This window comes from Dermacentor andersoni, chromosome 2, assembly GCF_023375885.2.
Source record: "Dermacentor andersoni chromosome 2, qqDerAnde1_hic_scaffold, whole genome shotgun sequence".
Lineage (NCBI taxonomy): Eukaryota > Metazoa > Arthropoda > Arachnida > Ixodida > Ixodidae > Dermacentor > Dermacentor andersoni.
In genome coordinates this window covers 91261197-91385531 of record NC_092815.1, presented here as the reverse complement: position 1 = coordinate 91385531, position 124335 = coordinate 91261197, and the positions used below count along the sequence as shown (strand labels likewise).

The window sequence follows — 124335 nt, the reverse complement described above, 5'->3', positions numbered from 1 at the left end:
GCCTACTACACACCATAGTGCGATTGGTATGACCGTTAGGGATCCTTTGCCAATTGACTTAATTATTGCTAGAGGATTCAAACAGAGGTACCACGTGAAAAGAGAAATTTGTTTTCAGCACACAAATTCACAAACGTCCTCTTGCTTTCGTGACGAAATAACCTCATTGAGCTGCGCCAACATACTTTCCTATTCGTCACCGTTTCATAAACCGCTTTATTAGCATCTTGTGCTCAGTGCACAGAAGCATATCACTTACACGTATGTAAAGAAACTGAAGCGTGCTCACAAAGAATGGATATCCTATAAGCTATACAAAATGGTAATAGACAATAGGTTATACCATGTGTTTCTGAACCATGTGTTTCTGAATAGCCGTTATACCGACAGGTTGAAATAGCTTTAAATATACTAAAATAACCTTGCTAAATTGCGAAAACAAGCCAAACGCAACTATTACTTCTCCAAGTTTGATGACACAGTAGACGCAAAGTAGATATGAAAAAATTGGTGGGGCCGCAACCTTCGTATGGGAACGGATTACCAGCCAAGCTGTTTAGGCTGCGTATAGAGGGAGTGCATACATGGGCTGCATTCATCATGAAATCAGTAAATTTTCTTTAATTCGGCACCACGCTACACCGACCAAGCGCCGCCGTGGTCACCGCACCTCCCGGGCATATGCCGCAAGCGCTGCTGCAGCCACGCCGGCAACTTCGACGCGCGTGACGTCATAACCACATAAGTCCAGGCCACGCGCACAGGCGCCGTCGCCACACTATTCGTCAGCAGTATTTAAAACAAATAAAGTGCATGAAGGCCAACTTGCTACACTAAGTGCACTTCCTAAAATATGCGGATCCCACGCACTGTGGCAATCGGTTTAAGCAAACCTTTCTCTGTTGTTTGCTTTGATTGACGATAATTAGCGGTGATGTTGGCGGCGAATGCTTAATTCAACGTTAAGTCCAACATGAGAGTGGTGAGTTGATGTTAAACGTTACCTTGCGCGCACCACTGCTGTTTGTCTGCGTAGTACACAAAACACAAAGGGAGAGTTGTTTGCTTCAGGCGTTGTTGTGCGCCATATTTGATAACCTCTGAGAGGGTTGAGCATATTCATTGCCTCACATGGCACATCGCATCGTGGCAGAAGTGTTACACTTTAATTTAATTATGGGGCTCTACGTGACAAAACCACAATCGGATTATAAGGCACGCCGTAGTGGCGGACTCGAAATTAATTTTGACACCATGGTGTTTTTCATCGTGTCCTTAAGCCCAAGTGCACGAGCGTTTTCTATTTCGCCCGCGTCGAAATGCGGCTGGCGCGGTCGTGATCAACTCGCGACTTCGAGCAATGCCATAGCCGCAAAGCTACCGCGGCGGGCACATGCAGGAGTATTGATTTGACGTGGGACCTTTTCCGTAGTGTCGCCTAGACCCTACGGTGCGCTTTAATGCGGCGCTGCTTCAGCACGCCCTGCTTATTGTGTCCGCTTCACAAATTTGCATGGTGTTTCCTTTTCAGAAATAGCAGGAACGTACCGTACCGTATCTTGAACTTAAATTTATCCCGTTTGCCCCCAACACGCTGTCGTGTCTATTGCAGTAAACCCCAATGTATTAGCGTTTCCTGCCTTCTCACGTCACTTTTTCCAGAACGTCGGTAATCGGAGACAAGACGTAGTCGCCAGCGGAAATATCATGTGAAGACTTCAGCGTATGTAGCAGTTTGAGGAGGCAAGCGAACGTGATGGCGGGAGGATAAGCGTGCTGGCATGTCGGCTGGAATATCGGGAAGATGGGGCAGCTCAAGCTGAAGAGCACCGGTCGCACAATCAATTAGGGCAGAATGACTGAACAAAAGAAATCTAAGCCGAGAATTAGGTCACGGGGCCCCTCTTAATGACGGCTAATTGGTCTGAAGTGGGATGACTAGCAATGCGGACGTGGACGATGCACACACAAAGAAGGGCAGGAATCCCTCCATCAGCGACGCGGAGGATGCGGGAGGCGGCAGATGTGAACACTTTATGAAGGCCACGATGAACATCTGCACTAATCACAGAACATGCAGATAACTGTAATCATCATATCCCCCCCGCTAAAAATGCCAGTTCTTTGGAAGTAATCGATAAGGAGGGGCTACCGACGCATGCGTCTTTTGACCAGGCGATGTGCGCTGTTTCGATGATTTCACGCGTTAGAATAGGGGTGGCAAGCCTTGCTGTCGCAGTCTGGGAATATATGTATGTTTTTGGTTTCTCCTGTTGGTTGCAGCTGTTATATATTCTTTGTTCCAAGCAATAAACTTCAGTTGCAAGTCAGCGCTCGTCTGTGTCGTTTCTCCCTGCTGTCCCTGTCAAAACCGCGATGTTCTGTTTCAAATATGGCTTAACAACTCGCCTAAACGTCTGTTTTAAAAAGATGTATTACTCCTGTTGACCGCCACGAAACATTCAGCTTCGAACATTCCTGTGATGTCGGCGTAGTCGCTGTCACCCATGCTTTTGCACATTCATTCAAGGTCCGTCCATTCACAGATGAATACGTTGGCGTAGAGTGTGCGTAAGTTGGCGCACGAGTTTCGGTAGGTGTGTGTAGATAACGTGCGCGAAGCTTACTGTGCCAGGAAGCGGAACTACTTCCTTTGTCATTGTTTAACGAGCTGTTCTCATTTTGCCGACGTTCCGGGGTTGAATTCTTTTCTTTGAATAGCGATACAACGCTTGTAGATAAATGAAATTTTTTTTTTACCCACGTTAGTCGTGCGTCGAGGAGGACCGGCCACACAGGTGTTCCGCATGTAGCAATGGTCTGTAAACTTGGTCTCACTATTCATTCCATTCCTTAATGTGCGAGTCACCATTTTTGCTGCCATCTACGGCACACGTCTTCAGTTGCATTTCCAACAGCTGTCCCGACTAAATTTCCGACAACCCAGTTGCATTTCCGACAGCTTATCGCACACAAACAGGGCAGAAGCGGTAATGGGGTAATGGTTTCGTATTCGTGCGCTTTCGCAGTGGCAAAGTGCGGCGCGCTGCCGAAAGCGCCATCTCGTTTCTCGAGAACAAACTGCTCCGCGAAAAGGGTCAGCAGTTCTGTGCACCATGCCGCGTGCCCGCAGTCACTTGTCCTCAGTGTTCACTCTCTCCCTATTTTTTCTATTTTCCTCTTTCCCTTACCCACCGTTTAGGGTAGCAAACCGGACGCTCTTCACCTTACTTTATCTCTTAGATGAACTTTGTGTATTGGTTTGGGGCTACGACGTTGATTAACACGCATAACTTTTACAGCCTCCAAGGAAAACAGTGAAGTTTTGACTCGCTCCTCCTCTGATTGTTCAGTAGGAAACTTATTTAAGCGTCTTCGAATGCAACCTGTAGAACAGAAGGACAACACTCTAACTATACTAAGTAAAAAAAACTATGGGGTTTTACGAGCCAAAACCACTTTCTGATTATGAGGCACGCCGTAGTGGAGGACTCCGGAAATTTCGACCACCTGGGGTTCTTTAACGTGCACCTAAATCTAAGTGCACGGGTGTTTTCGCATTTTGCCCCCATCGAAATGCGGCCGCCGTGGCCGGGATTCGATCCCGCGACCTCGGGCTCAGCAGCCCAACACCATAGCCACTGAGCAACCACGGCGGGTCAACTATACTAAGTAAACTTACGGTTAACGCCTATATAAAGTTATAGCACGGGCAACTGAGAATTGTGAAAGTAATTAAATGACGTAAGAATAACAGTACGTAACCATTACAGTTTCAGTTAATGTCTACGAAAATTTATTGTTGATGTTGGACATGCCCAGTGTGATGTGTATGCAAAGTTAAAAGTATGTGTGAAAACTAGGCACATTGCGAAAATTACTGATGTTCCGTTAATTTCAATTTGAAGCCCGCAGCTTGGTATGGATAAAGTGTCTCAGAAAAGAAAAAGAAAGAGAAACGCGGCAGGAGATATTAAAGGAAGTCGCACACCATCTACCACTGCTTTGGACGTCTCCAAAGCAGTAGTTAAGCACATCTGTCCGCCGTCTTAATTATCATTTAACAAAGTAGCTGCAGAGATAATCAATTTCAGCACCGCGGATATAGACAACGCGCATAGATCTCATTTTGCAGATGAAGTGTCATCGCATTTAATTCAGTGCGACATTTCTGTTCTCCGAGACAAGGTCAAACAAGAAGTCTTGTCGCTCTTACTTCGTGCGTCAACGAGGCTTAACGCGTGTTTTTGCACTGAACAAGACGATCTACTGATTGATCGCGTCTACTGTCACAAAGAGCAGACAACGTTTTGTCGAAGCGTCCTGCGACATACGTTGTTCTACCACCCCTGCTCATCACTTCAAGCTTCCATCTTCCTGTGAAATTCTGCCTGGTTTGGATTAACGTCACAAAGCAGTATATGAGCTATGAGCGACGCAATACCATGGAGGGTCTGGATAATATTTAACCATTTAGGAATTGTTTATACCGTGTGCATTTACCTAATTACAAGAGCGTTTTTGTATTTTGCCTACATCGGAATGACCGGAAATTGAGCCCATTAGACAGTTTTAGTATAGCGCACGCTATACCATTGCGTATACGCTATAGAATAGCGTATAGCGTGCGTACGCTATACGCTATGGGTCGTTTAGCGTTCTGCGCATGCCCAGTGACGACCCGCTGTTTTATAGCGTACGCAATTGTATAGCGTTGTTACGTTTCGCCTACAACGCGCGGTAATGCCGGCGCGGATGCAACGGACGCCGGGGCTTCGCTCAAAGCGGCAGACATTTTGGCCCGTTCGACGCCGCCGCAACGCCACCCCGCCAAGCGTGTCCAGGCGTGTTTCAGTGCCACGTGTCTTCGTGTGTGCGTGTGTGTGTGTGTGCCCACGCTTGTCAAAGCGCGGCAGCCGGGGAGCGGAGCTCCCCAAGTGAGGGTTGGCGATGCGTCACTACACTCGGTTCAGCAGGTCTCTCGGCTCGACCGTGCGCGCCGTCGTGGGCTCATGCTCCGCCGTCCCGTGACCTTCATCCCGTGACCTTCATCCCGTGACCTTCCCTTTTGGACCGCGACGCCGAGAGTATAAGAGCAGCTGCCCCCGGACGCCAGGAGAGAGGCTCCGATTTGTACTGTTGAGTTACGTGCTCTCCCGTCTCTCCACTTCGGTCGACCAGACCGGCCGCTCTTTTGCTATGTTAGAATAAACAAGTTGTTCTGTTACCAGTCTTCTCTTGCTTTGCCGGGACCTTCGGATGCTTCCAGTGCCCCAGGCCGCCAGGCCAACGCTACCCTTGGGGCTTGCGACCCATTGGCAATAACGGGCGTCAGCACCGAGACCCCAACAACTCGTGCCAGCGGTGCGATTCCAACAGCGTGCGCTAAACTAAAGCTAAACGCCAAAGACAAGAATGCGCCTGGAGTGTCCGTATAGTTGCTATTGCAATAAAAAAACATGAAGCGCCTGCAGTCAATGACGTCTTCGTGGTGCAAGCGTGAGCGCATGCCAAGATATTTTGCCTATCTCTTTGCTGGGAAACAAGCCTGCGTTCGCTGAGCCATGTTATGTGGCAAAAACGCTATGTGCATGTCAGAACACAACAGCAAACCTAAGGAGACTTGTAGCAGAGCTCGCGCGGCCCACAAACTTTCTACGCGCGCCCTGCGGTCGCCTGCATGCCTATGTTTGACGACGAGGTTGGGAGCCCAATGTCTGCACAGGGCTGTCGGCATTATGCAAAAATTTATTTTAAAAGTCATTATGCAAACGTGATTATACTATCTACATTCAGAAATCATCTCCATAATGAGCCCGCACGCATCGCGAAACACAGCTGCATCGTTTTGATCCGATAGAGATCGGCTGGATGTCTGGCTGCGCGCGATTTCAGAAAAGGAAGAATTAGATGGCCTGCGAAACACTGTATCAGACTTCTGACATTTCTCAGCCGTACGAATACGAATCACTGTCGACATCGCCACACCTCAACTCATATTGGGCGCACGCCAAGCCACATCCGTATCCTACGTTCCAACAAGGCGAGCTCACCGGCCAGGCACAATCTAGCGCTGTCCTTACTCCCGCCTGTACGCACTTTCAACATGGCCTCCGAGATTGGGCGGCGCACAATATTGGATCTCAGGGGCTTTGCTTTTAACTTGTCTCCGCACGTTAGACCCGCTACTCCTCAAATTTTATGACACTGCTTCCTCACACCACATTCACTACCCACCTCCAGATCCCTCAGCTCTAAACCCACCGCCGAGTGTATGACCACAACCGCTTCGTACCAAGAACCAAGGTACAGCTGTTGTCAACAGTATATATAATGCCACTACGCGCCTTCACACTATGCATATCTGGTTCTGTTGTATGATGTAGTTAATGTGACGCTTCTGACACTCCAGACTTCTGTATGCTGAGTACGCGAGATCTTCTTCTTCCGCAGGGCGTTGGAACTCATGGCATACTACGGGAACTCCCTTAAACAACCTGTAGCTATAGGCAGGTGGTCGGAGGGAACGTAGCTCGTGTACTCTTGATAAAGAGTTCACCTTGCGGTCTTCATTGGCGACCCGCTGGAGAACGCTACTATGGAGGTCCTGTACTGATAGTCTCGACATCCTACGCATCCTTCCTGCTGAAAGTGGTTTCTCTCTCTCAATATATTCATTTGGCTCAGCCCTACTGTTAAATGATTTAAAGAGGAAAAGAACCACGACTTCAGACGGGACGGGACGAAGGAGTGGACAGGACGAGCGGTAACTAGCAACTCACTCATTGACGCATCAGTCGCCATCGCGATTTATCCCCAGTTACGTTCAATGATCTAGTATAGCACGCCATTTAAATATGTAGTCGGCAGGAGCTTGTCATTTGATGGAAATATATCATCAAATTCAATCTTTATATTAGGCAAGGGCTTGTCTGGGCAATTGATCTCGCGTACATTAACGTTTAGTGGATCTAGCTCAGCTTGCATAACAAAACCTCAGGTCTATGCAAGCGGGGCCAATGCATATCGAAAAATGCTCTCATTTCACTAATACAAAATGACATCGTCTCAAAGAAGATTCATAAATGTTTAAATACGTTTTTTTTTTTTTAACTGTTAGAATGCGGCATCGGCAGGGAAGAGTAGGCAGTCGTGCTTCTTGATATAAAACATCGTTGGCAACAAATTTTGGTAAACCAAGACAATTCCGGAGAGCCTCTCGCTTTAGAAGAACAAGGAGGTTAATTTTGTATGACGGCCCACCAGAGAATAGGACGCACCCAAAGTCCAGCATCGGTCGAACGTACATGCCATAAATCATTATTAGAGTTTCCCTGCGTAGCCCAGAGTGATGTCGGCCAAGTCTGCTTATCATGCCAACTGCGCGTGATGCCCTAGTTTTAACATGATCAATGTGATTTCGCCAGCTCAGATTTGCGTCGTATATTACGTCAATATATTTGATAAAGTCAACTTGTGGAATAATTTCCTGGCGGTATCATAATTATCCTTCGCGATTGAAACCGTTCTTTTAAACATAGCAGCAGCATACTTACAATCAGTCCAATTGGTAGGGCACTGATTAAAAATAAGTTTCTTCCATGCAGCTTTTCGGCGTCTATAATGCCGTGCGTAATCACTATTCCACCACGGGCAATCACTGCTCTCTCTTGTTGATGATACTACAAACTCAGATTTTTTCATGGTACCTTTCAAGTTGCACAAAGACTGATCGCTTTAATATCTCTTTCCATACCTGTCATAGAATACAAAGTTGACTGTAAATTATTTTTAGATTTTGGATAGCCCGCAGAAAGGTTTACGCATGTTTGTTTAAAGGAATCAGAGGGTTGTTAATATCACTGACAATCAGGAGGTGGTCCCTATACTAGTAGCGGCATCGACCACAGCCCAAGAAGAGATGGAAACGCCTGAGGTAGCAAATGTCAAATAGAGGGCAGATCGCGACTGCTAACGCACGGAAGTGACAACTTTTGCATTTAGACATGTAAAATTGTTAACAGTAGTCCAATCCCATAAACGTTTTCCAGATGAGTCAGTGCGGAATCCCCATGGCACATGGTGTGAGTTGAAGTGGCCCGCAAACAATATGTTTTTTTTTTTTTTTTTTTTTTGCAATAGGCCACTGTGACACCGCTGGGGTGCATCTTGCACTCCAGCGGGAAAGTAGGGGTTAATTATAAAGAGCGGGGTGCAACCCAGAATAGTTATTTGTAATATTAAGATTTCACATTCGGATGATAGAATATGATGTGAAATTTTAGCTTTATGACGGAATTTAGATTAAATGAAAAAGGCTAATCTACCACCTCGGGAAGGTCTATCCAATCGAAAGCACTTGTCTTTGTTTAGATGAAAATCTTGATAAGCGGAAAAATGAGTTTCTTGTAACAGTAAAACGTCTGGAGATTGTTGGGAGATTAAATATAATAAATCTGCAGCTGCAGAAAGTATTCCTCGGCAGTTACACTGGAGTATCCTTAAGCACCCTGCGTTGACGGTAGACAAGCAGCCGCAAATGCTTGGTCTAGAATACTGTCTTTAAGAAAATCAGTCCTCGTAAGTGATTCTTTTGCACACTTTTCTGTTTCAGAGTCAGTAGAATTAGGCAGTTCCTAGAGAGTCTGAATCAGAATGGCATTCATGATCAACCTGATGTGAAGTCGAAGGTCATGCTAAATCCACACTGTTAGAGGGAAGACCTGTCTGAATCTAAGGTTACTTCGTAAATAAGGCGGCCGAATTTTGTACGCTGTTTGATATTATCTGAGACATACCCGACAATTGCATGTAGCCAAAAGATAGGTTTCGTATAATCTTTTCTAATGCTTTTTCTATAGCTTTTTCTATCACTGTCGCAATTGTCTGGGAAATTGACCAATACATGCCTAGTGACTGACGGGCTGTTACACCGCCATAACCCTGGGTCCTACTCTGAACTTCTGCAAGAGCATCTCAACGAGAGCACCGCCTCCTCTCAATTATTTCGGTTACCTAGATCACTTTCGATCTTGCAGGGCAGTTGGAGCAGTCGGCACCATGATTTTCATTGCACAAAAAGCATGACTGAGCCTGAGACATGCAATCGTCAGCAACATGACCTTCCCCGCACCGATGGCATCAAGCACTTCATCGACAGCCATTAGCGCTGTGTACGAACCGCCAGCACTTGAGGCATTGTAGTGGTCGTGGAGCTAAGGGTTCAGCTCTCTAGATTAATGGCCATTTCTGATGGTCGAACCGTCCCTGCAAATGTTGTTATGATTGTCTCTGTAGGGACCCTCTTATTGTCTACAAGCCTGGCACAGGCGTACACGGAAAATACACATGCTGCAGAAAACATCTCTAGGATTTCTGATGGACTTAAGCTTATGTCCACACCGCGGACTAGGCCTTTGCAGCGAGCTAGGTGATGAGGGATGAAGGAGCATTCCAGCTGCGTGGCAAAGTTAGCGCATTTCAGCAGACCCTGCACACAGGCCTGGTTTGGTTAACAACAGAGGATCACACCACATCCAAGCTGTCGGACTTCGGTTATTTGCTGGAAGTGCGACGAGATTGCCCGAACTTCTGATTGAATAGCCTCGGGGTTCGTCATACGAAGAACTCGCCCATTAGTAGGTGCCAAAGCCGCAGGAACGCTACTGGTTCCACTGCGAAGAAACAATTCCAGTGGCAGATCCTGCGGGGGAATGGAAGCAGACCAGAGGGTAGCCCTCTGGCCCAGAGATTATACATACGTCACCTTATCAGTAACTACCACTTTCTATCAAAGGGATAAGAAAAAAAACAGTCAAGTTGAGAAAAGAAAAGTAACCGCCGGCTACTTAATTGTCAGCAAACCCGGATGAGGTCCGGACCAGTGTGCGCAACAGCTTCGTCCTTGACGCCAAACCTCAAATCGGGGCGGAGGCCTAGCGATGGATAGCCGGATGTCCTTAATGGCTGTCCAGAAGAAGAACGTCTTGTCCATACCACTTTGGGGGGATTGGCCAATGATGATGATGATGATGATGATGATGATGAAGCCTCAGTAAATGGCACAAGAAGCACGCGGCTTTCAGTATAATAACGTGCAGCATACGCGCTTCCTCGTCTTTCATAGCGCCGACCTTTGCGCGCGCCTTCCTGCGGTGCGGAAGCCCCACATCATTCATTCAGCATTTCTAACTCACGCAGGTAGCAACCGATAAAATTACCATTCATCGCATTTCGCTATTGCCTGTCTCTCGTGCAACATCTGTCAGAAAAGTATCCCAAAGTAAGACGCATCTCGGCACCTCATCCATTACGTGATGCGCGCGCGGTGTACGCGTCATTGCTGGGAGAGAGAGAGAGAGATAAACAGAAAAGAGTAAAGGCAGGGAGGTTATAACTAGAAGCACGTCCGGTTTCCTAACCTGCACTGGGGGAGACGGGATGCAGGGAGAGAGGAGAGAGAGAGCACACTTTCGGGAACATTTGAAGGTGCGCACCGAGTCTACAACCGGTCGCCAAGACATTTCTACTTGAGATACCTCGATAATCAGTGCTGGCAGAAATTCAAATTCTTCTGGTGGTGTTTACGTGTTCCAAAAGCAGTTAGTAAGTGCACATTTCCAACGTTGCCGCACAGATAGCATGTCAGCGCCTTTCTACACGCCGCGGTGGCTTAGCAGCTATAGGTGTTACGCTGCTAAGCACGAGGTCGCGGGATCTAATCCCGGCCGCGTCGGCCGCATTTCAATGGGGGTGAAATGCAAAACCGCCTTGTTGCGTGCATTGGGCGCACGTTTAAGATCCCTTGGTGGTCAAAATCAATCCAGAGCCCCCTACTACTGCGTGCCTCATAACCAAGTCGTGGTTTTGCCACGTAAAACTTCGACATTCATTTCATTCATTCATTCATTCATTCATTCATTCATTCATTCATTCAGCGCCTTTCTGTATTGACGTTTGTGCGGCATACGTATGTTAGTACTGTTATGCTCTTTGTCATATTGCAGAGCTAGCTGCGTGATACTTAGGACTAATTATGCAGTTACGTTTTCCTCAGGGTGCCTCGCTACTGAGCGACTACTGGTATTCTGACGTTTCTAGAACGTAAATCTTTATTGATCAAGACCCCTTCCGCGAGAGGCTACTTTGTTCCACGACCAAAACGTCACACGGGCATTAAATATGTACTGTACATAAATTAGTCTATATTAGTCTTGTCCGTCGGGTGTGTGGACGCGGTTATGCACCAGTGGAAATACTACTCTCCTTCGTCATACGTTCAACGCCTCTACGCCAGGGAGTGGTTTCTCTCCGAATTCCTCTGTGTAGGCTCACCAGTGTGCTTACAAGGCCCTAAACCCGGGAGCAAGAGAGAATGAGCTTGCCCGGGTGGTGTAGCAGCTAAGAAGGCCAGCGAGACACCACAGGCTCTGCGCTTGCGTGAAGGCGCACACACGCCGAACGTTTTCGTACTCTATCGCTTGGAGCGCCCCGCTCACCCGTAACAATGTATTAAACTGCTGTCATTTCAGCTCGTCTTCCCTACCCAACCCTCTCCGATGGACAATCTGGTTCAAAGTCAAAACAGAAGCTGTTGAAGGTCACCGAAACCCCATCCCCGTAAAAACTGGTGGCAGCCATAACAAAGCCACCATCTGGTGGACCTCCACCCGGCGCCCTTCACTCGTTAGCCATTTAGGCTTCAAAAACTTACCTAATGGGCGCAAGCAAACGTTCACGTTCCTTATGAAGATGGCCAAAAGTGTCATCTAATTACACATATTGCTGCATATCATTCTGCCCTAAAATACTCTTCGTGAGTTACATTCGCAAAAACAGATGTATACGAGTGACGTATATGCCAAACAAATATAACCATATGTATTTAGCGGCCAGAAACATCTGTCTACATCACACAAGTCATAGGGTGCACTAAATGAACAATTAAACAGCAGCTTTTAGTGCCCTATGAGAAGACCACTTAAAAGCGCTTCCAGGAGATATATATATGCATATATTGTAGGACAAAATATCAGAGGTCGGACTTCCAAGAGAGCTGTGCAAATCTTCAAGCCTGCCATGTTCAGATTTTCGAGGCCCATACAGCTGCAATACGCTCGTTGCGGGAAGGAGGTAGATCATGTGGGAACTCATGCACATGTTTTCATCGCTTTGGACACTGCAGTTACTGCCAAATTGAAGAGGTTAAAGCTGCCTCGCCTGTGAGAGGTTGTTTCGCCGAAAAAATGTTACTAGTTACATGTAATTGTTCACTGCATGAAGAAAGTAATCGAATTACAGTGAGCGTTACCGAGAAAAAAAAGAAGTAATCGTTAAATTACAAAATTACCAGAAAACGTAATTGATAGCAAATACTTGATTACACGTAGTTCATTACGTACAAGTGTTCGTTTATTTCGCGGCAAGACACACGAAGCAGTGTGCTTGCTACATGAAACCATCCATTAAGCGCGAGACCTCTTAGGCAGCACGCAGAAGCAGCGCCCTGGCAGAAACGCGTCGCCACGAGGAAATCGGGCAGCGGCGTTGCAGGTGCCGCAGCTCGCACTGGTGTGCGCCGTGAGACAGACGCGTCCACGTTTGTCATCAACCAACGAAAGAATCAGATAGATTTAGCATTTAGTTTGACGTGCAGTGTTAAACTGCGCTCAGACTGCAGTGTGTTCGCTTGAACTTTACCAGCTAATGAAGATTATTCCACGAAATGACGCTTGCTTGCAGACGATTTTTCGTGCGACTCCTATTTCGACGAAGCTGTCGCAAACGGATGTGCCCAAGGCGGTAATAAAAAAAAAACGGTTCTCCTTCTAAACGACATAAAATTGCAATAAGACATAAGAAAATATCGCACTTTAACTGCTCGCCACTTAAGGGGCGGAGAGGGGGGAATGCAAATCAAATGCACGTGTGAGAATCAATGTGAAGTGCAGCGTAAGTCAAGCGGCGTGTATTAAATGCCCTCGTTACAATAGTTTTGCTCTTCATTCACTGCTACGCAGAGGATTTAACATTCTTTACCTTCATTCTATGTACCCCTCTTAGCACAAGGTAGCCAGCCGGTACTTAGACTGGCTAACCTCCATGTTTTTTCCTTCCGCATTCTATGCAAGGTGTAACCTGACGCAATTTATATACCCATCCGCCACGAAGATAAAAGCATTGCTCACATGCAATTTTTTTTTTTTTTTTGTGTTCATGCACTACAGCGCTCACAAGCTATGTCGAAATGCGAACACCAGGTCAGCTGGACGCACAGCAGGAGGGCCTCTACGCAGAGACCTCACGAGAACGAAAGCATGACACGTACGTCGTGGGAAGCGTGGCGATGGCAGGTGCATGCACAGAGAAGTTCACGGACCCTGCTACATAAACGGTTTTCGTACCTGCAGAGTCACAGCGGCACCGATTCTGGACGATTGGCCCAGAATTACCGTACACCCATCAGCAAGTACCGAATGACTAAATCAAACAGCATCAAGTAAATCAAGATATCAATTGAATATAATACGCTATTCCATTAAGAGATCGGTGTACTTTACAACCAACGTTATATGTTCCGGCTTTATCCGGGAACTCATTTCATTACGCAGAACACAAGGGCACTTACTGGAACTATACTTTGTCGGTCGGTCACACAGCGATTTTAAAAGCCCGTACGCAGGTGCCTGCGATCGAAGCACATATAAATTTCTCATATAAGTACACAAACATGTCCGCCAATACGCCGACCAACCAAGCAGCAACAGCAAAGAAAGTTTCGCTGTGAAACAGCGGTGCATGGACCGTGCAATGAACAGCTCTAGTCGGAAAGTGCCCCAAGGTAAAAAAAGGTCATAACTTTTTTCGCACTTCAATAGCAGAGAGAAAGAACATTCTGAAGCGTTAACATTCAACCTTAAATTTCAATTAAATCCTCCACAGATATGTTGTCACCAACGTGACTCGAAGAAGTAGCACAGTCAAATAACCTTTTAGGAGGTCTGGCCATCGATTACGAACTTTAAGCCGAACGTGGGAACCTTTCAGTCTAATAACAACAAGAAATCTTGTCATAAGGAGAGTAGGCAGCTATAATGAAGGTTTCCCCGTATTTGAAGCGCCAGTTATTCTTTAACGAGAATCAGCAGCTCATTTGCGCTTGGCTCGTGTCAGTCAGCGTGGGAGCCAAAAAAAATAATAATAAACTGCAGATTTACGTACGTAAAACTTATAATGAAAGAAGACACTGCTGTAGATATGTCTGACGTCAGCGACGCTTTCCGTGAATGTACATCTGAAACACGTCAAACTCAGAGGCAATCATAACTTTTCTTGGAATTGCTTAATTGAATAACCGCGAATTAGTGCCGCAGAGAGGGAATTTTCCCTCCGCTGGCTCAGAGTGCATGTGTGAGTGGCTTTGTCACTGAGAAACCAACTGGCGCCACCCATAGTGTACTCTCTTCCTCGTTTCTGAGAAAAGTGATGCTGGAACATCGGCTCCGACGCTTGCCGGAATTTCAAGCCTGAGCTGCTTCCCGATGGGACATTCCTTCACTCAATGGGCGTTGGTCACAAAGAGAGCGAGGAGAAATATGCTCAGGGGGTTAAAAGGAACCAAGAGGATGTGGTGATTTGGTTATGTGGTGATGAGCAAAAGGAAGAATGCGGTGTGGTGAAGGTAGATGGCGAGAGCGAGAGAGAGCGAGTGAGGAACCGTGACATCCAGTTGCGCGCGACACCACATTTCATCAGCAGCAGCCTATTTCTTTATCTTTTTTTAGTCCACTGCAGGATGAAGGCCTCTCCCTGCGATGGCCATTTACCCCTGCCTTGCACTAGCCAATTTCAACTTGCGCCTGCTATTTTACTCAACTTTCACCCCACATAATTTCCGTCAATTCAACGACGGACGAATCGTTCCCCCTGTAGTGCGGCTTCGCTGCAGTTTCAACAAAAGCGCCTCCGGAAATAAATTTCATTCAACGGAATAAAACAAAACTGGACCTACGTGTAGGGAGCGTATGCCATTAGAACACTATTAGGGGATGAGTTCTTGCAGTGCGCTGCAGTCACCATATTAAACATCAACCCATGCATTTTAAACGAGTGTAACCGAGGGGAAAAAAACTAGACGCGACACATAGCGTGAGACCAGTTTCGAGATTAAGTGCCTGAAGTCCAAAGCGCAGATATCTAGGCATCGCTGATCGATGGATTTTTTTTTAATGCTTGCCACATAGTTACGCCGACCGCATCGCCCCAGGGACGGCTTCGCTGCAGTAGTCGGTGTCCCAGATTTCTGGACTCGGTTTATGACAAAATGTCCGGTTTGTTTAAATCCCCCGTTAAGAAACATTCACTCTTCGTATTCCTCTTATTTCAGTTGTCGTTTTCCACGTTGTATCGACTCAGTTTAGGCGGTTTTCTCATTAACTGTGCACAGCATAGCGGCGCTCCCGTTGTTTAAGAAGGTACAATCTAAGGCCTCGTCGCTATTGGACGCAAAAAGGAGCTAAAAGCATAACAGGTCGAAATTTAGACGCCCTGCAAGTTTGAAGTCGCCGTTTTCGCCTACATGTACTCTGATCATATATTTTAGCATGCGGGTATCTGTCAGTGCCCCAACACTGTTTCCAAGTGTAAATTAACTTGATGGAATATCGGGTTCCTGGAGACACGGACATGAGTAGCCAGTATGTGGCGCAGGGTTAACCAGGAAGTCATTATTTCAGTCACAAACCTTATTCTACTTGGCTAACTGGCGTGAGCGGTGAGAGCGACAAAGTCATTTAACATGCAATCCGTTTCTTCATTTTACTTCGACGAGAACCTCCACGCGACACAGAAACGTTCCAAGAGTATCTTGGTTCCACACAACGCCACAAGATGTCGCTACCAACGTCGTTACCACAGTCTACGTCGCGCTTACCCGCGGTATTTCGGGAAGTTAGAAGTGGGACAGGTTGATTATTCATTAAAAAAAATATTCAACTCGCTATCAAATTTCTTTAGAAAGGGCCAACGGCAGCTGCCGGTTCCAGCTGCAAACCGCACAATGCGACAGTGCTTCGAAGTTCGGCGTCAACAAGCATCAGAAAAGCGCGAGACCGAGATGGAAACAAATACGTAAAATCGGGGTGTCAACAGATTAGGACAATGACACAAGACGTAGTGTTGTCATTAGACAATGATTTGCATGACCCCCAGATGGCGCGACGTCTGCCTACTTCTTTCAGATGAGAAAAAAGTTTTAGAGACTTTTATCTAAACCCTCCCACTTTTGTAGAAGCAAGAAAACGTTTGCAGCAATTTGGCTGGTTGCATCAAACGTCCGTACTCTTACTATAACAGAGGTATACCTTTAAACTATCCTTCTTTAATTATTCCCATAACATCCCATGTTTCGATTGTAAAACTGAAGCTGAACAGTAGTGAAGTCAGGTCTACATAAAAATACCTCAACTGTAATGTATCCGTCCTCAAAATGTGCTACAAATACATTAGCGTTTCATTAAGTTTTCCTAAACCGTTCCCCTAGCAATCGAAAAGAGGCGCGAACATACAAAGCCAAATGAGAATACGAACGCCACAGGAAATACTTCGGAGGTTCCCCTATGGCCGTTCGGCCACTAACTCAGATGTCGAACCCGGAATGATGACAACGAGGGCGCCGCCCAGACGGCATTACAACGGATCCGTGACAGCGACTGTCTGACGTCACAGTGATCGCGAAGTAACTGGAACTATGCGCTTTTCAGCACATTTCGCGGACAGTTATGTTGAAAGTGGGGAAAGCCTTCTGGTACATTCGACTGCTCGCTTTCGGGCGCTTTAACGGTAGGGTTTGCATTCGGCAGGTCGAAGTAGAGGGCTCGGAACACATTCACCTGGCTCCTTCCGAGCACCGTGCTTCATTTTGGAGCGCTCAGAGTGGCTCTCATTTTCAAACAGGGAGCGTGACAAATGTGTGACAGAATCTCAATCACGTGATGTCTCCGGTTGCTTTGCGACCAGTTGAACGTCCGACTGGGGGCCTCTTTCTCCGGCTCCAATCTCCAATCCGGCTCCGCGTCGCTTCAGACTGAGCGTGGTGTGAACTCGTATGTACCTTCAGAATGTTTCCTCAGCAGACACGACTACAAAACTGCTCTGCTTTTCAGCTTTCTTTGTCTCTTCCTTCGGCTTTTCCACTGCTGCAGCTGCCGTCTTGCACACCGCGTTAGAGGGCCAGGTTCAGAGCTTGTAAATACAGGTAACCAGAGCTGCAAAAAGGAAAGGCGACGCGAGAAACCCATGTGGACCTTTCCAGTGCCCCCTGGGCGACGCCACTTTAGCCTCTTGACAACTGCAATTATCTGTGACACCCCTCAAAAGCATTGCAGAAACTTCAGCGCTCACTCTGCACATCTCCAGAAGGTAGGTAGACAGAATGGTAGAGAGGAGGCAGGCAGAGGATGCAGAGAAAGGGTAGAACCGATGAACGACATTGCCACTCTTCGCTCGCAGTTCCTATACAGGGGATAGGGCGGGAGAGAGAACAGGTGATACGAGAAGACAATGAAATGCTGCTACTATAGACACGACAGCGGTTGCGGGCAAATTGAAGGCACGGTACGGTACGTTTCTGCTATTTCTGAAAAATAAACACTATGCAAATTTGTCAAGCGAACCACTGACACACGGCGTGCTGAAACAGAGCCGCATTAAAACGCACAGTAGGGTCTATAGACGACACAACGGAAACGGTCACACGTCAAATCAACACTTCTGTGCCCGCTGCGGTAGTTTTGCGGCTACGTTATTGCTCGATTCCACGGCTTAAATCCCGACCGTGGCAGCCGCATTTCGACAGGGCCGAAATTTAAAAGCGTCCATGTAGTTAGATTTAGGTGCTTGTTAAGAACATAAGGGTGTTAAAATTGACTCGGAGTGCGCCACTATGGCGTGCCTCATAATCCGATTACGATTTTACACGAACAGCCCCATAATTCAATTAAAGTTTAACACTTCTGCCGCCATGTGATGTGCCATGTGAGGTAATGACAATGCTCAAAACTCTCAGAGTTAATGAACTCTGAGAGTTCTCCCTATACTTCTTCTCCCTAAACTTCTCCCTATATTTTCTGTGTGCTATACGTAGACAAATTGAATTTTGTAAGTTTATATGTGCTAAAACCACGACTTGATTATGAAGGGCGCCGTACTGAGGGACTCCATATTAATTTTGACCCCCAGGGATCTTTAACGGGCCCCCAATGCACGAGACATGGGCGTTTTTGCATTTCGGCCCCAATGAAATGCGTCTGCCACGGCCGGGATTTGATCCCGCAACCTCATGCTGGGCAGCACAATACCACATCCGCTAAGCCACCGCGGTTGGTACTACGCAGACAAACGACAGTGGTGCACGCAAGGTAATGTTAAAAATAAACTCGCCGCACACGTATCAGACTGAACGTTGAAGATATTAAACATTCGCGGTCAACGTCACCGCTAATTACCGTAAATTCAAATCGAACAGCACAGCCGCTTCGCTTATTCCGACAGCGCGGGGGATCCAGATAACTATTTGAACATGTACTCTGAGGTGAGTTAAAGGTTAGAACAATTTAAATAATCAGTAATTACCTGAACTGTTTCATTAGCCAAATGATCGATCATCACGTACTGCTGCCAATGCCCTGGCAGCCATGTAGTCTATCTGCGTAAAAAATAGAGGCAGGTTTTCAAAGCGAAAGCTTTCTTCGGGTACTTCACCTGGTCTTCTGCGGTGACCTGGCTTCGGGGACGGTAGCACCAATGCGAAGAAAGGACACGAAAGATTAGCGCAGAGAGGAGGGGGAATGATGCTATGAGGTCCCTAGATTACGGCGGCTTGAACTGGGAAGTGTGAAAACCGACCGCTCCAAGCTTTCCCAGATGAGAGATCCCGCCGAAATGGCTTTGTACGCGCGCCGCGTGTTGCTTGCTTTTCGCAGGCGTAAATTTGCGTTACCATACAAGATTATCCTTCTTTCATGATATACGCCTAAGCACTGCACAACCTTCACCCGCGACAGCAGCACTAACCATACGCCTGTCCGTGCCTTTTATTCTGTTGCTGTGTCTTAGTTCTTGCGCCTAAAACCATGTCTAAAAAAACCTTACGCCGGTAAAATAATCGAGCTATAATGCAACCATTCTTCGATAAAGCATATTTTCAAGTTACCGCATTTTTATTACCATTGTTGCGAACGTCAAATGATCTCTACAAATTTTTTAATGTGAATTATCGACATAGTTATGGAGAGCAGCCCGAGGTTGTTGGTATCTTTCGATTTTTCACTGCTCTGAAATTAGCGTGTGCTGACGCGCGAGACATTATTATGACTCTTACTGCGGCAGTCACTGACATTTAATGCGAGTGATCCTGCCTACTATGTGCTCTCTTTTTCTCAAGGCGCCCTTGGGTAGCGCCTAAGGTCGTACAATCGCAGAGCCAGTATTGAGGGCGAGCTCAACCACTGGAAAAGCTGGCGCCTCCATCGGCGTGACGTGTTATGACGGAGCACGTGGACACAGCGGCCGCGTCGGCTGCTTCGGGAGGGCCGAAGCTAGCTGAAAAAGAAAGTGCCACATGCGCTGCAGTTCTGAATAACTGGAGAGGTTTTCCCTCTTCGGGTATGCACTTGACAACACTTGCAAACCCTATAATATGTAGTGCCTGCCTTTGAAGGCATCCAACATGGTAGGCTACTGCCCGATGCCGCAGTGCCGGACGTACACAACGGAGCCCGGTGTCAGCCTTCATAAGTACCCGCAGGACAAGAAACTGCGTGAAGTTTGCATCGCTATACTTAGAAGCGGCAAGCAGCCGTCGGCTATAACTCGGGCGTGCAGCAAGCACTTCCGCGAGGCAGATTTCTGGTACAGAGTCGGGGTTGCGATGTTCGGTGAGCAGCAGAAAGCGCGCATTGGGACACTCGCACGCGCGCTCAGTCCGGCTAATGTCATGAAGTTTTGGTCTATGAACTTGTTGATTCTAGATATTGGCAAGTTCATTGCAATGAAAGAGGAACGGTAAAAAGCACATCAAAATAAAAGGCATGGCATATGCATGCTCATGCTTGTGTAGCACCCAACAATGAAATTTACTGGATTAAGAAAAAGAAGCAGAGCGTAATTGCTCGCTGAGAAGACTGATAGACATGCAGTGCGACGCCACTTGAGAAATAATTATACTAAAACGTCCAAGGCTTTAGGGAAAAAAGAAGATTGAATCGTCGCGACGGGACATCACTAGTCGCCGTCGTAAGCGTCGAAGTCCCTAGTTATAACGAAATTATTTTTGCACAGCTCTGACAGTGCCCACGCAACAATGGTCGCTTGTGTACCGTCACATATGCTGCGGCCTGAAGCTCACGGCACGGTGCGAAAGAGAAACATTGTGCGCGGACGTGCATGCAGACGCGCAGTCGGTCAACCGCGAACCCGTGCGATCGCTGCATTGAGGCGTCATTCTGTTAAGCTCCATTTGGTTATACAGACAGCCCACCATAAGAAGATATTTCACATAGTTCGCTCTTTGTGTCTGCCGACCTTTCACGCAAGAAACCGGTATGGGTGACTCCATCGCGGCGACCAAGCGCAAGTGGCCGTTCACTGTACGTATTTGGTAAAGAGATAGTAGAGAGTTTTAGAATAGGGGCCCCAAACGTTTTGGGGTCCCAAAGAAATTGCGTCGAAGCCACTGCGCATGCGCGGGACGCAAACTGCGTTTGGGTTTTGCGTTGGGAACGCTATTTCACCGATTTAGCGGGAGCTCAAATAGCGTTCCCAAAAGCTTTGCGTCAACAAACATGGCGGCACCCATCGAAGCGACGGCTCTAACCTAGCACCAAACTGTGTTCGATTCGCGGTAAAGCGTGAAGTTCGCAAGCTAGGAGAAGTGACTGCAGTTATCGCTTTCTCTCAACTAGCGCGTGTTATGAAGATTGATTCATTAGACGCCGCTGATTCCGAATTCGAGTGTGGATTTTATGGCTCGTAGGCCTAACACGGCTAAGCTTGGCTGGTGAAGGCACGTAAAGTTAGTTTTGTTGCTCCAAACTAAGCACAACTAATTGTTTGCTGCTTGAAGAATAACCTCTAAATTCTAATTAAACGCGAATACACGCAAGTCAAAATTACTATTCGTATCATAAGATGGTATATTTTATTTAATTATTTTTAATCGTTTTTCTTAGACGCCGTAGTGGCACTGTCAGCGCAAGACGCTATCTGCAAACGCAAAGCCTTATTCTAAAACTCTTCACTCCTGCGTGCCCCAACGCTAACACCCGCAAAGCACTTTGGGGCCCCAAAATATTGGGGCCCCTATTCTAAAACTCTCTAGTGTCCGTAAACCATTCTGTTATTTCTGCTTGTCCAAGATTATTAACTTGACAGTAAATAAAAAACTTCCTTCGTTTCGAGAGTACTTAGAGAAATGTCCAGGAGTGCTCCAGCGTGTTTTTATTGAGCGCCGATAGCCAAACCTATGAGGAGCGCGCTGCATTATACCTCATACTATGCAAGCCATGCGCTTCCGACAGATGGCGACTCTAAGTCCTCACCCCCAATATATGTTTAATGTTGTTGAGAAGTTGAGACTGAATATTGTTTTGTGGCTTTATAATACACAACTTTATCAGCAGCAGTATCTGTGACTTTGTGGTGCCTTAAGCTACGCAAGGCTTCAGCTTCTTTATTTTATATTTTTAATACGAAAAAAAAGCATTACATGTCCCCTTGAGCGAAAGTCCGTCGTAGTCGCCGTGACCGAAAGACGGTCTGGGAAATTTTGGACTGGGTAGGAATCGAACCTGCACCTCCGAGGTGCAAGACGAGCCCACTTCCCTGTCGCCATGGTGACTCCACAGTTCTGGCTGACTAAATGTGCGCCAAAAGCGTACGTCATAGCACACGTCACATCGCAGCCATCTGGCTGATTGAAGCTGTGGCCTACTCCGTACGTCATTGGATACGCGACGACGCAGCCATTGAGGAGGAGGTGGCGCCACGTCATGAGTGTATATAACATCATGGCATTCCGAGGTCTACAAACGTTATAATGCTTTCGCATTTCCACACATAACCAGCCTGAAGTGTCCCTGCCGACTTTTGTTTTTGCACGTGCTGCTTGACTGAGCACCTTTAAAAGGAATTCTTGTGATAAAAAATTGGCCACCAATCCATGCTATGAAGGTGGTTGGACAGCGAAGCTGCAACCACAACTAGAACGAGTGCTTATTACGATGTAGGTTGAAATTATTCACGTGGCGACATTGACATGTACTTCACCCAATTAATAACCTAAGATGTTTCGACAGCATGCGACTTGGCTTTGCCATAACTGTCGGCGTTTCTGTCGACGTCACGCCATGAAGAAATCCCAGGATCCCAGCCACAGACAAATCGCTGTAAAAAATCTAGCTTAATAAGTTAGTTATGTGCAATGCCTGTCAGCCAGATCGTGGCACACTGCTGCCTGCAGATCGTAGGCTTCTCACCACCTTTGAATGCATGCACATGGTGCTAAACATACGTTAGCCTGCTGAATTCTGCAGCATCAATCAAGTTGTACAGTGACTGACAGCTGCAGAAGTCGGAAGCCCTCCAAAATCCCATTCCTGGGATAAGTCGGTATAGGCACGTCCGCTGCAGCCTGGTCTGTCCATTGGCACAACGCAGGCAACCCAGCATATGGGAGAACCCACTTTCTTTCACATTGCCTGCAATATAGTACACAAGGCGAGCATACCTGCGTTGTTGTGTTGTCAGCATATGTTCAACGACCATTTCTACTGCCTCAATGGGAACTGTAGCATTAGACCTTCCTGTTAAGCCTTATTTCGCTGCAGAACCTCCTCTACAATGCACAAACAGCAGAATCCAGCTGTAGGGCTGTCAGTCCAGGATAGCCCGCTCTCAATTTGCAATTTGCTCTTTACATGCCACTGCACGGAAAAACAGCACTTTTTCTGGCAAAGATTTGTACGCTCGAATTGCTGTGAGACACAACACACCATCGCTGAGCTTTTCATTCTTTTTTTTTTTTTTTACGGAATCCTCAATAATTAAGGCACACTAACATGAGGGAGCTTTGCTAAAAGATAAGTGGAACGGTAACCTATGAATGTAACGACTCCGGTGCTATCGATCTCTTCCTTGCTCTCTTTGCTCGAATGCTCAAATGCTTCTTGCGTATCTCGACAGCTGACCAATCCCTGCGTCCTCGACCACAGCGCCCTATCTTGACCTAACAGAGGGATCGCGCAAGGCGACACTTCCCGGCAAGGGAAATGACCGCACTCTTCACACCTCCCAGTTCTAGCCACTATCCACCCTACTTATATGTCAGAGTGCAGCACCAGGGACAAGGGCACTGCGCCAGGATTGGTTGGTGCACGCAACGATGTCACGCCAGCTGTGGCAGGAGGAGCCGACATCCCTTCGGCTGCACCTAAAATACCCAGCTGCTTGTGCGCTCATTCGACGATCAGCTGCCTTACGTGAGCACAACACAATAAGAGATTAGTCCTCTGTTGCCTTGCGGTGCATGAACAAAACAGAAACAAGACACTGAACCAAGTTGTGAAGCAGTGATGCTCATCAATTGCATTCAATTATTAAGGAGCTTTTGCAATGATATAGCGTCCGCAAGTGGCTTTATATACCCAAACACTCACGCTCGTTTGCCCGCCTTTTACGTTCTTTTGTATGTCTGGTCGATAGCACCCCTAACCTTGGGTTCCCTATTCTCAAATCTGGCTAAGGCAAAGGCTAAAATCGGCTGCTGAGGTTCAATGACTTTTAATGTGAATATGTGGCAGTAAATATATTAAAGGTTTTATCACACATCAGAGCACAATGCTAACAATTCAAATAAGCATTCTGAATACTGGACATAAAAAAGAGAGGACACTGAACACAGGTGCTTGTTCAGCATGACCAATATTTTACATGTTCCCTATTTCAAACTGCTTACATTTGTATATAAATATGTACAATAAAGAACATTATCAAGAGCTTCCATGCCACAATTCAATTAAAGAGCTGGCTAAAAACCAAGCAGCCAAATGTCCAATGTCACTTTCATTAGCACCAAACGGACAAGACAAAATGTGCAAAGAGACCAGCAGCAAGCTTAACTGAAATGCAATGGATATTTTATTTTCACGCTGCAAGTACGCATCTCTTAGTCCTTAATTTCACATGCAGAAGTAGCCTTTCGTCATTCTGCACTGTGACTGAAATTCCTCTGAAAGTGTTGCAATACTTGATCAAATATAATGAAGGAGCTTTTCCTTCAGCATATGTTCTGTGCAAAATTTCAAGAAATGAACAAAAAACCTTGGGAAGAGTCAGTTTGACTGAACTTTTACAAAAACACCTGCATAAACAGCAGTGAGATACCACCAGAAGCAAAATATCTTAAATAAAAAGCTGGAGACCATGTTGTGATGCACAAATGTCATGTCATAGTTCCATCATTTGCTTATATAATGTCAGTTAACATTTACAAAAGACAAGTGGCACAGGTACTCCATTTGTCATGAAAAATACTGCAGCAGATAGATAGCTCTCTTAACATGCCAAATCAACACAAGTGATCAGGAAGCACTTCTGAAGATATATTATTATCAGCAGCCATGGTCATGTAGAAGGTGAATCCATAGAGAGTTTTAGTGTATCCGGTATTACACTACGCACAGTGCGTGCAGACCAAAAGCATTTGACTTCACTGCTGGTGTAAATTTTCGGCAGTGGCATAATTGTGAACATGTTGTCTTTTAAAATGTTTAAAGGGCCCCTCACCAGGTCTGGTCATGCTGAGCTGACAAGCGCAGAGCATGCAATGTGCACTATCGATCATGTTTGCAAAGTATTATATCGCCACATGCCACAGAAAGGTGTGAAATTTCAATCCAAATGCCGTTTTCCCTTTCCCTCGTGGTGACCGCGCTCCAAGCCAGGCGGTGACGTACTCACATCCCTGCACGTACGTATTCGTGTCTGCAGTGTGACGTCAATCATCGAGACACATGACTTCGATAATTATTCAAGGCAACATCTCTTATTTGTGTGATTTGTTGCTTGAATTTAAAAATTGAAGTGTAGAGAATAAATAAAACACACAAACGGAATGTGTGCATTTTTTTTTTACGCACCGTAGCAAGAGAGATGTACTTCCGCTTCGTATTCTTGTTCCCATGGTCGTGCATTCACGTGCGCAGGTACTGAAACTATGCCATTTTCTACCATGTTCTGAGGTCCGCTTGTGCCTGCCTCAGTATTTGTGTAGCACTGAATTATGCTGGTCGTCATGTGTCCTTGTGCACAGCGCACAAAATCGCGCTCTACACGAAACAAGAGAATCACAACAGCTCGCACATGGCACTGTCAGCAAAAATGTGCAGTGCCAAAAAAAAAAAAAAATCAAGGAGGGAGAAAGTGAAGGCGGGGCTCGTGACATGTGCATCACACGATCCTCGAGGTCCGGTATGGGAGAACACAGGGAAGGAATTTCGCTTGCTGAAGCTAGGCAAGGCAAGTGGAGAGAGTGTCTCGCTTTGCAGTGGAGCTTGCCTTCTGAAATCATGAGTTCGCAGAACTGAAATATTTCTATCTCAGCTATTAATGAGTCGATTTGAAAAATTTTTGCGGCAGACCGCTCCCTAGAGGTCACATAACAACTTCCAGCATATAAACAAAATTTACTATGGGGCCTGGTGAGGGGCCCTTTTAAAATGCTTTAAGCTTGATTACTACAATATTAGATCTGTGTTTGGTTGGTTGCGCTCTGTGCCACCAATCTGGCCGCTCGCATTTATACCTCCGCTCAACCAGCAATCTGCCCAATCTGCTTGCATATACCAGAATACCAGACATGCTAAAACTCTAATAGTTGCTGGCTCAGACAAGGCTTGCAGCAAGCAGCAGCAATGTCATCATAAGGACTCTGTATGTAAATACTTTGCAACAATGTGCACACATTAGTAGTTGCCAAGTACACTCTGCATTTAATAAAATATAATGTGATTGATCGATACGATTTGTTTACTACAGTAAAGTCCTACGAACCTGCAGTTTATTGTTTTTATGAAATGCACATAGCTAAGTTAAAAAGTAGCGCTGCCTGCAGTCCATGTATTGTCTCATCAACTATGCATAGATTGTTGCTTATTACTCTCCAGCTGACATAATACTGCACACATTCCTTGCATACATCCTCCTTTTTACCTCTTACATTTTTTTCATTCACTTGTAACAGTTTTTCACTGTCAGCTTCTGGTAAGAGCCCCTACTGTTCACTCCAAAAATGGCCATAATTCATGAGAATGTGTAACATTAAAAGAGCTAAAAGCTTCCACATATTAGCATATAAACTATTTTAGAAGCCTGTTACATGTTGCAGACATGCTCCTATTGACATCTTCAGTCTTTTACAATGCACTACTGTCATCGCTCTTAGTTGTCCAGTTCCGCTGGCGCAGTAAATAAGGAATACACTAAGCCAGTGCTCCTATTCCACCCAAGGAGGCCTGGGCTCAGGTCTCAGTTCCTTAGGAACTAACAAATGTAATTACCTTCTCCTACTCCTCTCAGTGTCACTGCTGCTGATATCCACGCACAATATTCTTAAGACTTCTGAGATTGAAAAATTCTGTTATTTGCTCACATGCTTCCTCAAGTAGGTAAGTGTCGCTGACCTTTCTACAACGGAGCTCCACTCACAGTCCGCTACACTGAAACTGATGTATCCTAACAATCTGTGCACAGCCTCTCAGTGGAAATGCTAGTGCACGTGCACAAAATGCTCATGCCAGCAGCAAAAGCCAGAGCGCTGGCTCGCTCTGCTACATAACCGACTAAGTGCAGTGTGATGGCACTTCCACTAGGCTTTGTCATATTGAAGTAAAGCTCACTGTGTCGCTCACGTCACTTATCAAAAATACAAAATTGATGCACTTCTCTGCAGTGCCTCAGCAAGCAAAATGTGAGCAAGTTGAACCGCAAGCAACGCTCAACTATAACTGCTTAACGTGACTTCCATTCTAAGGAGAAGGGAGTCCCTGAAAATCTGCTGCCAATTTTTCTCACTCTTCATTAAGCGTGTACATATCTGCACATGCTGTTAGCAATTGCCTTTCTCCAACAACAATAAAAAGATGTCATCACAGCATTGCAGAAATAAAAGCTTAACACATCTGCACATAATCCACCACCTAGCATGCCACAAGGAACATAAACCATGTCACATGCCTACATATACAAGCCACCAGTGACCTCAAGCACTGAACCAGTCACATAGGAGCTGGCTGGAGAGCACAAGAAAAGCACTGCATCAGCCAGCTCTTCTGGCTTACCAAAGCGTCCCATGGGAATTCTTCCTTTTAACTTCAACATCACTTTTTCTGGAACAGTAGCAACCATAGGTGTATCTATGAAACCAGGCATGATGGCATTGCAACGGATATTATGCTTGGCCAGTTCCAGAGCAACTGTCTTCGTGAAACCCACAACACCCGCTTTCGAAGCAGCGTAGTTACATTGACCCATGTTTCCAGTCTTTCCCACAATACTGGAAATGTTCACAATTGCTCCATTTGGCACATTAGATGAGACCATTTCCCGAGCAGCAGCTTGGGTCACAAGGTATGTCCCCTGAAATAAGAACAAAGATGAGCAACGCACATTATTTGGGCCATTCATGAACATGCAGGCCGTAGTGCTATCAAGTGTTTCATCTTTATTTGTTTCATAAGGTTTCCCTTCATGGTCGTGCAGGAAATTTATGTCTATAGATATATAATGTTCCATTAACGTGCCTATTTTGGACTCCATCAGCCTGTCTATATTGATACCATCACACAAGAGCTTTTACCATGTGCACATTGTTCTGTGTGCACTTTTCTTTTATTTCTTCATTTCCTTTCTTTTCTTTCAGTTATTCATGCTCTGTACCCTGCAAAACTGTAGTATAATAAAGCCTTTTAACTTAATTAAATATAAAAAGTAGGTGCCCTGCCTGCCTCCAGACAAAAATCTTGACCGAATGCAATGTGAAAGTATTCTAACTACAGGAACAAAGGTTTTGACTCCAGCTGGCTTATGATGCAGACGGCTGTAATGATAGCCAAAGTCAAGAGTGATTTTTCTTCTACTGGAATCAGAACATGTACCACTGCTGCAAAATCCAAAACAATTGGCATGTGGCAGCTTGCTGAGTGCTGCTACACACACTGGTAGTTGTAGCATCATCATCATCAGCCTATTCATGTTCACTGCAGGAAAAAGGCCTTTTTCCAGCAATCTTTGATTACCCTTATCCTGTGCCACATGACACAATTTTATGCCAGCACATTTCCTAATTTCATCGCACCGCCTGCTTGTCTGCCATCCTTAACTGCACTTCCCTTCTCTTGGCACCCATTCTGTAAATGTAACTCTAATAGAGGACCAGCTATCTACCCTATGAAATATATGACCCGTCTGACTTGTTTTTTCTCTTAACCTCAACTGGAATATCGGCTACCCCCATTCTAAGCTGTCTATTCAACACCACCGCCTTCCAGTCTCTTAACTTGTCGTGAATTCCTTAACTTCTTCTCAAGCTTCTTTGTTGACCTCCAAGTTTCTATCCCACATGTTAGTACCGGTAGAATGCGATGACTGTATACTTTCTTTTTTCAGGGATATCAGAAAGCATGCAGCCATGACTTACTAGTGCCTGCGATATGCACTCCAAACCATTTTTATTGTTCTATAAGTTTCCTTCTCGTGAACTTGGTCACCAGTGACAAATTGGCCTAGATAAACACTGTTGCACATATTCTAGAGGCTGACTGCCAATCATGAAGTTTTCTTGCCAGGTTACTAAAAATTAAGTTATGGTGTTTTACGTGCGAAAACCACTTTCAGATTATGAGGCACGCCATAGTGGAGGACTCCAGAAATTTCGACCACCTGGGGTTCTTTAACGTGCACCTAAATCTAAGTACACATGTGTTTTCGCATTTCGCCTCCATCGAAATGCCTTGCTAGGTTATTGAACATTGTTATTGTCTTCTGCATATAAAGTTTCAGACCTACTCTTACACTTTCTCAGCTAATGTTCTCAATTATTTGTTACAAGCTATCTCCAGCATTGCTGAAAAGCACAATGTCATTTGCAAGCTGTAGGTTTCTGTTATATGTTCCCTTTTGATCCTCACTCCTAATTCTTCCCAGATTAACAGCTTGACTACTTCTTTAAGCATGCAGTGAGCAAAGGTTGTATGTTCTTGCCTGACCTCTTTGTCAATCAGTATAGTATTACGATAGCTGTGGAATATTTACATTTCATAAGATCTTTACACACAATTTCTCAACTTCTTGATTATGCAATGCCTCCATGACTGCTGGTAGCTCTAGTGAATCGAATGGCTTTTTGTAATGTACAAAAGCCATATAGATGGGTTGGTTGTGCTTCAGATTTTTTAAATGATTACATGGATGTGAACCATTGTTGAATATTCGTTCCTGAAACTAGCCTGTCCTCTCAGCTGACCGAAACTGTGCATTAGAACTACCTAGCTAGAGTGTATTAAAACTGTTTTCAGTGGCACAAAAGCGCCACTCCACCTGAAGCATTTTGTGCTGCCAGTAGCGGTGGCACCACAAATGCTAGCTAGTTAAAGTCATCATCATCATCATCTTATTTTATGTCCACTGCAGGACGAAGGCCTCTCCCTGCGATCTCCAATTACCCCTTTCCTGCACCAACCAATGCCAACTAGCACCCGCAGATTTCTTAGTTTCCTCACCCCGCCTAGTCTTCTGCCATCCTCGACTGCACTTCCCTTCTCTTGGCATCCATTCTGTGCACTAATGGTCCACCAGTTATCTAACCTACGCATTACATGACCTGCCCACCTTCATTTCTTTCTCTTAATGTCAATTAGAATATTGGCTATCCCCGTTTGCTCTCTGATCCACACCACTCTGTTCCTGTCTCTTAACATTATGCCTAACATTCTTCGTTCCATCTATCTTTGCACAGACCTCAACTTGTTTTTGAGCTTCTTTGCAAGTCTCCAAGTTTCTGCCCCATATGTAAGCACCGGTAGAATGCATTGATTGTACACCTTTCTTTTCAATGATAATGGTAAGGTTCAAGTCAGGATCTGACAATGTCTGCCGTATGCGCTCCAACACATTTTTATCCTTCTGTAAATTTCCTTCTCATGATCAGGGTTCCCTGTGAGTAATTGACCTAGGTAAACATACTCCTTCGCAGACTCTAGAGGCTGACTGGCCATCCTGAACTCTTGTTCCCTTGCCCTGCTATTCATCATTATCTTTGTCTTCTGCATATTAATCTTCAACTCCACCCTTACACTTTCTCTCTTAAGGTCCTCAATCATTTGTTGTAACTTGTCTCCGGTGTTGTTGAACAGGACAATGTCATCTGCAAACCGAAGGTGTCCGAGATATTCGCTGTTGATCCTCACTCCTAAGCCTTCCCAGTTTAATAGCTTGACTACTTCTTCCATGCACGTAGTGAATAGCATTGGAGAGATTGTGCCTCGTTGTCTGACCCCTTTCTTTAGAGGTATCTTCCTACTTTTCTTGTGGAGAATTAAGATAGGTGTGGAATCTCTAGATATTTTCCAAGATATTTATGTAAGCGTCCTGTACTCTTTGATTATGTAATGCCTTATGACTGCTGGTATCTCTACTGAACCAAATGCCTCTTCGTAATCTATGAAAGCCATACAGAGAGGCTGATTGTACTCTGTGGATTTCTCAATTACCTGATTGATGACATGGATGTGATTCATCGTAGGGTATCCCTTCCTGAAACCAGCCTGTTCCCTTGGTTGACAAGTCCAGTGTTGCCCTTATTCTATTGGAGATTATCTTGGTGAATATTTTATATAATACTGGACGTAAGCTAATGGGCCTATAATTTTTCAATACTTTAACATCTCCCTTTTTGCGGATTAGTATAATGTTGGCATTCTTCCAGTTCTCTGCGACTCTTGAAGTCGATAGACAGTTCGTATAAAGGGCCGACAGTTTTTTTAAGCATTATGTCTCCTCCGTCTTTGATTAAATTGACTGTTATTCCATCTTCTTCTGCCGCTTTTCCCCATTTCATATCTTGCGAGGCCCTTCTAACTTCATCGCTAGTTATAGAAGGGTCCTCTGTAACCTGTTCATTACTACTTCGAATCAAGGTGTCGTGGTTGCTCTGGGTACTGTACAGGTCAGTATAGAACTCTTCCGCTGCTTTTACTATATCTTCGAGATTGCTGATGATATTACCCAGCTTATCCTTCAGTGAATACATCTTGGTATGTCCTATGCCAAGTTTCCTTCTCACTGATTCCATACTGCATCCATTTTTTACTGCTTTCTCATTCTTTCTCACATTATAATTTTGAATATCCCACATTTTCTCCTTGTTGATCAGTTTTGATAGTTCCACAAATTCTATCTAATCACTTGAGTTGGACACTTTCATTCCTTATCATTTCTTTATTAGGTCCTTTGTTACTTGGGAGAGCTTACCTACTTGTTGCCTTGGTGCCTTACCTCCCACTTCAATTGCTGCTTCTGAAGCCTGCCTAGTTACAGTTTCATTCATTACCTCTATGTCACCTTCATCTCTCTGTCATACGGCTGCATATGTGTTTGCAAGCACCAGCCTGAATTGGTCTGCTTTTACCCTTACTGCATGTAGGTTGGTCTGTATTGTGTGTAGGTTGGCTTGTTTCTTCTTGACCAATTTTACTCTTTCTCTCTTAAAATTGAGGTGAATCCTAGCCTATGATCACTGCACTTTACCCTTCCTAACACTTCTACAACCTGCACTATGCTGGGATCGGCAGAAAGTATGTAATCAATGTCATTTCTTGTTTCACCATTAGGGCTTTTCCAGGTCCACTTTTTGTTCCTACACTTTCTGATGAAGATGTTCATTATTCACAGCTTATCCCTTTCCGCAAATTCTACCAACATATCTCCTTGAGTGTTCCTAGAATTGACGCCGTAGTTGCCAATTGTTTGTTCACCAACCTGCTTTTTCCCCATTTTTGCATTGAAGTCGCCCATTACTACAGTACACTGAGTTTGTACTTTTCTCATCGCTAATTCAACATCTTCATAAAACCGATCTATTTCATCATTATCATGACTGGAGGTTGGAGCCTAGGCTTGTACTACCTTTAATCTATACTTCTTAAGTTTTATTACAACTACTGTTGTCCTCTCATTAATGCTGTAGAGTTCACCAATGTTACCCACTATGTCCTTATATGGATTAGGAATCCTACTCTGTACTGCTTCTTATCTGGAAGTCCTCTATAGCAGAGGACGTGGCCATTTGTCAGCACTGTATAAGCATCACCAGTTCTAACCTCACTAAGGCCAATGATATCCCAAACAATGCCTGATAGTTCCTCAAAGAGTCCTGCTAGGCTAGCTTCACTCAAGAGAGTTTGGGTGTTAAACGTTCCCAAGGTCAGTTTCCATTTAAGGTGCATCATGGTAAAGCGCATCGAGTGCTGGAGCTCGGCCAGACTGCAATGCATGTCTGGCTTTTGACTAGACGCATGCTCCAGACTGGCCATTGGTAGAGCTATGGTTTGCTATGCACTTTCAATAGCTAGCAATGACAACACTGCGACTACCTACAAGTAGCACATTGCGCAACATGCATGATAAGGCAAGGTGCGACTCAGTCGCCACACTGCCCAAATATTCTAGTTCACTGTAGCCTAGCTATACTCAAGGTAGCTGTACCATGCAGTTAATAAATGTACCTCAATAAACAATGAATCCAGAGTGACAACTCTTCAAATAGCAAAACATAAATGTTTTCAATTTTATAATTAAGCGTAAAAAATAACTTTTGCAATCTACTGGCATGACATCTGCTAACATTCAGGCAGCAAAAGATCAAATAAGTTTGGGAGTGTGCCTACATCTAACAGAAAACTGTTACCCTCTAAATGCAAACTTAGGTAAAATTGCTCCATATCTGATTCTTCGGCACCTTTAACTGCCCTTATCTCCCTTCGTATTTATTCCATCACCATAAGAGTTGAGTGGTTATCCCATATAAGCATCAAATGACATATGCAAGATTAACGCAAGAACTTGAATTTGTGCACACAGGAAAAAATAAGTAGTTCTGTGATCAGGCTTCTCAGGCTAGTGTTGTCTTTAGAATGGCCTGGATATTTGCGAAGTTCAGTATTACCTTTAAGTTGATCTTCAACACTTCATCAAATGCTTCCTCAGTCATGTCCATAAGGAAGGTGTCTCGGAGAATACCAGCACAGTTGACTACAATGCTCACAGGGGCAGAGTATGCCTTTTTGATTTCGGCAAACAGCGACGACACAGATTCAGAGCTTCCAACATCCACTTCTAGAGCACGATGTTCATGGGAACCTTTAAACAAAAGGTGGCTGCATGTTTAGTCTATTTAGTGACTATTTCATCTTATCTAAATGCCATGACAGGGTCATATGACACAGGGGTCAAGTGCAGCCTACACAAAGAATAAAAGCCTATTGTGGCATACAGAGTTTGACAGGTTGAACTCTCACAGTAAGATAACAAAAAAGTGCCCTGGTGTCAGAGAATTGCCAGTAAGGGCATATTATGGGCCCATGAAAGTATGTGCACTACCGAAAAACTGGTGATAAACACCAGAAATTAATTAGCAGAGTGTGTTACACACCAGGGCTGGAAACTGTACAACATGCTACGTACGTCACAGTGCGCCACGTCAAAGCTAACAATGATGCTCACGCAGGAAAGTCAAAGATTAGAAAATATATACCTCTTAGCAAAGAGAGAGACAAAACATTTATTTGCTGTAGTGCATGGTCCGCATCAAGAGTCAAATACGACTAGTGATCATAACTACTAGTATGACATCTGCTAAAATTTGAGTAGTGGATGGTCAAATAAGTTTAACAATGTGACTACATTTAATAACACAAAACTGTCCCACTCTAAATGCTAGCTGAGACCTCACTGCTCCATATTCAATCCTCTGCCTCCCTCAACTTCCCTTTATACCCTTGGTATTCAGTCCATCACCGTAAGAGGTGAATGGTTATCTCACCTATGTATCAAATGAGATGTGCAAAATGCTAATTGAGAGCGTGTGCAAACAAGCATGCATCAGCATTCATAGCAGGTATGTTCAATTTGCCTGCACCCCCTGAACCACTTCACGAGGTGCTGCACCCTGCCATTTGTTTCAGTGATGCAATGGTGGCACCCACTGAACCATGCCATTTGTTTCAAAAGGTGCAGGAAAGGTGCAGGGCTGGTTCATGATTTTGCTGCACCCACTCCGCTATTGGCGCTGACTTGGTGCAGGCATACAGATGCAAAGCAGCAGCAAAGCAGACAACGTACACATGGGCGTGAGCACCGTTAAAACTCTACTTATGCATGTCTGATGTGTCTACTCAAAGTGTGGTGCGTTTACGCCCCAGAAGACGATCATACCTGCAGTTCAGGACCTCTCAAACATAAGCACTCCCAGCACATTAGTCGGACATAACGCCTGCACCGCATCTGTACCTTGACATTCGTTTTGAGTGTCTTACTGTGCCTACACTGCAGAAATCGAGCTGCACAATTTCTGAACTTCTCTTGAACTGCCTTGAACTGGTTTACAGTGGTGGTGCAGGCGAATCAAACGAACCAAGTGTTGCTTTCTCAAAATGTTACCAAGGTCCTACTAAAAACCCTAAGAGTAAGTTTTTACAAAGGCATTAATGAGATATCAATGGCACAAAACAAAAACACGAATGTCAAGGTGTTGTCTATATCGCACTCATTACTTTTTTTCATTGAAAGTACAGTTTTCTTTCTTTTTTTTTTTTCACATGCTGACAGGTTTTACTCCAAGACATCGCACTTTCAACTTTGGATTTTACCTTTAAGTATGAGACAGACATAAAAATTTGGGGGACGCTTAAGCTTCACCTTAAAAGTGGAACACGATAGCATTCAAAGATCCCCGACTGCTTCTCGCGCTTCCCGGCAACTGTGGCTTATGTAACAGTAATGTTTACTGAGAAACGTTGACGGCAAATGCTATGCACCAAGGAGAGCTTTCCGGTAGAAACGCGACTTTTTACGTGGGCCGCGATGCGCGGAGGCGAGCCCCATCTGGAGGTGTTGCAAGGAACCGGGCATGCCGGTGTATGTTAGAAATGCTGGAAAAGCGGTTTGTGTTCGAGTTTCCAAATAACAGAATTTCGTTTTCTCTCATATTCATATTACAATTCGACGCCATCATGTCTGTAGGTTGTGTGTAAGTCGTACTTCACGATTTTCCTGGCGCATTTGACTTTGTGAAATTCAACTAGTTCAGTAACTTCTTTGCTCAAGACTTTGCCTGCTTGGTTGGGTATGCGTGGCTCGGAATTATTATTCTCGAAAAGACGGCCGACGCTGGGCGCCGCATTTTCTGCGACACGGGGCCCTTATCGCTATGGCGTTAAAACTGGTGAATACCATTCGCACTACAAAAATGTGACAACTTTGAGCAGGAAACGCACGGTTCTTTCCTGTACCCACCTGGCAAGTCGCTGACCGTAGTCGCTGCACCTTCTTTGTTTATGTCGGCAGCTATAACGCGCGCTCCTTCGTGCGACAAGGCCTTGCACACAGCGCGGCCGATGCCACTGCCACCACCTGTGACCAGAGCCAAACGCCCTGCCAATTGCTGGATGCCGGCCATCAGAAGCAGTAGGCGCTGTCGTTGAAAGCGCTGTCACACAGGTGGTAGAACGCAGGAAAAAGTTATTTCCGGCTGTGCAAAGTTAGAATCGACACGGAATGCAAGCACGTATGTAGTGTTACAGGGCGTGTATACACATCTACGACATGCTCGATGTCTGATAAGTTTGCGCCCGTTACCCCTTGCCTCACCTCACGTTCAGCTCCAAGCTAGGGTCACTCCTCCAAGCGATCCAAGTCCGCGCCGCGCGGTAAGAACTGGCCGTAACCGCATAAAATGAAACCAAACATGAAGTCGTGACGTCATATGTTTACGCAGTCCTCCTCGATCTTTGCAAATCCTTTGTCTTTTTCACAGATTTGTAGAAAATTAACTTTTACAATTATTTCTCTCCCTTTTTTCATCCGTAGTGTCAAAGTTGCAAATACGCCGTTGCAAACTTAACGCGGGGAAATTTAGATTTTCAAACGTGTGAAATGTGCCACGTTACGCGTTATGTCGTCTTCTGAATACATAATTGTAATCAATTAAGTATTAAAGTTTAACTTCCCCAGGTCAACATTAGTATATGAGAAACTGTCTGTCTGTCTGAAAAACATTTATTTAGATAGGTTTTGCATCAACACTAGGTGGGCTCCCCCTACGGGAGCCCATTGGCGTCGGCCGCCGCCCGGGCCCGCTCGACCAAGGCCAAGGCCCGTTGGGCCGTCAGGTCAGAGCAGCCGAACAGGGCTGCCTCCCAGCCCTCCCGGGAAGGGTTGGGTAGGGGGGTTAGATTTGGGGTTTTTTGACATGCCCATACCATGTGGAAAATGTCTGAGGACTTTTCCCCACAGTGCGGGCACTCCCCCGTGCAAGCGGGGTCAAAGTATTTTAAGGCTGCCGGGCACAGCAGAGTTTTGGTATAAAGGCGAAGGAGAATGCGCTCCTCCGCCTTTGTGAGGCCCTTACAGGGCTTGGGATAGATGGCATGGCCAGATTGGTAGAGCTGAACGATCTCCTTGAAAGTATAGGCGGGATTGGGTTCGGGGTCCGGATCGGTGGGGGACGAAGGTGATGCCCGGAAAGTGAGTGCGCGGGCGACGGCATCGGCCGTCGCCGTATCAGGGAACCTCCGATTAACTTTGATCACTGAACCTGCGGTTTTGCACCGCGTTCTCTTCGGAACGTGGTTGCCGTCGCCAGGAAACCAACTCGCGTCCTCATGCCCCGAAATTTAATGAATAATCTAACCTAACTATTGTCATCATGGACATTACAGACAGTTTTAGAAGTTCCTTGAGAACGTAGTCACGATTGGCGTATGCACATTAAAACCGCAGCTTACATACGTTGATCGAGCGTCACGACTTGATGAGTCAGTGAGTACTCAGTCATAAATTCTTGCCGCGGTGGCTATGCAGCTATGGTGTTCTGGTGCCGAGCACGAGGACGCGGGTTCGATGCCCGGCTGCTGCTGCCGCATTTCGATGGGCCGCTGGGATGCAAAATGTTTATGCTCGTGCACTTAACTGAGGTGCATGTTGAAGACCCCCAGATTTTAGAAATTAACCCGCACTCATCCACTACGGCGTCCCGCACAACTAGTATGCGTATATAATCAGCCACCTTTGACTTCAATAAACAGTTGCAAGTAGTGCTTTGTCCTGTCTTTTGTTCCTTCTTAGTGTTACGTTACCGTTGGCGCTTCATTTTTTGAAAAGTATGCCATTTAAAACGTTAAAACCGATAATTTTACTTTTTAGATGTCCTAAATTCAAAATGAAATAAAGTAAATGTCAGGACCACCACCTCGATTTTTTCTTTCCTTTCTTCTTTCTTTAAAGAGTGGTCTCCAACTCAAGTCTTAGAAGGCTGCCTGGTGCAACTAAGTCGTCTACCTCTTTTAATTCAGGTTTACCTTCTAAAATGTGATCCATGGCTTGTCTCATACTTTCCAAGGAGGATGTCGCAAGGTCGAAATCCATCCTCGTCTGTGAGTGCCTTTTTTCAGGCACTGTTTGGAACTGAAGTATACTGCATATTACATGCAAGGTACGTGTTTCACGTAACTTAAGTAAAACTTTAAAAATAGGCAAATGCCACGTTGCTGACCGGACCAAGGTAATGTTGTTTGCTGTACGTCGCTTGGAGATACTCAGATTATTATCTTTTGCATTAAGCCTAATTACACAATTAGTATTAATTAATTAATCTAATGCACAATTATTATATTTATATGAAAAAAAGTCAATGAGAAAATTGTAGAGCAACATGAAAAACTTCGAATACAGCTTTCCATATCGCGCGACTGGCCGCTCGAGGCACTGTGCGTGTATTCGCGGGCTTCTTTCACGCTCGGAAAAACTTTTATGTAGCATGTAGTGAGCAACGGAAAACTGTACCTGGATTGTTTCTCGTTTCTCTGCAATTTTCTATTTTACACTTTTCATCTAATTATAATAAATGAGAAGTTGATTGATTAATCAAGACTAATTATCTATTTAGGCAGAATGAAAATTTTATCTTAGTATCTCCAAGTAACGGCAAACGATATAACCTTGGTAAATTGTTTACGTAGCATTTGCATATTTTTTAAGGTTTGGCTTAAGTTAAGTGAAACACCCTGTATACTCTACTGTATACTCAACATGTGTATATTTAGCATACTGTAGACAAAGCACTGCTTGGCAGTGGCATAGCCAGAAATTATGTAGCCAGGAATTGTTTTCTGGTAGGCTACGCCCCTGCTGCTTGGTTTATGTCCAACATGCGAACAGCGCAGACAACAGGACAGGTGGTCCCATTTCGACCGGACAAATGCTGACCCATTCGCATTAGTTGCCCCTTCGCCTACGCTGTAGGATGTAGCTGGAGAGCGCTGAACGAACGGTCATTATCTCTTCCATTTAGTTCGTTACAATGTACAAGTATGCTATGATTTTTCGCAGGTCGTCTCACCTAAATACGATATATTCATATATTTTAATATACAAACAATATTTTGTTTCCATAAGCACTTTTGTTCTTGCTTTCGGAGGACTCGAGGGTAATTTCCAAGGCGAGTTCAAATAGGAACTCAATGGCTGGTCGAGGTTTTTGATTTGCTTCATCTTTTTATGCGGCTGTGTCTGATGAGGCGCGCAGCAACGAATCCGCACTTACTTGTGTTTTGGGAATTTTCTGAAGAACGAAGAAATTCTGGGCCACCTGAAGATGGAGGGATATGCATATGCGCGAGCTCATTGCTTTCTTTTTTTTCTTTTTGCACACATAAACTAACACGCATTTAACTATATTCGAGAAGCTGAATTTGAAATGCACGAATGCCCCCAATAATTTTTGACGCATCTTTTAAACTTGCACCGAGGGGCGTTTAACTTCCCGCCAACTTTACGCGCTCGCGTCTCGTAAAACAGGAAATCTGCAATGCTCAAATTTGCCTCTTTCCTCGGCTCTGCCCTTCCCTTCCTACTCTTCTGCCCACTTTTCAGAGATGTCGGCACTATGCGCTGTAAAAAAGAAAGAAACATGTAAACGAGAAAGTGCAGCCAGATGCGCTTTGTTACTGATTTTGTCTGTGAGTTTTCCATGAGAAGAGCAGTTCAAGCAGTGCTGCGCCCTTGTGGTTCTTCGCCATGTGTGTATACTTGTTAGTTTCTTTTTGCGACAAGACATACAAACAGTTCAAACTGCGCTCCTTAATTGCTGTCGTAAACATAGCTAGCTTATCTTCGTCCCCATTAAGAGGATCCTCCTCCATACAATAATTTTCCATATCAGTGTTCGCCAGCCTGTGACTCGTCCATAGGTGCAGCTGATACGGACGATGGCGCTCATGCCGAGAGGCCCCCGGTGACTTCGATGGCGGCGCCGGTGACGTACGAACTCCTGGGCGACGCGAGGAACACGCAAACGCTGGCGATGTCCTCGGGCTTCCCTTCGCGTCGCATGGCCGAGCGACGGATCAGCTTCTGTACCGTCTCCTCGTCCAGCGGAGACAGCAGCGGCGTGTCCGTGACGCCCGGCAGAACGGTGTTGCAGCGGATCGCGTATGGGGCGAGCTCGAGCGCGGCAGACTTGCTGAAGCCGATGACGCCAGATTTGGCAGCCACGTAGCACGACATTTTGGGGAAGCCCGTGCTGCCCAGAATGGTCGAGATGTTCACGATCGACCGGTCCTGGTTCTTTGAAGTGTCGTCGGCCATCATCTCCCGGGCTGCCTCTTGGGTGATAAGGAAAGTGCCCTGCGCAAGAGTATAAAACACTTTGTTACGTGGCGCTAAGGGTGACAAGAAGGCATCTTTATCAAAAAGTCTACCAGCTGAACGAGGAACCAGGTCTGTCAGCTGACCGCCCTATGTAACCCGTGTACCACTCTCATTGATTCAAAGCCAGAACCAGAGAGAGTGCGTGGTCCTCACTGTCCTGCGCTTTGCAGCACACCAGTTCGGAGCGCCAGGAATATGCTACAGGAACGCTGCAGAATGGCTCTAGTTGCTACAGGCATGCAACAGATATATTGCCCTCATGGAGTGGCCTCGAAACTTTTGATAAAGACTGTGTGCGTAGGAACCGCGCCCGACTATCTGTTTGCATTCCTTGTGTCTTAAGTGGAACGTAACAATGAACGCTTATTTCCCACTGCATTTTTTTTATGTGCCTGCAAGCAATCAGCCACAAATTCGGGGTTGCGCTCTGAATCAACCATGTGAATGAGCGGTGAGATATGGCGTGTCGGTGATCTCCTGCCTGGCCTCCAACGTGAGGCTGGTGAAACGATACGTGAGAAACAAAAATTGCTGATTGCTGGCTAAAAAAACCGTGCAAGGAAGTTGATGATTATTCGAGTGAGGTATACGCAAGGTAACTTTTATTTTAAGATCATTTATATCTATACGTATCAAAGCGAAAATCAGGGACTGCGAGGCAGGTTGCATTACTAGCTGTTCTTTGACATATTATACCGAGCACGCCGCCGCACGCCGCCGTCGGCTCCTGTCGTCGCAACTTACTTGACAAACCGAGCAATGAAGCGAAAGCAATTTTCCTGAAAACGGCGGTAATCGCATGCCACAAGGATTCGCCATATAGCCAACGATGGTAATTGCTGCGTATTCAAAGCATGACTTTCCCGTCAAAAGAGATGAGACTGTCAAAGAGCCTTTGGCCTTCCTCGTTAAAGAAAGATACAGGCTATTATATAGCAATGTATAAGCACGCTCGAACGCCGCTATACAGCTATATATGGCTGACGACGTATGCTGCCCGATGAGGTCTCGTGTATGTATACCTTGAGGTTGACGCGCACCATCTCGTCGAAGGCCCGCTCGTCGGTGTTGAGGAGGAAGCTGTGCGTGAGGCATCCCGCCGAGTTGACCACCACGGTGGGAGCGCAGCTGTAGAGCCGCCGGATGGCCGAGAACAGCTCACGCACCGACTGCCCTTCGCCCACGTCCACCTGCAGCGACTGGTGGTCCGTCTCATCTGCGACAAGGGATGTCAGGGGGGCCACACGAAATGGGCGCCACATTTTCAACGACGACAGACACGAGTCTGCAACAACGTTTTGCTTTGACCCGATGCGTCCAGCCAATTCCGCCCATGACCACGAGAGATGCCAGCAGTATACACGCGTATACCACGTTCTAGCGCGCCGGAGCCCAGTCAGGTCAAGCGCTGGACATATGTGCTGCAAAATGAGCGGCGAAATTGCAGCATGTGCCGCTGTTTCCTCCGCCCGCTATAGGCTGTGTGTTACGGCGCTGCCGCTGGCACGCGAAGCTTAATTCAGCGCTGGTCACCCATGCCATAGTCCATAGCCCACCACTTGCGTGACTGCTGTGAGATATGCGCTGTTTGGCACTGTAACTGCGAGATTGGCGCTCAGAAAGGTAGGAAGCTATATAGTAGATGGACATGCTCTTATTAAAAGCGCCGACTATAGTGTTTATTGTCGTAGTTATTATTATTATTATTATTATTATTATTATTATTATTATTATTATTATTATTATTATTATTATTATTATTATTATTATTATTATTATTATACTGCTTTTGTTGCTGTTGGTTGTGCGTGCGTGTGTGAGAGGGAGAGAATGCGGGCAAAGCAATTGCCGTGGGAAGGGGCACAGCGCTTATGTTACATATATATATCAGGGGAGGGGGTGGAACAAATGAGAAGTATTATATATATATATATATATATATATATATATATATATATATATATATATTAAGCACACAGTTCTGCATGCGCTCACTTGTTGTCGACTGCACTATTCTCTATGACTCCACTACGCTTTGTTGTTCACTTAACGCCCACTTGAATTTCCAGCTCTTGGTACTATTGATTTTGCTATGTTAATTTGATCTCAATTTACATCATTAATTTGTATAGTTACATGTGGACGTCATTAGTGTATTTGTCCCCTGACACCCTCTCGGTTGTCATCGGGCTATATCCAATCCATTATCTGCCTTATCTACCTTAGTTTATCTGACCTGGAGACGAATCAAAAAGAAACACAAATATAAGAGGCCGAGAAAAAAGCAAAAGAAATCTCGGATCCGTGGTGTGCGGTTCGAAGAAACCTTATCCTTCGTTGCCTGAACAAACAATGTGGATGGAGTCAGATTGGCGCGACTGGAGAGTGTCACTGACGGTTATCTGAGATGAACCAGGTACGTGCGGTGCTTCGGATGCTCTTCATTTCGGTTTGCTATATCCGTTGCTGCTGGTAGCCAATTTACTTGGTCGGCTGAAAAAAAAAAAAAAAACGTGCGTGCGAAATTTAAACCACGCTGGTTCCTTATATATATAAATTGATAAAGAAACCCAGGTGGTCAAAATTAATCCGGAGTCCCCCGCTACGCGTCGTGCCTCATAATGAGATCATGATTATGGCACGTAAACCCTAGAATTTAATTTTGTGTATACGCTCGAAAGGCACATCGCGCCTTCCCGTTTAAAATAAAGACCTTTACTACATTATGACATTATGTGCGTACAAGCTTACTTGTAGACTTGAGTGTTTGCCCAATGTCCGCAATATGGGTCACTGAATGTTTCTCGGTAGTTCTCGGCTACAACGCAAGAGCAGGCATTCGTAAAAATGTCAATTAAAAATGTCATCTTTTTTTATTTATTCTTTTAATTTTATTTCTATATTGAACGAGGTTCGGAAATCTGGACAGTACAGTGCGGTCCAAATTTGGGAAGACATGAGTGTAAAGCACCGGCGAATTCTTCCATCTGGCAAGTGCACAATAGCCCGGCTTTGCATCAGATTACTTGTAGTTGGTGGTGCTGGTATCTTTTCCGACACACCTATGCATTGCATTGAAACACACACACACACACACACACACGCACACACACACACACACACACACACACACACACACACACACACACACACACACACACACACACACACACACACACACACACACACACACACACACACACACACACACGCACGCACGCACGCACGCACAAGTTTAGCCCACGAGCCACATATATCATATGTTCTTTACATACGGCCCGAACAGGTGCGAAATTTCTTCTGTTTTTATGGTCACAGTGACAAGCGGAAATTATTGCATGATATTTCAGTTAGGTGCATAATAATATAATTACATATATGATCACCCGTACTGTGCACTCACAGACCTGCTCACAACAGAACAGCGCGAGTGACGCTTTGACAAGGTCTGCAGCGCAGAATCTTCGCAGTACTCACTCGGCATCATCCGGAGAGTATCCCGCGCGGCATCTTTGTTGACGTCAGCGATGACTACCCGAGAACCTTCCTGAGCCAACCCAAGGCACACGGCGCGGCCGATTCCGCTGCCTCCGCCAGTCACCAGCGCTAGCCGTCCGCTCAGCATCGTGGCTGATCGCGCGGTTTCACGTGCACGGCGGCACGCTCCCAACGCGAAGTGGCTTCAAGGGATAGCGCGTCGACCCTTGGACGGGGTTTCTTTTCTGCTCCGCGGCTGATAGTGCGTTGCCCGAACGCCAGATAGCACGCTCACGTTTGAGAAAGAAATAACGACAATGTCCGGCGGCACGGGGCCGCGGTCAGTCTGTCAAGATGTGAATACGTATACACGCCCGAACGAGGCGTCCGCCCAGTTTCCTTGTCTTGTTGTTTATTGTCGTCGTTGAGTGGACGGGGAGCGCTCGACGAGAATGAAGACGCGGATAGGAGCGCGACGCGGGTGTAACGTACGTAATACTAGCCGCTTGGCAACAGATCAAGCTGGCGTATGTACGCGTTGCGCGCTCGCTCGCAGATGCTCGGACTTCCGTCCTCTCTTATTTTTCTTAGTCATTTTATCATTTTTTCCTTCGACCGGTAATTGAGGTCGTACACTGGCCGAACATCCGTCGAGCACATGCGGTATACGTGCGTATACTATATCTCCATCTTTTCTTTTTGTCTTTTTTTGTTTTTTTAATCCACACGTACGTAACTTTAAATCACTGCTCGGAGAAGCGCAAACAGGTGAATGCAGCCTCGACATGGTCTGGTGAAGTATTCTTGCAAAGCTGTATGTTCGTTGATTTTGCAGCAAATTATTATTATTTTTAATTTCGCGCCGCATGCTAGAGTCAGTACGTCAGTGTGGCGTCACAAATTTCAAAGCATTTCCTTATTTTTTTTTGTAGCTGGGCCGAATTGTGTCTCAATAAAGGTTCTTGATACCATACTTGTTAAGTTCAGCCTTTGGCTCTTTTGCAATACAATGCAGTCCAACTTTTGCTATAATAAATTAACTAAGCCCAAGCAGGCGCCATCAAAATCCATGACGTCACGGCTAGCTGGTATATGTGCAACAAATGTAAAACCTTTTTTTTATTTATTTTTTTATTGTTTCCTGACTAAATTCCCTTCATGGCTAGAGTACATGTTTTTGTGTTGCAGTCAGGTTGCTGTGGGGTAAGTTAATTCATAGCCTCCTATGAGGCTATAAGGTTAATTACAAATACATCTCTCATAGTTTTCTTTTCTTTAGTGTCCCAACGTCTTGGTACAATTTTGCTTCAGGGTCAAGAACTTTTGTTTGTACAAAAACGTTAGTTAGTATACTGCTGCCTCGACATTGACCTCCCTGAAGAAACCGACTTCCCACAATAACGAAACCGAAACACCATTTAGTGATTGCTTGCGCCACTGCACGGCCAATTTAACGATACAAACATGGCGCGCTCCGTGAGCTGTTGCAGGTTGTTTTCTTGAATGCAGATCTATATTATATTAATGTCGTTTATTCTATGTTAACACATTTTCACACTGTCGTGTAGACATCGAAAAATTGTGGGAATTACGCAAGTCTCACACACTTATGCTTTCAGCTGTATGCGTTGTGCCAGGATTTTTCTGTGTGAGCTCCCGACACTCGCTGTCACATCTTGAAGAATAGCTCCGTCCGATATGTCTTTCTCATTCAAATTTGATATACCGGATGCTGAAGATGCGATCCTTAACCAAGGCGAGCATGTCGATTCAGAGTGCAAACACTTGACCAAACCTGTTGCACCTTACGAGGAAGTCGTGCCGAGGCAGGAGCATGAAAACGTGAGTGCCGCAATTTTTCAGCGCACTGTGTTCGAACCTCTGGCGCGGTCGCCACGGTACTCTGTTTAGGGATATTTAATTTGTGTTTCAAAATTTCAGCGGCACGAAAGTCTGGAAAGAAGCGTGCTAGACCTGACATCTCTCAAAGTAATGTTTCTAATTGGCGGCCAAATGGAAAGCCTTCTCAGGGGTGATGTTCTTGAGGCGACTGAAGGAAATCTGGACATAGTTCCCAGTGTTTATGAAGGTAAGTTCGTGCCTACTTTTGGTTAGTGCTGTTGAAATCTGCCATTCTGCTTAAGAACAACTATTCCATCTTTAAGGTGGTATGAAGGTTTGGGAGTGCTCCATTGATTTGGCGGAGTATATTGAAAGCCAGCTGAGCATTGATGACGAAACCAAAGTACTTGAGGTAAGTTGCTCAAATATACGTTAGTAAGTCTGTCTGAAGGTTTAGTGGGAAACGGTTAGTCTGTGGCAAGTTTGTAAGTGTTTTCATGGTCTTGTATGTCTTTTTATCACAAGAGTCGGTAATGAGATCAAGAATAACGGTCAGTGCCTCGTCTTGGAGAAATAAGCGAGCTTTCAAGTCCGCGAAGTGCGAATAGCGTTGTGCTTAACGTTGCAAAATAAGTGCAACTATGGTATTTTTTCAGCTTGGATGCGGTGCTGGCCTTCCAGGTCTCGTGGCCTGCCTCAAAGGCGCATCTGTGGATTTCCAAGACTATGTGAGTTAGACAAGATGACAGTGTTGTAATGACAGCTGTTCCTCTCATGCCTTCGTAAACTTTATAAAAAATGATAGATCCAACGCAGTTGGAATGTACGTTAAGGGAAGCTGTCTTGAATCGTTTCAATTGATTGTCTGAAATAAACAAAACTCCAAGCAAATTAAGTTCTATGCCAACAGACACATGATGTGTGCAGTGGTATTTTATTTCACTGCACGCAAGGAACTTTCCACTTTTTTCTCCCATTGCAGATGTTTGTCGTTTAGCTTCACAATAATGCCCAAGTAACTTTGTGTTCTGCAATGCATCTTGCTACATAGCAAATATGGGCTTGATTGTCAAGCCACTTCTTGACTTTAAGAACGCACTTTGGTCCCGCAACACAGGTACAAGTGCCACACACCTCCACAACGCATGTTTTTATATGGTTGGAATTACCCATGTGACTGCAGATTGCATTAGCTCCGGGACCGGCCCAGTTTACTCAATGAGAAACTGACTGAGCAGCCACGCCAAGTTGGGGAGCTAAGCAAGCAAAGTTTGGCTTTAGAATAAGCTTTTTATGTGAAAAAAGTGCCACCCCAGCAACGGCAGTGTCACAGCAATGCCTGCTTCTTCATCACGCCACTGCCAGATTTAATGAGAAGCTGTTATTGGTTTGCATTATATCGTATACAAGAACTTACTACTTGCAATGCTAATCATGCTGGTGCCATGTTTGAGGAATCAAAGTACTGGCATTGCCTACCACGGTGGCTCAGTCACATTCGGCTGCTGAGCACAGGGTTGTGGGTTCTGTTGGCTGCTCTGGCAGCCGCATTCAGATGGGGCCCGAATATGAAAAGCATTCTGTCTGAAATACGAAGAGTATTGAGGAATGTCCCTAGTGTCCTGGGTACAACTTTGTTGCAATGGCTATCTGTCAAGTGGCCAAGCTCTATGGGAAGGTGTCTGTTGCGGATGGAATGCTATCACTTTAATATATTTAAAGCTGTATACCGCTTATGCCACCTTGGTACATTTGTTCTGGGTCATCGACAAATAATTGAAAATTTCCGATATCACATATACAGTGTTGAAATTATCTGTTCAGACCCAGTGGCACATACCCAGCAGTTACCTGCTACGCCAGACAGCAGCAAGTTGTCTATTCAGGCTCATACCCAGTGGCCCATGTCTGCTCAGCAAGACAGCAGCCAGCGCACACCTGTTGTCCCAAGCTGGTAGACAACTTGGGTCATTTGTCAGTATACCAGGCTATCAATTGGCTGTAATAGAATGCCATAACATGTGCACAGGTGAAGCAGATGTTGACAGACTAGACCAGCATAGCCCTGATGTGCAACATAAAATACCGCTGACTGCATATTCAAGCATTTCATCTGTTTGCTTGAAAGAATGACATTGAATGTTCTGACAAATGAATATATCTTTTTATGTATGAGTATTAACAGTGTGTACATACAGCACAGACTCATCTGAGTTAAAAGGACAAGACTTGAGTATTAAAAGTTACAGAAAAGCTTGGATGTTTCTTGTTTGCTTGATTTATATATTGCAAAAGATATAGTTAAGCCCTATTTATTTGTGAACCATCTAACAGCAATTGATGACAGCTACATGACAGGTTGATCACAGTTAAATTGACAGGATGCTTTAGCTTGTGTATAGTGATGTACGAATGAGCTCGAGAAGTGGGCATATATATGGTGGGTATCTTGAAGATGGCCAGGCGAATATTGAGGATCACTCTCAAACAGTCACGCTTAGACAGTCATGACTGATGCCAACAAGGAGACCATTGATGCTTTCACTAAAGGGGACCAACTTGTATAGTGAGTGTGTTTGAAATAGAGTACGGGCCAGGTCAGGAGAGGATTGGAAGCTTAGGCTGCCAAGAAAGAAATGTTGCTCGGTACCTTATAACACTGCAGAATCTCCATTGTCCACTGCGCGATGAGCGTCCTGCAAGAAAAGTGATCTTGCAGGGAAGTGCTTCTGTACCTGCCTCAAATGTGAGGCCAATTTGAGACACCAGTGGCTATACATAAAGTAGTGGGTCACTGCCTGTACAAGGCTGAAATAAAGCTTTATTGGAGGGGTGTTTTCAAGGGGCTTCCCGATCAGTTGGAAAGATCTGTGCAGATAAACGGAGGCTGGGAAAATAAACAAAGGTCAGAAAAATAAGGTGACAGAAGTTTTGCTTTCAGTGATGCAGTGTAATTTGTGAAAAGTCGTTGCTCATTACTTTCTGTGCAATTACTTGTGTTTAGTGTTGTTGTGAGAAAGTGAGAGTCGCTGTCTCGAATAAAAAGCTGGAAATCTTAGTTTTCCTTAAAGGGGCCCTGAAACAATTTTTGAACATAGTAAGAAAACATTGCCAATCTGTTAATGAGGCTTCTGTGAACATGTGAGCCAAATATTATTTTACGGCATGCAGCAGGGAATTTACAATCTCGCGTCAAAAGCAGTGAAAAATTGCTTTGTGTCTCTCCTTCGCAATGTTGTCATGCAGCGTCATTGCAAGTAGCGAAGCCCACAACAGTTATTGGCTGATTTCATGACTGCAAGAACATTTTAAGTAACACAATTATTTCTCAACTAAGCAGGTAAAATATATATGTCTGCAATCTCAAAAAAAAGAAAAGGAAAACAGAAACAACATTTCATCTTTGTGCTACCAGTCTACACACTACAGTTGCGTATTGCTTTGTCTTCTGCGCACTTGCCCCAAGATGAAGAGCACCTAGCTAAGACACCACTGCTGTCACAGGGTGCTGCCACAAGCCGTCTTGCCACCGAGGCCTGAGTGGAAATGAATAGAGAAAAGGTCCGACAACTACATTAACTGCTCCTATGCTTGACAGATTTGAAAAATTTTTGTGGCAGGAGATTTGTGAGGTGACATAATTTAATAGTGATGTAATTCTGCGATTAGTCAGAAAAGTGTTCCAGGGCCCCTTTAAGACTTGGCACGGCAGTACGTGTGTAGGGTAAAAATGAAGGCGATGCGTGCTATTATGATGCAAAAAAAAAGAAAAATAAAAGAACATGTCCATTTAGATTAAATATGCAGTGAGCAATAGCAGCCACAAGTTACTAAAACTTTTCCTTAGAATTAGATGGTTACTTCATTGGCTGTTTTTATCAGCTACACTACCAAACTCATTTTAATGTAGGTGCTTTTATTTCAGCCAGATGCATGTACAGCATAAGAATATGAGACCGTAGTTGTTTTATAACAACTTATTTTTTTTACCCCTTAAATTCATCGGAGCAACATATGAAAATGTTGTCTTTTCTTGCAAGTTGTGAACCAGATTAATGGAAATCTGCATTATTATGCCAACTACTTCTGCTAGTGTTTTGTAACATGTCTTGTTTTCCTTCTCTTGTTTCAGAACAAGCAGGTGCTGGAGCTTATCACCATACCCAATGCCTTTGCTAATATTGGTGCGCGGGTGAAGGAAAGGTGCCATTTTTTTGCAGGCGATTGGAGTGCATTGGCGGACAACATCCTGCCTGCCCAGTAAGAGCTATTTTGGATTTTGTTATATAGCTCATGTCCATTCAATCACAACTAAGTTGCATGACAAACATTCTTCAGGTGCAATGTTTTTACAGCTATCCATACAATTCTTTCCTACACAAATACAGTAGAACCTCATTGATACGTTCCCGTTACGTACGTTTTCCCTGCGCCAACGTTCACAATCGAGAACACAAAAAAAAAAAAAAAAAAACATTTACTAGAGTTACGCTCATTTTTTACCGGTTCATACGTTCCTGGAAAACACGATTTTTCAGCACGAATATTCAGTACGTCTTCAAACTGCGATTGTATGATATGTTTTCCGGCCGCTAGATCCCGTTTAAACAAGAAAATATGCGAGGCGCGTGCGATCGAGAACAGTATATAGCTGCCTGCTGCGGCAGCTTCACCGCAATACTCGCCCGCCCGTCCCACATGAAAATGCCGGCGCGCACTCAGTTTCGCATTTTGGCATCAGCAAATCACCCGCCGTGGTTGCTTAGTGGCTACGGTGTTGGGCTGCTAAGCACGAGGTCGCGGGATCGAAACCTGGCCATGGTGGCCGCATTTCAGTGTAATCTAAAACACACATGCACTTAAATTTAGGTGCACATTAAAAAACCCCAGGTGGTCCAAATTTGTGGAGTCCCTCACTACCGCGTGCCTCATAATCAGATTGTGGTTGTGGCATGTAAAACTCGATAATTAAATTTTTTTCATTACCAGCAAATCTTTGCAGGGGTCATCACGTGCGGCATTCACAGCTATCACTGCGAATCCTATTGCGATAAGCATCTTCAATTATCTGTTTCACAATGGGTGGTGCTGTCTGAAGAGTAGTGCACGCTTTTAATAGGCGGTAACCGAAACACGCTGCCATTCCCTGCTGTAGACTGCGATCGTATACGTATTCTGGCCGCTAAATTCCATCTGAACAAGAAAAGGCATGAGGCGCACGTGATCGAGAACAGTATATAGCCGCTTGTCTCACATTAAAACGACGACACATACAGTTTCTTATTCCAGCACCAGCAAATCTCCGCCCGGGTCGTCGCATGCCACATTCACAGCTATCACTGCCAAACCTGCTGCGATAAGTATCTTAACCTATCTGTTTTACAGAGCGTGGTGCGTAGTGCCATTGGTAGTGTACTGCACGCTTTTAGTAGGCGATAATCCAAACGTGCAGTGTCCAGCGTCGCCCACCAGCACGATTTCGTTTCGGTTTCCCGTAGCACTCTTAATACAGCACGCAATAGGAAAACAACAAAACGCATCTCAAGCTGCCGGAACACCGCCAGCTTAATGCGCACTAGTGTCTTGTGCTACAACGATCCGCGTGACGCTTCGCATTACGTAGATGTCAATAATAGTTGAGTCTGACACATTTTTTAGTTAGTTTGGATAGTACATTTTCCCGGTTAGCACGTTTCTTCTCGTGATTTTTCTTTTTTCAGAAAGTATGAACGAGGTTCTACTGTATATATGTTCAATGAAACTCATTGCTGGGACAATTGGTCCTGTGTGCTGAAGAAAATATGTGGCGCTATATAAACAAGGATGACAAGGGAGAGACATGGAGTGGTGCAAGTCCAAATCTCCCTCTCTTTGTCCTTGTATGCGTATGTTGCACTAATTCTATCCTTCAGCACAGATATTTGTTGACCCATTAGAACACCCTAGCATTTGTTTTAGAACAACATTCATTTTACTGGTCACCTTGTATTATCTTTGTAAATCAGAGTATTCTCAATGAATGCAGTTGTAGGGCTTGTGGAGTCCAAACCCTGACTTTATGGTCCCAGTTAGTCCAGTGTTCCTCTTGAGCCTCTTTCTTGGCCACAATGTTGCTGTAGTTGTCCTCCAGTGTGGTTCGCAGCAGCATTTACCACAGGCATCCGGCTTGTGCATATTATTTAACGGTGATGACAATTCACAAACGAATATTTTTTTCCTTCCTTTGATCGAATGGTTGGTCAGTCAACACAGAGTGCCTCTGAGCAACAAAACATTCATCTTTCCTAATGAGGCTCACATGCTGGACTTTTCACACGCAAGCCGTATCTTCTAACCACATCACCGCAGCCGTACCACGGAAGTGACAAAATAGGGGAAGCATATTGTGCAGCTTGATGCATATGCAAAAAGGCAATTGGACAGGCTACTCTGCACGTCTTCATGCAGGACTAGAGTTTGTTGTGTGATGCCATGAGCAGCAGTGAAAAGACAAGGACCACAGCCTTATATTGCAAGCATTGAAATGCTGTGCACAAATGACGAGGCAGATATTTTTGTGCATTTACTTTCCTCACGTTATGAAAATTATGCACATCTGGGAATCTATGTGAAGCCAAGCTTTCATGAAGCGGTTGATCAAACTTTATAAATTTCTTTCCTGCGTCTTTGGTGTAAATCAAACTGGTGCACATGAGCTCTTGCGCACCCATGCTGCGCTGTGTGACATGTGCTGATCATCTGAAAGAGCTAGTTGGCATTGGCACAATAGAAGCATGTTTGCAATTGTGGCCTGATGGTTAGAGCATCAGGCCGCTGTGCTGGGGGACCGAGGTTCAATCCAACCATCAGGCACGTAATTCAATCTTCTTAAAGTGTGAGCCATTCAGCAAGAAAGCAGTAGCACCCAGCAGCCATGGTCAGGAAAGTCCAGCAGGGCTCGAAAAGAAAGCTTCGCTTTAATAGCTAACCTGAAGCAGGATGTCAGAGGAAATGTCAGTGGCTGAACAGCTTCTGCACCTCGTAATGTAATGTTAACATACTGTAAATGACAAACGCATTGTGAGGTACCACTGCATATGCACTGCACATTTATCAGAGAAAAGATGGCCTTCCCTCAACCATCACCATTGCATTTTGTTCACCCTCAGAAGCGAAGCTCGCAAAAATTGCCATTACCACTCACTGGAAAGGATGCAGAACCCAAAATGTTGAGAAGTAACACCCACGTGGGTATCCAGGCATGACAGAAAGATCAGCATGCGTGTGTTGCCCGCTGCGGTAGCTCAGTTGTTATGGCATTGCATTGCAGAGATCAAGGTTGCAGTTGTGATCCTGGTCGTTGCTGCTGAATTCTGAAAGGGGCGGAATGCAAAAACGTTCGTTTGCCATGCATTGGGTGCACATTAAAGAACCCCAGGTGATTAAAATTAATCCAGAGTCCCCCACTACAGCGTGTCTCATAATCAGAATGTGGTCTCGGTACTTAAAGCCCCAGAATTGAAAGTGTGCATGGTTCTGGGATCTGCATCATACATGCTTACTACCATGTCCATGTGTCGTCTGCTAAGATGCTTTTTAGAGGCTGTTAACATAAAAATTTGATGTTAATCAGCCCTGCACCTTTGTGAAAGTCGTATGTGCAATTACTTTATGATAAATTTATCCAAAGTGATATTTTATTGCAGTAGGCCTGCAATGAAATTCTATCTGGCCAGAACCCCTGATCAGGACATTGCAAAGTCATTTATGTTACACCACAAATTTTTCACATATTGCACTCCTGCTATTTTTGTTAAAAAGGGAAGACATAGCAGCTGTAGGTTACAGGTTGCTGCCCTAAAATAGATTGGGATGTTGCAGAATCAATATTTTGCCTGTTGCTTTTGCCATGCAGACAACAATATACTTGTGACCTCAAAATAGCAAGGGCCGGACAGGCAATATTTTCCTGCAGTGTGGATTTGATTTTTCTTATTGATGAAGTAATGTGCTTTCAGAACTCTTATTTTGATTAGTTTTGCTGTAATAAATAGATTGTTGAAAGAGAAAATAAAGGTCAAAGTTCCATTTTTAGAATTTTGCACTATAAACATTCCAGGTGCTACTTCTGCTGCTCCAGTGAGGTAAAGGCCTTAGTCAGGAAGTTTACACCCTCCTTTTGCCTTACCTTGCGGGCAAACCTTGTATTTGTTTTGCCCAAATAAACAAATAAATAAATAAATAATATACAAACTGGTGTTGAACGAAAAACCCCGGCACTGGTATGTCATTGTGACATCACAGATTTCAAAATATTTTTTCATATTTGAGAGGTTGTGGCGTAGTAAATGTCCCTGTAACTTGGTCAGTTACGTTTTTGGTTCTTTTAGAAAAGGTTCAAGTCAATCTCTAGCTACAAAAAAATTAACTAGGCCCCCAAGCAGGTGCTCTCAAAATTCATGATGTCGAAGTGAGCTGTTGCGAGAACTCTAAGGCAGCATCGCCACCCATCTTTCGTATTTGCATCTTTTCTGGCTTACTATGCCTCTTTTCAAAGTAAGGGTGGCTTTTTTGGTATTGTAGGAAGTTAATTTACTAGTATACCGCTCAAATAACTTTTCTCTTTAGGTCCCTTTAATCTGGTTGCAAGGCTTGCATCAAGCTCCTGGATAGAAATTTTATGCATTAATGCCATTCATCCTAAGAGGCACCTGTGAAGGTGAGGTAGTGAAATGTGGTTACCTTCTTGCTTTCCAGGTATGATGTCATCCTGACAAGTGAAACAATTTACAACACTACCAGTTACCAGTCCTTGATCGCAGTTCTGAAGAAGGCAATCAAACACTCTGGCATTGTGTATCCTTTGTTCCCATGTCTAGTTCCTGTGAAATATGTTGCCTGCCAAGGCTATTGATGTCCTTAAAAAGCGTGTGATCAGTCTTTTCTTAGGGTACTCCACCACAATGCCAATATTTTGAGTTTCTCAGGCAGCGAAGTGTGCAGGTAAATGTGAATTAGTAACATTGACAACAGTAGATAACATTAAATGAGCGGAAAACAGGAATGTGGATTGTAGAACATACAACAGGAGCCCAAAAGTAATGAGAATCTTTTTATTCAGATGAAAGGGTACCTTACCAACGCTTGCCCCTGGGTATGTGTACTACATTACCATCCTCATCAGTTGGCCAAGCAGCGTCCTTGTGTAAAGCTTTGTGTACTCACGCGTTGCTCTCTTTTGAGATTATGTTGCCCTCTGTGTCTGTCTTGTGATGTCAGACATCAAAGAACAACATGTGTATATTAAGTTCCGTTATTTGTTGGGAAATATTTTTATATGGAAGGGCGTGTTCATTTCAAGTTTATACTACAAGGTCAGACAGTCAACCAGCATTTGTATGTTAAAATGTCCAAGCTTGATACACTTCTAAGAAAACGCCTCAGTTTCTGGAATTCAGGAAAGTGGCTTGTGAATGAAGACAATGCTTCCACCCAAACAGCACTGAGTGTGCAGTGCTTTTTGACAAAAATGAGGTGACAGAGCTGCCGTAACTCACTCCTCTCTATACACCAAATCTTGTCCCTTGCAACTTTTCATCTTGAAGTCTGAAACATTTTAAAGACTTGAAGGAAATAACGGAGAAACTGACAGACAGTTTGGAAGAGTTGCTGAACAGTTTTCAACCCTGGATAAGGCGGTGGGATAAGTCCATTGCACCCCACAGCGGCTTCTGCATCGACAGGTGTTTGATGTGTTGCAATGCCACGTACCCGACCACATGAAGGTTGGACCCTCCCGCGTGTAGCCGTGCGCGGCTTAGCCATGTCTGAGGAAAGGGGGATCCTGGGGGTTGAGCTGATGCCAGGTGTTCGGACCTTCAAGGCCCCCCGGCGAAGGCAACAAACCTCTTTGGCCTCTACTTCACATAGGTGGCAACTCCAGACTGACCCACCTGGAGGAAATCGGCAGTTGCCTTTTCCTGTCCTCCTTTTTAACCTTCGTCTTGCTCCCTCACTTTCTATCTCTCCTGTCTTCTACTCACTTCCTTCTACTTGCTATTTTCGGGGTGGCAAGGGTTAACCTTGTATGGGTAACCTACCTTGGGTATACCATATTTGGTTATAGCAGTAACATACAGCTGGCGCTTACAGGACATGTTTTACACTTTCTGTGGCATCCCTTGCTGGGCTTCATGATAGTTGGCTGGCATTGCTGCTGAACACTGAAGATGCTTTATGGATAATTCCTTTCCAAGACTCCCTTATTATTATTAAGTATTTCAATTGCTTGACCACCACGGAGAAAAATTTCCCTAGTACCATGTGGTACACTCTGAAAAACCAGAAAAGTGTGCAAGAGTCATCTCACCTTTCCTTGCCGCAAAATGTCGTAAGTGATGCCATAGGCCCAGGTTACAAACCTGCGAAGCTAGCTAGTGGTGACCTTCTTTTGGAACTGCGAGATAAAAAACAGTATTATGAAAAGCTACAGAACCTTGTCACTTTTGGGGCCATTCCAGTTACCGTGACTCCACACAGAACTCTGAACACCATCCGCAGCGTTATTTCTGATGACGACCGGATGGAGCTGACAAAGGCCGAACTTTTGGGAGATAGGAAAGAGCAAGATGGTGGGGGATCAATGTCAAACGAATTAAGATGAGGCATGACAGGAAAGAAATACGGACAAAGCACCTTGTTATCGCTTCCAGTTCAAGTGTGCTGCCCGAGACAGTCGAGACAGGCTATATAAAAATTAGGGTCAGACCGTATGCCCAGAACTCTCTGTGATGCCTTAAGTGCCAGCAATTTGGTCACAGTTCACAGGATTGCCGAGGCCGCCAAACTTGTGCAAAATGCAGTGCTCACGAACACTCCTCTGAAAACTGTGAAAACTCTGTCCGCTGTGTGAACTGCAATGGGGCGTATGCCCAAACTCGTGGTCCTACCCGTCATGGAAAAAAGAAAACAAAATTGCGACAATCAAAGTAAAGAAAAACATTTCATTCAGAGAAGCACACAGGCAGGTATCCTACCTGCCAAAAAACAGCTTTGCTGATGTGGCACGTCAGGGGGCAGCGCCACAACAGTCTCCGGTGGCTGTCTGATCCACACAGAGTGAGCCGGCAGTGACTCCATCCACCCCCTCGGCGGCTGCGGTTAGCTATGCTTCGCCATCCCAGAACAAGGGGCCATCAACCTCCGAGCTGGTGGCCTCAAGGGTCTCGTCCCTTGAGAAGAGGCCCTCTCATCAAACAAACTGCTCACAAGAGTGGGTGTCCAGCGCCTCGGAAGAGGTGATGGACACAAAACCCATTCAGGCAGTGCCCTTAGTGCCGAAAGAACGACACAAATCTCTCGGCCGCTCCAGGAAAGACAAACCTTGCATCACGGTGCTCAGAAAGGGCTCTGTGAGCTAGCTCCTGTTTCTTAAACACACAATGCAAAAACCACATTCAACATGGATACACAAATATTACACTGGAATCTCAGAGGTCTGCTCCACAATCTCGATGATATTAAAGAACTTCTACATAAGTACAATCCAAAGGTGCTGTGTGTTCAAGAAACACACTTCAAACATATACTAATCTTCTCCGACAATATGCTATTTTTCATAAAGACTGCAATGACACTGTCATGTCATCCGGTGGTGTGGCTATCATAGTCGACAGAGGTGTTGCCTGCTGGAAATTAAAACTTTGTATGCCCCTAGACGCAGTAGCTGTCCGACAGGTGCTGTTTGACAAGCTAGTCACTATCATCTCTGTATACATCCCTCCTAATTATCAACTTAGTAAAACCAAATTTCAAAATTACATAGATGAACTTCTGGCGCCATACATAGTTGTTGGAGATCTAAACGCACATAACAATTTGGGGGGGGGGGGACTCTTGCTGTGATGCAAGAGGACAGCTAATAGAAAACATCCTATTCACTTCAAGTGCCTGCTTGCTTAACAAGAAGCATGCATTCCTTGCCCACGCATTCCTTGTCCGGGCAAGCTCTCACCTGCATTATAACTGCGCCTCGATAAGCTCAAATCAAAACGCACCTAGTGCCTCAACGCACTCGCTTGTCCGCGAGGAGTTCATGACTCAAAGGACTGCTCAGCAGCATTCAATTGGACACTAATGCTTTTGCATTCACAACTCATAAGAAGTGCATAGGTATCCCAGGATTTTTTCCACCCATGCTTAGTTGTAGCAATTGTGCCTATCTACCTATCTGACCTGTATCTTCTATATTATGCACTTCTGATTTTTCTTACGGTGATAAATCTTGGAACACTCGCATGAAACATGTTCATTCTGAAATTTGAAAAATTGCTTGTCTTTTGTGCTCCATCACGTCACTGCACCCATTACAAATACAAAGGCAGATGGCTTACTCTTTAGCATACAGTGTGCTACGGTTTGGTACCTTTATTATTTCTGTTGCAATACTTGGCGAAATAAGGTTGACTCCCTTCTAAAATGTTCCAGCAAGACCCATCTCAAGGTGAATGCAGCAGTAACTGCAACTGGATTGAAGCAGTGTACCAACACACTATTGTAACCGCCGAAACTTCTGAATGCTCTCTTATGTTTCCCTCCGGACGAATGATGCATGTGTGAATATATCTTCACACTAGAGTGTCTGAATGTTTTGTGAGGGGGGTTCGATTCCGCCCACCACAAAAGAAATTTAAATGACCTTTTTTTGTCATTGAAGAGCAGCACATACGCAGTGACACATGCAGTGGCATGTTCCCAGTGACCCAAGTCGGTGTCAAAGTGGTTGATAGAAGAGCAGCAAATATCCAGTGACATATAACCAGTAACCCAAGTTGCTGTGAAACAGCTTTATTGTAGGGCGACACACACCTTGACGCACATACCCAGTGACCCAAGTTGGTTTTAAAGAGGTTTATTGAAGAGTGCAGCATACCCAGTGGCACACACCTAGTTGCACATACCCAATGACCCAAATTGACATGAAAGAGGCTCATTGAAGTGTGGCACATTCCCAGTTTCACATATCCAGTGATGCAAGTTGGAGTGAACTACGTTTATCGAAGAGCGGGCACATACCTAATGATGCTAGTTGATGTTAAAGCGGTTCATTTAAGAACGGCACATACCCAGTTGCACATATTGTCGTGAAGTTGGGGATCCCAGCAGCCATGAAGGTTCCATGGCTGGTGCAGTGCCAGGTGCCGGGAGAAAGAGAGCTCCAGACCGACGTCCAAGAGATGAGAAAGCTTTATGTACAAATTTAAATGATGATTATTTACAAGAATGGCTCCACGACTCTCAGAGCCCACTGCGTGCCAAAGTCTTGACGTGTCCGAGCCTCCTCTTCAACACTCCAGCTCTCCTTCTTAAGCAGTTTATTTCCCCCTTTCACTCGTTGAGGGAATTCACTGTTCTTCTCTGTCAATTAGAACTGTCACACAGTCTGCAGAACCCCATCCATGGTGTTGCACCAATCTGCTGGACTCTGCCTCTGGCATACAACCTCTGACCCGTCCTCAGTGCAATGAAGATGCAATTTTATGTGAAACCAGGGTTGATGCTGTTCCCACAAAGTTGTTAGCGTAGGCTCTTTGCAGCAATTAGTAAGTTGCATATGGCCGAAGACCCCTTTATTGTTTGTGGTCCTAGAACTCGTCTCATTGATCAGCTCCAGGTTGTTGAACAGACGAAAATGCAACGCATAATCCCTGGTCAATTATCTTGACATGGCACTGGTTTCGTCGCCAGCTCTTCAGCATCGAAAAGACTAAGTGCGAATGGCATTCCATAGCTGCATGCTCGCTGGTGTGCATCTTCGTCTAGAAGGACTGCCAGGCGCAACAGCATTCCATAGCTGCACGTTCATTGGTGAAGCATTGTTTGTCCAGAAAGACCACAGGCACAACAATACCCAGTGATCCAAATTCACATCACTAAGGTTCATTGAAATGTGGCACATACCTAGTTTGACATGTACAGTGATGCAAGGTGGGATGAACAATGTTCATTGAAAAGTGGAACATACGCAGTGGCACATACCCATAACACGGGTTGCCATGAAACAGGTTAACCGATGAGCAGCACATATGCAATGCCACATACCCGTGGCCCAACTTGGCCCGATTGGTTTTGAACCCAGTTTTCTCATCACAGCAGCCCAATACTCTGTTAGACCATGAGCCACCCAGTAACCCAAGTAGGCGTGAGAACAGTTTGACAGAGACAGGCAGACAGATTATAATAGACAGCCCTGGAAAGTGTGTGAAGTATCCTAATAATGCCAATTGCATTAAAAATAAGTTAATATCGGTTATGTATGGCTTGCACAAGAACCATGACCAGAGCGTGTTTTTATTTGTGAGGATGTATAATTTTGATTTATTGTTTCAATAATCAATTGTAATAAAATCAATCTGGACGAGAGAGTTCTGCCCTGCCTATAGGCCTGACCAAGAGTTCCGTCTGTGTCCACGTTTTGTTGTTCCTCGTGTGTGCACCAGGTACGAGAAGCATATTCACGAATATTACATTCCGCTCCTTCTTAATCATTTTGATTCTAGAGATGTTCTTCCTGAACGGCCGCAAAGCTGTGAAAAAAGCTTCTTTGAAGTTTTTTCATTTAGACCTATTGGTATATATCAAATTTTGTTGATTCTGTTTCACGTCTCCAGTTGCCGGACGATGCCTCCCAAGCCCTCATTTGGCTTTAGCAAGGCTGCTATTGTATACTGTTATTGTTTTCTCATAACCATTACTATTATCAGGTTACTAACCATGAAAATGTTGATTGCGCAAGCATGTTGTAGCTGCAAAGAGAGCTGGACCTTGTAGCTAGCCAAAACTGAACCTGCATTTGTAGGCACTATCAAAACCTGGCTGAAACCTTCATTCCAGTAATCCATAATTAATGCTCATGCATAAGATGGCATGGCCTAGGTTTAAAGAGGAAAAAAGGCATTTGCCTGAAATACGGTCAGCAAGTTATTGCTGAGTCACAGTGATGCTTAAGAAAAGTTATCCTTTACAAAACACTAATAGGCTTGTTGCTGCCAAAACTTGCTACTTTGGAGTTGGAGGTGGCACAAGGTTATTTGAAGATGCTTTGGCCATAGATGGATTTTTCACATCTCGTGTTGTTTTCATCATGGACTCTGGTGTACAACGAGAAATACTGGAATTGCGTGCCTTGTCTCCACCCTGACATTACCTACAGGTATGCAATAAACACTTTTGTACAGAGCGTCCTGCAGAAATATGATGTCCAATGTGTCCTTTTACACAACTTGAAGACTCTCGTGCACAGTATTCAAGGCAGTAAAGGTGTGATGTACCAAACTGTGTAGTAACATGAGTAAAACACTAGTGTGTATCTTAGCAAAATATAGCAAGGGACACCCACACATAAGAGTCAGTTGCTGTGCTTGTTGAAACAAGATTTGTACCACAAATTTATCTAGCTGTTACTGTGGTCTCGTGCTTGTCGCATGCTATTTTAGACATTCTTTCACAAATGTAGGTAAATGGGTAATATGAGCATTAACAATTATGTATGGAAAGTGAACCTCCTGCTGAATACTTTCTCTATTTCTTAATTATGGAAATTTATAGTATACGGTAGACTCCCCTTATGACATTATGACAAACCTAGTTAAACCGAACTTTCAGATATGAGGAACATTTTGTTGACCGTTTGGTTGGTTTCTTGCCGACTCAATGCAAAAAATTATCCGCTTAAACACAAACTGCACATTGGGTTAAGCTGAACTTCTGTGGCCGCAATTGATGCCGGCTATACTTAGCTCCACAAGAGGACAAGAGTGGTAGACTTGGTGGAAGCAATTCTTCCGGCTACACAAGAAACAAATAGTGTTCCCTTGGACATAAACAGCTATGGTAATGTTGATGCTGAAACAGAAACCTGCAGGGCTGATCCTGTAGGAACAATAATTTCAGGAGGTCCTCGAGGTGCCTCTACAGGCTTATGATTATGATGAGCACACTGCACAGGTCTTACAAAAACCAGGGGCGTGCACTCATGATACAGCTAATAGTACCTTCGATATTTTGGTGCGTTGTTTTGACGTGTAAGCACTGAATAATTTTTGAACAAGCTTGGGAAATTTCAACATTTCTGACATCACCAGGTTTCTACAGTACCAGCAAGCAACAATTATTCAAGACCTAAAGTAAGAGAGCATAAAGCAATACGTTATGTCACACAAATTCAAGAATTTTTTTTTTTATGTTTCTGTTTGGTTTTAATGCTTTTTCATTTATTGTTGTGTCGCACATATTTGGGTGCCCCATAAATAGCAGATAAGTACCCGTCTTGGGTGCTCAGTGGCTATGGTGTTGGGCTGTTGAGCACGAGGTCGCAGAGTGAGTGAGTGAAAACTTTTGAGTCTTTCAAGAGTTTCGCGGTTACGAGGTCTCCGTCGTCTTCATCTTCTTGGCGCTGGCGACTTGAGACTCCTCTTGAGCAAGGGTGGGCCCCTATTCCAAGGCTCCACTGAGTCGTGCTGCATCGCTCGCGTGCTGCACTAGGGCCCTTTGGGCCGTGAGCTCGCTGCTGGTGAGCCGACTCTCCCATTGCTCCGCACTCGGGTGTTCGTGTTTGTGGAATGCTTTGTTGCGTTCGCACTCCCAGGTGATGTGGTAGAGTGTAGGTTTGGCACCGCACCAAGGGCAGGTGGCCCTGTATTGTGTCGGAAACATCTTATTGAGCACGTGTAAGTTGGGGAAGGAGTTTGTTTGTAGTCTGCGCCAGCTGGTCGCTTCCTCCTTTGTGAGGCCTTTGTGTGGTGGCGGATATCTAAATCTAGTTCCTCTATGTAAGTTCAGGGTCTCTGCGTATCCCCCCTCGCAAGCCTGTAGGTGGGTCTCCGGGGCATCCGACCGCCCAGCTCGGAACGCTTCGCCTCGAGCTAGGCTGTCTGCCCTTTTGTTCCCCCCTATGCCTACGTGACCCGGGATCCAGATTAGTTTGTGCCTGGGCTTTTCCTTCTCGATTCTCGACGAGGTCGCAGAATCAAATCCTGGCCATGGCGGCCGCATTTCGATAGGGGCGAAATGCGAAAACACCCATGTACTTAGATTTAGGCGCACGTTAAAGAACCCCAGGTGGTCAAAATTTCAGGAGTCCTCCACTACGGCGTGCCTCATAATCAGAAAATGATTTTGGCACGTAAAACCCCATAACTTAAATAGCAGATAAGTAACTTTTTCCTCACCACTAGAAACATGTTCATTTTTAGTGCTTTTATGTTTTAACTTATTACTCTGAACATATACTGTAATACATTAAATTATATGTTGATCATTGGTGTTTTGAAATAAAGTAAAGCATAAATAATTCCTAGAACAGTTTTTGAAAATTCATGTGTGAAACTTCAAAGCAGTAGTCCAAGAGGTCTCATTGCAAGTAATAATTTGCTATTCTTCATATAAGTATTAAGGTAAGAAAAGTCTGAAATGTACGAAATATGCGTCTTGCTTATAGATCCCAACTTCTGTAAGGTAGACCACAAAAAAAAAATGCATATTTGCTGGCACGAATATTAGGCGATGTGAAGACAGATAAGCACCTGTGGTTCAGGGAGCTTCTTTTTACTCTTTGCAGCGAACACCTGGTTCCTTTTTTGCTGCATTATTTCGGCTCTTGAGTGGATGGTTGTCAGGTTGGGGAGCATGCACAAGTCTCCTTGTACTTTATCATTGTGTTCGTTCAGCTTTTCTGTGCAAGCAAACTGGTCTAGTCGTATGCCTTGAACTGGCGCTGGAGTCTTCATGTGCTTTGTACAGTAATGTACAGTCTTACAAAGCATTGTACAGTAAGTAAGTGCATTTGCACAGGCAGTGTTCAAGAAAGTAAGAGATTAGAGTGCTAGTCAACCTTCTGCCAAAGGCCAGCCTAAAATCGACTGCATGCATTTATGTGCGTGGAAACTCCACATGATGAGAAGAACTGCTTGCAATAAGTTGTACATATGCTGCCAAAATGCTGATGGATAAAAGCAACCCAGGGTGAAAAAAAGTAAAGTTGCACTTGATATTACTCAAACACGGTCATCAAAAGAAGGCGCATTCCTCAGCATCTACTGATAACTTGAGACATTCGTAAAACAGCCTAGACATCGGATCAGAGTATTAGACAGCCCAACAGAAGTTTGCATCACCTTACTGCTGCTCTCACTTAATAATTTTGTTGCCGAGTCGACCAAAAAGCAAATTTCGCATTCTTTGATGGGAAAATGCTAGGAGCACTGGAGGCTATAGTTTCGACAATACCTCTGATTCTGTCGAACTTTGTTTTTTCATACTTTCCAATGTGCCTAAACGTGTCAAATCTCACCAATAGTTATAGTGCAGTCATCATTTCATACAGTGCATGACATTGCTCATGGAAAAATTTCAATAGCAATGTTTAACAACCTGCTAAAAAACGGTTGATCAAATGTATCGGTTTTTTGGGAAGGCCAGGCAAGGAAAGAGTTAGAGCGAACAGATTCTCGTGATCCATTAGATTCCATCTTAACAGTAGTCTGCTGTATGAGAGTTGGATATCTGAAGAAGGCAGCATCGATTAGGGAGCAAACATGAGTTTTTTTCCATCACCCCCACATTTCTCCTGGAGTTCCTTTGATTGATTGATTGATTGATTGATTGATTGATTGATTGATTGATATGATATTTTATTCTCTAGCTGAACTTAAGGTGCAGAACCTGGCACGACTTGTAATGCGTAGTTCAGCTAACTGGTGGTGTACTTGAGTAACGTAATGGGTACCAATGAAGAGATTAAACTATGGTTCTTTCTTCTTTGTTCTTGCTTTTTGTCCACTGCTTCACTGAAGTGCTGAATGCTTTTTGATCAGAGATATATAATGAAGGCAGACATGACTCATTGCATGAAAGGCACGCCCGCCAGAGATGAGGTGCTTGGCGTCTATGGCTGTGAAGGCTGAAGATGGCTTGAAGTTGTAAAAAGAATGCAGCTTTATAAACAGAAGTTTACATACAAAGACACATTTACAGAGATAATGTTTGAAACTGGCTAACACTGGGAACTTGTCCAACATGGCAGAGCTGAAGATTCATAGCATCTGACCGACCAGAACCCCACTCAGTGCATGGTTGCAGTCTTAGAGGCGTAGGCGTCCGATTCTACAAGTGACAAATAATTAATAGCAACCGCACTGTAAGGTGATTGGTGTAGTCCAGGCCTTTCGGGACGTGCTGCAAAGGGGTCATGCCCATCAACATTAAAGGTCCATCCTTTCCGCGCTGTATGACCCCCACGTACCTATGTCAACTAGATGGCCAAAATGACGCCAGTTACAGGTTTTTTGGAAGTCGTTCGGCATTGCTTAAAAGCATGCAGGTGCACAGATTGGGAAACAACGCTGGACAACCCACTGTCATCGGGAGCACTGTGCACTGCTTTTTGTGTTCGGAGACAAATTAATTCATTGTATCACATCCGGCTCCAACACGTCGGCGAAGACAGAAACCCTCGAAAGGTCAGGCAGTAACTACATCACCGCGCGCGCCCGTCCCACCAGTCCCGACAAAGCAACCACACGGTAGTCGCCATGATTTGGGCATTATCCCTGAATAGCACGGGTAACCCACGTGTGCATGCCGTCTACTCCCCGTTTCTTCTGAAATGCCTTCGAAACAGTAAGCCTCCCACTCATTCGGGTCTTCCTCGGTCCACACACGCGTTTAACACAGGCAAACTTATTGCATGGGTGCCACTTTATATGGAAGCGCCTCTGACCATCTCTGACACAAGTCCCCTTATAGGGGCGGCTGCTGGTGTCATCTTCACGACTTTCCCCATGTTGGGCAGATGTAGCTGGCACACGACAGAAGTAGTTGCAGTTGTGGCAATGGCATTTGTCCTGCAGTAAACCTAATTATGTTGATAATATGGATGTGGGAAGAGAAAGTGCTGAAATTTGCTGCTTTGTCTCCGTGGAATGATTCTGCTCTAATGTGCAATTTGGCATTTGGAATGTCGAATCAGACCTTTAAGGTGCTCCATTTGCAAGACATTGAGAAGCAATGCGCCTGCACCATATTTATACGTGTCCATTCACACCTCCAGAATACTAAAGATTGGAAATTCATAAGTTCAGATTTTGCTTCCTTTTAGTATGGCCGTTAAGTCACTTTACTCGTTCGGAATGCCACTTCGGTATGATATTCGGTATGGATGTTTTAGGTTAGAGCATCGCACGCTCCCGAATAAAAAAAAAAGTTAATGTCAGACTGAAAGAAACATCGGTCGAACTATAAACGCTCTTGTTCTCGCCAACGGGACGCAACGTGTGTGCGCGTTCACTCTACGTTGGACTATATTTAGGCCTTATCGGCTGGATCGGCGCGCCCATGACGAGCCCTTTCACGGGCGAGTTCTCTTGGCAATAATTAATTTTCACGCTCTTATTTTATATGGTTGTCAGTACGCAAAGTATTTAGCCCCGTGGTTCCCCTGATCAGTCTCACCTGTTGCATTGCGAGGGTCTCAACTCTGGCAGCCTTAGTGCTCGCTTAATCTTTGCACCTGCTGTAAATATCTCAAAGATAAGGTGGGCCGCGTATCCATAACCTTGAGACATCCTATGGATGCGCACGAGGTCGCGGGATCGAATTCCGGCCACGGCGGCCGCATTTCGATGTGGGTGAAATGCGAAAGCACCTGTGGGGTTAGATTTAGGTGCACGTTAAACAACCCCAGGTGGTCCAAATTGTTTCGGAGTTTCCCACTACAGCGTGCCTCGTAATCGGATCGTAATCAACATACCTCGTAATCAGGTTTTGGCACCTAAAACCCCATAATCCAATCCTACGTATGTGCGCATAGCCAGCGCTGCCACTACCGTGGTACTTTCATTCACTTTCATTCTGATGACTCCTGTTTGTCTATTAACACTTTCAATTATTCTCTGCTTGGTAGCCAACTTTCTTGACCTCTACCTCCATTCTCTGTCCACGCTTTTCAGGCGCAGATACTTGTGCACTTTAGCCACATATTTATTTTGATCCATGTTCCTGGGTCTTCAAAACTACTATTGCTCTGTGCTTCCCTCACTCCTAAAGAGGCCCAACTCATGTCACCCTGCACTGCCTTATTGTGGTTTTACCACGGGCTCCCAAAGCCTACCGGCTCGCCGGTCTTTGGTTAACTTCCAACCCCGATAAGATATCCGGTGTTGATTGCTACCAACACAGCAGCGCTGGTAGCAACCCCTTACAGTATTTTGATGAACTATAATATAACAGAAAAGTTCTAAGTTGCTTGACTGTTCTGGTCAAAAGAAAAGAGTCACTAGCCGTGAATTATGTTGCAGCCAATGCTTTTATGCCAGCAGCTAACTGGCACATGATCCTTAGTTGTAGAAAAGTATTGAAGGATCCTGGTTGTAGTTCTGTGCGCTCTGTTTGAACTCATTGTCACAAGATGGCGCCACCAGCGCTGCTGCTAAGGTCTACGACAACCACAGGTGTAAAACATCAGTAGCATAAAGCCCCTTAAACTTCGTAAAGTAGCGACACTTTCCTCCTACTCCTTCACTTGTTTCTCCTCTCTTTAACGCTCCCTCCTCTACCGTTACGCCGCCTACACTGCTCGAGCGTAGCAACGGCACCAACATGCGCTCCTCACCACTCCGTAGACTCTTCTTGAGCAAAACGTGATGCTATTAGGCCAATAGCGACGCGGCGTCGGCCAGAGCGCGCGAGGAGGAGGCGATATTCTTCAAAGCGTGCCGCTAGTTTACAAAGTTTAAGGGGCTTTACTGTAGCAGCGCTGGTCACGCCATCTTGTGACGCTGAGTGCAACCCCCGTGGTGGTGCGCAAATCAACTACTACAATCACGTAGGAATGAAAGAAACTGGGATGGAGCCTGACATCACAGAGCCAGCTTCTGCAAGCTAAATCTCTGCGACGCTGCCCCCTCTGCTTGACCTTTCTGCCATGCCACCAAAAGTCGGCCCAACACAGGACCCTGTGCTTGGCGGACTCGGCCAGTTTCCGGTTTGGTTTGGTTTCCGGTGTGTTTTAATCGGTGCGCATTTGTCCGGGTGGGGATAGGGGTGGGGGGGGTTGTTGCCGCCCGCTCTCTGAACATTTTCTTCCTAGATGATTGCGCAACGTATTGGCCCATTTTGTGAAGCGGTTTGCTCTAGAGAAACGAGATGGCGTTTACGGCGGCGCGCTGCACGTATATAGCCTCAGCGAAAGCGCACGAATACGTAACGCTGCTTCTGTGCCATCAGCTGTAGGAAATGCAACTGGATTTTTGCTAACGCACCGGTTCTTTGCGTCGAACGTTCTTCCCTTGAGGATAAAAAAAATTCACTTATCTGCCAGCGTTGTATCTCTAGCCTACATGGAAAGGACTTCTACCCCGGAATGTCTGCATGAGTGAGTAGCGCTCGTTATACGGTGACAAAGGGAGTAGCGCCGCTTCTTGGCATATAGTAAGTTTCCCGCACATTAATTACTCACTTTCACTCCAACTCGCACACAAACTTACGCCCACTCTATCGCCAACGTACCAAGAATAAGAACTGGCGCGCACGTGAATCAGTATGCCGAAGCATGGGTGATGGCGACTACACCGACAGCATATTAATGTTCGAAGCTGATTGTTTTGTAACGGTCCACCGGGTAAGCGAGTGAATAGCGATAATGTGTACTTACTACAGCCTGTTACAAAGTACAGACCATATCTACGTTACAAGTCTTATGCACAGCAAGAACAAAGCTATCGGAACTGAGCACGCCCACGACCGATCAGGCAGAAAATAAGATATTGACCGCCCGGGGAACTTTACTAATGCTAAGAGATTTATCAGCAACGGACGCAGGCGAATGGGTAGCAGTCACAAGCGTTCCACCAAGGACAGCAACCACGAGCTCATACCGGTGACGATGGTGCTGAGGCGCAGGCTACTCTTCTTCGTTACAATCGCTCTCCTCAGAAAAAGGCGCCATCCTGGCAGCTTAAGGCGAGGAGACTACTATTGGGTCGTAGTACTGCTTGATGCGAGAGACGTGGACAAGTTCGTGGCCTCGATGGTGTGAGGGGTTCTACGATGTAATTGATGGAGGACGTTTGCTCCAGGGCGGAGTAGGGTCCAAGGTATTTTGCGACAAGTTTTGCGGAGAGACCGGGTGTGGCAGCGGGTACCCGAAGCCATACGAGAGTGCCACGAGAAAAAGTTGGTGCAGAACGGTCGGCAAGTTGACTGGATTGCTGTTGCTACTGTTCCTCGATGGAAAAAGAGTGTGCAAGCTGGCGGCATTCCTCGGCATGTCGAGCAGCTTCAGATAGCGGAGTACTTTCGGACGCATCAGGTGTATATGAAAGAATGGTACCGAATGTATTAGGAGGTTCTCGTCTGTATAGGAGAAAGTAAGGGGAAAATCCAGTAGTTACTTGGGCCGCAGTATTGCACGCATATGTTTCGAAAGGGTGAACTTGGTCCCAGTTTGAATGATCAGAGGCGACGTACGTACATCGAGAGCATATCGCCAAGAGCACGGTTGAAGTGCTGGGTCATGCCGTTAGTTTACGGATGGTACGCTGTACTGGTGCGGTGGACGCTTCAGCATTCATCGAGTAGTGCCTTCAAAGCATTGTGAAGAAAGGCGCGGCCTCTATCGCTCAGAAGTTCGCGAGGGGCACCATGGTGAAGAACGAAATGTAACAGAAACTATGCAACGTTGCGGGCGGTGGCAGTCGGCAGAGCGGCTGTTTCAGCATAGCGGGTCAAGTGATGTACTGCAACAATAATCCAGCGGTTGTCTGCTGGAGTGGAGGGTATATAGAGGTCAATATATGTCAATACCAACACGATCAAAGGGTCGACTAGGGCAGGGAAGGGGCTGTGACGGGTAGACTTGGCCGGGAGGTAATTTTCGGCGTTGGCACTGAGCACAAGAGCGTATGAACTTTTGGATTAGGTTATACATGCCGCGCCAATAAAATCGGATGCGTAGTCGAGCATAGGTCTTGAAGAGGCCGGCATGCGCGCACTGAGGGTCTACGTGGAAAGCGTCGCAGATAAGGTCATGGAGATGGCGGGATATCACAAGGAGCCACTTGCGACCGTCAGAAAGGTAATTACGACGATAAAGAAGGCCGTCGCGAATGCAGGAGTGGGCAGCCTGGCGGCGAAGAGCGAGAGATGGTGAACAGGTGGATGGATCAAAAAGGATGATGAAAAGAGCACTGATCCAGGGATCCTTGTGCTGCTCCGACGGCATCTTGTGCGTGATGGTCAGTGACGACATCGAAAGGGTGACCATACAAATAAGGACGTAATTTTCCAAGGGCCCAAATAATGGCTAAGCACTCTTTCTCTGTAACAGAGTAATTAGCCTCGTCCTTTGTTAGAGTTCGGCTCGCATAGGCAACGAGATATTCATCAAACCCCACTTTTCGTTGTGCGAGTACGGCGCCGAGTCCGACGCCGCTGGCATCCGTGTGGACCTCTGTAGGGGCTGCAGGATCGAGTGGCGGAGGATAGGTGGCGAGGTTAGCAGGTGGCGTAATTTCGTGAAGGCGTCAGCGCAGGTGGGTGACCAAGCGGAAAGTTTTTCGTCGCCACTTATAAGGTCTGTCAGGGGTGCATTATGGAAGTGAAATTTCGAATGAAACGTCGGAAATAGGAGCATAAAGCAAGGAAGCTTTGAAGCTCCTTTAACTTCTTTGGTTGTGGAAAGTTGGTCACAGCGTGGAGCTTGGCTGGATCCGGAAGGATGCCGTCTCGTGATACAACATGGGCAAGAATAGTGAGCTCTCGGGCGCCGAAACTACATTTCTTTAACTTGAGTTGAAGTCCCGCGACAGTAAGACAGTTCAGAACGTGCTCGGGGCGGCTGAGATGTGTTTGGAAATCAGCGGAAAAGACAACTACGTCATCCAGGTAGCATAGACATGTGTTCCATTTGAGGCCGCGTAAACTACTATTATCCATCATTCTCTCAAAAGTGGTTGGAGCGTTACACAGGCCGAAAGGCATTATGGTGAATTCGTATAATCTGTAAGGTGTTACAAATGCTGTTTTAGATCGATCACATGGTGCCAAAGGGACTTGCCAGTATCCGGAACGTAAATCCAGTGAAGAAAAGAACTCTGTTCCCTGCAAGCAGTCGAGAGCGGTAACGGGTAAACGTCCTTGCGCGTTATCTTGTTCAGACGTCGGTAATCGACGCAGAATCGAACAGAGCCATCCTTTTTCTTAACGAGAACGACCGGTGATGCCCAGGGACTGTTTGAAGGCTGCACAACGCCACACTTGACCATGACAGCAACCTGGTGGTCAATGACACGGCGTTCAGAGGCGGATACTCGGTAAGGGCGTTGCCGTAGAGGTTCATGACTGCCGGTATCTATATGGTGAAAAACGTTCGATGTGCGGCCCAAAGCAGAAGCATGGCTATCGAAAGAAGCGCAGAACTGCAGGAGAGCGACAAGCTGACTTCGTTCTGAAGATGACGTTTCATCGTCGATGGAGTGGTGGAAAGCGTCAAGGAGTGACTGATCAACCGCAGGGTCACAAGTAAGTGCGTTAAGGTCCGTAGAAGTAGAAACGGCAGGAGCGTCAAAGATGCGAAAGGTGTCTACCGGATGACCGAGGCCTAGTCATTCACCATGAAATAAAGGTAAAGGGCAAGCCGTGGGATTGTCGACGACCATTTTCGTGACGCCACTGCGAAGCGTAAGGAGAGCAAAGGGCAGCGGAGAACATCTGCGGCAAATGAACACCTCAGAGGGCGTCAAGAGAACAGTGCCATCAGAAATAGCGGCGTATTTCACAGGCACAAGGAGGAAAGAGCATGGAGGAGCGGCATTGTCTTCGGACACAAACAATTTGGCACCAGGAGGGCGGTTTCCGGTAGTCTCAAGTTCGGGAAGTGCAGAAGGTTCGAATTCGGCGTGACAGCAGTCAATAACGGCGTTATTATTTGCAAGGAAGTCCCAGCCTAATATAATGTGGGAACACGAGGGCAGCACGACGCATTCGACGGTACACAGTAGTCCTTGAATGAAGACGCGAGCAGTGCAGGAAGCGAGGGGCGTAATATTTTGAGCGTTCGCGGTTCAAAGGGAGAAGTCGGAGAAAGGTGTCAAAACCTTTCGTAGTGTGCGGCAGAGTTCGGCGGAAATTACGGACACGGCGGCTCCTGCACCCACAAGTCCCAGTATGGCGATTCCTTCGACAGACACTTCAATTACGTTGGCTGGTAAGGGACGAAGACTTGGGCATTGCGACGTGGGCGCAGTTCGTGCCTCGGGAACTGCGGCCATCAGCTTTCCGGCTCGGTGGACACGGGACGGTGCCGCGTCGGAGAAAGCGAGCGACGACGTAGAGATGGTGAGCGGCGGGTAGACGCGGTTGGGCGGTCAGGGGAAAAGGAAGAGGTAGGAAGGCTGGAAGGCGAAGAGTAAAATTGAGCGGGGAAAGGTGGCGCTCGCCGGATGTTTCAATGAGGAAGCATGCAACGACGACAATGGCGCGCCACGTGACCAGCACCATCACAAGCAAAACATTGGACGGTCATCGAAGGTGCGCCACTAATGGGGGTAAGGCCCGAGCCATGGTTGAGGAGTCGGAAAATGCTGTCGGTCGGGCAGCGGCATAGATGGCGGCAAAAATGCCGGCGGTCGGTGCATAGAAGGCGGCAAAAGCGTTTGTGGACGAGATCGGGAAACTGATTCAGCGTAAGTGAGAGGTGCAGTGACGGGTGTCTGCTCAGCGGCTCTAGGAACGGCTTGAGAGTCTTGCTCTTGAATGATGTCGCGGATCGTAGGAGGCAAAGTTGGTGGTGGTTCCGGGACAGAATACATCAAAGATAGCTGGCTGGTGTTACGGTTGGCGTTTGGCACCACGTGCAGAAAAGACGTTCTCTCACCCGACCTTCTTCGTCAAAATGAGGCGTGACTTCTCCTGCCACGGTTGGCGTCCCGCACCACGTGCAGAAAGGACGTTCTCTCACCCGAGCTTCTTCGTCGAAATGAGGCGTGACTTCTCCTGCCACGGTTGGCGTACCGCTCCTCGTGCAGAAAGGACTTTCTCTCACCCTACCTTCGTCGAAATGAAGCGTGACTTCCTAATTCGCCATCACCATTTCGAGTGTCTGGCGGAAGCCCCGCAGTGTTTACATGTCTCTTTTGTGTGTGTGTGTGTGTGTGCGACTTTAGAGGGACCCTTTCCTCGAACGGTCAAACTCTACAGGAGAACTTCCACGAACCAACAACGCGCAAAAGAGACGGACAAGCGTCTACAATTTCAGGAGGCGGGACGCCCTCCTCCTTGCAGCAGGCTCGGTATAACCAGAGGAGGAGAGGCCCTCTTTCTGTGCCGGTTACGTGACGTCGACGGAAGCAAGATCCCTCCCACGATTGTAGAGAGCCTATTTAAGGGGCTCCGAAATGTTCATTCTCTTCTCATCATTCACCAACCTTTGAATAAACCGTGCAAGTTTCGCACTAAGAAATCGTCTCGCCCTTGCTTGGTCGCCATGGCCTACCGGATGCCTGCAGCCCGCCGACAACGCCACGCTACCCAATAGTAACGTCGGTCGAGCTTCGATAGGCAGGCATCGCTACAACTCGGCAGCAGTACGATACGCTACCCTGGAGTACGCAACACGGACGACCTCTGCGCGAGCGAACTCCTGAATTTTTATGAATAGAGCAGCATAGTTGTCGTCGACTCCAAGCCTTGACAGAGAGTCGGCGGACGTAGTGGGACGCCGGATGTGAAGCCGTTGCCTGCGCAACTCGTAACTCTGACAAAATTCTATCACTTCAACGAAAGTGTGATGACTCTTCGATAAAACATTTGAAACGCGTCGTCCTCAATACCCTTCATTATATGTTTGATCTTCTCCTCTGACATCGACGCTTCACCCGTTTGCAAAGATCAACAATGTCCTCAATGTAGCTCGTGAAGTTCTCTCCAACCTCTTGGGATCGTGTGCGCAAACGCTGTTCTGCACGAAGCTTTCGTACTGCTGGCCGACCGAAAACTTGGGTAAAGCTGGTCTTGAAGACCAACCACAATGTGAGGTCGGCTTCATGGTTTAGAAACCATAGTTTCGCAACGTCCGTAAGATATAATGCGACGTTTCTCAATTTCGTAACATCGTCCCACTGGTTATGGGCACTGTTAAGAACGGCCTGCTGAGGTGCAAGCTTTGCCAGCCAGGTGCGAGGGCGGCGTCGACGTTTCCTGGAAAGCCACCGCCATCCTCTAGCCAAACGGCGTCACTAAGTCTACTGTGTGCGGAGGACAATACGCCGCGTCCTCGACTCTTCGCCGCGGGATTGCCGAGATGAGTTCGACGAACCAGGCTTTGTGACTGAACACGCCACCGCCGACCCGGTCTGCCGTAAGCAAGGGAGTTCCCGAGGGAACGTATTTGGAGGCCCCGTCCCACGCACCGTTCCTGACGTAAGCCCCGAGTTCTGCGAAGACCGCCTGACCTCGGTGGAGTCCGTGAAACCGGTTCGGAAGTGTGTGTGTGTAAGCCCTGCCCCAAAAAGGCGGCTCGTCTACGATGCCTGGTCGAACGTTTCCCTCACCTAGGGATCGAGGGAGCACCGAGTGTTTATAAACCGCTGTTGTGCGGCTGCTCAGTGTACTTTCTCTCGTAGTCATGCTAGGCTGATGAACTGCAACGTCCTTATGTAGATACGGTAAATAAACCCATATTCCTCGTCCTCGATGAGAAGCAGTCCTTCCCTTCAACAACGTCCTCAGCGTGGTTAAGTTGGACGACGGCATGGGCCAGCTACCATCTAATTCATGCCCGACTCCAATCTTGACAACGGGTTACGAGTGGTGGGATTGACCTCCCAAACATTACAGCACTCACTCGCTCATAAGAGGAGATCCAATCTTCAACGTCGTTGTCATCTGTGCCGGAAAAGATAGGGGCATCTCGCTGACGCAAGGCACCGGCACAAACCAGGGTGGGCGGTGCCGTTGGAGGAGGTGGAGGAGTGCATGCGTCGTAGGGCATGATTGGGGGTTATTAGATTTGGCAGACGTAGCTGTAGAGATGAACTTGGGACGACAGGACTAGGCGAGCAGGCTTTAATTGCAGGATTTACATTTAAAACAGGACATACATTGGCAGTCTAGCGCGACTCCCATATGGAGCCCGCAAGACTAACATACAGCAAACAGTTTACGAGCACACAGCTGACTACTACATTTCGAGCATGACAGAGCACTCAGCTCCCGACAACGAGCACGCTCTAGCAGCCGGCAAACGCTGCTTATAAGCTCTCCGCTTGACGTCATAGTTCGACGTCATCGTTCGACGTCACTCTTCGAGGTCCCCGTGGACGGAGACCCAGTGGACGGAAATGTTCGTGTTGCACGCACACACAGGTGAAAAGGCCGGACAGTTCTCGGTACCGCCCAGCTTTCAGTGCCGACGTCAGAGGGCTTCGTAGAACTCTGCTTTGTCCCGGATGGCTCGGCCAAGTACCAATTTCCTGAGTTGATCGCGCGCCACGTGGCTGCCGGCCCTTCGCAGTTCTCCGAAGGGCGCCCCGTCTGGTGGGCTTGGAACACGTGCAGCGGGCTGAAAGCTGGCACGTTGCCACCCCGTACGGCCATTCTTAACAGCTCCTCCATGGCCCGGAAAATCTCGCCTGGCCAGTGCTGGCAACCGCTGGGCAGGAAGAGAATGGCTGGCGAGCAAGACGATGGCTTTGCTCTCTGCAACCCCTGCGTACTTGGAATGCCTTCAACCATCTTACAACAACTGGCACAGAAGAGCCGACCCGGCAACACAATACCGCTCAGCGTTCAAACGCCCGGAATCAGCTGCTAACCCACCAGGCCTCCTATCACAATTCCGATGCAAGTCACTCAACTGGGAATCCCAAATTTTGGCCCAAAATTTCGTGCCGCCAAAGCGAGCGTTCACGTTCCCTTTTCATTTCGACCAAACCTGACTGTCGTGCTGCACAAGAGTAAAGGTTTACGCAGAATTAAACCGAAGGCTCTCAAACACCAATACACAAACATAACATAAGCAGCCTAACTTCACGAACAGCCTGTTCTTACTCTATCGCAGTGGCGTACTTATCTCACGTACTGTTGCCGCTGAACAGTCTGGCCAACTCCACAGGTACGCAATCACAATCGCGCTAGCTTTGTGGTCCCTATTCCGAACACGTGCTGGCATCCAACAATGTTTTCATCACGCTGACTCACATTTGTTCCTTTAGTCCACACAGGACACGTTCCTTAAACAAGCAACCAAATTTGCGTAACTTACGCATCACAGATGAACCTTCGAACAAATGTGTCTTCTAATAACTAGCTCTACGCACGCGTACTAGAGAAGTCAGGATACGGCTGCCCTCAACACACACGAGCAACCCAGACATAAATCTGCTTCTTTCCGTCCACACAGGACACGCGCTAATGGACTTAAGAGCTCTTCTCAGTGCAAATCGTGCACTTACTGAAAATCTACGCGCTTAACCTTAGAAAATTCAAAAAACACTTAAAAAAAGAGAAGGTTAAATAACACACGCGCGTTACGATAGGCCTCTCAACGATAACCTTGACCTTCAGGTTACTCACACACACAAAAAGCAAGCCTATATACTTATTAATGAACACCTCGCGAAACTACATGTTTACTTAAAACGCGTCTTTCAAATCTCGAGCTTCTTAAACAAAACATAAACAGAGCTCATGCCTTACATATTGAAAGAAACTTAAATCGCGAAAATTATCCGAGTGCTCAAAAATAAAACAAAACAACATGCTTTACTTCCACGGAAGCTCCCTTGGCCTCCCGTTCCAAGCATTTACAACTGACTCATACTTTTGAGCCGTACTCGAGGTGGTCGCGGTCCGAAAGCTACTCTGGCTACGGGGGAAGAACAAAAGGGCTGACTCACTATCAGCTCCCCCAAGACGTTAGAGTCCCCTGCCAATTTGCGTCCTCGCGCCTCGCTTTCAGCATGTCCTCGATTGACCGCGTCGCTACTCCCCACCTGGTCTCGTCTTGCCACCTTGCGCTTCTTTGTACTACACGCTGAGCTTCGAAGAGAACGACGGAACGACGAGGAATTTAACTGCCCCGTGCCCTTTGTCCGCGTCCGTGCAGAACATGCTTCTCGGTCCCCTTTTGACCGGTGGCTCGAACGTGTTTGATGCGTCAACATCGTCCGTGACGACCGCACCTTTTTCCTCGCGCCTTGCCTTTTCGCGCCTGTCGCCGTCTTTGGCTTCGCTACATTAGCCACCGCATTCCAGTCCTTTCGGCGCTTCTTTCTGCGGCGCTTTCTCCTCGAACTCTCTTTCATGCCGTCATCTCGCGCCTCGTGCTGGCCGTTACACATCTCGTCGGCCCGGATCGGTCTCTTACCCGCACAGTCTGAGTGATTTACATTAAAATCTACTCTCACTTTGCCTCGACTGGCGGACAGCTCAACCGACTCTGGCACAATGCAGCAGGCTTTACTCGAGTTATGCAACTCGCACTCTTGCGAACTGCCCTCTACTGCATTGCCCAGCTCACGCTGTGCATCTGCCCACAGCCCGTCGGTATCGATCGCTGTCTCACGCGCACAGTCCGAATGATTAACAACTAAATCAACCCTATCTAGGGTATCTAGACTGGCGGAGAGCCGCACCGATCCCTGAACAATGCAGTTGTTCTCTCGTAAACTACGGAGCTCGCCATCCCGAGAACTACTCTCAACTACATCGTCCAGTTCGCACTTCACTTCTGCACGCACATATGGCTCTACATGGGTGCTCGCGTCTGCCGGGTCAGCAGTACTCTTTTCTTCGCTAGCAACCTCGCTAACATTACAAGCGACGCACACGCGCGGTAACTGTGCCAATTTGTTCGCAGCTGGCCTAGCTGTCTCTACAGTCATCTGTTGGCACAGCACCTCGTCGCTCTCCTTGCGGCCTTTAACGGCCTCTGTTGCCACTAAGGCATCGTTAGCAGCTAGCCTTTCCCCTTCACTTATGAATCTGCAGCCAATCTCACAGGCACTACTCTTCTCGTCGGCTTTTGGCGAAAATCCGCTCGATGCTGCCTCATTCTTTCGCTCTGTACTACCTACAGAATTCTCAGACAGCCGTTGTCTCTGTGCCATTAACTGATCACAATACTGTATCTCTTTGATCAGTGCTGCCTTCTCTCTCTCATACTTTTGCTCACGCTCACGCTTACGTTCCTGATACTCACGTTGGCGTTCATTCTCACGTTCGTGACGCTCACAGCTAAGAGCAAGTTCTTGAAGCTCACGCTTCCGTTCATTCTCGCGTTCTTCACGCTTACGCTCACTCTCACGTTCACGACGCTCACGCACACGTTCACGACGCTCACGCTCCCGTGGCTCCTGTATCACCTCCCAAGCAAGCTCAATGCTTTTGTCATCATTGCCACTATCTTCAATCGCCTTTATGATAGCTGGCGTTTTCATCCGTTCGTCCGCCTCAACTCCCAAATCGTCGCACACCAACAACAAGTCTAACCTCGTCAACCTTCTAAGATCCATGGCAGCTGCCCCGACTGGTGGTTAGAACTGTTTTCCTTAATTTGTGCAAATACACAGTGCATCAATGTACTGCCTCGTTACTTCTGTTAGGCCTTCTTCCTGTGTAATACTTTTCAGTTTCTGCCTTGCTTTTTCCTGTTCTTGCTTAAGGTCTTCCAGTTCTTGCCTAATTGCTTCCTGTTCCCGCTTTTTGCTTAGAATTCGTTTGCCCATTTGTTCTATGAATTTCAAATCATTCTCACTTTCGAGAATTGTCTTACGAATTTCTGTTTCCGTCAAGTCCTCCTCTATGTCCACCTCGATCTCCTCACACAACCACAACAGGTCAGCTCTCGTCAAACACATAAGGACTATGGTCGCTACATTAAGCTTTGGCTCTGCTGTCACACAATACTTGTTGCGATACCCACGCAAATCAAAATACAAGTAAAAGATCCCAGCCAATCAAATCCAAAACCACAGTTAAATTGAAGCCTGGTAAATCTTACAGCCAAAACCAAACGCTTACCCAGTGTTACGTTTCGCCTACAACGCGCGGTAATGCCGGCGCGGATGCAACGGACGCCGGGGCTTTGTTCAAAGCGGCGGACATTTTGGCCCGTCCGACGCCGCCGCAACGCCTACCCGCCAAGCGTGCCCAGGCGTGTTTCAGTGCCACGTGTCTTCGTGTGTGCGTGTGTGTGTGTGTGCCCTCGCTTGTCAAAGCGCGGCAGCCGGGGAGCGGAGTTCCCCGAATGAGGAGCCTGGAGGTCTCTCGGCTCAACTGTTCGCGCCGTCGTGTGGGTGAGGGTTGGCGATGCGTCACTACACTCGGTTCAGCAGGTCTCTCGGCCCGACAGTTCGCGCCGTCGTGGGCTCCTGCTGCGCCGTCCCGTGACCTTCATCCCGTGACCTTCCCTCCTTCCCTTTTGGACCACGACGCCGGGAGTATAAGAGCAGCTGCCCCCGGACGCCAGAAGAGAGGCTCCGATTTGTACTGTTGAGTTACGTGCTCTCCCGTCTTTCCACTTCGGTCGACCTGACCGGCCGCTCTTTTGCTATGTTAGAATAAACAAGTTGTTCTGTTACCAGTCTTCTCTTGCTTTGCCGGGACCTTCGGATGCTTCCAGTGCCCCAGGCCGCCAGGCCAACGCTACCCTTGGGGCTTGCGACCCATTGGCAATAACGGGCGTCAGCACCGAGACCCTAACAACTCGTGCCAGCGGTGCGATTACAACATCTGGTTGCCAGCGGTGAGATCGCGACAACGGAGGCCAGCAGCGAAGAGATGCGGTTGACTGTATGCTGAGCAGCACAACGACCATCCGGGAGCAGTGCAACGAGCCCTGTGTGACGACTGGTTGCCTGCAGCGGAACGACTGCGCGGAATTCTTGACTGCGAGGTTTGGTGAGTGCGGGACTTTCTTCTTCTGAGTTTTGCCAGGCTTTTGTTAGTGTTAGAAACAGAGCTGGTAATTGGGGTTGTCGTTGCTGCCGGGTTAGTTTGCGGCAAGACAATAGTAGGCAGTAGAGAAAGCAGCATTCAGAGCAGCCATGGATTTGAAGTCGTTGCGCAAACCGAAATTGCTGGAGCTTGCGAGAGAGTTGGGTCTGGATGTCTCAGACAAACTCAGAAAACCAGAACTGCTAAGGGCTATTCTTGAGTTAGAAGCTGAGGATGACGAGCTGTCGGAATGCCTTGAGACCATTGAGGAGAGGGAGACGGCAAAAAGACAGGAGCGCGAACTTAAAGAACAAAAAGAGAAACAGGAGCGTGAACTTAAAGAACAAAAAGAGAAAGAAAAAGAAGAGCGCGACCGTCAACACGCTTTGGAAATGAAGCGTCTCGAGTTAGAGATGGAACGCGCTCGTAATGGAAGTCAGGCACACGGTGCAGGAGAACGAGTATTGTTCAAAATGACTGACCTGATGCGGCCGTTTAAGCTTGGAGAGGACATTGGTTTGTTCCTGGTTAACTTTGAGCGAACGTGCGAGAAGCAGGGGTTCTCTCGGGAAACGTGGCCACAGCGCTTGCTCACTTTGCTACCCGGCGAGGCGGCCGACGTAGTCGCTCGCTTGGAGAGAGAGGAGGCAGAGGATTTCGACAAAGTGAAATCGAGTCTGCTAAAAAAGTACCGGCTGTCAGCGGAGGCGTTCCGTCGGAAGTTTCGGGAAAATGAGAAAGGCAGAAGTGAGTCATATACAGAGTTTGCGTACAGGCTTATGTCAAACATGCAGGAGTGGCTCAAAGAAGAGAAAGCGTTTGGTGACCACGAGAAAGTTCTGCAGTGTTTCGGGCTAGAACAGTTTTATAGTCGGTTACCTGAGAACGTGCGGTACTGGGTCTTGGATAGGCCAGACGTTAGTACGGTGGCTAGAGCCGCTGAGTTAGCCGAGGAGTTTGTGACGCGTCGGGCTCGCGGAGCTAAGGACGGTCAAAGGGGTGAATTTGGCTCCAAGTTTGAGAGGCCGAAGTTCACACCCATGAGAGCAAAGGGGGATACACGTAGTGCGGATGCGAGTGAAAGCAGTCCGACCGAACGTACGGAGACGGCGGCAACCGAAGCCGAACGCAGAAAGCGGTTCGAGACGAGGCAAGCGCGCGTTTGTTATACGTGCCAGAAGCCGGGTCACTTTTCGGCGCAGTGTCCAGAAACAAAAACAAAAGTCGTGTTTTTGTCTATATGCAGCACTGACGAGAACATGAAGCTTCTCGAGCCTTACATGCGAGACCTCCTCGTGAACGGGAAAGAGTGCCGAGTGCTTCGCGATTCCGCAGCTACAATGGATGTAGTTCATCCCTCTTACGTAGAACCCGATATGTTCACGGGCGAGTGCGCATGGATCAAGCAAGCAGTGGAAGCTCATAGCGTGTGTCTGCCGGTAGCAAAAGTGCTTATTGAAGGACCTTTCGGAGCACTTGAGACGGAGGCCGCAGTGTCATCTATGCTGTCCCCCCAGTACCCGTACCTATTTTCGAACAGGTCCGATCACCTCCTGCGCGAGAAGGGGCTTTTGTTTGGTGAGGCTAGCGTTCAGGCCTTAACCAGATCGAAGGTTCGGGAGCTCGCTGCAAAGGCGGTAGTTGCGGGGCCGACGTTGTTGAACGATGAAAAAGGGTCAGAGGCGCAGCAAGCTAGTATTCAGAGCACGCCCGAACGGGATAAAATTGAGCCTGTAGCGTTAAAGGCACCAGATACTGGAGAGGAAATTCCCGATGCGGGAAAGTTAGAGGAGCTTCCGGTCGAGCTTCCGGGACTAGGCTCAGTGACGAACAGGAAAGACACCGATCAAGTCATTAATGACTTAGTAAGCAAAGCATCGCTGTCGCCTGAGCAGAAAACCGAACTACACCAGCTCTTACAAGAGTTTCAAGGTCTGTTCTCTGAGAGGCCTGGTAGGACTTCTGTCCTTACTCATGACATAGAACTTACCTCCCCAGAGCCAGTACGATCCAAGGCGTACCGGGTGTCACCCCGCCAGAGCAATATTATGGAGGCTGAGGTAAAGAAAATGCTACAGCTCGGTGTTATTGAAGCGGGTGAGAGTGATTATACCTCCCCTTTGATTTTAGTTGAGGTACCGGGCAAGGAACCTCGTCCTTGCGTCGACTACCGCAGGCTTAATTCCATCACTAAGGATCAAATTTATCCGATCCCTAACATCGAGGAGCGCCTTGAGAGAGTGAGTAGCGCTCAGTTTATTTCCACCCTAGATCTTGTCAGGGGTTATTGGCAGGTTCCACTTACAGAAGAGGCTAGTAGGTATGCGGCGTTCATTTCACCAATGGGGACATTCCGTCCTAAAGTTTTGAGTTTTGGTTTGAAGAACGCGCCATACTGCTTTTCAAGCCTCATGGATAAAGTGTTGCGGGGACAGCAAGAATTCGCTTTACCGTATCTAGACGACGTAGCGATATTCTCTGCATCCTGGCCGGAACATATGGCGCACTTGCGGGCAGTGCTAACCCGCCTGCGCGATGCGGGCTTGACAGTCAAGGCTCCCAAGTGCCAGTTAGCACAGGCCGAGGTTGTCTACCTCGGACACGTGATTGGTCGGGGTCGTCGCCGCCCCTCTGAAATAAAGGTGGCCGCTGTGCGAGACTTCCCGCAACCGCGCACGAAGACCGATATTCGGTCGTTCTTAGGTGTCGCCGGCTACTATCAGAGGTACATCCCCAGGTACTCTGATATCGCGGCTCCCTTGACGGATGCTCTAAGAAAGACAGAGCCGCAAACAGTCGTCTGGGATGAGACGAAGGAAAGAGCTTTTAGCGCCCTAAAGAGTGCCCTAACAAGCCAGCCTGTGCTACGATCGCCCGACTACACAAAAGGGTTCGTTGTTCAGTGTGATGCTAGTGAGCGAGGCATGGGCGTTGTACTGTGCCAACGGGAAAATGGAGAAGTAGAACACCCCGTCCTGTATGCTAGTCGTAAGCTGACCAGTCGTGAGCAGGCGTATAGCGCCACCGAGAAAGAGTGTGCGTGTATCGTGTGGGCCGTTCAGAAATTGTCATGTTACCTAGCTGGCTCGAGGTTTATCATTGAAACGGATCACTGCCCTCTCCAATGGCTGCAGACCATCTCTCCCAAAAATGGCCGCCTCCTGCGCTGGAGCCTCGCTTTGCAACAATATTCCTTTGAGGTGCGTTACAAAAAGGGGAGTCTCAACGGTAACGCCGATGGCTTAAGTCGAAGCCCCTAACGTGGGAATCAGCCTCAAAATTGCTTGTTACTGATGTTTTTCTTCCTGAGGCAGGATTTTTAACCTATTGCTTTTGTGTAGTGTTTCAAAGTGATGATGTGCTTTTTAGTGCAAATTTTCCGATTTGTGGACGCGTTCTGAGTGCTGCTAAACTACTGTAAGGAACTAGGCAGCAGTAAAAAAGGGGAAAGAGCCTGGCAGGGCTTAGTGAGGGTTGTGCCGTGCTTGCTGACTGAGCGGTTGACTTTTGGCGTGGTTCTAACGCTTGCCGGAAACGAGAACAAAAATGTCAACTCTCCCGAAGTCACTTTGCAGTGTCCTGTGTGCACCTGAACGTGAGAACGAGGCCTTCTCTGTGCGCTACGCTCAAGAAACGCCCAAGGACGCCCAACTTCGGTTATGAGCATCATCGAGCGACATCCCTCCGGACAGCGGATGCAGTCCCCTGACCTTCGGGATCTCCTTCCCCCGGCGGGGCGGTCTGTTACGTTTCGCCTACAACGCGCGGTAATGCCGGCGCGGATGCAACGGACGCCGGGGCTTTGTTCAAAGCGGCGGACATTTTGGCCCGTCCGACGCCGCCGCAACGCCTACCCGCCAAGCGTGCCCAGGCGTGTTTCAGTGCCACGTGTCTTCGTGTGTGCGTGTGTGTGTGTGTGCCCTCGCTTGTCAAAGCGCGGCAGCCGGGGAGCGGAGTTCCCCGAATGAGGAGCCTGGAGGTCTCTCGGCTCAACTGTTCGCGCCGTCGTGTGGGTGAGGGTTGGCGATGCGTCACTATACTCGGTTCAGCAGGTCTCTCGGCCCGACAGTTCGCGCCGTCGTGGGCTCCTGCTGCGCCGTCCCGTGACCTTCATCCCGTGACCTTCCCTCCTTCCCTTTTGGACCACGACGCCGGGAGTATAAGAGCAGCTGCCCCCGGACGCCAGAAGAGAGGCTCCGATTTGTACTGTTGAGTTACGTGCTCTCCCGTCTCTCCACTTCGGTCGACCTGACCGGCCGCTCTTTTGCTATGTTAGAATAAACAAGTTGTTCTGTTACCAGTCTTCTCTTGCTTTGCCGGGACCTTCGGATGCTTCCAGTGCCCCAGGCCGCCAGGCCAACGCTACCCTTGGGGCTTGCGACCCATTGGCAATAACGGGCGTCAGCACCGAGACCCTAACAACTCGTGCCAGCGGTGCGATTTCTAACACCAGTGAAGCAGCACCATATCACCAGTCCTTCCCCGCCGTATCCAGTCAGTTGCAAGAGGTGGTCAATCTCAAGTCGCCTCCAACTAGATCAGGATGCCGGTCGGTCACCATGTGCCAACGTCCGTCAGCTGCCGTTGCTGTTTCCGAGTCGTAGGCCGATCTAGGAGCCGTAGGCTGGTCTAGGAGCCGTAGGCTGATCTCACCGCTGCCAACCAGATATTAGATTTGGCAGACGTAGCTGTAGAGATGAACTTGGGACGACAGGACTAGGCGAGCAGGCTTTAATTGCAGGATTTACATTTAAAACAGGACATACATTGGCAGTCTAGCGCGACTCCCATATGGAGCCCGCAAGACTAACATACAGCAAACAGTTTACGAGCACACAGCTCACTACTACATTTCGAGCATGACAGAGCACTCAGCTCCCGACAACGAGCACGACACGAGCACGCTCTAGCAGCCGGCAAACGCTGCTCATAAGTTCTCCGCTTGACGTCATAGTTCGACGTCATCGTTCGACGTCACTCTTCGAGGTCCCCGTGGACGGAGTCCCAGTGGACGGAAATGTTCGTGTTGCACGCACACACAGGTGAAAAGGCCGGACAGTTCTCGGTACCGCCCAGCTTTCAGTGCCGACGTCAGAGGGCTTCGTAGAACTCTGCTTTGTCCCGGATGGCTCGGCCAAGTGCCAATTTCCTGAGTTGATCGCGCGCCACGTGGCTGCCGGCCCTTCGCAGTTCTCCGAAGGGCGCCCCGTCTGGTGGGCTTGGAACACGTGCAGCGGGCTGAAAGCTGGCACGTTGCCACCCCGTACGGCCATTCTTAACAGGGTAGAGTGCGACTGCGAAGTTCCAGGGTGGTCGAAACCCAGCACGTCCACGACTTGCTAAGAGATTTATTAGAAACGGACGCAGGCCAATGGGTAGCAGTCACAAGCGTTCCGCAACAAGGACAGCAACCACGAGCTCATACCAGTAGCGATGGTGCTGAAGCGCAGGCTACTCATCTTCTTTACACTGAGGGAAACGTGACGAGCCACTGCTTAAAAGTATTCGCTAAATAAAGAACGAATAGCTAAGCAGACTGATAGTGATTCAATTCAGAAGCGGAAAGTTAGGATAGCTCGAAATGTATTTTAGCCCCGGTTTTAGTGCAGTTAAAGGGACACTAAAGTGAAAAATGATTTCTTCTGCATCAGTAAATTACCGTTCCACAACACCAAAAAACACCACTCTTACAACGATAAGACGTTTGGTAAGCCAGAAAAAGCGCAAGAACGAAATACGGGTGGCGACGCCTACTTAAAGGGACACTAAAGTGAAAAATGATTTCTTCTGCATCAGTAAATTACCGTTGTACAACACCAAAAACACCACTCTTACAACGATAAGACGTTTGGTAAGCCAGAAAAAGCGCAAGAACGAAATACGGATGGCGACGCCTACTTAAGTTCCCGCACCTGGGGGCTGTGACGTCTTGGATTTTGATGGCATCTTCTAGGGCCTACTAATTATATATAGCGGTACAGATTGACTACATTGTGTTCTAAAGGAATCAAATATTAAACATGGCAAGTTTCGGAAACCTTTATTCAGCCAACGCGGCCCAAATGCGAAAACATACTTTTGAATCCCTGACGTCGCGCTGACGTACCGGCGCTGGGGTTTCGGCGCGAAATTCAAATACTGATACTTGGACCTTCATTTTCTCATCTAATAATCAAACTATTTTTTTTAAATGACTTCCTGCAGGGTTCTCAAACAATGCTTCATTAGTATAAACTGATTTATTGTTTCGCTTTAGTGTCCGTTTAAGCACCGTATACGCTGCACGCACCGTTTGGACAAAGCGTAATGAGCTCCGGAAGCGCTTACATGTCCGCTGAAGCTGTGGCCACCGCTTCGCGTGTCGTCCACCTAGTCACCGTCTACGATTACCTAGTCACCGTCTACGATAACCTAGTCACCGTCTACGATAACAGCCGAAACAGGTTTGCGGAGTTGCACCAGTGTCGTGTACATCCATTGTAAAGTCAAAGGCAAAGGAGGCAGCTGAGACAAGCATTGGACTAGTCACCATGTGGTCAAACATGGCACCGCCCAGGGCATCGCCTGAGTATCGTTTCTTATTGCGGTAGGTGCTACCGCGACGTGATCACGTGGTGGGTCGACTTTTTCTTGCTTCAGCTTTATCACGTGACACTCCCTCCCTCCTAGCTCCCACTTTCCTTTCTGCATGATTGCAATGATGGGTCATGTTGTATTTAGCTGCTTTCACAAGGACATCGGCAGCAATGTTATCAGGAATATATTGTGGCTCTTTTATTTACCTTGGTCAAGAACAGCGTGGAACACAAAAAACTTTTTTTGTCATATTGTCATTGAACAAAGAGCAAAGTGTCGCCACCAGCACTGGTGTTACTGATGCGTACCATAGGTAAACAGCTAGAACTCTCGCATGGTAAAAGTTTCCATTACCGCAGTGAGTTACTTTCTCTTTCCCCTCGTGGCTGCGTTTCCTTGCACTTCCGTAGGGAGAAGGGCGATTTCCGGTGGGCCGCCCGGCAACGTACCATTGTCCATTTCATCGAACCTCGTCCGTCGGGCGGGGAGCGCAGTTCTTGCAATCTCTATTTTTCTCGGTCAGGGTTCGGTCGCCGAGGTCGAGCAGTGGCAGCGGCTGCGGGCGCTTCCACTCATCCCCGCACCCTGCTTGCGGCACCGCCTTCCGCTGCCATCGGTCAGCCGGCGTTGAGCGACCCCGGCTTGCCTGCCAAAGCAGAACGCACGTTCTTTACAATAGTTGTGCGAATGTGAGAGGGAGAGCGATAAGCGCCTTGGCGACGGACAGTGGGGACGAGGTCGGTGAAAGTCAACGGCCTTTCGCTCCTAGTACTCGTCAAGCGTCGAAGGGGACTAACCGCCGTCCCGTGTATGCAAGCGCTTTTCAGCCGGCTCCACTTGCTCTTCGTTGCTGCAGTAGTAAACAATCTCCATGTTTTGGATCCGCGTTTCTCATTTTTGCGCTCCTTGAAGCTGTCACACACGTTGAAAACCGCTGCGGTAGCCTTCTGCCACTGAGTCGGACTGCCTGCCGCGACGGCCTCATTCCGATTAGGGGCGGAGTACCAAGGACGCTCACAATGTGAAAATTTATCCGGGCAACTGGGGAGCTTCTAAGGGATAAACAGTTGGTTTAAATAATCTGGAGCACCATGGCAATGACAGTAAATTAACGAGGGAACGGCTTCTTTCCATACGCACGCATGTACAGTGTTCGCTGAAGGAGAGAAGTGTGATACTACACCACCGCACATTGTTTTGAAGAGATACAAACGCGGTAAGCCAAATAATAAATTGGAACAAATTCGCATATATGCTGCCGAAAATCGAGCCGTTCTTATTGAATGACTGGAAATGATTGAGCAGGTGTCAACTGTCACGCGCGTTCGCTCAGAAATAACTGAAGTGCCTCTGCGCGACAACTGCAGTTATCCTGCAGCAGAATCATTCGGAACAGCCCTCGCATCTAGCGTTCTTTCTCCCTCGAGCCTGTAATGAGTGTTTTAAGAAACGAGTATTCGACAAGTTCGAATAGCGAATTCTAGAATCGAATAGCGCAGAACCTGGTCGATGGTATACTTAATAGAAATGTCGAATATGCGCAAACTCCTTTAGTTTCATGATGTCCGGGTCAACTTTGGCATGGTGTTCTGTGTGACGCGTATGTATCGGATGCATAAGTTAATCTAATCGCCATCGTTATTCGCTCCCTTATCTTTTCTACCTACCTCCTTTACCGCAATTAATGCTGAATATAACAGAATGCTGAATAGAACCGTGGCGCTGCTGGAGCGCACTGGTCCAGGCCGACGTCTCCTCATTTTCTTTACAGTAAATACCTGAGTTAACTCAGCTGTCGAATGGCCTATTCCGCACGTGCACTCCATAATTTCCCGCACTGTTACAGCGAACGGCAGATCGACGGCGTTACTGAGCTTGCGTAAAACGCTAAAACTGCACAGCGCTTAACGTCACGCAGCATATAAGTATATATATATATATATATATATATATATATATATATATATATATATATATATATATATATATATATATATATGATGTCTTAGGTTTTTTTCTTGTGTAGACTTGTATGAACCTTGGCGCTCATAAGCGCCAAGGTTCTGATCGTCGAGAGGTTCTTGGGGACCCGCCGGGTTAGCTGTTGCGCTGCTGAGCTCGACGTCGTGGAGGCCGCATACCAGTGGACGCGGAATGCAAAAAATGATCGTGTACCGTGCAATGATTGGGGGTACGTTAAAGAACGCAGCGTGATCAAAGTCAATCCGGAGTCCGCCCAACTACGGCGAGCCTCGGAATCAGATTGGGGTTCTGGCACGCGTAATTTTCTTATTTTTGGTTCATGGAGGGCATTGGAAAGAAGGTACAAGGATTTGGATCTGGGGAACGACGACTTAATATAATATACGATGTGCAAGTTGTCTACTTTGTATGCGCAAGACACATTCGTGCGCAGTTTTCTATACGCGTCTTGAAAAAACCGCACATGTAAAGACCGACGTGTGACGTCCCGCCATCGTCATCGTCATCGTCATCATCAGCCTGGTTACGCCCACTGCAGGGCAAAGGCCTCTCCCATACTTCTCCAATTGCCCCGGTCATGTGCTAATTGTGGCCATGTTGACCCTCCAAACTTCCTAATCTCATCTGCCCACCTAACTTTCTGTCGCCCCCTGCTACGCTTCCCTTCCCTCGGAATCCAGTCCGTAACCCTTAATGACCATCGGTTATCTTCCCTCCTCATTACATGTCCTGCCCATGCCCATTTCTTTTTCTTGATTTCAACTAAGATGTCATTAACGCGCGTTTGTTCCCTCACCCAATCTGCTCTTTTCTTATCCCTTAATGTTACACCTATCATTCTTCTTTCCATAGCCCGTTGCGTCGTCCTCAATTTAAGTAGAACCCTTTTCGTAAGCCTCCAGGTTTCTGCCCCGTACGTGAGTACTGGTAAGACACAGCTGTTATAAACTTTTCTCTTGAGGGATAATGGCAACCTGCTGTTCATGATCTCAGAATGCCTGCCAAACGCACCCCAGCCCATTCTTATTCTTCTGATTATTTCACTCTCATGATCCGGATCAGCAGTCACTACCTGTCCTAAGTAGATGTATTCCCTTACCACTTCCAGTGCCTCGCTACCTATCGTAAACTGCTGTTCCCTTCCGAGACTGTTAAACATTACTTTAGTTTTCTGCAGATTAATTTTTAGTCCCACCCTTCTGCTCTGCCTCTCCAGGTCAGTGAGCATGCATTGCAGTTGGTCCCCTGAGTTACTAAGCAAGGCAATATCATCAGCGAAGCGCAAGTTACTAAGGTATTCTCCATTTACTCTTATCCCCAATTCTTCCCAATCCAGGTCTCTGAATACCTCCTGTAAACATGCTGTGAATAGCATTGGAGAGATCGTATCTCCCTGCCTGACGCCTTTCTTTATAGGGATTTTGTTGCTTTCTTTATGGAGGACTACAGTGGCTGTGGAGCCGCTATAGATATCTTTCAGTATTTTTACGTACGGCTCGTCTACACCCTGATTCCGCAATGCCTCCATGACTGCCGAGGTTTCGACTGAATCAAACGCTTTCTCATAATCAATGAAAGCTACATATAGTGGTTGGTTATATTCCGCACATTTCTCTATCACCTGATTGATAGTGTGAATATGATCTATTGTTGAGTAGCCTTTACGGAATCCTGCCTGGTCCTTTGGTTGACGGAAGTCTAAGGTGTTCCTGATTCTATTTGCAATTACCTTAGTAAATACTTTGTAGGCAACGGACAGTAAGCTGATCGGTCTATAATTTTTCAAGTCTTTGGCGTCCCGCCATACAATTGTACAAATTCCGTTACACTTCGCACCCGAGTCATCAAGCTGCTGTTGTGGACGCCAGGAGACGGCTGGCAGCTGATATATAGGCGTAATATACGGCAAACAATGTAAAAACGAAACGAAATATTGAGGGAACGTACGACACACGCTCGCCGTTTGCAGTACACCTGTTAGACATATGTCGGCAGACATTCAGAGCCTCTCACTCCGTGCCCCCTCCCCCCCCCCCCCCGACCCTATTTGACCGGCTGGACTTGAGAACAATTTCACATATGAAGCTACTAGGACCATAGCCCGCGTATGCCGTTCGCGCATTAGACGTGCGCTAGCCTGAGTGACCGTCAGCACTCGTGCTGTATTCTTCCTCTTTTGCTCTTTCTGTCTAATTTTGCCTTATCCTATTTGCCGATAATTTTGTCCGCCGAAGATGAGAAACCGTTGCCAGCGCTTCCTGACCACCTGTAGAAAGATCTGTCGGCTGGTTTTGGGTCTGCAAAACTACGTAACAGCCGGGCAACAAAGGCCATGCAGGTGCAGGATACAAACAGATGTAGACCCTTGTTTTCTTTTCTTCTTTTTTTTTCCGCACTACATGGCGGATAGCAGCACCTGCCTAAGGCGACTATCGGGGGGTTTTCCCTTGCCCCAAATTTCTACCGTGAAAGCCCAGAAAAAAAGAGTTTCCTGCGGGAAATATCGCTGTACTGCGCTAAATTTTGAAAGTGCGCCTCGTCACACATTTCGTTTGGCTCAGCCAAGGCGGCAGGCATTGGGCAACAAGCGGAATCAAGGCGTGAGCGCGTGCCCTTCTTTGCTCTTAGCACGCGAGTATACCCGAAGCGAAGCCTCGTATTCTCCCCTTGTAGTTGCGGGGTGTGTTTGTTGCCGAACGCCAACATCGACACGCGCGCTGTCCACCTATACTACCGATACAGATGTCCTGGTTAATTCTCTGCGGAATTACACGATGAAGCAACAATGCTGCCTAAACATCCTCACTACAACAAATGTACACCGTCAAGGGCACCATTCATCTTATATAGAGCATAGCTTTCTTGGAGCGTTCGGCTATGTCCACTTACATTGACTATCACTGTCGGTGGTTTACGGTCTTCTTTGGCGACTCGAGATCAATTTGGAGTTTGCGGAATCTGGGTATCTGGCCACCATTTTCTGACCACTCTCGTCAAAATAACGCGATTTGAGGCCTTCTAGTGCACGTATAAGAAAGAAAAAAAAGGCGTCAAAATGATGCTTGAAACGCAACGAATCAGCGTGATTAGCTATGTACGGAACAGTGATAACGCGTAATTAGCGCAAGAAAGGCCGTAATTAAACCCGCATGTGCGAGTTCAAATTGAGTGTGCCCAAAACCGGAACCGGAAGTGTGGCTTTACTCGACGAAAAATATTGGCCGATCCCAGAGATAGTGCAGCCTCAATAATAAACTACATGGTACATTATAATGCCCCCAAGGATACCTTGTCTTCGATGTCAACCGCGGTTTACTCGCCTTTCTTTTTCTTAGTTACGACAGTTTTGACACAGCTCCTAGTGTGAAGTCCGCCATGTTGTGGAGCACTTAGGAGTAAGCAGTTAGGAGCACTAATCGTTCCCTTACCCTCTTGCAGCAACTCCACTTGAACATTCGCTTCTGTACTTCCCAGCTAATAATAGGCCTTCCTCGGCGCTGTTTAACAAATTGCAATTGGCACTGTGTCTTCATTGACAGAATTCCTGTTCCCTACCGTCCGGGCCTCATTTCAGCACTACGTTGTTTTAGAACTCTCTACAAATTCGGCATTTACCCGCCGTGGTTGCTCAGTGGCTATGGTGTTAGGCTGCTGAGCACGAGGTCGCGGGATCGAATCCCGGCCACGGCGGCCGCATTTCGATGGGGGCGAAATGCGAAAACACCCGTGTGCTTAGATTTAGGTGCACGTTAAAGAACCCCAGGTGGTCGAAATTTCCGGAGTCCTCCGCTACGGCGTGCCTCATAATCAGAAAGTGGTTTTGGCACGTAAAACCCCATAATTTTTTTTTTAATTCGGCACTTGACTCGTGTTTGCATGCAGTGCAGGAAGTTAGCTCACTTTTCTTGCTTATGTGTTGTGGTAGTTTGCATGCAAATAATAGTTGGCTTAACGAATCTCTGGCGTGGGATAGGGCATCGCGCGCCGACATCATGATATCAATTCACTTCCGGATTATGGTGCTTCCTCTTTAGTATACGTGTACACTAAAGTCGTATAGCACTTCTTGCACGTCTAAGTAGCCCGAATTCTGATTCTGTTGCAGCGATCACGGTGTGACTCGCTGAGCAATGATGCGAAGGGCGGTCCAATCTTGTGGAAGCGCATATTTCGAAGCATGCGCTCGCTGGAATAATTTTTTGAAATGATTTGACATTCACTGATCCCGTTCGCCTCTACTACGCGAACATGCAAATGCTGCCATGTCTTCAGATAGTTCCTTTTCTCCGTTTACTTTCTTTTAATTTTTTTTTCTGAGTGATAAAATATCTTTGAAACGTACACTGGCACTTCGTGTCCACGCGCGCAGCGTGTCGATGCGCGCGTGGACAGTGATGCATCGATGTCGGCAGTGCAGTGATGCATCGACAGTGCAGTGATGCATCGATGTCTGGGAAAGGTGGCGATGGCTGCAATAGGACGTGGTTTCGTATCCCACCTGCGGCCAGTTGTTTTTAATCCACTTTCATTTATATTAATTTATCATTTATTTAGTTCAGTTAGTAATTACAATTTCCCCTATGTTGTCCTTGGTGTCTGTTTGTTGGCTTCGTATGATATGATTAATAAAAAACGGGCCACTTGGCTCTCTCTCTCTCTCTCTCACACACACGCACGCACGCACGCGCACACACACACACACACACACACACACACACACACACACACACACACACACACACACACACACACACACACACACACACACACACACACACACACACACACACACACACACACACACACACACACACACACACACACACACACACACACACACACACACACACACACACACACACACACACACACACACACACACACACACACACACACACACACACACACACACACACACACACACACACACACACACACACACACACACACACACACACACACACACACACACACACACACACACACACACACACACACACACACACACACACACACACACACACACACACACACACACACACACACACACACACACACACACACACACACACACACACACACACACACACACACACACACACACACACACACACACACACACACACACACACACACACACACACACACACACACACACACACACACACACACACACACACACACACACACACACACACACACACACACACACACACACACACACACACACACACACACACACACACACACACACACACACACACACACACACACACACACACACACACACACACACACACACACACACACACACACACACACACACACACACACACACACACACACACACACACACACACACACACACACACACACACACACACACACACACACACACACACACACACACACACACACACACACACACACACACACACACACACACACACACACACACACACACACACACACACACACACACACACACACCAGGTTCAGCGACCTTCGATATCCATGGGTCATTATCTACGGCGGGCACATCGCCTACAACGCACTTCACGCCTGTTTGTCTAAGGTGGCGCTCACAGTTGCTCGGTTTACAACGCGACAGCGTGTCGGCCGCCCACTGCGGCGCGTCTTCTCGCTTCGTACCCGCCGTCCGGACCACGCCGCTTTGTGTCAACACACGCGCCCCACGGGCAACGTAACTTGACGCCGCAGCTGTTCGAGCCCACCCTTTCTTTCGAGAGGACACGGTGATTGATGGATCCGTAGAGCGAGAGTTCGATACGGTCGCTTTGTGCTGACACGCCTCTGGTTCTGCTCTCTGGACCCCCTAAGGACCTCCGCACACGTTTTCTACGACCAGCGAAAGTGGAGTATGCGGTGAACAGAAAAGAAGGCCGTTGCCCGTTATAAACAGGCATCATAAGCTTGTGCCAAGTGTGAAAACGCTATAAAGCGTGAACTTGCGCAGTCGATGTGGAATGGCCCGGGAGGATCGGATCCTGCGTACCCGCAGTGGTGGCCTAGCGGCTATAGTGTTGCGCTGCTAATCACGACGTCGCGGGATAGAATCCCAGCTGCGGCGGCTGCATTTCGTTGTGGGCGAAATGCAAATACGCTTGTGTCCCATACATTGAGGACACGTTAAAGATCCTCAGGTGGTCAAAATTAATCCGGATTTGTTCACTATGGCGTGCCTCATAATCAAATCGTGGTTTTGGCACGTAGTACCCCAGAAGTCAATTCAATTCATTTGGACCCTGCTTTGTATACTCACTAAAGCAGGACCGCGCATTTGTAGCAATGTCTTCCGCTCGATTCTATGCCACTCTTACACACGTACGCTTGCGGACGGGCGCAAGCTCGCGTCTACACACCTGCCGCGTCTCGCGAGGAATGGTGACTCGAATGGCTTGCATCCACAAATACGCGGACAGCGCGCGCCCACTGGGCTCATTTACAGACGCCCTGGAAGACGCCATTTCGTACTTTGTTATTGACAGTGTTTCAAGATGCCTCGATATCTATAAACGTAATTGTTATATCTTTAGAACTGTTAGATCAGCACAAAAAAGAAAGGCACTTTCTTGCAAGATATAAATCTGCTTCACTGAGATTCGAATGTACGGCGCCGTAGCTGCGTGGCGCGCCGACGCGAGGCAGCCCAAGAGCGCGATAACAGAGAGCAGTTCACCGAGATCGCGCCGCGTTTCGACGCGTACGAGCCGTGCTGCACTGTCTGCGCATGCGTGGGCGCGCGGACGCGAGCTTGCGCGCGTCCGCAAGCGTACGTGTGGTGTGGGCCTTATCGTACACCGTTTGCAGTCTGCTGATCCCATTGATAACGCGGGCGGAGTGTCGCTCTGACCACTGACGAAACGCGAAAAGGAATGGCATCGGAAAAGGCACCGGTACGACATCGTGTCCCAGGTTCTCCCCCACCCCCAAAGTTTCTTTTTTCCCTTTCAATCTCATTCCAGTATATGCCGATATTAGAACAGTATGTAGCATGCGCTCTGTACGATAGTTCTTGTCTGGTGTGTCCCCTGGTTATTAGTTGTACTCAACGCATTAGAAAATCAAACATGCCATGACCAGTGAAAACGCAGAGCAGGCAAGAAAAAATAAAAGCAAGGAAAGAATATTTGCGGAACGTTCTGCAGCTAAACTCTTAGAGGGGGAGACAAAAGAAGGGTATATGTATAGCGGCAGCGACATTGTGTCCCGCAAAAAAAAAAAAAAATAAAGCGCTGCGCGTCTATTGCGTCACGCGACCTCGTTCCACCATTTACGATTCTTCTTGCGACCCGATATGTAAGGCTGAACTGCAGCGTTTTGTGTGCATTGGAGCTCGTCCGCGCTGTCCCTGGCCTTCACCGAACACCTACGCAACGGAGACAGCACACTGCCCGAGTGTCGCGACGGAAAGGGCCCCACCTTGCATGCGCACAGGACGTTGAGAGTTGCGACACGTTAGAAATACGCGGGCGTCCGCGCTGAGGGTGTTGAGTAATGCACATTCTCATATACTTCACTCATCAGCGGCCCCAGTTGACAAATATCTGAGAGTGAGAGAATACACGTTTATTAAGGGTTCCAATTTTCGGGCCTTGATTCCTTAGTCTTCTTCATAAGGAATTTTCCTGGTAGAGGCCACGGATTTCGAGAGGTGTGGTTCCGAACCTCCTTCGAAGAACTAATTATTACAGTACGGTCTAGAAGGGCCCGCCTTTCTTTCCCTCTGTTTTGCGGAGGCTGGAGGAGGGAGCTTCATTCATTACGAACGGAAGACGCAGAGTTAAAAGCTGCATCTTCAGGTTCCCTCGGCCCGAAACAGCAGCGACGACTCACGCAATCTGCGGGAAGAGATTTACTGTGTGTGTCGGTCCTGTGAGATCATATTGCGTACGAAAAGAAAAATGATTCCTGCAAATGTAGACCTTAGGAGGGCATCTGAGGTTGTGCAATAAAGGGGGCGGCGTAGGATCTCAAGCACACCCAAGGGCAGCTGGGGGAATAAAGCTGAAAACAGGGCGGTCTGTGGGAATGGCCGAGCGTGTCAGGGGTGTATGCCATTTTGTGTGAGGACGCTATTTGCTTTGCCTAACTGTTCCCGTTGGCTCAGTGGCTATGACGTTGTGCTGTTAAGCACTGTTAAGAATGGCGAGCTGCAAGGAAAAATTGCCACCCAATTACGACTGGGGGACAAGGCGCGCATCCCCCACTCTCCGTCGCTGCAGCTAGACTGCGTTCGAAGAAGCGGGCTTTGTGCTGAAAACCGCCTCCATCCACGAGCCCCATCTCCGTTGTGACGAAACGAGTTCGACGGACGAACTATTGTGCCCGAGGTCCCCAGCGCGAACCTGATTTTGCTACGCATGAGCAAGCCGCGGCGGGACAACGAGCTACCCAGAATGTCTCCGAGCTTCCCGGAACGACTCCCCTCTGTCGTCGGCTCCACTCCTTCGCACCTGTGTGTTTGCGTGTGTGTAGGCGTAAACGATACTGCGGAACGACTCCCCTCTGTCGTCGGCTCCAGTCCTTCGCACCTGTGTGTTTGCGTGTGTGTGTGCGTAAACCGGTCTGCGGGGCAGCGGCGAATTTACAATGAGTAAACGAACGCTCGCGTCACCTTGTCGCGGGAGGCGGCTAGTTTTGCGAGGACGAAACGAACATTGGCTGCCTTGCATCGCCGGAGGACCGAGTGTTTAAAAAAAGCGGCTGTTGGGCGGAGGCTCGACACACTTCTCTCGTGCAGTCAGGTTGGACTGACACACTTTCTCTTGAGCAGTCATGTTGGACTGACACTCTTTTTCTTAAGCAGTCATGTTAGACTGATTTAATTTCTGTAAATAAACCCATTTTCCTCGTTCTCGATGAGAAGCAGTTCTTCCCTTCATCAACGTCCTCAGCGTGTTTAAGTTGGACGACGGCATGGGCCAGCTACCTTCGAATTCATGCCGGACTCCAATCTTGGCAACGGATCTCGAGCGATGGGATTGAGCCCCCAATCCTGACAGCACGAGGTAGTGGGTTCAATTCCCAGTCGCGGCGGCCGCATTTCGATGGGGGCGAATGAATGCAAAAGCGCTCTTGCACTTATAGTACTACGATAGCAATTACATGGACACACCGGGCGAATTTCCGGTGTCGCCGTCGCCGTGAGGTTCCATATAAAGTCCGAATGCGATAAGATCTCGGCCGCGCGAGGGGAAATTCGAGCGAAAGCATGCGAAGAATGCTCTAATGCGAGGGAAAGCATGCGAGGGTAAGTTGAGAAGGATGGTGGCTTGGGCAACACCTCTCTAGAGCGTGTTGGCTTGGGGCAGCGGCGTCTTCTCTCACTCGCAATGGGGGAAGGTGGGAAGGGAGCGCGCCAACTTTTCGCGCGCGCAAGGGGGCAATGGAGGGAGGGGGCTCAGGGTAGCGCGCTTCTCCGCTTGTACTGCGGCCGCGCGCCTCTTGGAGGCAATATGCGGTGGGCTCGAAGGCTGGCTGACCTGAGATAACTGATGACGTCGTGTGCGCTGTGTTCTCGCGCACCTAGTTCGCGTTGAAGCGAGAGACAGCGCGAAGGGGAATTCGTTCGCCGCTATTGCCGATCTTAAGCGCCCCAGCGCTCTGACATGTCAGCGCGTGGCTGCGGTTATCGAGTGAGATGTGCTCGTGCTTGCCTGTGTGCGCGTGACAGCGTGCTTGTTAATTTAGTTAGTAAGCGAACGTTTGTAGTAGTTTACGCAGCTCATAGAACTGCTAACCTTACTTCGTATAGCTGTCTAATCGCTTGCTATCGTACTCAATGCTTCGCCTTTCCGTCGAAACTGCGACTTCTTTAAGTGCACGTTAAAGAAAACCAGGTGGTCAAATTAATGAGGAGCATTCCATACGGCGTGCCTCATAACCCCAGGGTTGTTTTGAGAAATGAGATGTTAAGGCCCATGAAGCAGTCAAGTCAATGGTTTAAGCAGCTCCGGCAGTAATATGATATACTTCTTTAAAACGTGAGCGTGTGAATGTATGCGAGTTTTAAGCCAGGTTCACGTCGACTTGCATGCACTTCGCCTTATGTGTTGAGCGCGCATTTCCGTCCAGTCTCCCCGAAACATCTCATCGTGGAGAAAACTCTTTGCACTGAAATGTTGTTGACATTGAGGTTGAAACCCATCCACCGGCACAGCCTGTTTTTCCCTCACCGTGCCGACTGCTCGTTCGATATAGCCCTTGCAAGCGGTTTTCCGATTGTCCCTGCATCTTCATATTATATTAGGCATCGCAAGCGCTTTTTCGGGCGTTCACACGCAGCAGACAACTGAATTTTCGCTAGGGAATTCATTCCTAATTCTTAAACTTTCGTTAATTTATTAAGTCATTGAGTATTTTTTGTTTGTAGTCTATCGATACGCCGTTACGAATGGTTTGCAAGAACAGTGGGGATATATTGAAGTTCTACTAATTGTATATAAGGCTTTTCAACAAATTTCAATCAGGAAAAGATTTTACTTGGCCTTTACTATATAAACCTCACCTAGTCAAGATGAAGTTTAGTCCGGCTCGCGGGCCGGTCTGATTACGGACTTTCGGGCCTCGCTGAGCCCCTTTGCGCAATACGAACTTTTAATCACCACGTGCTTGTTCGCATCGCGCCTTAAAGGAAACGTGGTATCAGAGAGCGCCAAGAGAAAGAAAACGATCATCAGCGTTGTGAACGCAGTATAGCAGTAACTTTCAAACGAAAGTCATAATGCAATATGCTTTGCAAGTGCACTTGTACACCTGTAGCGCTTATTCAAAACTACAATACCGGGGCCGGACGCTTACCCGTCACGGTCTTTTGTTGCTGTCAGATGGCTGCCGGTCAGATGGCATTTCACCCTTCACAGATTTATCTCGCTTCCTTTTGTGCCCCCGTGGGTGTGTTTATGTTTTACTACGGTTGACAGCAGCATGCGAAGCTGACAAAACTAACGAAACGAAGTTTACGTCACCGTGCACAACAGCCGCGGCTTTGCGTAGAGCGCGCGGTGTGCGCTTGGGCAACAATAGAGTAACTGCATATGGCTCCCAAAGGTGGCATATACAGTACCTATAGGCAACAACTGGCAGCGATGCCGGAAGAACTCTCCAGGTATGGCCTCCGAAATTGGGGGGCGCGCACCTCTCAATCTTGGAGGCCATGTTCTGGGATCTAGTCGGATATGCTCAGCCACGCTCCTTCACGCCGCTTTGATGCTTCAGGCGTCGTGACTGCGAGGCGCAAGCAGCCCGCTACGCTGTCTTTCCGTAGTGTCTTCTTCCTTTTTTCTTTTTGTGAAGCTTGCCTTGCGGCATAGATGTTTATTTGAATAAAAGCATGGATGCCCTTATCATGCAAAAATTGCAGTAGTGGCTTAAACAACTTATCGTCCACGAGCCGACACCTATGAGTGTCTGTCTGAGGCGTTCGTAGCTTGGCAGCTCGAAGTATCATTTCACGACTAGCCCTGACTTGCCGTTGTTGCGGAGCGCGTTTATTATATGACATATTCAATTGGTCGTGCCCCAGCGCTTAGCTGCCCTGCAAGAGTCCGCGCAAGTTAGTAACAATTATCAGGCCTTTTCTTTCTTTTCTGAGCGTCAGCGGCGTAACCGAGCGAACGAGCACAATAGCGAAGGACGAAAAGAGCGAACGCAGAGCGCAGCGGGGAGTGAAAGGCGGTGATAGTGAAGAGAGCGCGAGGAGGAAAGTGGAGGAGGAGGGTGCGGCGAAAGCGTGAGAAGCGTAGTGGCGCGCAAGACATGTTCCGGCATCACTACGAGCCAGAGTATACCGCGCGTTGTCTGTTCACTTAATCTTTCTTCGGTCACTGATTTAGTACCGCACATTGTCCACTTTATCTATCTTCGGTCGCTGCTTTTCACCGGCTAACAAATGTTAAACGTTATCTCTCGACGCACGATGCGCTTGTATGTGTCAGAATTTTCTCGGATGTCATCGATAGTTCAGCACAATGCGTTGGCGGGCTAGTTGGTGCGAATCCATGAATACCTTGTTTAACGCAAAACAACTGACACAAGAAAGACGACCAGGACAAGGCGCTACTCTCAACTGACATCCTTTTATTGCGTCACTCCTTTATAGACAGCTCAAACTAGAGGAACATGCGCAGTGAGCACCATGCGGTGGAGCCACCAACATCCGATCCCAAGAGCGCACTCATGCGACAGAATCCAAAAAACCAAATTCAGCGCTGTACAAGGTTAAGGAAGGCACACTAATGCACTGTGACCCCAATGACTGAATGTGAAACGCGCCATTGCTTTGATGTGTTTAGAATCTTCGTTAATGACATCTTGTCATCACTCTGCGAACCTGAGTTTCATTGCACAGTTAAATAGGATGCAGACTGCTGGTTACCCAAGTGTGGTGGTGACGTCAGTCTCGGAGGTATTGCTTCAGAAACTGAAAGGGAAGCGGCACAAAAGTAACTGCATCACACAAAAGCAGAGGCCTGAAGTTGTGCCGTATTGCCACAGAGTGGCTCACAATCTAAAGAATGTCGCCAATACATACCAAATCCCAGTCGTGTTTTGCGCTCCTCAGAAACTGTCAATGTTGTGCAGCCGTATTTCTAAAACAAGTAAAAAACCAGGTTGTGAAAAGAACCACGTGAAGTTTGTAGATTGCAGCGTCGGTGTGGTTTATAAGATTCCCTTGTCATGTGGCAAAGTGTATGTAGGGGAGTCAGGCCGCTGTTAGATACGGGACCGTTTCCTGAGCCTACTTCGAGTTCACCAGACCACATCGACCACAGCTAATTAAGGAGCGCAGAAGCACGGATACCACATTCCTGAGGCCCGGCACGTGCAAACAAGTTGGCGGCCCCCACTTCGTGTGCCGCAGGTGGAGCTATTCACTGCTTGACTCTTCCCGAAAGTGAAGCGAGAGCCTGGCACTGTTGCGGGTGACGTGGGTCCCGAAGAAAGACGGCTGTAGTGCACCGTGAAAACCTGGCAGCGTCACCCCCATCCGCCTATTGTGACGGTGCATTGCAAGTCAGCAAGGCAAGACCGCAGGGAGAAGTAAACCCTCGGACAATGGGGACCAAGCAGCGACCCTCTCCGCCGGGTGTGACACCATCGCACGGGCGCCTACCATTGGCCGAAAATGACGACACCTGAGCGGGCTCGCCGATTGGCCGAAAATGGCGTCACCTGAGCGGGCTCTCCCATTGGCCGAACGTGACGTGTCTTCGAGACACCGAAGGGCTTAAAACACACAGACCTAGAGCATTCCTAGAGCATTTCCTTGATTCATCTCTTTCGAGCTTCTTGCCGCGGGCCGCAGCGTCCGAGTTGCTGCCGGCCCGTAATGACTTTTAAGACTGTTAATTGACTCTCACTGTAAATAATGTAAATAAACCTTCCAAGTGTTTCATCCCAAAGTCCTCCTCAACTCTTACACCACTATGTTAACGACCGCCTTAGAGAACATGAGCGATCCATACCAACAGGCACAGGCTCCCATTTGGCTCAGCATTGTAAAATATGCAAGTGCAAACCCATGTTTCGTGATACCACGATAATGAAAAAGAGCCGTGACACCACCGCCCGAGAGTTATCGGAATCATTTTTCATTCATTCATTGGGGTCACAGTGCATTAGTGTGCCTTCCTGAACCTTGTACAGCGCTGAATTTGGTTTTTTGGATTCTGTCGCATGAGTGCGCTCTTGGGACCGGATGTTGGTGGCTCCACCGCATGGTGCTCACTGCGCATGTTCCTCTAGTTTGAGCTGTCTATAAAGGAGTGACGCAATAAAATGATGTGAGTTGAGAGTAGCGCCTTGTCCTGGTCGTCTTTCTTGTGTCTGTTGTTTTGCGCTAAACAAAGTATTCATCGATAGTTCTATCCGTTGGCTGTCGTCACCAAAGCTTTTTGTAATCTGATTGCAGGCGCCACGCGAATTCTGTATAGTACTTTCTGGAAGCCACGCGGACACAAGCGATTACGCTGGAACCTTCGACGAGTCATCTATGAAAGCCGACGCGCTTGACCCGTACATCAAATTTTCGACGATCGCCGTCTCTGCTCGCCGCTATGGTTGTGCTTGAGTTTTACTTGTTCTTCTGGGCACAAGTTCGCCCAATAAAGAGTTAAATTTGTAACTCACAGTATCGACACTGTGTCGTTCTTCATTGCCACGTGACAACATAATCATAATACAAAATAGTGTCGGCCAGTTTTGTTTCTGAACAATGAGCGACGCAACCGGTGGAATTGCTTCGGCTGCCACAGCTGCTGACCCCGAACAGAGGCCCAGCGCCGCCGCTAATAGGACACTATCGTTCGGAATCAATTTCTTTGCCACAATTTATCGCGAATTCAAAACACCTAAACAACTGCGCACAAAATTCGCATTAGGGAGTATCGTAATCGCCGGTGAACTTTTTTTTTAACTAAAGTTATTTTGTTATGTAATATGATCAAGCCTATAATAACTACATTTAGAGACAGTTTATCCTCGAAATACATTTTGATTGCCGCGTGAAGTTTTACCGCTGCCGGGGTGCTCTAAAACGACCGGAAAAAAATGCCAAGTATGCCGTCCCGAGTTAACTTGTGCTGTGAACTGCGCTTGCGGATCACCGCAGAGGTTAAAAAGCGAGTGCTAAACTCCAAAACAAATATTTCGCTTCTTAAATCTTAAAAGATTAGAAAGATTTCATCTTTGAACTGAATATCCTTTTTCGGCGTGATTATGCTTTACGCTTCACCCAAACGAGTGATTTCTTTAAAACATTCAGAGAACCCAAGTGCGTTTGCAATGAGGTTTTTACCACCCATGCAACATAAACCAGCTTGGCGGAACATCACATTTCTTCCAGCTTTCGTTTTTGTTTTTAATGCTTTAGCATTAGGAGTGTCGAAGTGGGAAAAAAGAGTATATGTGTTTGAACTGGGGGAAGCCGGTCACAGGGTAGAGGTAGAGAGGCGATGGGGGAGCTTAGAAGTTGCACCGTCAGTTGCACTTCACCTCTTCTGGAGGAGACGGGACGTGTGTCAGTACGTATTTCTCTCGCATTTGCCACTGTGTCACCACTGATTTTTTTTAGCTAACTGGGCGTTGTATATATATATATATATATATATATATATATATATATATATATATATATATATATTTTGTCAGCGGGAGGGTATGCAGAAAGAGATGGTCAAGATCAATTTGCAATTAAGGGATCCTATTACTGATGGGAAATGAAAACAAAAATTTAATTTGAGAGAAAGAGAAATATATTTACAGAGAGGCAGATATGTCGACCTGAGCTATAGCTTGCTCTTACCTGCTACTATACACAGGGGAAAAGAGACCTGGAGGAAAAGGGCTAATTAATGCTCATTATGAGATGAGAAGGCGGTGTGCATATACAAGTCCACAACACTGCGGCATCTCTAAAGCCGTGCGTATAGCCCGGTGACTTGTAGAAAGGCTATAGTTGCACGTGTAATCAAGGTTGTGCTGTTTGCTTCAGGCCAAGAGAAACTCGTCTGATAGCGGCCTGTTATCGACGTGTGCAGTGGAAGAGACCATTTTCTGTCGTTATTGCGCGTACGCGGGACGCAGGCAAAATATGTGAGCATGTGTTTCCGGCACCTGACAGTGTTCATAATTTGGGCTATTGTCATTACAACCTATGGGGCATCTATAACGCCTGGTGAACGTGAACTTGCTGCAAAGTAATGATAGCCTGAAACACTTTGAGTTCAGGGTGATTCACAAAATTGTCGACCATAATTCTGAAATTTCGTGCTATTCAAAGCATTCGTTTCACTTATTTATTTTCCTCTTTTTATTGAGCCTCTAGAGGCGTCGACCAAAATAAATTTTTGCAGGTCGATAAACGAAGGCGCCTATCCAAAATGACGCGGGAGGATAAAGAGGATGGTGCTGCAGTTGGGCGAAAAAAAATTGGGTATCCCGGTGACTAAGCGCAGAGCAGCCAGTCTTTCTGCCCAAGTTTGAGATGTTTCATCCTAAAGGAAACGAACTGCGCCAGTGACTAACGGAGGTGCTTAAGACGTACTGGTGGGCTAGTTGGTTATTCATGATGGAATATATGGCAGCGCACTTCGAAACAAGGACGTAACACAGAATAAATATTACTACAGAATAGCACAGAATAACAGCGCTCGTGGTTGAGTCTGTGTTAGGTCCTTGTTTCAAAGTGCGCTGCCATATATTCCATCATAACAGAGGTGAATGCACGAACACCATTTGATTTCCTTACACGCAGGAAAGCGACTAGCAATTACGGCTAGCTAAGCATTCTTTTTCTGTATCTGACGTACGGCGGCCTGCGGAAGTAATAGGAGAACGAAGAAAATAATAATAAATAAATAAAGACTCCCGCAAATAAGCTGACAGATCTTAGCAGCATCAGAGTAGGAGGTGTGCCCATACGGCGGAAACCTTCCTCCTATATAAATAATGCTATCAACCGCAATTTTCTTTTTATTTTCGTGCCATTCTTTGCATTGCCGTGTGCAACTTCGCGCGTCACCGCTTCTAGTTCAATAATTCCGAGTGTCGCGTCGTCTGGCGCTCTGGCTCATCACTATGACTGGCAAGTACAACTAACCTAGTTGTAGAGCCACAACCTCTCTCTTGCACTACGGCATCCGCTGGGTCGCGCGCGCCGTCTGTGTGGGGATGTAGTCATCGGCGCGCGCGCACGAATCCGGCCTTTCGTCGGTCTCCGTGCGTAACGCCATGGCGCATGCGCACTTGCGCGTCATGTCATGACGTCACCGAAAGAGATGACGTAGCGGGGTAGTTCTCTTCGCAGTCTCCTCCTCACTTCCCCTGCGTTCTTGAGTGTCGGCGGCGGAGGCTCATGCTGGCCCCTACACGTGGAGAGAGAGAGAGAGAGAAAGGTGAGTGCGCGTTTGTGCGTGGAAAACTGCGGACTGACTGGCCGAGTAGAGGAGAGACGGCGCCGCCGCTGCCGCCGGAGTTCCCGTGTTCGGCCGACCGACTCACCACCGTCGTTTCGCCGGGCGTAGGCGACTGCTTCGCACGCGGACACGGCAGCAGAGCCAACTGAGCGCGCGCCTTCGAACAACGCAGCTCTAACCCGCAGCTGAACAAGTGGTTGTCAACAGTTGGTCGTCGGCGCATCCCGTGTGCCGGAGGGAATTTGCGGATCGGCGAGTCCGACGCTGTGTTTTCGTGACCGGCTTCCGCGGCCGGCGACTCTGCGGGGAAAAACAGGTCATTCCTTCGGCTGTGTTCACGATGGCAGCAGCGCGGCGGTGGACGGTGCTCCTCTTGTGTGCCTGTTTGCGTGCGATTTCGGCGAGCAATTTGGATACGATGCACCCGAGAGTGTTCAGAGGCGCTGCCGGTTCGCACTTCGGCTACACCGTGGAGCTCATCATTAACCGGGACGGAGAGTTGTAAGTCATACATGCCGTTCTTTGTAATTCTTTGTTGAACACCGAGTTTCGCTCGTTAACGTTTCTTAGGCATTAGGCAGACTGCATTCCAGTAGCAGAAACGTTGCGCGTATTTTTTCGTCGCGTTGATAAACAGATCAGTTCGTGCACGGCGTTGACAGGCGACATATTGTCGAAACAGATAAGTTTGTAAGTGCGCGGTACATAGAAATGTAACCAGGTTTAAACTTTCTGCAAGGGATCATCGGTTGCTTTGAGTCTCGTTTTGAGAGCACATGCGTAACCACGCGCGACGTGCGTGTCAGTGTAAACTAGCACAATTGTGCCGTGTGCTGCGCTGCCACCATTTCGCTGTCTTTTTTAACACGACAGGTGGTGAACAGGTGTTTTTTTGCGGCCGTTGACTGCTGTGACGCTTAAGATCATGCGTTTCTAAGCGTCAGAATCGTATAGGGTATCAAAAGAACGCAAAAACACGCACACGCAAGTCGATCAGGCTCACGAAGTGCAGAAGACACCGCGGCCTTCGCGTTTTCAAACTTTTCTCCTGGTGACCTTGTCACGGGCAGGCGCCCGCCCGCCCAAGGAGAATATTTACAACCGTCCTGGGTGCGCACGCTTGCTTGCCCGGAAAGCTCTGTAACTTCGAGAACTGATAAGATATGCCTCCTAGCGTCGGCGTAAGTACTGCCTGTGCGTTGCCTAATAGTTGGGGTGCCTATGCTGAAGTCTTCCTAGTGATTCCAGTGTTACAGTCCGCTTCCAGAATGAGCACGTTTGTTTTGCGTGCGAAGTTCCCTTTAACAATGTTTTCGCAGCTTTGTTTGTACAAAGTCCGAAGCGTTTCGAGGATTTCGTGTGTTGATTTCATATCGGGAATGGATTGGCCACTACGCTATTAGTGCCTCATGCGATTGCCTCGAAACGTTTGCCGTATAGAGCTTCTATAATTTCCACTGCGGCGTGATGGGATTCATCGCTAACTTTTGAGGAGTCGCTATTGTTTCCAGTGACTTACTTAGTTAAAAAAGCACGGCGAAGCAGTGGCCGGCGTTGCCAAACTCCCTGTCATGTGTGTGTGAGATGCTCCCCCGTATTGCAAGAAAAAAAAAATTTTTTTCTGAAGCTGTCATGTGCCAGCAGTATCGTGTGGCGTTCCCTGCCACCTGCCCGTTCCAGCAATTCTACCTTGGAAAACGCCGCGTGCTCCACGAGAGAGAAAGAAAAAAAGAAAGAGAAATCGAGGCGTGCTCCCAGGATCTGTAATTACGGCCGTCGATTTGGGCCGTAACCGTGCTGGCCACGCCCCTCTTCGGTCCACGCCGTAGTTCTCGTTTTCAGATCAGCCGCCGTTCTCTCACCGTACCGCGCTCACCCATGATATAAGAGGCGATTGGAGGATTGGTGGAAGAAAAGTAGGGAAACGACAAAAGACGGAGACGTACAAAAGCACAGTTCGCAATAGGGTATCAGAAAATTTGGACGTGGTAGTTCATAGTGGGTTTTTTTTTTCTTTTTTTTTTTTCATTGGTGAACATAGGTAGGATATTAGGCAGCATAGTAGTAAGAGCTTGGTGGCGCAGGCCACCGCCCCGTTCCAAAGGGGACGCTCATAACATCCATCCATCCATCCGCCGAAGCAACAGCTATACGGAGAGAGCGTTGCCATGTGTCAAAACAGGTGACTCCCGTCGACTTTCAGAACGATGTGGAGAGCGACCTCTAAGAACTGCGGCATGGGAAGATGAGCATAACAGGCTGTATAGTGATAAGCAGTACGTTATCGCCTGAACAACTGGCCAAGCAAACAGTCGGGCGACGTTTACAAAAATGCACGATATATACTTTATAAAATAACACATTAAAGTTATTTGGAAGCATGTGCGGCTGTTGCTGATTACGCTTATCGTAGCCTCGTACGAAGGCGGGTTGGGTCGCTGGTTTCCAGACCTGCATTTAGGCCTGTTATAAGCTGCTGTCAGATTCTCAGTTTGAGCTAACTGGCGAGTCATACTTAAGAAAATCAGCTGCGCAACACAGACGCGGACAAAGAACACACATGGCATGACGGGCGATGATCATGCTTATTGTTAACTATGCCTAGAGATTCTTCCTTTTTGTCTTTTTTGCTGAATAAGCTTAAGTTGGAAGTTGGCGTCCGTCCAGTGGTGCACGTGTTCTTCTGTCTCACGAAATTTCAGCGGAAGGAAACGCAATCGCCAGTTTTGGACGATGCATTTATCATACAGAGAGTCGTTGTGAACGCCGTCATATGCGCTTAGATTAGTCATTCGCGCGAGACCAGTTGAACCCTGTTAGAGGGCCGATTAGATAGTATATCCGCCCTTGTGCTGTACTCGCAGTAAAGTCTTTCGAAGCTCGCCAAAGCAAAAAGGAGAAACGCAAGTGGCTCGCGGCGCCCTGTGGTCCTCCCGAGTCTGTTTTGCTGCCGCTTCCGCGAGAGACAGCATACAGATTTGCGTTTAGCTGCACTTCGCGTCGGCCCGTCATCGCGTCACGACGCTCCAGATCTCCGCCTCACGAGTCAAGCTCGCCCAGCGGGCTCGAGTGTCTGCGGGCGTGACGGAAGATCCGCGGTTGAAGAGCGGGTTCGCGAGACACGCTCGGCTTCGCTCAAGCCTACATGCGCCCGCCTGCGTCATTTTGTATGCATGTATTCAGAGTTCGTACGGTTTTCTTTTCTTCTGTGCCGTGCGTGGCCGCCGCATTCTCCCGCGTATTCGCCGCGGCTGACGTAGCCGTCGGCGTCTGTGTGAAGAGTTGCTGGCCTTTTTGGCGTTCTTGTTTTCCCATCCGTCAGGAGACGCTCTCGGGCCGCGGAAGGAATTCGCTAAATATGCATGCCGAGACACAACGCGGAGCGCGCATTCGGGCCGTCCTGTGACTTTACTCGGGTATTTCCGCTTTGCGCAGGGTGCAACACCGTAGTTCGCTCGTGTGCGTATAAGCGTAACATCGATTCCACGGGAGGGTATTGCGGAAGCTTCCGTACTTCCCCATCGTTGCGCACGCTCTTTGGTCTTTACCGCTCTGGCGATTTCTCCGTTGCCTGGACCGCGTGCACGACTTGTCCCGGAAAGCGCACACACCGGACAGCCACTAATGCGAATGAAGGCGCGAATGGGGCGCAGTGGTAATTATAATGCAAACTGTGGAATTACAGTGGAGACCCCCGTTGACAAATTTCTTAGGGGACCAAGGAAAACGAACGCGTGGTCCGGGAAGACGTGACACCCGATAACGCTTGCTGCAGCACTGTACAGAAGAAACAGAAAGCTAATGTGACACAAAAAAAGCGGGAAGCTGATGCACATGGCCCTGTATATGGGAACTGAACAAGGCTGGTGTTTCAGAGCGTGAGGGTCGTGAAAATGTAAACTGGAACATTGTCAACGAGGTTATACTGTACTACGTTAGTAGAGAAAAATCGATTCGGTAGAGAGTGACGTTACCGTTACCGAAAATTGCTGACACCGCCCTGACCTGATTGTTAAAGTTAATCCTTTCAGGGTAAATCCCATTAAATTGTAAAGCTAAACAACAATGCCGTGGTCTCGTTCCTGTGCGAAAGTTAAGATTTGACAGTGGTGGTCAAGTCGATTTCGAACACATCGCATTGACGAGGCAATCCGCTACCTGTCGCGGCTTTAGGCGTTTTTCTGCCCAGAAAATGGCTTCAGGCTCCATCGCCGGCTGCACGAGCTCTACTAACGCACTAGCGTTAAGAGGAAGCTTTAGCTCGGGTGCTCCTATCTAAATACATGTAAAAGGAGAATTCATTTTTCTCGGCAACCACTCCACCAAACTTGAGGTTTGTTGCATTTAAAAGAAAAGCTTATAAAATCTAGTCACTGTTCGTTTCGAATTTTCGATGTAGGTCGTCAATATTTCCTAAAAATTTACTACATTTTTAGAAAACGAAACTATCAAACTTTGAACTCTGAAATCATATCACAGTTCTGTGAATGGCATCTAATAGTACATATAAAGCGGACAAAATTGATATTATGACAAAAGTTAGTAATATGGAAATACAGCTTTTGCAGAACCACTGTACACAACGTAAAAAATTCACGTAATATATAAATTTACATACTGAACTTGTCCGCTTTGAATTATCTAATAGACGCCGTTTAGAGAATCGTGATATCTGTACTTGATGGAGAGCTATTAATTTGTAATTTATCTCTAAGATGCAACAAATTTCATTAAAATCAGTCCTGGGGTTATCTTAGAAAACCGTTCTTGCGTTTTACATGTTTACAAGAATTTCTAACCATATTTCAAACCACGCATACCCACCACTCTTCTACCACCAGAGTTACTCATACCTTGCTTGCCTTTGATTCTTTACAAAGTGATTCCTCGAAATTTTGAAAACGGCAGCCCAGAAACAAATGTAATAATAATAAAAAAAAAAACGAGAGCGCATATCTTTTATGTCAACTCGACTCAGACTGAAATATTTGAAGTGCGAAACAATCACAGGAGATCGACCACACAAGAGGCCGCGTTTCTACCAGAAAGCTTGCCTTCGTGCGTAGCGTTCGCCGCCAGCATTTCCGGATAAACGTTACGGTTACATACGCTGCATTTGCCGAGAAGCATGAAAAACAGTCAGAGGGTTTTTAATGCTAAATTTTAATTAATGAATTATGGGGTTTTACGTGCCAAAACCACTTCCTGATTATGAGGCACGCCGTAGTGGAGGACTCCGGAAATTTCGAACACCTGGGGTTCTTTAACGTGCACCTAAATCGAAGTACACAGGTGTTTTAGCATTTCGCCCCCATCGAAATGCGGCCGCCGTGGCCGGGATTCGATCCCGCGACCTCGTGCTCAGCAGCCTAACACCATAGCCACTGAGCAACCACGGCGGGTTTTTTTAATGTTATCGCGTTCCACTCTTAAAGGCGAAGTTTAAGCGTCCTCCAACTTTTTCGATTCAGGCCGGAGTTCGAAAATTCCGCTGCACTGAAGCGCAACGAAGGTGCTATTAGAGAGGCTTAGATTAGGGTACTCAAGCGGCTTGCGTCTGGGTCTGTGCATGCGCAGTACCGTGCCCCCTATAGTTCTTGCGTACGCGAGCCGTGCCGCCTAATCTAAAACTCTCCATTAGTAGTCTTCCTCCGCGACACTGGCCTGAACGAGATGATCTCGATGCGTCTTAACCTTGTGTATCCTTGTGCTTGTTACTGGGGCATGCTTTGCGTGCGTGTACTGTCTATGAGTGGATTATTTCGTGCATCAGCGATCTCCCCTGGACTGCTAGCCAGGCAGACCAACAACCATTAGCATCTTTCCGTCGCTTTGGGTGAACCTTGATTAAAACGAGAATCAAAACCGTCTAAAGGCCTCCCTGCAATTTTACGCACGCGCGCGAGCAAGGTTTAAAAGAAGCCAGCTGCATCGCTTTCAAGGATCGTTGCGGCGGAGCCGTGTAATACCACGGCAATCATTCTCGCGCGATCGGCCGCTGAAAACGGTCAAGCGAGCGGAGGATTCAAATGCCCATCGGGAACCTAACTGATTATCCTCCACGTCTAGACAAGAAAGACGGGAAAATGCGATGCGCTCCTTGTCGCATTCGGTGTAGGGCCAAGCACGTCTCAAGGCTTCCTCCGACGAAAAAAAAAAAAAGAAATAGAGAATATTCCAGGAATGTTAAATCTGCGACCGTGGCTAAACGGTAGGGAGGGACGGTCCCCCCGCGTTGGGAAGAGAAATGCGGAGGAGGCCAGCATTCGAGCGAGCACGTCGACCAAGCGCAGGTGAGGCGGTGGGGAGCCGCTTCTGCCCGGGCCCGAAAAGAAAACAACATCCAAGACAAGCAGCGGGTGTGCAGGCGGCGCCGACGTTCCGTGCGGTTCGAGGGAAACCTGTTGTGTTTGCCTGTACGGGCGCAGCGGATGACCTCGCTTTCCTTCTCTTGGCTTCTCAATCCATGGCAAGGAGTCTCCGAGAGGGGTGTTGTGGGTCTCGTTTAGCTCGCGCTGACGCGTTCACACGTCTGAGCGTGCTGATGGAAGCGCAGCTGCTTCGCTGTGTGTGTGTGTGTGTGTGTGTGTGTGTGTGTGTGTGTGTGTGTGTGTGTGTGTGTGTGTGTGTGTGTGTGTGTGTGTGTGTGTGTGTTTGCGTGTGTGTGTGTGTGTGTGTGTGCGCGCGCGCGCGCATGTGGAGAAGCTGACGACTCGGCGAGACTGCACCGTACTGCGCTGTAAAGATGCAGAACTAAATGAGCACATACGGTACAGCGAGCAAGTGTTGAAACTTGGGCGAGTTGGTAACGGTTCATTTTGATCGTGTTCACAGTGCAGACATACGATGATATAAAGGACATGAAAAGAGGGAAACAGCTCTGGTTCAGCTTTTTCGCTCTTCGGTTGTCCTTCATTTCCTTAGCACGTGTGCGCTGTGAAAACCGTCGAAATGGTAACGAGACGCAGCATGGAGCAGCAGGCTACTGACTAAGCCGGACTGCGCTACTCACGACAGCAAGCAGTGTATGAGCACACGACACAGCGGCCGCCATCGTCTTGCTCCTCGTTAGTTCTTTTTCTTGTCGATAGCGCCATTTTGTTCAGCTTTTATCATGTAGCAATAGCCTGATTCAACACAGTCTGCCGATAGCAAAAGCTGCGTGTGCTGATGTTATCACGTTGTTTTTGGTCTCCATTTCGGACTGGACGCTATGAGACCTGCAAAAAGGGAGAAGAAAAAGAGAACGCTAGGACATATCTCGTCTGTGGCTTTCCAACGACCAGACTATGCGCTTGCTACCTCGTATCGTCGTATATCGATGTATACGGTTGAAATTAAGCCGAAGTCCCCACTACGCTGTGATGTGTGGTTCTGGTACGTAAAACTGCGATGATTTAGTTTGTTTACTAAACAGCTATGTCATGGAATAGGAGAAGGTTTCATAAAAATATAAAAGAAAATGAAAAGCGTCGCAAAGATGTCGCGAGCAGGGCCATACCCAGGACATTCTTTCGGCTAGTGGAAGGAGGTGGGGCATGTTGGCGGGAGACAACGGCGGCCATCTTGAAAGCTTTATATTGTCTTATTTTCGCGTTGAATCAAGCGTACCGCTAACATCTCCCAATTACCAATGTGTTTTTAAAGAAGTCATACTTTTTGTGCGGAGCAACTATAGTTGTGCGAAGCAGTATGTCGCCGCAGCGATACATTTCGGAAGGGAATCGGAATCCTCTATCTGCTCCCCCTCCCTCCCGTATTCTGGTACGGCCCTGGTCGCGATGAACGTTCGTCATCGGCGCAACAGTTTCGTCGTCTCCAGCTGTGCTGAAAAGAGAAGACCCTTCGCGAACAGTCACGAGCGTAAAGGCGGAACGGAACCCGACAGGACGGCGACAAAAAAAACTGCGCCGCTCCGAACGTACGTGAGGCGTGGCTCCGACGGAAAAAGCGCGGGTGCGCCATAGCGACGGACTTCTTTCAGGAAAAAAAATAGAAGGAAAGGTGTTGGGGCGCGATAACGCCCTCTTTTCATTCTCTTTGGTCGCTCATCGTGATGACGACTCGCCATCCGGCTTTTGAGCGAGGCGGTCTGTACTGGGTCCAAAGGTCGACCTCCGGCGGCGCGGTATATGTGCGCGACGTGCTGGTACCGTTGTCTGCCGGTCGTGCGATTGGTGCGACTCCGTTCTCGCCCTGACGTGTGATCGGGCTATGGAGCAGCGCCGGTCGAATGGCTGCGCTTGCTCGTTTATATGCGAAGTGGACGGCGCCGGTCAACGATCCGCAGTCGTCGGACAATTCAAGGTTAATCGCAGCTCGCGCCGCTTTACAGGTGCAGTGTACATGGCCTGTCCGTATTTTGTAACGTTCCATTTTCGCTTTACGTTATTCTTATAAGTGCGGTCGCGCCGAGCGGCCCATCTCGGTGATGGCGGCAGCGCGGCCGCGTCCGAGCAGCTGACGCAGGGTGGAAATAATGAAGTATTAAAATTGTTAATCGGAAAACGCGGAAAATGGATGGCCAACTTGGCGCATCCGTCCGACGGACTTTATTTTACCGTTATTATTAATTTACAGCGGAAAATCTTGTGGTTCTCCTACGGCTCCAGCCGACCACTATACGCGATGCCAAAAAACCTATAACCCTCACGTCATGGACAATAAAGTCAACAAATGCACTACAAACATTCAGGGAGGCACCGCGTATAGATTCCTGCCGAACTCACGAGCCTGGCTGTCGCTTCGTTTCTTGCATGTAAAGCCTCCTTATACAACGTCGGCGTCAACGTCGAGCTTGGCACACTTTGCGAGGCACGAGACGCGCCATGTTAATATGTACCATGTCACTCTCTTTTGAGCCCTGTTGCTCTAATCGTGTAATACGCAAGAGTGCCGAATAACTCCGAAGTGACTCCCCTCAATGCGGACTCCAGAAAGTGGGCGTAGGCAGCATCGTACGTTCGTCACAGCATTTTGCCTGTTTATGTTTTTCCCCCTGCTCTCAATATCCGCCAGCTGAGGCAGACCACAACCGGCTGCCCACCAGTGGAGTGCAGAGGATTGGGATCAATCAAGGCGCGCCAGTTCCTTGAAGTGTCTGGCCTGAAAAGGTCGAGGCCTCAGACCGGCTCGCCCGCAGTGACGAGCCGAGATTGGACGCAGATGCCCGCTGCCTGTCCCACCGAATCGAATGGCGTTCGCTATTGCTGGGCGCCGCGGGAATGTTCGGAGGGTCCGTCGGCGCGCAGCCGTTTCGGTCGGATCCGTGGAGTGGATCGAAGGCGCGCACCGCGTCTATTTGGAGAGCGTATCGCAACCGCCTTATCTCGTCGAGGGTCGCAGTGAAGGTCCGCAGAACGCGTCGTCGCCTTATCTACGCGTAGAGCAGCAAACGCCTACACGCGGCTCCATTCCTTTGCGGCCCTTCTTTGGGCGTGGCTCCTCGTGCTACACTTGCAGCTTGAACGCGGGCAGACGCGCGCCCCCGACGGTCTCTGCATGGGGTAACTCAAACCACGGTTGCACTTCCGGAATAACGTGTCTCTCTCGGGGTGACGGTCGTGTTCATGTTGTCTTTACGATACAGAAATTTAAGAGGCGCCTAACTATTGGACCAATGAAAGTTGGGTTAAAGCAGACGGCATTAGAGAAGTTCAAAATGATAAGCAAATGAACACGTGTTTCGTATTCCCCTCGTGCACTAACACGCTCGCACGCGCTGGTATACGAGTAAAAAATGGCTCGTGTTGCGCTGCAATGTAAGTACTGCGGAGGGATATGTGTCATTTAGAGAAGGGGGCGGGTATTGGAGATCATGGCACCTGTTATTTAGGTACGATGCAGCTCTGTGCGGATTGAACACTTAAGCCTAGTTGATTCCGGCTATCTCGTTTCATCTTCAGCTCCGCACCCGCCTTTCGTTCATACCACCGCCGTAGGAGTTATACCGAGCGTGAATACTGCGCTTCTGGCGGCCCATGTTTAGTATAAGAAAAACGTCGGACTAATCTAAACAGTGCATTGTATATTGTTTTTGAAGATCCCTAGCAGCATCTGAATGAGAAGCGAAACGACTCGTGTAAGACGTGTGCGTGTTGCCTCAAAACGGCGACAGTACATATCTGTACAGTACATACCATGTCACCGTAGGAAACGTCGGCCCATCTTTCTCCTTTCCTTTGGAGTTGTCTTTCCTTCTCTCAGGCGCTTCGGACTTCATTGTGCAGTTTCATTCTGCTGGCGCTCACTCGTGAGTCGTATAAATCTGGCGTGCGTATTGACATGTGTGCACACGCGAGAACGCCTGAAAGTAGGGGCCCATGCGCGAATTCAGAATGGCCTTGACGGGATACTTACGATTTTAATATAAATATCATCCCAATAATGTGAACCTCGCTAGTTGGAACACCCTCGTTATCCCCAATATCCCAATTAGGTCAAGGTACTCATAGCGACTGCTGAGCGCACGATCTTAGCTGGCTATGTTAAGAAACCGAATGTACGCTTACACGAACTCGACAAAGTCGACGCGAGCCGACTCACCCCGACTTCTGATTCGGCCCGCTCGCGTCTAGTTCATGTATAGACGAAGCTTTGACAAGGAAAGCCGCCAGAGCGTAAACAAACAGGTGACTGAAAGCTGACGGCCACTGCTTGTTTTTTTTTTTTTTTTTTTTGGGGGGGGGGGGGGGGGGGCGGGCTCCGAATGAAGGAGCAACGTGCGTCACTGGCGGCGTTTATTTCTGCCAGCGGAGTCGTTCGCGCGGGCAGTGCAGTCTCCTTTCAGGGCAGGTCGCGGCCGAGCCTGCACAGCGACGCACTGCTATATCGGAGACAGGAACCCTGGCGCTGCACACGGTCGCTCGCGAGACGAAGCAGCGGGAAGGCGCTTGTCGGCGGACGACGTAACAGCTGGCATCACCTTCGTCCGCAGAGCTCCCGGCGGCCGCGGTCACAGACCTCATTTCGTCATCGTTGCTATTGCGCGCAGCAAACAGCCGAGGCTGCGGGGTTGTTGTTGCGTGCCCGTTGCGTGAGCGCCCGGCCTTGCCCGCTCCCTGGCATTGACCGCCCGACAAAAAGCGAGTCGTCTCGTCGTCACGGCGCCGACCGGTGGCGAAGTGTGCGTGCTCCCGACTCTCCCTCCCTCTGGAACCGGCGGAGTCCTAGCTGGAGTGACCTGATCGACGTGACAGCGGACGGTGGGAGCAGGTTGAAGAGGAAAGAGAGAGAAGGCGGTACAGCGGTGATGCGTGGTTCTTCGCGGCTAGTCGACTTACACCGTAAAAGCTTGGAGGGCTCTATTTGCTTCCTCGCGGATTGGGCGAGTCACCCGACTCGTTTGAGTAAAGTATAACGGCTGAGTTTGCCTCCGCATTCGTCGTAATGACTGTGCCGTATTCAAGGACAACAACATCAAAAGAAATGAAAGATTGAATGACATTAAAAATGCACGATTGAACTGAAGTTGATGGAAACTGTATTCTCTAAATTAGAAACAAGCCCCCTCCGCCTACTTCCATCACGCCCCCCTCCTCTTCTCGTCTCTATTCTTGCGTTACTATCTTACCTTCCATCGTGGCGAGATTTCCCGAACAAGTGCCGCGTCACGGTTATCGCAAAAGCGCTGCTTTAATTGAGCTTATTTACCGAGTAGCCAGGCGGTGTCACATTTAATAACCCATAAATTATCAGCAGGACTTACCAGCAATGCTCGTTAAGTTTCTTTTCCCCGTCGTGTTGCACTTTTCGTCTATCGGGGAGCCCTTTGCTCAGCTGCAGAATTCCAGACTGCAAAAACAGGCTGAAGAATAAACTAAAGTGCGCGGGGCGCGTCTGCTGCAAATCGTGATCTCGAGTTTCCAGTTCGAGTGAAGCTGGTCTTGGTGGGGAGAGGTGAAGATGTTTACTTGTTGGGGCAGTTCATTCCCGTTACTCTACGAGACTCGTTTGCATTTATGGGGCCCCAAAATCCGTAATGCAACTTTAAGAATGCGGGTGCGTTTGACTTTGCTTTAAACAGTTGCGTGCATTTTTTACGCTCATCACACCTTGGTGGTGAAGCAACGCACTGACAAGGACAAGGCGGAGACACACAAAAATACACGACACTCGCCGCTGCCGTTATTCTTGTGTGTCTCCGCGTTGTCCTTGTCGGTGCGCTGCTTCACCACCAAGGTTCGCACGCACGCACGCACACACACACACACACACACACGCTAGACGGACTCCTATCAGATGAGCATCATGAGCGCACAATAGATATAATTGACGTTTATTAGGCAGCATAAGGGTAAATGTAGGGTGTACAAATGCTACTAGCTTTAGGAGCTACCGCAGTAAACAAGGAACAAGGAATTACTGGGAGATGATTGTCATAAGAGACTGCACGAGCGGTCGTTGGTGCGCGTACTAAATAATGAACACGTTTCGTTCAACTGCGTAGTAATAACATAAGAAGACTGCAAGCTACAGTTGAAGAGCTAGTGGACGCACGAGGGGAAGTAGGAGGGTCGTATTTATGAAGAAAGAATACGGTCATCTAACTTACTTATCCTTGTAAACTACGACCGTTATGGCGTCTCGTGTTGCTGTTTACCAAAATGCATTCTCTCAATTTTGACACTTCGTGTGCATATTTAAGGACTGGCGAGCCGCCCTTCCGTCGAAGCTGGTTTGCCTCAGTGGATGTATCTGCGTTTGCTTCCAGGCGGGGGTTGGGTTGGCGGCGAGGTCGCCCAGGTATAATTCGTATGCGCGGTAGTACACGTCGTGGCAGTTATCGCATCTCGTTTCCGCACGCGGTGCAGGAAGAGGCTATCAGTTCGACTCACGTGCACTCGGAATTGCACGCGCGAGTGAAGATGGTATTCTGGCATGCCAGGAGGTGGTCGCCGCTAGCAACTGCGAACTCGTAAACAACGGATGACCTCTGCCGGATTTGGATTCGCCGGTTCCGGCGAGTGTGGATGTACGAGCTACACGCTTGTCGTCGTGCATAGGTGGATTGTCCGCCTCTCTGGAACGCTTGGCCGCGTACACTAACCTTTATTTCGTGCATCTTGCTTTCATATATATATATATATATATATATATATATATATATATATATATATATATATATATATATATATATATATATATATATAAATGAGAAGAAAGGAGGTTAGCCGAGGAGCCCGATTTTTATGAGTCATATTATAAGAAGCCAACAAAAATGCGAAGGTTGTGAGTTCGGTTCCCACCTGCGGCAAAATGTTTTTTCATCCACTTTAATTTCCATTAATTTATCGTTTCTTTATTTCATTTATTAAGTACACGTAATTTCCCCTTTGTTGTCCTTGGTGCCATGGCTTCTTATGATATGACTCTCTCTCTCTCTCTCTCTCTCTCTCTCTATATATATATATATATATATATATATATATATATATATATATATATATATATATATATATATATATATATATATATATATATATATATATATATATTTCTAGCGCGTCGCGCTTGCACTCGTCGACGTTGTTCCATAAGCGTGACAAATCGAGACACCTTAGTTTCCTTTTTCTTTAATTTAAATGAAAGTAACAGAGATTTATTTACCTTAGAGTGGTGACAGCAGCTTGTTTTCACATAGTAATAAATACAAATGCTAATGTCAGAATGGAAGAGACATCACTCGATCACAAAATCATGCGCTAACAGAGCTGGGGAGAGCAAACGAGGTCACGATGTAGTCCAAGGTACGGTATAAAAGGTATGAGATAAAAATATATTATATCATATGTGGGGTGTTTATATAAGCAGACATTAAGGAATATTTAAAAATAGCCGTTCTAAAATAAGAGGATGTTATCTTCTGAGGCCTGCTGTTCAGTGGTGGCGATCACAGAGTGACGAGTGGTACGTAGTAACTAGTCGCTCATTAGCAAAGATTAATTGATTACCTTTTAAACCTTTAGTTTCAGCGGGCTTGTCGTAACTGGGAAATTTAAGCGAGTTTTCCGTACAGGCCATATCAACTTTTCGATCTGAAAAAATGCGATTACCAGTAGTAGGACGAATTTCGGCTATCAGAGCGCGCGAAAAGTCGAAACTGGGAGGCTTCAGCGAGCGCAAAGTCGCGCCCCTCGATGCGACGTTCTGCCTACGTCATCTTGACATTCCTCCTGGATCCGCGCATGGTCATACATGTACAGTTTTAACTTGACTAACACGTAGCTAAGCCGCAAACTTATGCTATATGCATCACGAAAATGTGCTGTTCATATGATTGGAATCGTCATGTGGTGCAAACGCCGGGAAAGGTTAAATGAGTTGCGACCAGGTTCGATGTTCTGCACGATTCATTTCCAGTGGAAATGAGGGCGTCGTCTGGCATGTCACGCGGCTGCCGTTAACTATATATAGGCCACTGAACTCCTGGAACCCCGGAAAATTTCCGCAGCTGCGAGGCGAGGCATCGCACTCGGGCAAGTCCACTGGGCCAGGCTGTGTTGTTGCGGTATGGGCTGGCATCTATAGCTGCGCGAAGGTTTTGCGTGATGTACTTCCCGGCATTGCAGTACAGAACGAGGAAGAAGAAAATGGCTCGAATGACTAAGCGCGCGGAATCCCCGCGCGTATAGGGCTCATGCTGGCCGATAGAAAGAAGACGTCAGCGAACGAATGGGTGCAGGTAGTCGGCCGATCTGTCCTTTCTGAATCTTCAGCTACCTCACGGAAGGCAGAGTCAAGTGGAAGAAAGGAGGTCGCGAAGGAGGCCCTTGCGTCTTCGCGGGAGACGACCGGCGTCCAGCTTCGTTCGAAGTCCTGACGGGTCCCTTGACCTCTCGCACCGAGCGAGCCGGCTGCTTTCAACCCAAGCTTAGGCCTAACGATCCTGGTGATGCCAGCGGTCGTTACAGTGGCTGCGACGGCATCGCTGGACTACGTCAAAGATCCAAGCAGTTCCGCAAGCTGGCCCAACAACATTTCCGCGAGGTTAGCACATGCCTGTCTAGAGATTTCGGCGTTTGCAGCCCACGCAGGAAAAGCCTAGTCTGGGGGCCGGTAATGTGGTATCCAGTGCGCATGCCGTGCAGCATTCACATCAGTGGCGTGGCCCAGGCTGCTCACGGGATTTGGATGTGCTTGCTTCTTCAGACATACCTGAAAGCACCTACGAGGCAACCTCGTCGCGACAGGCGGCGTCGCAGCGCGACCACAGATGTCGGACCTCCCACTATGCCAGCTGCCTACAACGATACCGACGAACACAAGAACGTCGCCCAGGGACTGCTCACCTTCTGAGCCTTGGAGATTTTGCCAGTGCCTCCTGTACTGGGCCGAGCCGTGCGTTGTGGGAAGTTTGCAATCGCGTAGGCCCGTATAAGCGCGCAGCGGGTATACAGTGCGTTGACCAAGTGCCCATTCAACTTGCCGAGCCACGCTCAACCACCGCGAACGGGCGTAGCTATATATAGCCGGAAGGAAGATAGCAGAATGAGAAAGCCACAGCGCACAACAGTAGAGCGTGGTCGGCTAAGACTTCAAGCGCTGCTACTCGTATAGCCTCCACTTCGGCATGTAGGAGTAAGTGCTGTGTGAGCCAACTGCAGAAAGACCTCGAAATGTGCAGGATTGACACTGGCAAGAAAGCTGAAGTATGCATAACAATACTGGCACATTGTACTTGAAGGAACTGTGTACTGACGTAAACATGTGGGCTTCCTCATAATTTTGTTTTATTTCTTAGTGGTATGAAATTTTGGCACTTGGTTCCCGGGTTCTATTTATTTATTTATTTATTTAAGATACTTTCAGGGCCCGAAGGCATTACAGAAAGGAGTGGGTGAACATAACAAAACATTTGTGCAATATACAAAGACAGATTCAACGTGGCGTTTCATGAATGCTGGTTTTGAAGGTGTCGGTATCCAGGATGGCTGCAACGGTGGCGGGAAGGTGGTTCCAATCTTTGCTTGTGCTAGGGATGAATGCATTACTACAAAGTTTAGTACGTGAAGACGGCACACCAACTTTGAAACTATGGTCAGAGCGAGATGATATGTATGACGGTTGGGTGATAAGCTGTTCTTTCAACAAAGGGTTGTGGTGGTAGATTTTATGGAATAGCGAAAGGCGGAAGCATCTACGACGGAAAGAAAGTTCTGGCAAGTTAAGTGTTGTCTTCATTGAGGTAACGCTAGCATGTCGGGAGTAGTTTGATAAGATGAAACGCGCTGCACGATTTTGAATGGCTTCTATGCTGTTTATGAGTGTAATGTTAGCCGGGTCCCAAATGGCGCATGCGTATTCTAGTTTGGAGCGAACTAATGTTTTGTAGAGAGTTAGTTTCAGTGACGATGGTGCGGATGAGAAGTTTCGGCGCAAATAGCCCAACATGCGATTGGCATTGCTACATATAATGTCGACATGCATGTGCCAGGAAAGGTTGCTGGTGATGTTTAGTCCAAGGTATTTGTGCGACGAGACAACTGAGAGAGGGCTATTATTCAGGAAATATCTATGCAGATTAGTAGTATTAGCACGCTGTGATACCCGCATGCATTTACATTTGCTTAAGTTAAGCTTCATAGACCACTTGTTACACCATAACAGAACGTTATTAATGTCGTCTTGGAGTTTACGAGAATCATTGAGGTCAGTAATTTTATGATATATAACGCAGTCATCAGCAAAAAGTCTAATAGTTGAAAATTTCACACAGGAAGCAAGATCATTAATATAGATTAGAAAAAGTAGAGGACCGAGAACCGACCCTTGCGGCACGCCTGACGTTACCGCGAGGGGCGCAGACGACGAATTGTTAGCGATTACGTATTGTTTTCTATCAGCAAGAAAGTTTTTAATCCAGTCCAGTACTAGCGGGTCAATGTTAAGAAGACTAAGTTTATAGATTAGTAGGTTATGGGATACGGTATCGAAGGCTTTAGCAAAATCGATAAAGATGCAATCGGTGTCAAATCCTAAGTCGGTGTTAGAAAAGAGGTCGTTAGTAAAGCAAGCTAGTTGCGTTTCGCAGGAGAAGGATTTCCTAAAGCCATGATGACTGTTGTTAAAAAAGGAGTTCGTCTCAAGAAAATCAACTATGTGGGAATATATTATGTGCTCCAGAATCTTACAGGGAATGCTGGTTAACATTGATATACTATGTCGCGTCCCTTTTCTTTTGGAACATGGACGATTGTAGTTTAGGAGCCGCCGCTTTGCTGTTGTACGTGTCGGCGAAAATATACCTGCACTTCCACCAACACCATTTTGTTTTGACGTGGCGCCTGTTGCAAGGGTGGACGCAGCACGATAACGCCCGCAAAGCTCACTATTCAGCTATAGGCAGTTATTCACGCTTTAACGTGAATAATTGCTCTTGCAGCGTCGGACGCTTTGACGCCATTGCTCTCGCACCGTGAAATGCTCCGAAGCAACGACTAGCGGCATAGAAGAGGACGTCCCTCGAGCGAGATTATGGCAGGGCAGTCGAAGGTGAATTTGTGGTAGTCATATAGATGGGGAGGGGGTGGCGCTTTGCGTTTGGCCTTTATGGCTGTGGCCTTTAGAATACAATTTAACAAGAAAAAAAGAAAGATGCAAGACTGATGAATGATCGAAAAAAAGAAAAAAAACGTGTGGGTGCATGGAAGGGGGGTAAGGTAGACGATAACAGACATCGAACATGCGTGAATTCTCTGTAATATTTCCTCCTTTCTCACCCTTGCTTCCCTCCCATCCCGCAGAGCAGTGACCTCTGTAACTGGCTAGTCTGCCTTTTATGCATTCTCACTATTTCGTGCCCCGTCGTCGTCTGCCTTGACCTCACGTTCGTTGTCGTAATCATTCTGCAACAAATCGCTGTTCGCCACTCGTTTCGGCGCTACGAAGTACGGAGCATAGAAGTACTGACCTTTGTAGTACTACATATGTCGCGGTCGCGTTAGCCGCGGCAGCTCTCGAGCACCGAGCGGGCAGGCGGCAGCGGATGAAAAGGCCCCGCCACAAGCATCGGCCGAGTTCTTGGGCGATGCCAGGTTATTGCGCTGTCAAAGCTGATGGAGGGCACCCTTCTCGCGTCCTGTTCGCGGGTCACTTCCGCTCAGCGGGCTCGCGTGCCATCCTCCTGTTCGCCGCCATGACAACCGCCCCGTTTATGCCTCGCCCTCATCGCGCGTCGTCGCTCCTCGTTATATTTTTGACAGTGAGTGCATCGAAGCTAAAAGGATATAGAAGCGCTGCGGCCCTGGCGACGTGCGTGCGTTTAATGCGTGTTATTCGATTGCGGCTCCTCTCTTCACAGGAGACCTTTTACTGGCATCACATAGCCAGCTTACGCCGTCTGTTTGGCTCTGGACTGGATGAAATAGAGAATATAAGAGGCTTATTTAATTGTGCAGGGCTCGTACGTGTAGACGACGTGTGTGCGTGCGCGTCAGTCAATGTACTTTAGATAATTTTAGAAATAGCGGTCAGAAAGTTAGCGGAGGTTCTCGGCCTTGTTAGTGCACTGAAGAATCAACTATAGGTTTCTGCGCAGGCACAGTGTGAGTCTGTTCATCGCCTGAGCTAAAACGCCTTGCGCTATGGCCCGTGTTTAACTGTGCCTGTACGCCTCGTGCTTGCAGTAGGCGGTCTCAGTCTGCCACTCATCAGTCAAGCCGCTGTGAGCATGTCTCAGGCTAAGCCCGAGGGCGTGGGATTGAATCCCGGCAACGGCAGCCGCATCTCGATGGGGGCGAAATGCAAAAACGCCCATGTACCGTGCATTGAGTGCACGTTAAAGAAACCCAGGCGGTGAAAACTAATCCGGACCCGGTGTGGTTGTTCAGTGGCTATGGTGTTGGGCTGCTGAGCATGAGGTCGCGGGATCGAATCCCGGCCACGGCGGCCGCATTCCTATGGGGGCGAAAAACACCCGCGCACTTAGATTTAGGTGCACATTTGAGAACCCCAGGAGGTCCGGAGTCCTCCATTACGGCGTGCCTCATAATCGTATCGTGGTTCTGGCACGTAAATCCCAGAATTAGAAAAAAAAAAAGTTAATGTGTCTCTTTACTGGTCGCAGGTTCAGTGAGAGACGCCAGCGATGATGTACAGAGCTCTCGAGCACCGCGTTTTCGGCGCGAAATCGTCCGATTGAGGTTGACGGTGCAATAATTATGATTCTCTTCTGCGACAAAAAGGTGGCCTGCGTAGAGGGGGAGAGAGAAAAATATTCAGAATCCTTCCACTACGTAAAGATGGAAGACCACTGAAGCTGTATTGCTCAATAGCTATATTAAGTTCTCTGTGCATGGTTATGCTATATTAGTTGAATAAAGGCACAAACACAGAACTTCGTTGGTTGTTTCCTCTTTTTGTATTCCTTTATTCTTTTTAACATGTTTTTTTTTACTTTATCCATATACGCTGCCGTTTCGATACGCATCGTCATAGACTAGCTGACGACGCTCGAGCAATTCCTCAGGATGGTAGTTCTTCGCTCAATGGAGCCAGCCGAAGACTACGAACG

The 124335-nt window shown here is 47.3% G+C and overlaps 4 protein-coding genes across 5 annotated transcripts in view; 2 read left to right on the top strand and 2 right to left on the bottom strand.

Moving 5' to 3' along the window:
• Positions 1 to 24174: 24174 nt before the first annotated feature.
• On the bottom strand, positions 24175 to 36327 carry LOC126542047 (estradiol 17-beta-dehydrogenase 8-like). 2 transcript variants are annotated; one of them, XM_050189021.3, is made up of 4 exons: positions 35977 to 36327; positions 35623 to 35857; positions 33275 to 33468; positions 24175 to 27690 (listed from the first exon to the last, which is right to left on the bottom strand). In XM_050189021.3, the coding sequence occupies exons 2-4, from the start codon at positions 35783 to 35785 to the stop codon at positions 27289 to 27291; spliced, it is 759 nt and encodes a 252-aa protein (XP_050044978.1). In that variant the 5' UTR covers positions 35786 to 35857; positions 35977 to 36327; the 3' UTR covers positions 24175 to 27288. The 2 variants fall into 2 exon arrangements, with proteins under 2 accessions (XP_050044978.1, XP_054932779.1); XM_055076804.2 differs by having other exon boundaries at positions 35623 to 35815.
• Positions 36328 to 39310: 2983 nt separating this feature from the next.
• Positions 39311 to 43756, bottom strand: LOC126542048 ((3R)-3-hydroxyacyl-CoA dehydrogenase-like). Its single transcript, XM_050189022.3, has 3 exons — positions 43513 to 43756; positions 41058 to 41251; positions 39311 to 40011 (listed from the first exon to the last, which is right to left on the bottom strand). Exons 1-3 carry the CDS (start codon positions 43658 to 43660, stop codon positions 39601 to 39603), a joined length of 753 nt encoding a protein of 250 aa, XP_050044979.1. The 5' UTR covers positions 43661 to 43756; the 3' UTR covers positions 39311 to 39600.
• A 243-nt stretch (positions 43757 to 43999) lies between these two features.
• LOC126542045 (histidine protein methyltransferase 1 homolog) lies at positions 44000 to 60584 on the top strand. Its single transcript, XM_050189018.3, has 7 exons — positions 44000 to 45354; positions 45454 to 45601; positions 45678 to 45766; positions 46011 to 46082; positions 49487 to 49614; positions 54091 to 54189; positions 60370 to 60584. The coding sequence occupies exons 1-7, from the start codon at positions 45211 to 45213 to the stop codon at positions 60530 to 60532; spliced, it is 843 nt and encodes a 280-aa protein (XP_050044975.1). The 5' UTR covers positions 44000 to 45210; the 3' UTR covers positions 60533 to 60584.
• A 44234-nt stretch (positions 60585 to 104818) lies between these two features.
• Positions 104819 to 124335, top strand: part of LOC126542023 (integrin alpha-9-like) — an 89848-nt gene continuing 70331 nt past the window's right edge. The window contains exon 1 of the mRNA XM_050188989.2: positions 104819 to 105323. Coding sequence (XP_050044946.1) covers positions 105163 to 105323 — 161 coding nt within the window. The 5' untranslated portion in view covers positions 104819 to 105162. The remainder of the gene's footprint in view (positions 105324 to 124335) is intronic.

Coding starts and splice junctions, on each gene's coding strand:
- LOC126542047 (XM_050189021.3), bottom strand. CDS start 35,785: ATGGCCGGCATCCAGCAATTGGCAGGGCGTTTGGCTCTGGTCACAGGT. Junction 33,469..35,622: donor TACGGTCAGCGACTTGCCAG/GTGGGTACAGGA, acceptor TTTTGTTTAAAG/GTTCCCATGAACATCGTGCT. Junction 27,691..33,274: donor TGTTGAAGATCAACTTAAAG/GTAATACTGAAC, acceptor TTCTTATTTCAG/GGGACATACCTTGTGACCCA.
- LOC126542048 (XM_050189022.3), bottom strand. CDS start 43,660: ATGCTGAGCGGACGGCTAGCGCTGGTGACTGGCGGAGGCAGCGGAATC. Junction 41,252..43,512: donor TACTCTCCGGATGATGCCGA/GTGAGTACTGCG, acceptor CCCTTGTCGCAG/ATGAGACGGACCACCAGTCG. Junction 40,012..41,057: donor TGGTGCGCGTCAACCTCAAG/GTATACATACAC, acceptor ACTCTTGCGCAG/GGCACTTTCCTTATCACCCA.
- LOC126542045 (XM_050189018.3), top strand. CDS start 45,211: ATGTCTTTCTCATTCAAATTTGATATACCGGATGCTGAAGATGCGATC. Junction 45,355..45,453: donor CGAGGCAGGAGCATGAAAAC/GTGAGTGCCGCA, acceptor TCAAAATTTCAG/CGGCACGAAAGTCTGGAAAG. Junction 46,083..49,486: donor CTGTGGATTTCCAAGACTAT/GTGAGTTAGACA, acceptor CTCTTGTTTCAG/AACAAGCAGGTGCTGGAGCT.